We start from the raw sequence: 116,161 nt of genomic DNA, 5'->3' as shown, positions 1-116,161 counted from the left end.
GAAAAAACAAACACTAATGTCATCCTAAGTGGGGAAAAACGTATAGCTTTTCCTCTGTGGTCAGGAACAAGAAAAAGATGTCCACTCACACCACTGTTATTTAGCATAGTTCTGGAAGTCCTAGCCATGTCAATAAGACAGCAAAAAGAAATAAAAAGCATCCAAATAAGCATAGAAAAAGTAAAACTTTCACTCTTTGCTGATGTCATGATACTCTATGTAGAAAACCCAAAAGACTCTACCAAAAAATTGCTAGAACTGATACATGAATTTAGTAAAGTTTCAGGATACAAAGTCAACATACAGAAATCTGTTACATTTCTATACACCAATAATAAAGCAGCAGAAAGAGAAATTAAGTAATAAATCCCATTTACAATTGCACCCAAACCCATAAGATACCTAGGAATAAACCTAACCAAAGAGGTGAAAGGCCAGTCTTCTCAAAACTATAAAACACTGAAGAAAGAAATTGAAGAAGAAAGACATTGAAATAGAAAGGCATTCTATGCTCATGGAGCAGAAGAAATAATATTATTAAGATGTCCTTACTACCCAAATCAGTCTACACATTTAATGCAATCCCTATCAAAATACCACCCACGTTTTTCACAGAGCTAGAGCAAACAATCCCAAAATTTGTGTGGAAGCACAAAAGACCCTGAATAGTCAAAGTAACCTTGAAAAAGAAAACAAAACAAAACTGGTGGCATCACACTTCCAGACTTCAAGTTATATTACAAATATATACAGGCACAAAAATAGACACAGAGATCTACAGGACAAAATAGAAAGCCCAGAAATGAACCCACAACTATATAGTCAATTAATCTTCAAGAAAGCAGAAAAGAATATCCAATGGGAAAAAGACAGTGTCTTCAACAAATGGTGTTGGGAAAACTGGAAAGCAACATGCAGAAGAATGAAACTGGACCATTGTCTTACACCGTATACGGTATGTCTTTTGATTGGAGTATTTAATCTATTTACACTCAAAGTAATTATGGATAGATATGTATTTAGCGCCATTTTATTACTTGTTTTGTCATTGTTTCTGGAGATTTTCTCTGATTCTTTCTTGTCTTTGTCATTTTTGGTGTCTCCTTTCCACTCAGAGTCCCCTTTAGCATTTCTTGCAAGACTGGTTTAGTGGTCATCAACTCCTTTAGTTTTTGTTTGTCTGGGAAATTCTTTATCTCTCCTATGCTGAATGATAGCCTTGCTGGATAGAGTATTCTTGGCTGCAGATTTTTCCCATTCAGCACTTTGAATATATCATGCCACTCCCTTCTGGCTTGCCAACTTCTGTTGAGAAATCTCCTGCTAGCCTATGGGTTTTCCCTTGTAAGTTAAGGACTTTGTTTGTCTTGCTGATTTTAAGATTTTTTTTCTTTATCATTCTATTATGTGAATTTAATTATAATATGTCTTGGCGTTGGCCTGCTTTTGTTGATTTTGACTCTTGGATCTGGACGTCTGTTTCCTTCCCCAGATTAGGGAAATTTTCAGCTATTATTTCCTCAAATAAGTTTTCTGCCTCCTTCCTCCCTCTTCTTCTTCTGGGACTCCTATAATACAAATGTCATTATGATTGATGGAGTCATTGGGCTCCCTAAGTCCATTCTCATGTTGCACAATTCTTTCTCTCTTTTATCAACATCATTATTTTCCATTGTTTTGTCTTCTAGGTCACTATTTCATTCCTCTGCTTCTTCAAGCCTGCTATTTGTTCATTATATCAAGCCCATTCCTAATCTTGTTTATGGCATTCTTCACCTCTGATTGATTCTTTTAAACTCTTTTATCTGTGGTCAGGCTCTCACTGACGTCCGTCGTCTATTCTTTTCTCAAGCCCAATGAGTGTCCTTATGACTGTTGCCTTAAATTCTCCATCAAGGATTTACTTATATCTATTTTGCTTAGGTGTTTTGTTCTTTTATCTGGGATAAATTCTTCCAACTTGGCATTTTGTCTAGGTCTCTGCCTTCTTCTCTGTATTAGAAAAGCCACAGAAATGTCTCCTGCTCCTGAAGGTAATGGCCTTATGAATACGAGTTCACGTGGTGCCAGGTCCTGGCACTTCAGGGAGTTTCTCCTGGGTTCTGTGTGCACTCTGCTGTTGTGTTTTGGCTGCTCTATTCTTCAAGCGAGTCGTCTGCAGAGGTTCTCTTTGCCTGCTGTGAGCAGTGTTTGGTCCCTGGCCTGAATGTGAAGAGTTTTAAGTAGGTGTGCTCTGGTCTGTTGAAATGAGACCTAACAGCACCTCCACCAGAGCTGAGGCCCTGCAGAACTCTCTGGTTGGGAGATGTGATGGGGCAGGGTTTCTGCTGGTCTTCTGGTGGCAGGAGGCTATGCTGTGACTGAGGTGAGCATGACCTAGAAGTGCGATCCCACCAGAGTGCAGGGGGTTGGTGCTTGTGTGTGCCCAGGTTCTCTCCAGATCATGGTTTCCCAGCTATCTGCCCTTAGGTTGTTTCCCTGCCTTCCTCCAGGAGCAGTGCACTGCCCTCAGGGCTCCATCCCAGCCAAGCCCACTGACCTTTGAAACTGGGGTTTAGCCCAGCTGGTTGCAAGAATTTATTTTAGCACTCCCATTTTCCAAGCCAATACCTTTGGGGAAACATTCTCCTTGTGCATTTCCTTGTGTGCTCCTCTCTCTCTGGCCTCTCCCCATGACCACAGATCCTTCTCCTTCACAGCACCCACAATGTGTTTCTCTCCCCTGTCATGTCTCTTACCTTTTTTTTTTTTTAATTTTTTAATGTTTATTTATTTTGGAGAAAGAGACAAAGTGTGAGTGGGTGAGGGGCACAGAGAGAGGGAGACACAGAATCGGAAGCAGGCTCCAGGCTCTGAATTGTCAGCACAGAGCCCAACACGGGGCTCGGACCCACAAATTGTAAGATCATGACCTGAGCCGAAGTCCGATGCTAAACCAACTGAGCCACCCAGGCACCCCAACCTTCTACCTTCTTTAATGTGGCCTTTTCTTTGCCTTTAGTTGTGGAGTTTGCTCTTTCAGACTTCAGGTCAATTTCTGGGGTATTTTGGATGATTTGATAGTTATCTAGTTGTGTTCATGGGATGAGGTGAGCCTAGCGTCCTCCTACTCTGCCACCATCTTCCTCTCCAAACCCTAGAATGTCTGTCTTTTCAATGCAACCCATGAAACTAATGGTGGAGCTAGGACTTAACCAGAGTCCATCCCTGAGTGCCTTGCTCTTCCAGATTCTTGACCCAAAGAAGAGCTCTGATCAGAGAGTAGCCAGCTCCCAGGCTTGCATTGGCCTGGGGATAAGAGGAGGCACAAGGGAAGGGGCAAAAGGGAGAAGACTTTGCAAACTCAGTTTCCTAATGAGTCCTCAGGAATGCAATGCCTTCCCCCTCAGGGACACTGGGATTACATTATTGGGTCCCATAATGATTCTGGAAGTTGTAATAGAACTGAGTAGTGTTAGGAGGGATCATGGGGATCCCTAGGGTCTCCTACACTGGTTTTAAGCCAGGTTCTTAGAAGCCAAGGGTCCAGATGATGAGATTAACAAACAAAATGTAGAGAGGTTGTCTAGTCCTCCCTCAGTGTCCTACCACCTGTTCAAGCAGTGACTGCCCACCATAATGAAGACTTTGCATTTCTTTAGAGATAGGGCCCCCAGCTCCTACTGCTTTGCCAGGGAAGCCTGGCTTTATATGAAAAGCATGGGCATGCTACAGTCAGACTAACTTTCCAATTATTCATGGCGTGACTTAGGGCCAGCTGCTGAGCTCCTCTGGGTTTCAGTTTCCTCATCTGTGAAATGAGAACAACCTCTCTGACCACATAGGGTTGGTCTAAGAATTAAATAAAATTACATGCTTAAAGTACTTGGTAGGGGACCAACAAGTATTAACAATAATATGGTAACAAGCACCAATATCTGTTGCATTTTAGTGCATTATCTTACTTAACCCTCCCGATAATTCTTGGATGCAGTTTCATTATTTGCCCCACTACATGCAGGAGGAAACAGGCCCAGAGAAGTTCAGTAACTCACGTGATGTTGTGCATCTACAATTTAGAAGAGCTGAAACTCTATGAAACTTTCCATCCCTCTTCTTCCAAATCACTTCAAAAAGCAACTGCTGCCACATACACTCCTGTGACTCTCTGCCACCAAGATGTACTTTGATGTGAGTGCCAACCTTTTTCAGCTCTTTCCTGGTCTGTTGTAGATGACTCCGCCTATAGTATATTAGCCAGTTGGGAAAGAGTGAGCACATTTCCACCCTCAGATGCTTGCCGTCCATCTTACAATATGGCTGGTATCTGTTGTGCAGTGGACAAGCCTGGGGCTCCACATCTGAGTCATGATCATTCTGGTAAACCTTGTTCTCAACCCTGGACTCTATTCTAGCTAAAAGCTGCTACTTCCACAATATGGCTCTCTTACTGAGTTTCTTGCACGAAACTGCACCTGACTGCCCTACAAGGCATCATATCATACTTTAAAGGTATAGAAATTAAGACCATGTCATATTTGAGCAAAATTAGAGAAATGAACCAAAAAGACGCATTAGAGAGCCTGGAAATAATATGTAGAAATGTGATATGTGACATGGGCAGCCTTACAGGGAAGTAAGAAAAAGACCTTTCAGTAAAGTGTGTCCATAGAGGAAAAAAAATATGACACAATATCTTTTTCACTCCATACACAAAAATCAGCTTCAGGTACATGAGGTACTTACACTGAAGAGTAAAAATGTAAAAAACCTTGGGGCACCTGGGTGGCTCGGTTGGTTAAGTGTCCGATTTCTGCTCAGGTCATGATTTTGTGGTTCATGAGTTCGAGCCCCATTTCAGGCTCTGTGCTGAGAGCTCAGAGCCTGGAACCTGCCTTGGGTTCTCTGCCTCCCTCTCTATCTACCCCTATGTCACTCACACTCTGCCTTTCTCTCTCTCTCAAAAATAAATTTAAAAAATAAATTTAAAAAATTTTAATGTAAAACCTTAAAAATAGTCTATGGGATATCTTCATGATCCTCTAGGAGGATCTTAAAGAAGTCCAAAAGGCATTAATCGTTTTAAAAAGACTGAGAGATTTGCCTACATTAAAATTTAAAACCTCTACTCATCACAGGACAACAATTTTTAAGTAAAAAGACATCTACAAATTAGAAGAGATATGCAGCACATAGAGCTACTTTGGAGACTCCAAGACATATCAAAAACTTCTGCAACAAATACAAAAAATAAAAGGGATAAAATAGATCATGGGCAAAAAAGTGGGATTTCACAGGAGACACAAATGGCCAGTGAAATCAGGAGAAGAAGCTCAGCTTTATTTGTAATCTAGCAAATGCAAATGAGAATCATGCTGGAAACACCTTTTTCTTTTTCTTTTTGTTTTTGTTTTTGTTTTTGTTTTTCTTTTTCTTTTTCTTTTTCTCTTTTCCAGAGAGACAGAGAAAGAGAGAGAGAGAGAGAGAGTGTGTGTGTGTGTGTGTGTGCATGCGCATGTGCATGTACGAGCAGGGGAGGGGCGGAGGGAGAGAGAGAATCCTAAGCAGGATCCATGCTCAGCATATAGCCCAATGTGGGGCTTGATCCCACCACCGTGAGATCATGACCCAAGCGGAAATTAAGAGTCAGTCGCCTAACCAACTGAACCACCTAGGCATCTCTGGAGACACCATTTCATCCTCACTACATTGTTCTAAGTGAAGAAATGAGAAAGCAGCCAGTTTTGATGAGAATATAGTGCAACAAAAATTCTTATGCACCGCTGGTAAGACCTTAACGTGGTACAAGCATTTTGGAAAACAAAACCTTTTAAATCCTTTAAATCTGAAGATGCACAAATTCCATTCTCAATTAGCCACCAAAGAGAAATTCTTGCATGTGTGCACCAGAAGACGTGTACAAGAGTGTTCACAGAAACAAAACACCTGCACACAGAAAACAAATGAATTGTGGTATAGTCATGCCACACAATGCTATACCACTATAAAAAACAAATAAGAAACACTCACTCTATTGGAGAACCACACAAACATTATATTGAGTAAAATGAACAACTCAAAAGAAGAATAACTACTGAATGATCTCATTTATACAAAGACCAAATACATGCAAAACTTAATATTTTGCTTGAAGAATCATATATATGTAATAAAAAAAGATTTTAAAGGGATTTTTTTTTTGGAATAGTATTACCTGAGTGAGGAGAAAGAGCATTAGGATTAAGGAGAGATACACGGGAGTTTTCAAAGGCAATGGAATGTTTTCTTTCACAAATTGCATAGTAGGTAAGATATTTGCTTTACTGCGTTATTATTCTTTTTTTTAAGTCATGTTTGTTGGGGTATAATTTACAAACAGTAAAGTTCACCCTTTATAGATGTCTATGAGTTTTGACCAGTGTATACAGTTGTATATACCACCACCATGAAGATGTAGAATATTTCTATCACTCCAAAAATCCCCTCATGTCCCTTTGTAGTCAGTCCTATTTGCCCTTTCCATCCCCCTAGAAACCACTGATGTGTCTTCATTGCCATAGTTATCTGTGTTAGAATGTCATATAAAGGTTGTAATCGTACAACCTTTTGTGTCTTTTTTGCATAAAAAAGAACTAAAAACAAATATTGAGCTCACGTTAATGATATGCATGCTGAATTACTTAGGGAGAGGTGTACTGATGCCTACAATCTTATTTGAAATGCATCAAAGAGCAAGATGGAGTGATAGATGGGTAGAAGGAAGGACAGATGGATAAATATGTGATAAAGCAACTACAATAAATTATACTGGTAAAATTGAGATAATGGGTACATGGGTGCTCACTGTATAACTATCTGAACTTTATGTTTGAAAACTGTTAGGGGAAAACAGTCTATCATTGAAGAGAGGACTTGGAAAAATGCCTTATTATCAAATATACCAGTCTTCCTAACCTTTGAACCACTTCTGGGAATCTGTTCTAAATGTAGGAGAGCCATGTGCACAATGGGGACTTGTAAATACAGTAACTTAAATACCTACCAATAGAGGAATAATCAGGAAAACTTTATTTTTATTACCTCTATTGGAACTCTCTCTTCCTTGGATCCAGTGTGAGTCTGGAGGTGGGACAAGGCAGGAATGGCATCAGAAGATGAGCTTACTTGTAATATCCAACCCCTTGGCCTTGGCCTTGGGCATAGCAACTCTCTGTGCCCTCTTCCAGGAGGCTCTACTATCCCCTATGCAAGCTGAACTCAGCAGGCCTCTCAGCACCTTAATTCTTTATTATTTTAAATTAAAAACATTTTTTAATGTTTATTTATTTTTGAGAGAGAGAGAGAGAGAGCATAGTGTGAGCGGAGAAGGGGCACAGAGAGGGAGACACAGAATCGGAAGCAGGCTCCAGGCTCTGAGCAGTCAGCACAGAGTCCAACACGGGGCTTGAACTCACGAACCATGAGATCGTGACCTCAGCCGAAGTCAGATGCTAAACCGGACTGAGCTACCCAGACGACCCATCGTCACCTTAATGCTGAGGTGAAATAACTTTCATTCTCAAGCTGAGAGCACCACTGCATATGCAATATAGTTATGTTGTTGTTTTATTTATGAAACACATTAAAAAGAAAACTAATGGGCAGAGTATTATTAATCAAATTAAAAAAATTGGAGAGAGATTTTGTAGACTTTTTCAGCCCCATTGCAAATGAAGTCTGGATAGTGTAGCAAGGTTATCCTGTTGAGTAAAATTCTGCTTCCCTATCATCTTTAGTAAAAATGACGGCAGCCATCATCACCAGCAGCTGCAGCATCCTCGTAAGACCCAATATTAATTAAATGGTCTAAAAACTCAAGCAAATTTCCTTCCTTCCCACTAGGTGATCATTATTACATGAAGGCTTTGAATTGCCACATGTTTACATAATTAATCTTTTTTCCTCTTCCTTCGTAGTTAACGGAATTGAAAAACCTATGCTAACAAATAAGTCAACAAGCCCTGAAGCCAGTGAAAACTCTCAAAACAAAGATATGAACAATAAATATGAACAATATAGGTGGGGTGTGTGAAGAATGCATGTTTCCCTGTCTCTTATAGAAAAGAAAGTCGTGAAGTAATTTATGCTTTTGTCATAAGGTAAGAAGGAATCTAGTCTTGAGAATGTAGAATATCAATGGAAAAGACAAGTTCTTTGCCCAAATTAGGGGTAGAAACTATTCAGAACAGAGGACAAATATCAGAGATGAAGAGACTTGGTTCCATTATTATTTATAATAGTGAAAAATTGGAACGAAATATCCAGTGATAAAGTAAATTTTGGCAAATGCAAATAATAGAATATTAGAAAGTCATTGAAAAAATTTGAAGAGGGGAGCACCTAGGTGGCTCAGTGGATTGAGCCTCCGACTTTTGATTTAGACTCAGGTCATGATCTCATGGTTCATGAGTTTGAGCCCCACCTCGGGCTCTGTGCTGGTAGCACGGAGCCTGCTTGGGATTCTCTCTCTCTTCCTCTCTCTCTGCCCCTCCCTGGCTCTTGTATTTTCTCTCTCTCTTTCTCAAAATAAATAAATAAACTTTTAAAAAATTTGAAGAGTAATACAATGAATGAAGCTCAACATATAAAGATAATTTTTTAAAAGCTGAAAAAATTCATTCAGTGTCATGCCTCTTTTGGTAAAACAAAAAATGATAACGTGGGCATGTGGCAGAGCATGTGGGTGTGTGAATGTATATGCGTAGTGAATAAGAGATAACTATTGGTGAAGGCTTGCCTTTTTCACGTGAGCAGGGACCATATATCTTGGTCACCTCTTGTCTATCATATCGTCTGGCAATATCTCCCCCCTTTCGGTAGCTTAGCAAGAAGTCAGCTCAGCGGTTCGGTGGAAAAACAGGGTGATAACCAAGGCTCAGCTCCACTGGAGGCATCCCCATTTAACAAACTTACTTCCCCATCCAGGAGGCACCGGCTGTTGGGCAGCTGCCTGGATGCTTCCCTCTTTCTTCCAATTCCCATAAATATATCGAGTGTCTGTAGGGGGTGGAGTCCCTCTCTACCGAAAAGCTTGCCCTAGTCCGTCCAGTCTCGTGATGGTCACCCTTTACCACCCTCCATGGGCAATAGGGAGAGTTCAGGAGATCATTGTGCCCTGCTATTTCTTTGCCTGTGACCTTGCCACAAAAAGCCATGTGTTTTTAGGGCTCTAGGTGTGTGTGAGTGTGTGTGTGTGTGTGTGTGTGTGTGTGTGTGTGTGTCTTTTCATGTGTTCCTTTTGTATAATAGGGGCAAACATGGTGCATTTGGTGTTGTATGTGTGGAGTTGGAGGTTCCTGTGGAATGTTCATGTAGACATATCCAGTGCACAGTTAGGTATTAGGATCAACAGCATAGCATCTGGGATGGACGTAAGAATTGACGATCATCAGCTTGTCATACCTTTAGACTGCCATGGGGGTATAGAGGAAGGGCACCCAACCCTAAGGGCTGGTGGAAGGTTTCCTGGAGAGAGAAGACCTGTGCCAAGTCTTCGAGGATGGAATGTCTTGGGTTAACAAGGTGAGAGAAAAGACTTTCCAGGGAGAGAAAATAACCTTTGTCATGTCAGGAGCAGAATGTGCAATAGTGGTTTCTGTAACCTGTGGTTCCCTTCTATGGACAGCTGTTGACAGAAATCCCTACTTATCCTAATTCCCTTCCAGCTCCTCCAGAGCCACCATGAAGCTCCTCAATTGATCCTGCAAAGAGTTTCTCCCAAACATGCTAATGAAAGCCAATGGGAAAGCTTTATGACTTAACAAAGAATTGTTACAAGTTGAGTCTGATGCCTGAAGCCACTTTCAGGAGTTAGCAAAAGTAGGGCAGTCTTGGTCTAAAACATACTCCAAACCTTTCTCTTCCTTTATGATGTTGGGGGCCTTGAAGTTTGGAAAATATTTAGGATCAGGATGCTACAGGGTCTTGATTGTAAGTGGAAGCAGAAAAATGGCAAGGCATTCGTTTGAGGCTAGAAAAGATGCCAAGTTTGAGGATGGCTAATGTGAGCTGTATTGGGAGATGTGACATGACCTTGTGAGATGAGGGAAGTCCAGGCATGCTGCTTCAGGACTGAGATAGGAGCAGATCCTGCCCAGGCTCCACCCTCCTCTCAGCCCCAGGCTGCAGGCAAAGCTGTGTAGTTACAAGACACTGCTCTTCCCCACCGAAGACAATGGGCTGAACTAAACCAGAAACCCAAAGTCCCAAGGCCACCTCTGAAACTGTGTGACCTTTACTGTACTTTAAGACTTTCTGAAATTCATTTTAACTCCATGCAATGCTGATAGCAGTGCAGGTACACAGTGTGAAAATTAATAAAGGGAAACATCATTAAAATGGAGTGTGGAAGCCAGAAGGGGGGAGCTCTCACTCTATGCCACTCCATCTCAGTTCTAGGAAGAACTGTCAATGCAGACCCCAACAGAAGAATGCTCAGGGGAAAAGAATCCTCAATTTCAGGCCCCAATACAAAAAGATGTACATTTCACCTCTGACAAGTAATAGACTACCCCAGCAACGCAGCCAATGAGAAACCATCATCACTCTCAACTCTTGCTTTTCTCGAAGGGACAAGAACTCCTCTCAACTTCCTATTTCTTCATAAAATAACATTCCTTTCTTTTGTTTGTGGGACTCACCTATGGTTTTTGCCATAGCTTGCCTGTTCCAAACTGCAGTCCTCTGATATTCCTGAACAAACCCATATTTTCTGGTAAAATAACTGATTTTTATTTGTAAGATCAATAATAGTAGGTGGTGAAAAACATTTTTGTTAAATAAATGAATGAATTTTTCCATATCCATGAAGGTCATACTTGGAAACATGTTGAGGAAGTCCAAAACATTTGAAAGGTTCTAGAGATCATTATGTCTATGGCAAACACAAGTGTTTACCTGGTTCTGTCTCCCCCTGGAAGGTGCTAATTTCTGAAGCCTCAAGGGGTAACAGTGGAGTGGAGAAAAATCCCAATGTGAAATGATGTCATATTAGCTGTCTGTCTCTATCTCTCTGTCCTTTATAAGCTATTGCCTCCGTGAGGGTGTCTGGGCAAGCGTGACTGTCCCTCCTCTTTGCTTAAGAAGTGCCCATCTCCTTGTCTGGGTGAATGCCATCCCAAGACCCGTCACTGGACTCTCAACTTGGTTTGCATACCAAGGAAATGGGCTCTGGAATGGCTCCTCTCTTCCCCCAAAATATCAAGTGGGACTTGGGTGCTTGAATATGAGGGGTTAGAGAGAAGGCAGTGATGACTAAGTTTGCCAGCCCTGCTACTGGGAGGATGGCAAGGCTGTTACCAAAATATTTAAGTCAAGAGCAGATTGAGAAAGAAGACCATTTCAGATCTGGAGAGATTGACTTAGAGGTGACAGTCTGAACAACGTGTCCATGTAGAAGAGGCTGGACCATCAGTCGGTGTTTGACCCATTGTGGTCTTGACATCATTTTCAAAATTAATCATCAGGAAATGTATTCCTCTGCTCATGCCTTTTGCCACTTGGGGAGCTCCAACTGCAGCCTTTTCCTGTTCAAGGCGACTTAAACATCCATCCTTCAACCAGAAGTTGAGACAGATCACGGTGCATTTTATTAGTGTGACCACTTTGGGGAAAGGCAAGTATTATCCAACTGATCATATGGGGCCAGTCATGGCACCATCACAGACTTTGTCCTTATCTGGTCATTGGGTCCATGATAGTATGTGTGTTGGATGATGTGTAACTAGAGCCGGGAGACCGAGGAGCAAGAAGCTAAGTGATGGTGTAATTGGAAGCAGAAGGGAGTTCAGGGGCTGGGTATATAATTGTTTAGCTCCGTGAGAGAGTTCAACTGGGTATCCACTGATCCCACCTGGGAACTTAAGCTTGCCAATTCTCACCCTACTCAAAAACTTTTTTTACAGTTTTCTTAATCAACAAAAGGTCAGTACTCTGGAGCCCAAATTTCCCAAGTTCTACATGGAGAAATGCAATAGAATCTTGCTGTTTAGAAAATCTACAAGGCTTGTATTCACCAGCAGTGGAGCAGGAGATGTCCTCAATGGTATCTTCTCATTTCATGTAGCTGTTTTCATTTCATTTCATTTCATTTCATTTCATTTCATTTCATTTCATCTCATCTCATCTCATCTCATCTCATCTCATCTCACCTCATTTCATTTCATTTCATTAAATTTCATTTCATTTCACTTTTTCTGAAAAGTCCAGACCAGCGCTCAGCTTCCCAAGTTAATGTCTTAACAGTCTGGGTAACAGCAAGCATCTCACTACTGCCATCCTACGCGATGACATGTGTAGTGGAGATTGTGGACACAGGTTGCGGGAGCATGCCTTCCCATTCCCTTTCCCTGAAGCCTCCATTTCATCCCCTGGGATCTTGTGTACCTAAATTATGGCCATGCCACCATCTGCAGGCTTGGCGTTTTCTTCTTGGAACTTTGGTCTCAGGAAAAACATCTTTCCCTTTAACTTTCAAATATTACATTTGTTCCCCATTTTATGTCTATTCATTTAGTTCTGTTTGAGTCTCTCCAGTGCTACTGTTCTTACCCATTAAGTGTCAGGTTTATCAAGTCTTTTCCTATTATGTCACAATCTTTAACTCTGTTAAATTTTATGTGTCCTTGCATCCTGGCCCTCTCTGGGACATTGCTACACTTGGTGGTTTCTATCAGGATCTCATTCTCCTTTCACCACCATTGGCACCTCCTAGTTTTTGCTCCGTTCTGCTGCTGGTGGAAGAAAGCCATGGATCTGGGAGCCTCAGGAAATGATTCTGTTGTCACTGAGTTTGTCCTGCTGGGTCTGTCAGAGACCCCAGCTCTGCAGCCCATCCTCTTCACCGTCTTCCTTCTCGCTTACGTAGCTACTCTTGGGGGCAACCTCAGCATCCTGGCTGCCATCCTCACCGAACCCAAGCTCCACACCCCCATGTACTTCTTCCTGGGGAACTTGTCCCTGCTGGATGTCGGGTGCATCAGTGTCACTGTCCCTGCCATGCTGAGACGCTTCATGTCCAATAACAGAAGCATTCCCTATGGGGCCTGCCTCTCACAGCTCTTCTGTTTCCACCTCCTGGCAGGGGCGGACTGCTTCCTGCTGACAGTCATGGCCTATGACCGCTATCTGGCCATCTGCCAGCCCCTCACCTACAGCACCCGCATGAGCTGGGGAATTCAGCAAGCGCTAGTGGGCGTGTCGTGGGCCTTTTCCTTCACCAACGCACTGACCCAAACTGTTGCCTTATCTACTCTTGACTTCTGTGGCCCCCATGTGATCAATCACTTCTACTGTGACCTCCCACAGCTCTTCCAGCTCTCCTGCTCCAGCACCCAGCTCAATGAGCTGCTGCTTTTTGTAGCAGCAGCCTTCATGGGTGTGGCCCCACTGGTCCTCATCACTGTTTCCTATGCACACGTGGCAGCCGCAGTCCTGCGAATCCGCTCTGCTGAGGGCAGGAAGAAAGCCTTCTCCACGTGTGGCTCCCACCTCACGGTTGTCAGCGTATTCTACGGGACAGGCGTCTTCAGCTACATGAGGCTGGGCTCAGTGGAGGCTTCGGACAAAGACAAAGGGATTGGCATCCTCAACACTGTCATCAGCCCCATGCTGAACCCACTCATCTACAGTCTCCGGAACCCTGATGTGCAGGGCGCCCTGCAGCGGGTGTTCACAGGGAGACGGCCTCCAGAGTGAGATCCCTTCCTCTGGCCTTAATGAATGTCACGCTTACTGCTTCCAAAAGGTATTGTGATTAGTGCAGATGAGAAGTGAGTATGATGAAGTGGGGTTGGAGACTGGCTTAGGAAGGAAAATACAATAAAATGATAATGGCTATCACTTATTTTATGGTACATGACAGGCCGTCTTCTCAGTGACTGACATCTACTAACTCATTTAATCCTCATAATAACCTTATGAGGTAGATGTAGATTTATAGTTGCCGATTAGGAAATTGAACCTTAGAGAGGTTGAGTAACTTGCCCAAAGTCACACAGCTAATCAACACCAGAGCTGGGATTTGAACCCAGGCAGGCTACATCTGTAAGTACTGCATCTCATTTCAACGAGGAAGGGTATCTATAAGGTGTGGGGAGGGGGCGGGAACTGGGCAACAAAAAGAATGAAAAAGAAAAGGAAAATCAATATTAGAGGGAAAACATTATTTAAACAAAACAGAAATACGAATTAAGAGATTTTTGTGCCTTTGACAAATTTACACTTTGTTCCAGAGCAGCTGGTAGAGGTTAAAGGGATTGCTGGAGTCCAATTGCAACAAATAAATCAACAAAAAGGAAACAAGTGTTAAAACCAAGCCTGGGGGCGCCTTGGTGGCTCAGTCGGTTAAGCGTCTGACTTCGGCTCAGGTCACGATCTCACGGTCCGTGAGTTTGAGCCCCGTGTCGGGCTCTGGGCTGATGGCTTAGAGCCTGGAGCCTGCTTCCGATTCTGTGTCTCCCTCTCTCTCTGCCCCTCCCCCGTTCATGCTCTGTCTCTCTCTGTCTCAAAAATAAATAAAAACGTTAAAAAAAAAAAACCAAAAAACAAGCCTGAGGTGTCTTTAGGCCTAAAATGAGTCTTTTGCAGGCAGCATACAGAAGGGTCTTGTTTGTTTTTTATCCATTCTGAAGCCCTGTATCTTTCAACTGGAGCATTTAGTCCCTTTACATTCAAAGTAATTATTGATATGTATTTACTGCCATTTTATTACTTGTCTTGTGGTTGTTTCTGAAGATTTTCTCTGATCCTTTCTTGTCTTTATTGCATGTTTTGCCTATTTTCTTTAGCGATATATTTGGTTTTCTTTCTCTTTATTATTTGCATGTTTGTTAGTGGTTTTTAATATGTGGTTAGCTTTGGGTTTGTATATAACCTCATCTGCATATAGCAGTCTATATTAAGGTGGTGGCCATTTAAGCTTGAACCCATTCTTTTCTCCTCTCCTCCCCATGTTTAAACATGTGTGACTACATTTTATATCCCTTTTTATTACTTCCTTGACTGATTTTTTAACAGAAACGTTCATTTTCACTGCTTTTGTGTTTCCTACTTTTATACTTCCACTCAAAGAGTTCCCTTTGATATTTCTTTCAAGGCTGGTTTAGTCATCATAAGCTCCTTTAATTTTTGTTTTTCTGGGAAACTCTATCTCTCCTTCTATTCTGAATGATAGTCTTATTGGATAGAATATTCTTGGCTTCAGATTTTTCCCATTAATCACTGTGGCGCGCGCCCGTGTGTGTGTGTGTGTGTGCACGCATGCGCGCACAGGCACATGTGTGTACACATTTAGTTTTATTGTAACAAAACAACTTGTACACTTTTAAAGTTTAAAACCAAGCACCATCTTTCCTTTCTGGTGAAACAAAAAGAAAATTTAAAAATAAACAGGAACAAAATTACAATGGACAACGTCAATTCCCAATAAGAACCCATAGGTCCTTCTGATTCTCCTATCGAGCGGCAGTGTTCAAGTCATCATTAGGAGGGTATTTTATTTTAAAGGTGTCATCTTAAACTGCTAGGATGTCCATTAAACATCCTGATTAAACATGCCAAAGCCATGTTGTCAAAATGCCCTCTTAACCCACCCAAACATTTCAAACCCACTCCTTGCTGATCTTCGGTAGCCCCATTTTTTTAAAGTCCCTCCCCCCTTTTTTAAACAAGAGAAAGTAGACAGATATATCTTGGTCAATGCTAATTGTCCATATTCACGTACAGACACAGTGTTATCTCTGAGCCCAATAGTGAGAGAAAGGAGGGAAAAAGCTAAATTCCATGCATTACTACACAGCAGGGTAACACCCTCCAGTTTCCGGCATAGCTAAGGGAGCAGCTTTTTCTTTTTTCCCACAGAACATGGTGGTGTTAATTCCATAAAGGTTTTGTTGAGACAGGAAGGGATGAAAATAATTTGGAACAGAAAGGGGTAGAGTTTCTTTCCCTACTCTATTCTGTTCATGGTATTTTCCCCCAAAGTAAGTTGAGAACCGTGGTATAAAGGCAGAGAATAGGGACTTTTAAAACAGGGCGCATGAGCCACAAGGAAAGGGGAAAAAAAGATTACAACTTGCTCCAAGGGACCGGAGAAAATTAAAAATGGAAGTTTGGGATCCATCAGTTAGTCCTCTTTTCCTTCATCTTCCTCCTCCTCCTCCTCCTCCTCCTCCTCCTCCTCCTCTCCCTCCTCTAACATCCATATCAGGAACCAAGTAGTGCTACAATGGATTTGGCCAAATATCATCTTCGATGACCTCTCCTAACTCATCTGAGTCAGAATGGTTAGCAAACAGGTGAAGAAGCTTTCTGCTTCCTCATGCCGTCTCTTCCCGAAGGCTTTGTTCTGCATTTGACTTGAATGTTTCATCAAATCCTTTCCAGATTTCCATTTGATTTTAATGGACTTTGAAGATGGATCACAATTTTCACTCAGATGAAATTCTTTGGAGAGAACTTTATTTTCAAAGTAAGGGTTTTCATCAAAATAAAAATCTATTCTGTAACCTGATTTAATATCTTCAAATTTTGTCACTTCAACTCTTGTCAAATAATGCAGCAGCTCTTCATCCTCCTCCTCAAGCAGTGCAGACACCTGTGGATGATTGACAAATGTTACCTCAAAATTTGGGCTTTATGGTGATCAATTCTGACCTCTTCTGAAAAAATGGTTGGTGGAGTTTGTTACATTTCTGTTCTACTTTCAAAATCTCCTCACTGACTTCTTCGTTAAGTCTATGTCATTTTGTACTTCATCAATATGTTCAGTTGCTTTTTGCTGCTCTTTATCTCCCATTGGAGAGGTCAATGTCTCCTTTGACTTGGGGGCAGGAGGCAGTTTCTTCATTTGAGGTGGGAGTGAAGCTGGCATTTAGGGCCATGCTGTGAGGAAAGTCCACAAAATAAGGGCAGACGTATGTCTGGAAGAAACTCCAACTACTCTCCCGTTCAGCACTTTGAATATATTATGCCACTCCTTTCTGTCTTGCAGAGTTTCTCTTGAAAAATATCCCAGTAGACTTATGAATTTTCCCTTCTAAGTTAATGATTTCTTTTGTCTTGCTGCTTATACGATTTTTTTCTTTATGACTCTATTTTGCAAATTGAATTACAATATGTCTTGGTGGAGGTCTGCTTTTGCTGATTTTGATGGGAGTTCCCTGTGCCACCTAGATCCGGATATCTATTTCCTTCCACATATTAGGGAAGTTTTCAGCTATTTTTTCTTCAAATAAATTTTCTGTCCCCCTTTCTCTCTCTTCTTCTGGGACTCCTATAATACGAATATTATTATATGTTTGATGGGATCACTGAGTTCTCTACATCCATTCTAGTTTTATGTAATTCCTTTGTCTCTCTCTTTTTTAGCTTGGTTACTTTCCATTCCTCTTTTAGCTCATTAATTCACCCCTCTGTTTCATACTGCTATTCATTCCATCAAGTGTGTTTCTCATTTCATTTATCGAGCCCTTTATCTCTGCTATGTTATTCCTTTTTCTGTGTTAAGGGCCTAACTCATGTTTTCCATTCTTTTCGCAAGTCCAGAGAGTATCCTTATAATCATTGTTTTAAATTCTCTATCAAGCATATTACTTGTATCTGCTTCACTTAGATCTCTGGCCATGGCCTTGTCCTGTTCTTTCTATTGGGATAAATTTCTCTGTATCCTCATTTTGTCCTCTTCTCTGTGTCTGTTTCTGTGTAAGAAAGTCAGATATATCTTCTGCTCTTGAAAGTTAGTGACTTTATGAAGAAGAGGTCCTGGAGTACCCTGCAGTGCAATGTCTTCTGTTCACCGGAACCTAACCTGACACTTGTCAACACAAAATGAACAAACCTTGTACAATTTCTAAAAAAAAAAAAAAAAAAAAAAAAAAAAAGGAATAGAGTTTTATTCAAGCCCAAGTGAAGACAGCTGCCTGGGATATACAATCTTCACGGAGAAGAAAGTGCTTTGGAAAAGGAATGTTTAATCCAGGGTTATATATGGTTTTGTTATAGCAAGAGTTACAATAATTATTATGAAGGACATTTCAGAAAAATACTAACTTTATTTTATGCTTTTAGTATGTGCAAGGTTGCAGGCTTCAGCAATATGGGAATGGAATTTAGGGAGATTTTTACTCTTATCTTTAGTTTGTAATATTTATTTTAGGTTATTTGCTAATGAAGTAGATGGACAATGTGTGCTCAGGGCAGAAAGATTGCCATGCTTTGAAGTTTGGTGAAGGCATTGTGACCTTGGTAAAAGTATAGCTTCCCTGGGAGCCCAGGAGCAGCACCCAAAAACGTTAAAAGTTGAAAATGTCTTTTATCATTCCCCCCTTTTAATCAATAATCTGTCCTCAGAAAGCAGTGATGATCGACCTTATGTTATGTCCCTTGATGCCAGGGTGACTGGCTTGTCTGCCGTTGGTCCATCAAGTCCCTCATTTGCTAGGCGTGAACACACACACACACACACACACACACGGTTCCTTGTTGGGGGGAATTTATTGTAACATAAATGGTGGGAAGCTTAAAAGTGGTATATGTTCTTTATTAAGTCCAACTGATGAACAAAGTACATGTGCTTGGCTGAGACTGTCTAGTTTTACATTTGATATAACATTTATAACAATGATATATGGACAGTAAAATAATTCCAATAAGTACATTTTGAAGAAACCAATGTGATATTTGAACAGACTGAGACAGAAGAAAAAGTCCAAAGAATCCTTTACGTACATCTTGGAAAATAAAAGGGTAGGGAAATTTATGATTATTTATGAGGAAAGATGGAGCATGCACATTGAACAAACCTAACATATATTCCCATGTTTCCTTGGGGTGGAGACTTAACATCAGAAGGAGACAAAATTCAGTCCCTGGCATCAGGAAGTTTTCTTAGGGTAAGGAGAAGGGGTCATGGGCATGCTCTAAGAACTGGTATAAGCTGGATGGGGTCTTAGGCTTGTTGTCTCTGGTAAGGCACACACCTGTGCCAAGCCTTGCTTGTTCATAGGCTGTAATCACATCAATTGACCTTGAGTCCAGGCTTCTGCAGAGACAGCTAGTGAGTCTTTTCCTGAGATCTGAAAAACACAACAGCTGACTGGGGGAAATGGTTATCTGAAAAACAAGTTTTAAACTTTTTGTTAGTTTTAACATCCTTAACCCTATGGGGCACGGTTTCAATTCCCCTGAGTTATGATCATCCCTTCATCTTGAAGAATTGGAATGATGACCAATTTGGCTACTTCTTTGTTTCTTCAGGTGAGGTAGGTTTTGCATAAAGAGCAGTTTCTGAAAATCTTTGCTGTACTATACCTATGTGCTGGGCTAAGCAGAAGTTTTAAAGGCCATAGCAGCAAGGGAAATAGAAGCAACATACAGTCAAATATGCTAAATTTTTTTTCTGTTATAATTTCCTGTAGTCAATCCTTCATTCCATTTCTTTGGAACATGGGTGGCAGTCCCCCTTCTGTAACTGCTTCAAGCTGAATTAAGGCATAGTAGGGGCCTTGGAATGGAAGGATTTGACGTGGTACTGGATGCAACTCTTGGCCCCTTGTGCCAATGGAGGGGAACTATCAGAGAGAGTTCCTCATCTGAGAACTTGGATATTTTCCTACATAGTTTGGTACTACATGACATCATTCATTTTATCCCCAAACACATTTTAAGGAAAAATAACAATATAGTTAAGTCCGTCATCCCCTCTAAAGGCTGTATCAATGGGTATCCAATAGAATAGATCAGTAAACCAGTCCCAGCCACCTTGGAAAGGGGGTGGTGGTGGTGGTCAAGAGCTTCTAATAGCCAAGTGGCTTGCTGCTTGATTTTATCTCTATGGGTTTTTATTTCCCATAAGGAGTCAATATAGGTGGTGTTAGCAAGTGGTGTTAGCCACCATATAGACTCTGTCTTAGTTAGCAAGCAATCAGGTCATTAATAACAGGGTTTTTTTTTTTTTGGAAATAAAAGAAAAATATAAGTTAATGGTTGGAGCAAATTATAAACGCGGCGTCAGAGTCCCTAGTGATGCCAGTGTGAGAAGATTTTTAGATGTCAGACTTGAAGCATCCCCAGATGTAGGGGGAGCAGGCAGTGGCAATCTGATGGATTTTATAGTGCAAATGTCTCTGGTGATCCTTTTGAGTGGCCCATAGAGTAACAGGCACAGTGATTGTATATGATCTATTGCGGCAATCTTTCTGAAGTTTACCTCAAGTTGTCTGGCTTTGGTCTGCAGGGCTGGTAAGGCAGCTGGGAACTCCATAAGCAAGGTATCAGGCTGACATTTCTAAGGGACTCTACTGGCTATAAAGTCAACCTTAATTCCTTAAAGCCATCTGGTCTTATCTGAGTCTGTACACGTCTCTTTCAAATATGATGTTCCAGTCAAAGCCTTGGTAATATAACCAATGTTTCCAATGGTGTTCTGTTAAAGGAGAACAGATTTTTATTGAATTTATGTAAATAATTATAATCACCATGAAGGAAAGAATACTCATTGAGAGTTTTGAATTCTGGAGGGTTCAGGCAGGGAGAAAAGATAAATGCTTCAATTTGTTCATAAAGGAATCTCTATCAAATTTTTGTAAGTCATAGATAACCTAAGAGAAAAAGTTTCCTTGAATCTGAAGAGCAAGCATTAGAGAATCAGCAATATTTTCAAACAAGAGTCATAAAACAAAACTGTAATCATTTTCCTTAATTCACTTAGTCCCATGTTATCAACTTTTGTTTTGCTTGAATGTAGTTTTCCCATTAGTTTTGGAAATCCTTACTCAGTTTAGTTTTATGATCTTAAAGATATCAGAAACCTGTATTTGTCAAAATTCCTTTTCATATTCATGAACTCTTTGAAGTTGAAACATATTTTGTAAGAGCATCAGAACAATAACTGTAAATGACAAAAGACTCAAAAATGGGCATGGTTTGATGAGACTGATGAGAGCTCATTACAATGCAGTTGACAAGGAAATTTGGTTATTTTTGTGACACATAATGTTTTAATAATTAGAATTTTAAGTGATGACATTATACTAGGAAATAGTCAAACCTTAGGAATTTTATATGGTTTTGGAACAGTTATAACATTTACCCACAAAGATAACCTAAGAGAAGTTACAATCAGTTATTTGACAATGCTTCCCATGTGACTTAACATACCAAATAAACAAGCCTATTTAGTCAAAAAGACTTCATTTAGTATTTGAATTTCTGGGAAGTTTGTTTAAAAAAAACTTAGAAAGTTTTAAAAGCATGTGCCTATATAAGATGTTAGATTATTATAAAACCTAATATTTAATTACTGTTTAACCAAAAGGGCCATAAGAGATTTTACGGAACATTGGAATACTTGTGACCAAATTTTGCCACTTTAATATTGAAGGATTTCGTTTTTTTGAGTAATCAAAGACCTTACAAAAACAAATCAAGAAACCTTATTTTTCTGAGCAAATGAGCGGGGGATGGGGGAGCCTTGTTTATAATTTCTTATCAAGAGTAGACCAGTAATCCAAGAAATCTTAGTGTTTTTTTCTTAACAGAGAGAAAAGCCAAATCTTAATTTTATATCATACTATTTTAAAAATTCATTTATTCTAGTGTTAGTCCTGACCACATATAAAGTTCTTTTTCAAAGATTCCCCTTCACAAACGTTTTACAACTTGTTTTTTTTTTTTTTTTTAACTTAGATTCTGTCCTAAATTTTCTCTCTCTAAATAACCAGTCTCATTTCAGGACAAAATTATTTTCTTTCCATCAACAAAATGTATTTTCATTCTTTACACCTTTCTTACATATCTCCTACTTTCCTATATACATAATTGCTTTTTTAAAAAATCATTTTCCAGCAATCTTAATCATATTTATCAGAGTTTTAATTCTTAGAAATCTTAGTATCCTGTGAAAATTAACTAGTAACAAATTGTGAATTATTACACCAGAACGTTTTAGAATGGAAAATTTATGAATATATTTAATAGTTTCTACATCCTTTTTTTATAGTACAGTCTTTCAATAATGCACAAAGTATGCTTACCAACTGACTCAAGTATTTTTTTTTAAGTTTATTTATATTGAGAGAGACAGATCGCAAGCAGGAAGGTGCAGAGAGAGGGGAAGAGAGAGAATCTCAAGCAATCTCTGCTCTGACAGCGGGGCTTGATCTCATGAACCGAACCATGAGATCATGACCTGAGCTAAAATCAAGAGTCAGACGCTTAACCAACTGAGCCACCCAGGTGCCCCTGGACTCAAGTATTTTCAGTTTCTCTACAATAAGAAGCCAACACAGACAAACCTACATGCAGTAATTAATGTTTTAAGATTTTATTTTATTTGGGAAAGACTTAGATACCCAATGAATTTAACCTAGTTTATCATTTAACTTAGCAAAACTTCAAAGTTTTATATTATTAATGATTTGGGGAAGCTATTTAAAAATTTATCCATAAACCTTTTTATTTATTTAACTTACTTGTTCTTAGCAATTACCCATGAAAACTTTATGAGACAGACAAAATTAACCATTATTTTAAGTCCCCTCTGCTTACACATTGCAACAGAGATAACATGAACTTAACCAATAAATTCAAATAGAATAAAAAGTTGGTTGCCTACATTATATTTGATGTCGATAACTCTAAAGCCATGTTTATTTTAATGAAATCAATGACCTCAAATTAGCTTTAATATCGAATATATTGCATCCAAATCCACTAAAAAGTCAATTGGTTTGTTCCCCACTGGTCAATTTTATTTGGGGCTCCTGTGGGGAAATCTGAAGTGAGTGATTTAAGTCCAGGGGAGTCCTTGACTCTTTCACGTTGATTTGGGAGGTGCTTTGCTTTGAACCTCACAAGGAGGTGGCCCAACAGCTTGGGGTGCTTTTTGCTCCTTGACAGTGAGGGTAGGACGAGCAAGAGCTGATGGCACTGGAGGCACCAAGGATAGTTTAGGAGCTGGTTGTGCGAGTGGACCGGAAGCGGGTACAGGAACAGGAAGCAGAGGCAAAGGTAGAAGGGGAGTCGCTGGCAAGGCCAGAGGCAGATTTAAAGTTTTGGCCCAAATTTTTTTTTTAAACCTCCATCTCCTATCCGGTCTCCTGTCAGCCTCTGGAAGAGGAGAGGGCCGGCCACCAGTTCTGGTGCTTGTGCTTGGAGGGTGGATTTAGGATTTCTAGTGTCTGCCTGTCTTCCTTCTCCTGTTCCTCATTATTCCGACTACTGGGTAAGGGGTCAGTGTCTTAAATTTTCGTCATCTTTATCTCTTTGGACCATCAGTTAGGTCCTTTCCTGTGATGCATTTTTATTATGAAGTAACATAAAAGTATGGATGTTGGGAATTTTATCCTGGCTCATGTGAACTTGAAAAAACATTTGGATTAGTTTTTAGCCTTTTGTGTTTTAAAATGCTCAATTTTTACAAGTGCTTGCCTTTAAACCAATTAAATAGAGCTCTTTTACAGATTAACTTTAGCAATGCCCATCCACAGGTGGAGAAAATATCTCACATTTATAATACATATGGACACAAATGCACAAACAGGATGCAAACAAAATGTAGTCTGCATTTCATCAATGTTTGTGGAGAGGACATTAAAGACCCAATTTCCATATATCCCCCTTTTATTAACACAAATCTAATTGTAAGACAGCATTATAATTTATGGATCTATTAATTAGTTATTTTCCGTTTCCAATTACATCACAACCGGTTTCTTGCAGAGATACCAAAAGCTGCAGCAAGGGACAAACCGAATGAAGCCAGAGTACCTCTGTGACTGTTGGTTCCTCCCCCAAAGCCAGGAGCTTCGTTGACTGAACCAAATGGCTTCCTGGTTTCTGGTTACTTGGTCTCATAGCCGGCTTTCCCTACTTATGCACACAAGAAACTAATTCAGACATGTCAAAAGAACCCCATTTGGGCCACCTGAGACTCAAGTTATCCTTCCAATTTTCCCATGTAAGTAAGCACTTGCAAGTATAGGCTCCATATGTCCTATACATGTAGCCGGCTGGAGTTTCTTGTGGGTGGTTCTTGGTTTTCTGGGGGCTAATTCCATCCTTTGAAGCATGGCTCCCCAATTCTTTTAGTTTCAGTTTTACTTTTAGAATAAGGCTTGAATAAGATTGTGGTGGATCGAGAGGGTGCTGTTTGTGAGTGTCGCCAGTCGCCATGATAAACTCTCTTACGTGTCTTGGTTTCTTCCAGAGAGGTCCAAGACCACCGAGGGGGCTCGGGGCACTGGATGATCAATCCTTACATGTGCGTTCCCTGACGAGCCAATCATTAATTATCTTATGAGATGGAAATTCCTATGGGACCCCTTGTCGCGACCGGGACAACAAACACCGAGATCAGGGTCCTGAGGGTAGGGGAATGTAAGAAAAAAAGAGAGAAGAGAAGACAGTTTGGGAACAGGAGGGTCCCCTGGGCTGATGGCCCAAGTGACGGCTTTATTGTTGCTGTACACAGTCTTTTATATCCAGACTCTTATGGGTCAGGTCATTCTAAGAATAAACAGGTTTCACATAATCGCTGCCCACCAAAACATTTAGTTCTGTGTTTCTTGTGCATTTTCTAGACGGGTCACAAGACCTTGTTGATAAGATTGCTAGCAAAACACAATTCCCATGTTTGTTTCTATCTGACTCGGGGTAGAAAAAGGGAGGTAGCATTACTGCCAACACCTGCAGACCACAGGCTTCAGGAATTAACTTTCTCAGCCTTGACAAGGCTTTCGTATGCCCTTGAGAGTGGGGGAATGGGAGGGGGAACCACTGGGTTGGCTTGAGTCAACAGGGAACGTTGCTCGACCCGGTCTCAGCCTGGCGCCGGGGCCCGGCCTCCCACATGAATGGGAGGGGGAACCACCGGGTTGGCTTGAGTCAACAGGGAACATTGCTCGACCCGGTCTCAGCCTGGCACCGTGGCCCGGCCCCCCACATGTCCCCCTATTGTTTGTAATTGCAACATGTGCATCCTGGCTTGGTATGTGGTAAAGGCAGTAAGACCCCATCTCCAGAAACAACACAGCAAGACAAGTATAACAGATATTACGGAAACAATTCCAATAAAGATCCAAAAGGAATGCTGAAGAATATTAAATGGATTAAACCCATTAAGTTGGTGCAGTATGGTTCCAGCGAGATCTCCAGGGTCAGGGAAACTGAGTGAGCTACGTGCAACAGCATTTATCTCTTCTTGTAGCTGTAAGAGGTCTAAGCTAGTGTTAGCATCATGCCAAACCCCTTGTAAATGACGACGCACTTGTCCCCATGTCATATTGGTATACTCTAAAGGGGTAACACAGATATGCTTATACGCATCATGACAAATTAAAGAAAGTCTGGTACGCAAAACAGCAAACTGATCACCAAAATACATCAACGCTTCTTGTAGTGCCTCTAATTGGGCTTCCAATTTACGGTCTATTCGTTCTTGAGTGGCAAACACCTTGGATACATTATGAGCCAATTCATTTACATGGGATGCCGTTTGGGCACTTTCACGTAAGGATATTACAGATACAGTTGCAGAGGCAATTACAGTCACTGCTGCTATGAGTCCAGCAATTAAGGGTCCAAGAAACCGTTTGGTCCTGCGCAGCCGTTCACAAGCAGGACAAGTCAGCCGGTATAACTGATGACCATCTTCTTTCACTGGAGTAATGGCTCCGTCTCCAACAATCAGATAGTATAGGGTGGAGGAACACAGGCACGCAATTGCAGAACTGGAGAAACATAATATTCTGGAAAACTAAAGCTGTCATTAGTATATATTTTATCAAAGGTAGCATATAACTTCCAAAGATCAGAATGAATTCTTCCTTCAGGGGATTGCAAAGTGGTTTGTGGGATAATCTTGTGGTGTACCTGTACCTTGTTAGGAGGTGGACCCATATCTCTTAAAGGAGCCACTAAAGGTCTCCTTGTTTCCCTTTGCACTTCCAAAATAGCCATAGGTGTTTCTTGAAGGAATGAATGCCAGGCCTTTCGGGAATAATCTGTAATGGTATAGTTTATGCCTTTAGGAGTCATCCTCAATGAAGAGGACTGGGCACATTTACCCCAAGGTGAGTCCCCAGTAAGGCCTTGACCAACTGAGGGACATATAGGAAGATTCTGAGGGGGATCACGCGGTCCAAAAAACATCCATTCTCCTAATAATTCTCTCTTTTGCCAATAAGCGGCAACAGAGCGGGGTACCCATTCAGAAGGACGCTTGCCATTTTGCCACATAGTATAAGTAATAGACCGCCCTACTGGTTTCGTACCCAAACACCCATATAAGCAAGTTTGTACGGCGTAGACTCCCTTTGCAGGTAGATGGGTACTCCTGCAGAGAATGCCGTCCAATTGATAGAGGCCGACACAGTGGGCAAAAACCCTGCATCTTCCCCTCCCATAAAGGAGAGATTGGTGTATGCTTCGGGTGTGGGGTCTCTCCATGTTACAGGTTGTACTGTAGGAGGACCTACCACGTATGCCCAATAGAGGGCAGACTCCCCGGTTGTAGTGAGAATGCACAGGCATGCCAAGAAGACATGTGTGGCCGTTACCTCTCTACCTGAGGCCGTCACTACATCAGTGGCCTGGGTCAGCAGGTTCTTTATCTGTCCCCAGGTGGGTGTACCCGCCTTATGACTCCACCGTTGTCGCTTCTGGGGGGGCTCCGTCACTGTCAATTTGGCCATTTTTCGGTGCAACCGTAATATCTTTGAGGAGCCGAAGCGGGACCCAGCGCGGCGCTTCCTCATCCTGTGGAAAAACACAAGCATACCCTCGCCCTTTTCGAAGCACTGGGTCTGGGCCTCGCCAAATGCCTTCCGGCATATCTTTCCATCTTGCCATCAAGAGAGGTTCTTGATTCCTTCCCCAGCGACGCTCTGCGGCAGTCATCCCTGCTTCATTGACATTTAAAAAATTTAAAACACAACACAAGAGTGAGATGTACATGTGGGGAATACTTTATCTTTCCCTTTAATATCTCCCCCTCTTTAAGTTTTTGCAGATACTGTTTTAGAGTCAGATGAGCTCGCTCAACAATAGCCTGTCCTGTGGAATTATAAGCAATGCCAGTTGTATGCTCAATTCGGAGTCGGCGGCAAAATTCTGTAAAAGATTTAGAAGTATAAGCACTACCATTGTCAGTTTTTATTTTATGAGGTTTGCCCATTGCTGCAAAGGCAGAAAATAGGTGATTTTGAACATCAACAAATGCTTCTCCTGAGTGGGCTGAAGCATGTATATAGCCTGAGCAAGTATCTACAGACACATGTATATATTGCAATTTCCCAAAAGGTAAATATTGGGTGACGTCCATTTGCCACAAGTCATTGGGGCGAAAACCTCGGGGATTAATGGCATACACCGGCTGTGGGAAGAATTGCGGACAGATGCCGCATTGTTTAACAATTTGGCCGCTTCACGAGATATTTTGAATTCTCGTCGAAGGGCTGCCGCATTCTGATGAAAATTATCATGACTCCTTTTGGCTGTTTCCAAAGGAGTGGTAATGGGCAGAACTTGCAATAAATGGGTTGCTGCATCGGCTATCCGATTCCCAGCAACTAGGGGACCAGGCAGATCGGTGTGAGCTCGAATGTGGGAAATATAAATTGGAATGTGCCGTAAATTAAGAAGTTTTTGTATAGCATGAAATAGATGATAAAGTTCCTCATCTGCTGTCAGTATAAAGGCAGTGGGAAGCTGCAACACGGCTTTGACAACGTATTGACTGTCAGAATAGACATTTATAGATTCCGGGTAAGTTTTTAGGGCTACCTATACAGCATAAAGCTCGGCCCTTTGGACAGATTTAGTCGTATAATTTAAAGTGATCAAATTTTTATGTTGAGAAGTGACATAATACACTGCAATTTTACCCTCTTTACCAGCATCCACAAAAATGGAAGCAGCATCTTCAATCGGCTGACAAACAATAGGATTATAGGGCAAAATATCTATAAGACTGAAACCTTGTACTAAAGAATCAGAAGGTAAATGAAATTTAATTTGACCTGTAAAATCAGCCAAGGCAAGTTGCCATTCGATGGACTGGGCAAAAGCAGCGTCCACCAGCTTCTGTGCCAGAAAGGCACATGCAATAAATTCTGGATCGTGTCCAAAGAGCTGAACAGCTCGGGATCTTCCTCTAATGATGAGAAGACAAACCATAGATAGCAAAGGATTAATGACATGCAGAGAGTGTAAGGCTAAATGTAGCCATTCAAGTGGGCCATGAGATTGCCACAGAATTGCAAAGGGGATGACTTGAGGTTTTAATATTATTAGATACAAAGGCTGAGAAGGGTCAATTCTAGTGACTTGGGCCTGCTGAATGGCCTGTTCTATATGTCTTACAGCTTCTTTAGCTTCTTGAGTGAGACTTCGCAGGGATGCTGGAGAACTATCTCCTTTTAGAATATTAAACAAAGACAGTAATTGTTCTGTGGTGACCCCTAGTGTATTTCTAATCCAATTTATATCTCCTAATAATGTCTGAAAATCATTTAAAGTAGTCAAATGTCCGGTTCTAATTGATACTTTCTGAGGTCAGACAGTTGGTTTGGAGATGAGATACCCTAGGTATTCAAAAGGTGCTTCCCTTTGAACTTTCTCAGGGGCAACAATCAAATTATATGCTTTAAGGCATCTTTGAAGAGAAATAAAAGCCTCCTGTAATAATTCCTTAGTTTCAGCAGCCAAAAGTAAGTCATCCATATAATGGATACAATATACATGGGGAAAACTCTGTCTAAAAGGGGCAATTGCTCTGGCCACAAACTCTTGACATAAAGTCGGACTGTTAGCCATGCCTTGCGGTAAGACCTTCCCCTGATACCACTTAGCAGGTTCCTGTAAGTTAGTGGAAGGCAGGGAGAATGCAAAATGTTCTCCGTCGCCAGGGGCCAACGGAATGGTAAAAAAACAATCTTTTAAGTCCAAAACTAGTAATTGATATTGTAAAGGAATGGCCGATGGGGAAGGGAGGCTGGGTTGCAAAGCCCCCATGGGTTTCATGACAGCATTAATTGCTCTCAAATCTTGCAGCGACCTCCATTTATTTGACTTTTTTCTCATCACAAAGATTGGGGTGTTCCAGGGACTGGTGGAGGGAACTAAATGACCTAATTGCAGTTGTTCCTCTATGAGGTGAGCAGCAGCCTCCCTCTTAACAGTAGGTAAGGGCCATTGGTCAACCCACACTGGAGTGGAAGACATCCACTGGAGAGGCATAGTGTGGGGAGTTTCCAATGGCCCTAGGAAAAACCCAATCCGAAATGGTCTCTTTTAGGCTCGGGGACATACGGCTCAGGATTCCCCTGCAACTCCTTCCCAAAGCATTTCCCCTCAATATAGCCCATTTCCTTCATAAGGTGCACAGCAAGATTAGTCTGTTTTTGAATCGGGACTGCCTTAGTCTCCAGAGTCAAATTCATTGCAGTTAATATGTCCCTGCCCCAGAGATTAAGATCTATGTTCAACACAAAAGGCTGAAAAGTTCCAGTCATACCATCAGGCAGTCTCCAATGTAAATAATCAGAGCTTTGCAATGGAGCAGAGGCATAACCAACACCTTTAATTGGAATATTAGTCACTTGAGTAGGCCATGTGACAGGCCAATTTTTTTGAGCAATAACTGAGACATCTGCACCTGTATCCACTAGTCCCTCAAAAGGGACTCCTTGGATATGCAATGTAAGCATGGGCTTTTCTACAGAGATCACTTGAGCCCAATAAAGATCTGTGGAGCTGAACCCCTGATTTCCCCGGTAAGGTTTAACAGCCTTATTATTGGAGGATATCTGGGGTATCAAGATCAATTGTGCTATGGGAGTCTTGGGCTCAAGCACCAAAGTTCCCATAGTTAAGCTGGCCAAAATTTTTATTTCTCCAGTGTAATCTTCATCAATAACTCCAGGATAGATCATCAATCCCTTAAGAGTCCAGCTGGATCTTCCCAATAATAACCCCCAAGTATTCCTGGGTAGAGGCCCCCATATCCCTGTGGGGATGGCTTTGGGGGGCTGTCCTCCTTCTAGGTAAACGGACTGAGCTGGGGTAAGATCTAGTCCTGCACTGGCGGGGGTACTGCGGTGTAGTTGGCTAATACCTGGGAGGTCTCCAGGGTTGGACACAATGGGTGAGAAGGTGCCTGTGGGAACATTGCCGCAATTGTTTGAGGGGCCTGCGGCTGGCCCCGCTTCCAGTTTCCCTGAAGAGGTCTGCCATTACAATCAGTTTTAGAGCGGCATTCATTGACCCAGTGATACCCCCGTCTACATCTGGGACAAATAATTGCCGGCTTGTTATTAATGTTAGGGCCACTTGGCAAACCGGGGGTAGTTGGAATTATTTCTTTACTACGATATTGGGCCTTCATATGGCCCTTTTGGCCACATTTGAAACACACTATTCCACCCAACTTCCTTGGATTAGTTCTTACGTTTCCACCCTGAAGCTGGGCATGCACCTGTAAGGGGTCCATTCCCTTTAAGGCGGCTGCCAAAGTAATGCCCTGAATATAAGATGGTCCAATCTCAGCACATAGCCTAATATAATCCTCCAAGGTACCCTGATTTTTCCAAGGACGAATGGTTGCCTGACATGCAGAATTAGCATTTTCATAAGCCAGTTGTTTTACAATAATGGTACCTGCCTCCCCATCAGTAACGATACGACTGACTACAGTCAAAAGGCACCCAACGAAATCCTGGTACTTCTCATCTGGCCCTTGCCTAATTTTAGACAATTCCTCAGTTCTGCCCCCTGTGGAGGGGAGTTTTTTCCAAGCTGTAATGGCACAGGTATTAATTTGATTATACGCAATTTCAGGATAATTCAGCTGGAGGCCCACATCATAATATTGCCCTGTACCTGTGAGCATGTTGAAATCCACTGGTATGTTAGTTCTTTTATTATACATAGCCTGTTTTTCAGCATTCTCTGCAAATTCTGCTTTCCACAAGAGGTTATCTCTCACACTCAAACAAGCCTGAGCAATGACCTTCCAATCTCCTGGGCACAATGCCTCCCCGCTCAAATTATCAAGCATAGACAGGGTAAAGGGAGCTGTCGGACCATACTGGGCTGTAGAGGATTTCAAATCTTTCAGCAATTGAAAACTTAGGGCGGAGTACACTCTCTGTCCCCCCTGCTGAATAACAGGGTCAGTGTGAAAAGCAGAGGTGTCTTCCCCATACTGTGTTGCTTGATACAGAGTCCGCTGCAAAGGAGTAGTTCCCATAACGGGGTAAGGTTCGGTGGACTGTTGATTCTGAGTAATAGGGAAAGCCAGCCGAGGTAAGCCTCTATCTGGTGCCTGAAAAGAAGGTCGTTTTAAAGGCACCTTCTGGACCAGAGGGGCCAAGAAGGCAGGCGTCCTCTGGTCTTCCAAATATGGCCCATCATCCCCCTGATCCCCAAAAGGAGAGTCATCATTATTTTCTGGATCTTGCACAGATAACTGTTCTAGGAGGGGGAGAGGAGGTAAAGGTGAAGGCACCCATGACTGTCCCGAAAGGGCATTGAAAGTAGTTTCTGGAGGGAGAGGAGCATCTGAAGTCACTAAGGGTTGGGCTACTTCCGAGCTAAGAGAAAACTATTTCAATAGAATCCTGCGGATCAAGGACCTCCTTAATATAGGTCCAAGTAGACCACAAAGTCCCTGGAACTGCAGCCCCACGAATCTTCATTTGATTTTTAAGTTTCTGACCAACTCGCTGCCAATCCTTTAAATCAACTGTACCCCCGTCTGGAAACCATGGACAATAATCATGCACTATGTCAAAAAATTCCCTAAGGGCTGACTGAGAAACCTTAATTCCCTCTCCTTCATAAGAGCCTGCAAGGCAGTTACAAAATATCCCTGTTCCGTAGACTGTTTCTGTCCCATAGTTTTACTCCCGTCGTCTGTGCTGCTGGCACAGTTCCCCTACCTGAATTAGACGTCGCGCGTCCGCTTTCGCTTTCCTCCTTGTTGTCTCAGGTCCCTGTTCGGGTGCCACTTGTCGCAACCGGCGCAACAAACACCGAGATCAGGGTCCTGAGGGTAGGGGAATGTAAGAAAAAAAGAGAGAAGAGAAGACAGTTTGGGAACAGGAGGGTCCCCTGGGCTGATGGCCCAAGTGATGGCTTTATTGTTGCTGTACACAGTCTTTTATATCCAGACTCTTATGGGTCAGGTCATTCTAAGAATAAACAGGTTTCACATAATCGCTGCCAACCAAAACATTTAGTTCTGTGTTCCTTGTGAATTTTCTAAACGGGTCACAACAAGACCTTGTTGATAAGATTGCTAGCAAAACACAATTCCCATGTTTGTTTCTATCTGACTCGGGGTAGAAAAAGGGAGGTAGCCTTACTGCCAACACCTGCAGACCACAGGCTTCAGGAATTAACTTTCTCAGCCTTGACAAGGCTTTCGTATGCCCTTGAGAGTGGGGGAATGGGAGGGGGAACCACCGGGTTAGCTGAGTCAACAGCGAGACGTTGCTCGACCTGGTCTCAGCCTGGCACCAGGGCCCGGCCTCCCACACCCCTAGACGTCTTGAATAGTATCCTCAGACACTTCCGCTAGGGTTTCTGCCACCTGAAAGCACCATTCGACCAGAAGGAGCAAGTGTCCCTTCTCTTCAGAGCTCAGTGATTCAGCCTCTCATATTTCTAACCAGAAAATGGATTCAAGCCTTATATTAATAAGATCAATTAGTATCATGCCAAATTAAAACAACCAGCCCATCCACTTTCTCCCTCTAGGTTATTCCCACCTAGAGAACATTACCGCTCAAATCAAAGTCATGACCATCAACACAAATTAGGGACGTCCGGATATCGCCAGATACTCCTGTGAAATGTGAGCAGTCAGAGGGGCACAAGGGGCTGTGCTGGTTCCGAGGGCCACGTTCCAGATGATCTGCGCCCCCCCGCCACCCCCTGCCCACCAAGGTGTTCTCAGCCAAGCTGCTCTGGTATTCTGACAACAGTGCCAAGAACTGTTAATGCAAAATGAACAAATCTTTCACAATTTCTAAAAAAAAAAAAAAAGGACGAGAGTTTTGAGCCCAAGTGAGGACAGCTGCCTGGAATATACAATCTTCACAAAGAAGACAGTACTTTGGGGAAGGAATTTTAATACAGGATTCTATATGGGTTTTTTTTGTTTGTTTGTTTTTTTGTTACATCAACAGTTGCAAATCATCATGATGAAGGACATTTCAGAAAATTACCATTATTTTATGCTTTTAGTATGTGCAAGGTGGAAGGCTTTAGGGGTATGAGAATGGAACTTAGGGAGATTTTTCCTCTTTAGTTTGGATGTTTCCTTTAGGTTATTTGCTAATGAAACACATACAGTGTGTGCTCAGGGCAGGAAGATTGCCCATGCTTTGAAGTTTGGTGAAGTCATGGTGACCTTGGTAAAAGCGTAGCTTCCCCGAGAGCCCAGGAACAGGGCCCACAAACGTTAAAGTTGAAAATGTCCTTTATCACACTTTAGGAGAGTACCCTTTGTGTGTTGCTTGTGTCCTGTTGTGTCTGGGTCACTTTTCCTGTCAGTGCAGCCTTCTGCACTGACTCCCTGCCTGTTGTGGGCTGTGATCTCTGCGGTGTGGGTGGGACCCAGGCAGGCCAGCTCTGAGGGGACTGCCCACCCACCCCTGAACTTGAGAGGGGGCATTGGCATTAGCAACATTTGTGTGGGGCCTCTGGTCCCACGCCCCATCCCTGAAGCGCTTCGGCTGCTTTAACAGCATTTGCCCTGAGCCCTGGGCTGAGGCTAGCGTGCCTCGTGTGGCGTGTCCTCTCGAGAAACTGCGGGTCTGGCGCGTGCTGGCAGGTTGGGTAGCTGGCGCCCATGCAGCCCCACCTCCCGCAGAAGGGCCGGTGTTTATGCTGGAAGGTGGGGGAGGAAATTGGCACCTGCCAGCTCCCTTGTTTTTTGAAGTGCCCCCAACACACTCCGAAATCAGTATGAACAGATCTGTCTCCCGTTTGCCCCCATGTTGTGTAAACTGCCCTTTTTGCCTTGCCTCTCTGCACCGACTGCAATCCCTTTCAGGGCCAGGTACCCAGCTATCTCTCACCCTCCTGGCAGCCCAGTGCTGAGTCAGCTGACTTTTAGAGCTGACTTTTACAGGCTCCACCTGGGTGGCTCAGTCAGTTAAGCATCCTTCAGCTCAGGTCATGATCTCCCAGTCAGTGAGTTCAAGCCCGGTGTCAGGCTCTGGGCTGACACCTCGGAGTCTGGAGCCTGCTTCAGATTCTGTGTCTCCCTCTCTCTTTGCTCCTCCCCAGCTAACGCTCTGTCTCTCTCTAAAAAATAAAATAAAAACATGAAAAAAAAAATTAAAGCTTTGGGCTCCAAGTCCCATTGCTTATTCGAATTCAGCCCCTTGGTTTTTAAAAGCCAAATGTTTGGGGGATTAGTTTTCCCCACGTGAGCTCCCCCGTGTGAGTGATGTGAAACTGTTGGGGTTCAGAGCCCTCCGCCAAGAAAGAATTCTTGAGACATCTTCAGTGCAAAAGGTGGCTTTATTAAATCACAGGGACAGGACCTGTGGGCAGAAAGAGCTGCACTGGGGTTGTGATGGGTGACTGATCATATACCTTCAAGTTTGGAGGGAGGGCGTGGTTAGGGATAGAATAAGTCTCTAAGGAATTCTGGAAGCAAGGTTTCCAGGACCTTGACGGGGCTAGCTGTTGTTAGGAAAAGATCATTCAGTACTAACAAAATCTTAGTCATGAGACTCTTCAGATCAGTGGGCCATATGCATGGCTAACATATAACATATATGCTAACATATATTTGGGGGCTAGAGATAAAGGAATTTTCCAAAGGAGTTTCTATATGTTAAAGGAGATTTACAGGATCCTGGGGGGTCGGGGTAATTTTAAGCTAAGTTTGCCTTTTGGCTTTAGCAGTGTTAACATCGAGGCCGCCGAGTTCCTAGGGGAAGGTCACTCTGCCTGTCTCAAGGACTTGTCAAAGGGCTGTAAGCTGTAAGGAAATTTAATTTTTTTCTTTTGCCTTTGTTTTCCACATCGTAAGGGCCAGTTTCTCTGCCGGCTCCCTGCGTGTAGCTCCCTCTCTCCCGGCAGCAGCCTCCCTCCCCACTTCTGGCCTTTCAGATACAGCTTCTTCTCTTTGGATGGCTCTCTGGTTTATTGACTTGGATGTGGATGGTATCTACAGTAAAACCTGGAATTGCCAGTAACTGGTCCTGCTTGTATTGATGTTCTAATTTAGGGGCATTTGGCAATATTGGGAAAGGCTTTATCTGTAACATATGTTTGCTTCCTAGAATTTTCTGGTTCTGTCTGAACCCTAAACTTACAATACAGGTTACTTGTACCAGCACACGAGATGTGCTCAAGGAATATCAACGGGACGCATCTGTCTTGTTTTAAGGAAGACGGTCGCAATAGTTAGGCGCAATAGTTATCTAGGGAGAGAAAAGAGGTACAAGACCTGCCAAGACATTGGACCTGACACGAAACTGAACCCCACATATTTTCATAAAAGCGTAAGTCTATTAAATTATTAATTGATTCCTAAAGCACTCATTGAGCACCTAAAATGTAACAGGACTCATAGTAAGTGTTGAGATGCAGAGAAGAGTAAAACAAAAGCTCTGGTCTCAAGATGATTCCTTGATAGAAAAGGGACCCAAGGAGGCCAAAGTGGCAGAAACACGAAGGGTTGTAGGTGCTGTGTGTTAGGTGGCTTACGTGCACAGTGACGATAAAGAGAAAACTCTGCTGTGGCAGGACAGTGACAGTATTGCGAAAGGGCATCCTGGTAGAGATGCACGTGTGTTTATTTTTTTTTATTTTTTTTATTAAAAAAAAATTTTTTTTAACGTTTATTTATTTTTGAGACAGAGAGAGACAGAGCATGAACGGGGGAGGGGCAGAGAGAGAGGGAGACACAGAATCTGAAGCAGGCTCCAGGCTCTGAGCCATCAGCCCAGAGCCCGATGCGGGGCTGGAACTCATGGACCGCGAGATCCTGACCTGAGCTGAAGTCGGACGCTTAACGGACTGCGCCACCCAGGCACCCCGAGCCGTGTATTTAAAGATGAGCTGGCATTCCCCAGGCTGACCAGGGAGGGTCTCATTCCAGGCAGAGCGTGGCCTCTTCAGGGACCCTTTGAGAGGAGTCAGAGTAGGAGATGGTTGCGGTGGGGAGTTGGGAAAGGGGGATCACAGATTTGCAGCTGTGACTGGAGAAAGGGAAGTACTGAGGGGGGCAAGGGGGAAACAGAAGACTAAAGGAGATTTGGGTTTTGTTTTAGTTTTGTTTGAAAGTGAGAAGAGCTGCATGGTTTACATGCTGGTATGCAAACACCAACCCAAAAGAAAGATTGAGAGGCCCCAAAAAAGGAGATAGTTGCAGTGAGATACAAAGGAATGAGAAAATGTAACAGTTATGGCAGAAATGATTGCATTTCTATATGATGACACATTTATTGATTAAGAGAAAGTGCTTATTTAAGCACTCATTGAAAGAAATAGAATATAATAATTAAGTACTGATAATAATAATTTCACCTCCCAGTCATTTCTTTTGCTAATAAATTATTTCATGAATAATTGATTAAATTGTTAACAGTGTCTACTCGCTGTACTGCTTTAACACCTGCCCTCAAGGAACTTATAATACACGGAAAATTATAAGAAAATGCATTAATTACAATGATAGAGTTACACACAGCTTATTATAAAGCCCAGAGATTTAACCATCACTTACCCACAGAACCTTCAAGCATTGAAAACCAGGCCTGGTTATCATGCAGTACTCATATAAGGATTAAATTAATAAAGGTATATAAAAGTCTTTTTCATTTATTCATTCACCCAGCAAATGTTTACTGAAGTCCTGCTAAACATCCTACTAAGTGTCTATGCTGCACAGTAGGGCACAGAGAGAACCCATTCTATTGTGGCAGAGTGCTGTAACCATGTTAGTTATTAACATACAATCAGTATTTTCATTGGAGATTCCAGGCATAAATTTCTCTCTTGAAAGCTAACATGAGAACTGTCAGCATGCTGTGGGTTTAAGCATATAAAAATACCACTAAATATAGTAATAATTCCTTACGTGCAAATAGTACTTCCCAATTCACACATACACTCCCATGCCCAGCATCTTATTCGATTTTCTTTTTTTCTTTTAATTTTTTTTTAACGTTTATTTATTTTTGAGACAGAGAGAGACAGAGCATGAGTGGGGGAGGGGCAGAGAGAGAGGGAGACACAGAATCAGAAGTAGGCTCCAGGCTCTGAGCCATCAGCCCAGAGCCCGACGCGGGGCTCGAACTCACAGACCACGAGATCGTGACCTGAATCGAAGTCGGATGCTTAACCAACTGAGCCACCCAGGCGCCCCTCTTATTTGATTTTCAAGACGTCTTGTGTGGCCTGTAGTACAGGCAACATTATTATTCTTCATTATACAGGTGAAAAACCTGAAGTACAACAAGACACCATTTTTCATTCAAGATCACAGTGTCAGAAAAAAATCCTAGAACTTGACACACTTGGAATCTGGAAGATGTTTCCAAGGATGAGCGGAATATTTTAAATAATTTTGAATGAAGTCGCATAGAGACATTACAGCTGTTTATAGCACATTCTTTTTTTTTTTTTTTTTTCAGGCTCTGTTGTGAAGTTTATAGCACATTCTAATAAAAATAATATCATGTTCTTCTTTAATAAAATAAGAAGCATGTATTTCAAACCTAGAACCAAACGATATTCTTAATGGCAAAACTCTAGAAGCTATGTCCTCTGAACTCAAGGCCAAAGTGCATGTGCCCATTATAGTCATAGAAATTTACATATAACTGAATTGTGATTTCTGTACTTTGGAAAATGTTGCTACTTTAGTAAGGCACCCTGAATTACCTTATTCATTCGAATTATTTTATCTGCTCTGATGACCCCTTGTCTCCAGGCTTCAGAGGCATATATTCATCAGTCTGAGGGATGTTTCCACATGCATTGCAAACCCAACATGTAAGCGGTTAAGCTCATCTTCTTGCCAGCCTTGCTATTCTTTAATATCAGCTCATTTGTATGCCATCATCTGCTCTCCTAAGGATTAAAACCAGAGGTCATTAACTCCTTCCTTGACCCTGTTAGCATCCTTGACCTCTCCATTCAGCATGCATCTGAGAGCCAATAAAAATGACCTGGAACACATTCACATATAGTTGGAGTTCTGACACCTCTACTCTTTTTCATTCCTTCTGTTCTCTCTGAGATCACATTTCTACATAACTCTAAATTTCTTCCTTTGAAATTGGCCTTTCTCCTGCCTCTGGTGCCTGAACCTAGCACTTAGCCTTGGTCTCTAATGTTAGAATCTCAGTTTTCCTCTGCAACTTTCTATACCCTGACCCCTCTTTGCTCTAGGCCAGGCCTTGAGATACCCAACCTTGGCCTCTTGCTTCATTTTGCTATCCAGGCCATTTTCCAGGAGGACTGCACAGAATTTTCAGTTGTTCTGTAGGCAACGTTTTATAGTCCTTACACTGGGCTGCGGGAACTACAGGGAGACACTGGTTCCGTATGAGTCAGGGATTTCAAGTCACTGACCACAAACTGACCAGAATTGCCTACTGCATTGGAACCAGTCATGAAAAGGCCTCAGGGAGAAGGAGGTGTGGACCAGGCCTAGGTTTAGTATGTCCTGTTATGAATCTGGTGCAAGACAGTACTGTGTGCATAAGAAATACATGTAGCCACCACCCCCCCCCCCCACCCCCGCCCCGATCAGTACATAGGAAACTTCATTAGATGACCGTCGTACTACCCGGTAGTCCCCGATATCCTCCCACTGGGAACTTATTAGCATATCACTTCGGTGTGGACAAACCCTATATATCACGTATTAGTATAGCCACCATTTCTATTAATAAATCCCTGCAGCTTTTATTTTATCTGCCTCCTTTGCATATGTTCATCATGCTTAAAACCCATATCCAGGTTAATTGCCTACAGGAAATGTCCAAATAGGAGGCAGAGAGTTTCTTACACTGTAAGAGTATCACTTAAGGCCTGTGATCCTAATATAACTTCAACTATCACCCCGAACAGGATGAGTGTAAAGGAAAACACACCCACGCACACTGTGATCAAACTGCTGAACACCAAGGATAGTCTTGAAAGCAGTCAGAGAAGACAGAAACATCACATGGAGAAGAACAAAGGTAGGAATGAGAACAGACTTGTTATTAGGGGATGGGCAGCCTAGGAGAAAATAGAGCAAGAGCTTTAAAACATTGAAAGAAAAAGAGCTGCCAACTCAGAGACTTTATCCAGCAAAAATATCTTTCAAAAATGAAGGTGAAAAAGGATTTTCCCAGAGAAACAAAAATAAAGCTAAAAAAAATTGATCACCAGTAGATTTACACCAAAAGAAATGTTAATGTTCTTGGGGGTGCCTGGGTGGCTCAGTCGGTTAAGCGTCCAACTCTTGGTATCAGCTCAGGTCATAATCTCGCAGTTTGTGGATCAAGCCCTGCATCCACCAAGCGTGGAGCCTGCTTAGGATTCTTTCTCACTTCCTCTCTCTCTCAAAATAAATAAATAAAATTTTAAAAACTTAAAAAAAAGAAATGTTACAGTTCTTTTTTATATTTATTTATTTTTGAGAGACAGAGAGAGACAGAGCATGAGCAGGGGAGGGGCAGAGAGAGAGGGAGACACAGAATCAGAAGCAGGCTCCGAGCTGTCAGCGCAGAGCCCGACGCGGGGCTCGAACCCACACATGGTGAGATCACGACCTGAGCCACCCAGGCGCCCCAAGAAATGTTACAGTTCTTGAGGCTGAAGTATGATATCAGATCAGGTATTCAGGAATGTAAATTGGTCCATCATCTAAAATGAATCAATTTTATTTACAATATCAGCTGACTAAACATGAAAAACCATATTATGGTCTCAATCCATTCAGAAAAATCATGTGACAAAACTTCAACATTTATTCATGGTGAAAACTCACAGGAAGCTAGAGGTGGAAAGTAACTTCATCAGCTTGATAAAGGATATCTGCAAAGAACTTAGAACTATATCATAAATAATAGAGAAAGGCTGAATGTGTTGCCCCTGAGATCAGGGATGAGGGAAGGAAGCTGGCATTCACAACTACTATTTAACATTATTTTGGAACTTCTAGATAGTACAAGGCAAGACAAAAATAGAAATCCTACACATTGGAAAGTGGAAGAAATAAAACTGTCCACATTCAAGATGACATGATCTTCTTTGTTGACAATCCCAATCTACCAAAAGCTACCAGAACTAATAAGTGAGTTTGGGGAGCTCAAGTAAACAAGATCAACACAGAATATACAATATGGACTATGCAAAAATCAGTTATATTTCAATATATTAGCAAAAAAATTGAAAGTTGATACCAAAACAATACCACTTACAATACCATAAAAAAAAACACCATGAAATGGGGATAAAATAAACAAAATATATGCAAGACCTATACACTGAAAACTGCAAAACATTGCTGAGAAACATAGAAAGACCTCTATGAATGGAGAGATATGTCATGTTCATGGACCAGAAAACTCAGTATTGTTAATATGTCAGTTCTTCCCAAATTAATCTATAGATCTTGGCATGTGTTTTATAGAAATTGGCAAGCTGATTCTACATTTTATATGAAAGAACAAAGGACCTAGAATGGTCAAAGTAACCTAGAAAAAGAATAACAAGTTTGGGGTACGTAAACTACCGATTTCAAGACTTAACTGTTAAACTACAGTAATCAAGACAGTGTATATTGATGTAAGGATAAACACATTGATCAATGGAATAAAATCGAGAATCCAGAGGTACACTCATACGTATATGGACAATTTATTTTTGTCAAAATTGCCAAAAAAACAGTCTTTCAACACATGGTACTGAAACAACTATACATCCATATTAAAAAAAAATCCTCAACTCAACCCTTTCCTTGCGCCATATCACACACACAGAAAAACCTTCAAAATGGGTCCTAATCTGAGTGTAAGCACTAAAACCATAAAACTTCTAGAAAACAATAGAAGAAATATCTTTGTGATTTGGATTAGACAAAGATCTCTTAGATAAGATGCAAAAAGCATGAATCAGAAAAAATTGATAAATTGTACATCATTAAAACTTTAAATGTCAGCGATTCAAAGGAAACAATTAAGAAATTAAAAATGCAAGACTGGGGGGGCGCCTGGGTGGCTCAGTCGGTTAAGCGTCCGACTTCAGCTCAGGTCACGATCTCGCGGTCTGTGAGTTCGAGCCCCGCGTCGGGCTCTGGGCTGATGGCTCAGAGCCTGGAGCCTGCTTCTGATTCTGTGTCTCCTTCTCTCTCTGCCCCTCCCCCATTCATGCTCTGTCTCTCTCTGTCTCAAAAATAAATAAAGGTTAAAAAAAAATTAAAAAAAAGAAAAATGCAAGACTGGAAAAATATTTGCAAGACACTTACCTGATAAAAGGCCAGTATCCGGAATGTATAAAGAATTTTTACAATAGAACAAGAAGAAGTAGAAAAACCACCCATTTGGGATGGAGGGCAAAATATTTAAACAGACACTTTATCCAAGACATATGATGGTGAGTAAGCACATGAAAAGATGCTCAATATCACCGAGGAAATACAAAGTTAAACCACAATGAGATACTGCCACACACCTAATAGTTAATGTTAAAAATTCTGATGACGTTACGTTTGATGCACAACTGGGAATCTCACACTTTGCTGGTAGGAATGCAAATGGTATAGCCAGTTTGGAAAACAGTTTGACTGTTTCTTATAAAAATAAATATTCACCCACCTGGAGTCCAGCCTCTACGCTCTTGGTATTTTCCAAGGAGAAATGAAGACAAATATCCACACAAAGAACTGAATGCACATATTTATTGTAGCTTTGTCTGTAATGACTAAAATCTGGAAACAACCCAAACGTGCATTAACTAGTGATTAGCTAAACAAATTGCTATATATCCATACAGTGGCTGGACTACTAGTACAGCCAACGTGCATGAATCTCAAAAAGATTATGCTGCTTGAATGAATCCAGTTATAAAAAGTCTACTTACTGTCTGATTTATGACAGTCTGAAAAAGGCAAAAACATAGGGACAGAAATCAGATCAGAGGTTGCCATGGGCTATGATGTAGAAAGGGGATTGTCCGCAAGGGGGCAGAAGGGAACATTCTGGAGCGGTTGAAAATGTTTTACATATTGATGGAGATGGTAGATCCATGACTATACTTTTATCACAACTCATCAAAATTTACAATTGAAATTATACTTTAGTTAACCCGACCTTGTAAAGTTATGCCTTAAAAACCCAACGTGAAAAACAAATGAGAGGAAAAGTGCCAGAATCAGCTTAGCAGGGGCCCTGAGTTCCACCACAGCCCCCCGCTCTCTGGCCTTGGCAAATCATCTCAGCCCTCTGGATCTTATTTCCATCTGTAACATGGTGACTGTTTATCACCTTTCCTCCTTTCTTGGAAACTTGAGGAGCTTGGAGTGATGTCATAAATCTAATGGTTCTTTAACAGAGTCCAAAATACTCGGCAGATGAGAGAGACCCTTAAGGACCGAGGTTGTTTGTCTGCCTCTGGCTTCTTGTGCAATCCCTGAGAGAGTTCATTTTTAGGGCCTCTAAGTGCTCGTTAGCTGCCAGTTAGAGCACCAGGACAGACCTCTGGGTCGCTGCCTCACACCTTTTAAAAGTGTTTGGAGACAGGCCACCTTGGGTCAGCTTACCACTCACCCCCATCTCTGTAAGACCCAGGCAAGAGTACTAGCCAGAGTGCTCACAGAAAGGTAAGCCCCACGACGACTTCTCACTGCTCCAGAACCCCTAGTTTCCTCCCGTCTTGAGTAAGGGTGAATGGACATCACTCAAGGTCTTCACGTGGCTTTTTCCTTGTTGATAAAACAAAGAATTGAGTGATGCTTGGATTCAGGGAAGGTAGGGAAATATGGTGAGGTTTCCACTCTGAGCGACTGGAAGATTGAAGGACAGAGCTGGCAAACAGAAGGACATCAGAGGGAACTGACTGGGCTGAAGAGAAGGGGGAAATGAAGAGTCTGGGAGAGCCAAGGAGGCTATTTAGGTTGGTTGGGGCAGAGCAGCCTGTATTTACCTTTAAGTAAACCTAGAGAGAATGCAGTACAGCCTTTCACATTACAGAAGAAAAAGGGATGAATGGATGGATAGATAGATAGATAGATGATAGATAGCCTTGGAAAACAGCAGGGGCTGGCAGAAAATGAACAAGTTCTCCATTCAGAACAAACTCTTGCTTATGTGAAATTCAACAAGTTAATTTTTTTGAGCCTCTTTTTTCTCATTTGTAAGATGATTACCTATCTTTAAGAATGTTTGCTAAGTTTAAATGTAACATGTAATGCAGTAACATATAATACCTGAAAGAAGGTTTGTATTTATGTAAACATTAGCTTTCTGTTTTATTTCTTTTCATTCCTTCTTTCCTCCCTCCATCTCTCCCTTCTTTTTTTCCTTTTTCCAAGGTCCCAGTGCTAGTAGAAACTTGTTTATAACACAAAAAACATAAGAAAAAACATAAGTCCCTGGACTCCAACTCCACAGCTCTTTCCATTTTGCTGAGTTGTCATTCTTATAAACCAGAAGAATGAGAGAGGGACAGAGAGAGAGAGAGAGAGAAGAAAAAAGTAGAGGGGGGGGGGATTATGCATGACTTTGTGGAGAGAAAGAATTATGCAGGGCAAATTGGAACAGAGAACTTGAGATGAACTGAACGTTGTGTGAACCGGCAGGGTGGGAGATGATTGGGGTGGGGAGTGGACAGATGCGTCCAGGGTGGAGAGATGTTGCTGCTGCTCAGAGCAAGAATGAACTCTTGCCACTGTGCTATGTGACACTGGATTGTGTCACTGCTATGATTTCCAACCCAGATTGGGCTTGCCTTAATGTTAAGCTAGGAAAATCCATCTGTGAGGACATTTCCTCTGGTGACAAGGGATCCCGACAAATACCAACTCCCTTCTCACCAAATAACCTGCCTGTCCCAGAAGTGGCAGGTGTTGGGGCACTCTTGAGGAGTCCCCTGCCGCCTTTGGTCAGACCCCCAGCTCTGCTCCTCACTGTCTGCCTAAATGTGGACAAACTACCTTACCTCTTTGTGCCTCAGTTTCCTGTCTGTACACTGGGGATTATAGTAGTATCTACTTCCGAGGCTTATTTAAGATAAAATGAGGTAATACATGTAAAATATTCAGAACATTGCTTAACACATAGTAAGGTCTAATTAAGTCTCAGTTATTATTACCTCCCTTACAGGCTTTTTCTGTGGGCTGAATGAGGGAAAACATAAAAGCAACTTGGGTACAAAATACTTGATAAATGTTATCTGTCACTGGCTGTCACTCCAATCCCAGCACCCCCAGGAAACCCTCTCTTGTTAGTCGTAAGCTGACTTCGAAGGCTACACTTTGCTGGGCCTCCTCAGCACTGGGGGAGGGATTATATGCATGGGACCAACTCACAATGGAAGAAATTTATCCTCTCCAATCATGGAACAGGAAGAGGCGAACAATGAGGAAGGGATTATTGCCCATTCGCTTTTTATAGAATGAAGGCAAGAAGGGTTGGGAGAAACCCTTAGGCTCCTTCATTCAGCAGCAATCGCTGCCTTCAAATCTGTGCACGGGAGACCTCCTTGGCGGCTAAAAAAACCACTCCCAGCCTCAAGAAAACCCATAGCCGACCTCAGAGAGAAAGAGAGGGGTGCTATCTGTGAGAAAGAACCCTGCTATACTCAGAGGTCTTTTTCCTATGCTTTTTCAACACAAAGTAGTCATTTTTTCTTCTGTTGTATTTCAGTAAATGGAGCAAGTCCCTCTTCCTTTATTAAGGAAATTTAACTTGCCCTTCTTAACTGCTGATACTGGTGAAATCTGAGTCATGTTATCTACATGTCCTGTCTCCTTCGTCAGATAGTGGCTGTCAGGTCCTCTGTTTCCTAAAGCCCAGGGAGCTCAAGTCTTCCAAGTGTCCCTGTCTCCTCCCACCAGTTCAGCTGAAGGCTTTCTTATTTACAGTCCTTCTGATCCAGGTAGGCGACCTATGAACCTCTCTTAGAACTCCACAATCACTACAGTGTGATTTCCTTGAAGGCAAGAGCACCTTTTCTCCTTACATGTTGCTTTTACAACAGCCTGACCAGGAAAGCTGTATCTGACGGACAAGCCATGATCCCTGCCCTACCTCCAGCATTCTGGAGAGGTGCATCTAGGGGACACGTATCTGTTGAGGGCAAAGGAGGCACTGCCACTCTACTCTGTGTCTGAGTGTAGCCCTCGGCGGAGCTAAAGTTTGCCCGGCATCGTGATAGAAAACAGAACCCAAATGTACAGTGTCAGTGGCTGGCTTCCCACTGAGGCGACCGGCGGTGGTCCCAGGTGGGAGGCAGATTCTGGAAAGGAAGGTATAACCTGTGAGAGACTAGCAGTCTTCTTTCTCCCACTGAGGGTCGGCGCTGGCCCAACAGAGTTTGAGCCCAACAGATTGCCAACGGTTTTCACAGAAAAGGACAGAATGGAGGTGCCAGGAGTAGTGTAGAGTCTCCTGTGGTAGCCTGTTAGCATAATCTACATTCTGTGTCTTGTGCTATTGATTTTGAGTGGTCCATGTCGGGGCTCTGTAACCTACTCCTCACAATGGTTCAGTTCCCTACCCTTTCTCCATATGCAAGTGCTAGAACGATCCAGGTTATCAATGATCTCATCAGAGGAGGGAAAGATCAGTTAAAAACTGGGGTGCATAAGGGGGTGCCTCGGTGGCTCGGTCAGATGAGCGTCTCACTTCGGCTCAGGTTATGATCTCGCGGTTTGTGAGTTCGAGCCCCACGTTGGGCTCTGTGCTGACAGCTCAGAGCCTGGGGCCTGCTTTGGATTCTGTGTCTCCCTCTCTCTCTGCCCCTCCCCTGCTCACCGCTCTCTCTCTCACTCTCTCTCTTTCTCTCTCAAAAATAAATAAACATTAAAAAAATGTTTTTAAAAACTGGGGTGCATAAGGAAGATTTCTTTGAGATGATGGGACAATGACCCAGGACTGAGCCTTGAAGGATGGAGTCTTGATGTGTGAAAGAGAAAGAAAGTTCTAGTTAGAAGGGAGCACTAGCACAGTCCTGGACAAAGGGTGGCCTAGCAGAGGCAAGAGTCAAGCAGAAGGAGGCCCCAAAGCTACCTTTCCAGAGCCACTGATGCAGTCACATGAAAGAACTTTTGACTTCATGGCTTCACTCCTCAGTTGTCCAAGGATTTGTTAGGTAAACGGAACTTCCACTATGTGCAATAGAGTAGAAGCTGGCTAAATGTTCCCTGGGACTTCAGCTGCCCTATTTTCCCTTGGCAAATCTCCTGATCTCCCATCCCACCCCCTACAAAATCATCATTCTTCCCCATATCTCTTAATAGCAACTCCAGTAGTTCAGGCCAAGAATTTTGGAATCATCCCTGTACTTCTCTTTCTCTCACACTTCATGCCTGGTCTGTTAGTTCCACTGTCAAAATATATGCAGAATCTACTACCTTCAACAAATAGACAACTATTGAATAAAAGGAAGGATGGATGGATGGATGGGATCTTGACTTCTTTCAATAGCTGTAGTGATACCAAGACCTGAAGACTTAGGAAAACCTTTCTTCTCTGTAGCACACAATGTCATTTATAAAGCCTCAGTAACAATACACCCAAGTTCTGTGAGAGGCAGTACAGGTGTCGACTTAGGGAGTCAGACAGTCCTGAGTTTGAGACCCTACTTTACAGCCCCGGACTACTTATTTAACCTTTAAAAACCCCAGGGTCCGGATTACACCGATATAATAGCAGTTACCCCACAGAGCTCTGTGAAAATTAAATAAGAAAATAACTATGAAGTTCTTAGCACAATTCTCAGAGTTTATGCTTTCAAAATGTTGTCAGCGCTTTCTTAAGTCACCTTCGTGTCCTTCCGTATTTAGCGTCCGAGTGCTTCTGTACTTTGGTCTGCTCCTTGCTCCTCTCTTTGTTCACTCTCCCTTTGCATCTCTTCTTGATTTTGTGAGATCTTGTCCTCCTACCCTTCTTTACATTGTTCCTACTCTCCTATATTGTGCTTTCTAGAACCTCATATATTCATCTATTCACTGAGCTAGTCAGAACTGCTATTCAGCACTACACACGGACACAACCTTAATAGCTGTTAAAATGCTGGTAAATAGTCAGTGTCCCGGGCCCCAGAGTAGTTTCCTCTGCCCCAGCCCCTTCCCTAGGATCCCCTGGATCTCAGCCTGAAACAGCAATTAAAGGTCCATGTCTGGCATCGTGGGGCCCTCCAGGAGACTGCTTAAGCTCTAGGCTGGTAGGTGCCCACGCCATATTACCCCAGCATCCAGTAGCCACAGATTAGGTGCCTACTGTGTGTCTCTTTCCTTCTCTGGCAGGTTCAGGTCTTCTCCCACTACAGAGCTCAGCAGCAGCAGCCTATGGAGCCAGGCGCCTGGGGGAACAGGACAACTGTCACTGAGTTCATCCTTCTTGGCCTGACCGAAAACGTAAGACTGAAACCCATCCTTTTTGTCGTCTTCCTCTTTGCCTATGTACTCACCGTAGGGGGCAACTTCAGCATCCTGGCTGCCATCTTTGTGGAGCCCAAACTCCACACTCCCATGTACTACTTCTTGGGGAACCTATCTCTGCTGGACATTGGATGCATCACTGTCACTGTCCCTCCAATGCTAGCATGTCTCCTGCCCCCCCAGTGCAGAGTCCCCTACGCTGCCTGCGTTTCACAGCTCTTCTTCTTCCACCTCCTGGCCGGTGTGGACTGTCACCTCCTGACAGCCATGGCCTATGACCGCTACCTGGCCATCTGCCAGCCCCTCACCTACAGCACCCGCATGCGCCGTGAAGTCCGGGGTGCCCTGGTGGCCATTTGCTGCACTGTCTCCTTTATCAATGCTCTGACTCACACGGTGGCTCTGTCCGTGCTTGACTTCTGCGGCCCTAATGTGGTCAACCACTTCTACTGCGACCTCCCACCCCTTTTCCGGCTCTCCTGCTCCAGTATCCACCTCAATGGGCAGCTGCTTTTTGTGGGGGCCACTTTCATGGGGGTGTTCCCCATGATCCTCATCTCAGTGTCTTACGCCCACGTCACAGCTGCGGTGCTACGAATCCGTTCAGCAGAGGGGAGGAAGAAGGCCTTCTCCACGTGTGGCTCCCACCTCACCGTGGTCTGTATCTTTTATGGAACTGGCTTCTTCAGTTACATGCGTCTGGGCTCAGTGTCAGCCTCAGACAAAGACAAAGGGATTGGGATCCTCAATACTATCCTCAGCCCCATGTTGAACCCACTCATCTATAGCCTCCGGAACCCTGATGTGCAGGGCGCCCTGAAAAGGGTGCTGATGGGGAAGCGGCCTCCTGAATGAGAAGGCAGGGCGTCAAAATACCCCTCCCTCCTAGAGCACCCCCTGACTTTCCCATGCTGAAGGCATGATGTCGGTCACAGGTGTCTTCAGGGGTGGGTTGAGGGATGGGAGGAAAGTAGATAGTATGGACCAGAGTAGAGGATGGTTTATCTTGGATTGGGGAGAAAAGTAAAGCTGGTAGGAGATGGATTAAAGTCAGGTGGGAAAAAATTATAATGTGGGTCAGGAAATGGGACACAAATCAACTTTTTTTTTTTTAATTTTTTTTAACGTTTATTTATTTTTGAGACAGAGAGAGACAGAGCATGAACAGGAGAGGGGCAGAGAGAGAGGGAAACACAGAATCCGAAGCAGGCTCCAGGCTCCGAGCTGTCAGCACAGAGCCCGACGCGGGGCTCGAACTCACGGACCGTGAGATCGTAACCTGAGCCGAAGTCGGCCGCTCAACCGACTGAGCCACCCAGGCGCCCCTCAACTATTTTTTTAAGTTCAGTGAGTGTTCAGTTGAAATATATTTAAAATGCTAATAAAAGCAAAATGTTTGTACCCTCCACTCACCTTTTAAGACAAAATATATTCGTACCAGAGCAGGGGGTGTGGTTTTTAGAAGATTCTTCTTCAGGAAATAAACCCAGGACTGTGTCATTAAATTGAGGTTTGACATAGCCTAGGAGGGGGCATTGGGACCTGTCCGAACACCCCGCCAGCATCTTCTTCAGAGCAACGTTGCCACATGCGGGCTCCGCAAACCAGTGTCCCCATCCTGAGTAATCGTTAGTGGGAACACCACATTTTCATGTCCGTGTGCGAACTGACTCTCACAGCTCCTGCACCAAAAATGTGAGGACAGAGCATGTTTCAGGAGAAGGAGCACTCAGAATAGTAAGGCGCCCCTCTCAGAGTCCAACAAACTCATCCTGATACGAAATTGTAGGACACAGCTGGGGCAACTTTTGGTGAAATGAAGGTACTATGCACATTTTTAGGCCAAAAAAGAAGGATGAGGGGGGCAATATTAGGAAGATACTGGATATAAAAGAAAAAAAAACCACTGTTTTTGATGAAATAAAGGCAATCACTGAGTTTGCCATAAAAGAGCAACACTTTCCTAACCGTGTGAACTGAGAGAATCCTGCCCGCAGCTACAGCCAAAGAAGTGTCTCCTTCCTGCAGAGAATTAGCAAGAGAACATTTAGTTAGCAAAGCTGAGCACAGAGCACCAGGGTGTGAAATCCCGTAACACCCAGAAACCAGGATCCACTTAACTTAGAGCACGCGACAGGGGAGGGGTAATAATAAACAAGTCATCATGTGCTATGACAAAGTGGTTGTCTTTAATTCATGTTCTGAAGTGCATGGTGTTTTTAGGCCTGCCTTTAGATATTGTGAATTTTGTTATTTAGCCTAACTAGGTGTGATCATGTTTCACAAAGCCATTTCTTCCCCAGGGAAATCTGAACTGTATAGTTTTTAACTCTGCTATGCAAATATGAGCAATTCATGTTTCATGTAAATCATTTTAATAAAAAGCCTCTTTTTGTTTAAAAAGAAATGTGAATGTATTGACATGACAAGGTGTATAGTATCTATTGCTAAATTTGGAAAGTGACGATAATGTGATATGTGTGTGGGGGCAGAGGGGGTGAGTAGGCAAAAAATCCCGGACAACAACCCCCGAGCTTAGACAGTGCTTCCCTCTGTGGAGGAGGGTAGGGCTGTGGGGAGTGGAGAAGCACTTCAGCTTTTATTTTGCGTATTTTTATTTGAATTTTTCACTGGGTTCTGTAATTTAAACAACGACGACAAAAAATAAATTGTAAGAAATGCTAATGGTGACAATGCGGAGTTGGGAGGGTAGGGTGAATGGACTGTAGTGTTTTATCTCCGGCCTTCAAAGTGTCCTCTGTCATCCTCATCTTTGAGAAAAATAGTAAGTTGGCTTGTCCATCCAACAGAAGGCCATTGGGTTCACCTGGTCAAGATTTGGATGCCTGGGAGAGACATAAGCCAAACGATCCCTATCCTAGGAGAATACTCTTGGTGGGCCCTTCCTCCCTCCTCCATGCCCTTCCTGGCCCTGACCATTTGAACTGTACCCTCCATTCCACACCAATGTAATTCTACTCAGAAGTAGTGACTAATCTTGGTGGGGACCCATTTTGACCTTTCCTAGTTCCCTGTGCTGCAGACAAAGGTTCCCCTGGCACCGAAAGACAACTTCTAACCATATCACCACCCTGACTTCAGAGAGCCCGTATCCAAAGAAATATGTTACAGATGTCATCGGTTACTTTGTAAACTTTTGAGGACGTCCGGGACCCATCTGTCAAGCTCAGCAGATGTCATTTTATACATATTGGGCATCTACATATGAGTAGTGGAAGATGCTCTCATATGCATCCCAATCATGCCTCCTTCTCCATCAAGAGGCTTAACCATTTGTCCATCACAGAGAGAGGCACTCTTAGGACTCAAGAAAATTATAAAAGTAGTAGGTTTTCTCTTTTATTCTATTAGCACACAACAGTATTTACGGAACACTTTGAAATCTATTCTCATTTGAATATTGTAACTGCATAGTTGAGTGTCACCCACAACCAGGGCCAGGATTGCAGAGTAAGAAGGCCAGCGTCTATTATCCTCACTTTGCAGATTAAAAAAAAACAAAGGTACAGATGTGCTAAGTGATTTTCCAGAGGCCGTAGACAGACTTAGTAGGTAGGGCAGCCTCCAACTGCCAACTCCTGATGCAGTATTTTTGCCTCCCTCCCAACCTGCTTCTAATAAATCACCAAAGAATTCAAAACTAAACGGTGATAATGACTCTAGGTGCAGCGAGTCTCAGAAATGGGAAAGGCAGCGTAGTTGAGTGGAGAGAGCTTTAGACAGGACATGTGGAGACCTGGGTTCGAATCCAGCCTCTTTTACTTTAGGCTACATGAATTTTAGGAGCATCAATTCCTTTCATCTGTAATTAGTCCCTTCCAAATATCTTGGCTTTTTTCACTCACCTACCATATGATAAATACTCAGACCCACATAGGTTGCCAAAGGCTGAGGGAAAATAAGGGACCATGGGCAATTAAATGGACAAGGATAAGGTTGAAAACAGGGTACAAGCCCAGGAACAATTAATTGATGGGCAGTGGACCTGTGGTGTGTAAAATCGGTTCTTGGTCTTCAGCAACTGGAGAGGTAGTAGCAGTGGGCCAGGCAGAGGCACGAAGGCCTGAGAGCTAATAATGATTGAAACAGGAAGAAGAGAGCCTGGAAAGGAATCTTGGAACATGAGCTAGATAATATGTCACCTGTTTTCAGAGTTTTTTATGTTTGAGCGACCTGGTTAGATGATGCTCTCAGGGCCTAAAAGAATTCCGACCTTATATTTGGTATGGACAGGTAGCTGTCCAGGGTAACATTCGGGGAAGAGAAAATAAAGCAAGCATCTTCTATGTGCCAGGCAGCAAGGTGAGAAGCCCATGCTCCTAGTTAAATTAAATACGCTGTGGTCAAGTTAGGAGACCCGGCTTCCGGGCCAACACTGCTACGAGCTAGCTGTGTGACAATGGGCAGGCCACTTCCTCTCTGCGGGCCCCACTTTTCTCATCTATGCATAGGGCATCATAACATGTGCTTCAAATGATTATTCGGAGCATTCAATGAATTGAAATACAGAATTATTGAGTTGACAAGTGCAGCGTGAAGGTGATGTGAACATTCCATCGGGTTCAAGTAGAAGGCATTGCCAGATTTCTAGTGTTTGTGTCCTCTCTCTACTATGGACCAAAGCAGGGATTTTCCCCGCAAAAATGCTGGCTTTCCCAGCCAGTGCTAGGCCCTTTGTACTGCACTGGCCTTCAGCTCCCTTGAATGAGCTGGTGAAGGACTCAGTCCTGTAGAAGCTGCTGCCCTGCACCCCTCCCCCCCACACCACGGGAGGGAGCATGATGAATCTCTTGGGCCCCCAGACACCTCAGTATCTTTTGGTCTATTCACAAGAGGCAGCTAATTGATAAACTTTGCTAACTTCCCCAGCCTCCGCAGGACCTCAGGAGTCCCACCCACCCAGGAACTGCTCTAATGAAGGTTTCCCGCCGAGACAGCCAGGGTCAGGATTGGGGAATGTAGTCCTTCCAAGATCCACAAACAGAATCTTCTAATTAGCTCCCAAATGAAAGTTCAGGATAACGCAGCCTAGGGGGTAAGGGAAGGTGGGATTTGCTGATTGTCTTCTGCATCTCTGCTAATAAGGCCAGAGGGAAGGGATGCCCAGAGAAGACTTCCTTTCTTTTTGGTCCTTAAGTCAGAAAGAAACTAGACCTCAGGGAGGACAGCGGAGGAGGCCAATTAGTGACGGGTGGTTGCAATAGTGTCGTTAGTAAGACTCATTAGCAAAGCTGTGAGTAGAGGGAGGATGCGTTCAAACGGAGAATGCCTGGTCAGGGGTCTCAGCCTCCCTGCAAACACCGGCCTCCCATTTCTCCACTTTCTGTCTGATTTTCAGCATTTTGTTCTCCCACCTTCTCACATCCAGAACTCTGTGTTCTCCCTCCCCTCCCAGGACAGCCTGGTTGTTTTCAATCCCATATTAAGAAGCACACCTGCTTCATTGTAAGGGTGCATCATTTTATAACTGCACCAGGATTTCCTTGATCAAACTCCTGCCTCGACCGTTCAGGTTGCTTCCAGTTTTTCACTCTTAAAGGCAGGGCTTTGATATGTCTTTGCACAGCCGTTTCCTTGAACGGACCATATGCGTGTATGTATGTATATTCAACACTTTTATGAATATTGACAAATTATCAATAGGCAGATTGTACCATTTGGCTTTTCTACCAATTCAGTGCAACAGGGCTAATTCCCTGGTCCTCACCAACCCTAGGTATTACCATTTACAAAAATGTTTTTACAACATGATAAGTGAATCACTATTTCCCATTACTGTTTTACTTTGCATTTCTTTGTGAAGGACGCTGAGCCTTTCTTCTTACATTAACACAAGTGTTAGCTGTTTTTCATATATGCTGCCAATATTTCCCTTATTTACATTTGTCTCTTATTAATGCTATTGGTGTTTTTGACTTTTAACATTTTCTGTAGCCAAGCATATATTTTACTTTATGATTTCTGTCTTTGCTGTCACACTTGAAATTATTTTCCCCATCTCAAGTTTATGTAAATATTCATCTATATTTTCTAATGCTTATTTTAGGATTTTATTTTTTACATTTTATGTTTTACATTTGGACATCTCAAATTCATTTTCGTACATGATGTGACATAGTGATACAACTTTATTTTTTTAATTCTATAGCTTAGGTCCCAAGACTGTTCCCAATAATTTGAAGTACCTCCTTTTGTCAAACATCAAATGCTTTGGTACACTGTTGCCTGCTTCTGGAATTTCTACTGTGTTACTCCATTCTGTCTGTACCACAATGTTTCAACCACTATAGCTTTAGTTTTCAATTAGCAATAATCGCGCCTCGGATAAACCTCATTGGCTACGATACTGCCACTGCGCAAAGCTTAACCACTATAGCTTTAGAATACACGTTCATTCATAGCTCATTTTAGAAATCACATATTCGCGTCACATTCTCGTTGATCTCTTTCCTCCCAAGTGGACTTGATTAGTCTTGCATGTTTAGCATAGAATCATTTTTCTGATTGGAACATTCTACCATGGAAATTTGCATTGGAATGTGTAAAATTTATAGATGGTTTGGGGAGAATTGACAGCTTTACCATATATCTTTCCAGATAGGGACATGGTATATGGTCTATCAATTTATTCAAGTATTGCCTCTAAAGAAGAGCTCTGAAGTCTTTTAAAAATGAGCACTTCCACCTTTCTAATATTTCTTTTTTAAAAGCTTATTTCTTTAGGGGCGACTGGGTGGCTCAGTCGGTTAAGCGTCGGACTTCGGCTCAGGTCATGATCTCACGGTTCGTGGGTTCGAGCCCTCCATTAGGGTCTTTGTTGACAGCTCAGAGCCTGGAGCCTGCTTTGAATTCTGTGTCTCCTTCTCTCTCTGCCCCTCCCCCACTCACTCTATCTGTGTCTCAAAAATAAATAAACATTAAAAACATTTTTTAAGCTTATTTCTTTATTTTAAGAGAGAGAGCGTACAAGCAGGGGAGAGGCAGAGAGAGAGGGAGAGAGAGAAAATCCCAAGCAGGCTCCGTGAAGTGCAGAGCCCCATGCAGGGCCGAACCCATGAATTGCAAGATCATGAACTGAGCGGAAACCACGAGTCGGCCACTTAACGGACTGAGCCACCAGGCGCCCCTCTGTTAAGTTTATTTCTAAATAAATAAGAGTTTTGTTACTATTATGAAGTAAATGCTTTAATATAAGATATGAATAGTTTAGGACTCTTACTACATCTTGTTAAACTATTTACCAACAGGAAAGTGACAGGGTATCCATTTGGACATGATCCATGTCTATTTCATCATACCATCACAAATATTACTTTTTTTATCATTTCTAATCTTAGACGCAAAAATATATGATAATTTTACTTTGCTTTTTCTGCTTCCTAGTAAAACAGTAATTTCTTCTGTTAACCATGTTTGCATTTTTCTCTTTTATAAATTGCCTTTCAGTTCTTGGCTTATTTATCTAAGGAGATGTCAGTGTTTTCACTTCATTTTTTCTTTTTCTTTTTTTTTAGTTTGTTTGGTATGAATTTCTAATAGATCTTTAAAGAGTAAATATATTAGCCTTTTCGTATTTTCTGCAAATATTTCTCCAAGTATTATTTGCCTAATTTTAATTTGAGTGACTTTTTACATAAAATTTTTTAAATGTTCAAGTAGTCACATCTTTTGACCTTTTCCTTTGAGCCTTGTTGCATCCTGTGTGTTCCTAGAATGTCTGCCATTGTTGACAGTTATGATAAATATTTGCTTCTTTGTTCCCCTGTATTTTTTCAATTTTGAGTTTTGTGTTTAACTCCTAAGCCTCTCCTACATTGGTTTGGCCACATTGTGTACTGTATGCATCCAAGAGGTCTTTTTTTTCAAATGAACAATCAATGCCTCAACATAGTGTTAAATATTTTATTGAGTCCTCTATTGCCTCAATAATTTATGCTTAATTTATGCCTGATAATTACTGCTTAATTTATGTACACATCAAATTATTAAAACTCCAAAAATGTGTTTATGGTCTGTGTCTTCCATTCTGTCCATTGTCTATTTCTATATAAGTATCAGTGTGTTTTTTTCAGTCTCAAGACAATTTTTATGACCAAGACACCAGATCCTAAAAGGAAATTTTTACAGTAGAAATGTCACTTCTTTAATGTATACACATTTCCACATCAATTATATTTTTAAAATAATTTGGAGGCTTAAAAATGATTCTATTAAAATGTTCTTTGATATCTTTTCAGTATGTTTTTATTATTGTTAATAACAGTCCCTATTTATTTTCATGTATTTAACAACTAGCCAGAGACTAACTAGGCTTATACATACATTTTGTTACTTAATCCTTGCAATAAATTTGTCCCATGAGACAAATGTTAGAATTTTCATTTTACAGATGAAGACAGCCGCAGGGGGAAAATTCTGACAGAAAAATATTCTGTAACATTTTCTTTTTTTTTTTTTTCAGTTCGTTTAAGGGTATATCACCTGGCTTCTCTCAACCCCCCAACTGATCTTACTAGTGCCCTCAAGACAGTAACATGCTGCCTTTCCTGCCACACCTCCTAAATTAGATCAGGGACCAGATCAGCCAGCTGGCCAGAGTTCCCCATGCAACTTCTTTCACAACTGGTGAAAAGCAAACACACTGCCCATCCTGCTGAAATATGCAAAGCCCTCCGGTGTATTTCCAGTGGAAATTAAAAAAAAATTAATGTTTATTTATCTTTGAGAGAGAGAGAGAGAGAAAGAGAGCATGAGCCAGGTAAGGGCAGATAGGGAGGGAGACACAGAATCTGAGGCAGGCTCCAGGTTCCAAGCTGTCAGCACAGAGCTTATGTGGGGCTTGAACACACGAACCGTGAGATTATGGCCTGAGCCAAAGCTGGATGCTTAACCAACTGTGCCACCCACCCACCCCATCCAGTAGAAAAATTTTAAACTCTCCTTGCCAGTGCTGATCAAACTTTGATCAATATTTTGTGACATGCATATGGAAATAAAGACATGTAACCAGTCTTGACATCAATCAGGTATTAGTCAACTGAATATAGCAGGTGAAGTGGGCTAAAATTCTAAAACCGAACAATTCACAGCATAGTGGTTTTCAGTGAGAATAAGTGTATTTTTTTTGTTGTTGAGTATCTAAATTTTAAACATTTCTGAAGGGATGTGCAAGCCAGGAAAAGAATAATATTTAAAGCTGCTTAAAATAACTAGTATTATTTCATACTGTTTCAGAGGGTCAAGTATTTAGGAGTATGTTAACTGGGTGGTTCTGGCCCAGGGTCTTTCATGAGGTTGTAGTCAAACCGGTTGGCATGGCAAGCCTCTGAAGACTTGACTGGGACTGGAAGTTTCCGTTCATCACCATGTGGTCCTCTCCATAAGGATGCTCTTGCCATGGCTTCTGCCAGAGAGAGTGATGAGAGAAGGAGAGTGAGAGAGACAGAGAGGGAACACCAAAAGATGGAAGCCACATCCCTTGGAAGGGATTCCCATTACTTGTGCAATATTCTTTGTTAGAAGTGAGTCATCAAGTCCAGCCCATCTCTAGGGGTTGGAAATTAAGTTCTACTTCTTGAGAGGAGGGGCATCAAAGAATTAATGGAAATATCAGAAAAGAATAACTTCCATACACATTTTGACAAAACTTAAAAACCATAGCCATATAGCTCCCTCTCTGCCCCTCCCCCACTTGTGCTCTGTCTCTCTCTCTCTCTCAAAAATAAATTAACATTAAAAAATTATTTTAAGGGAGTTCCGGAAGATGGCGGCGTAGGAGGACGCGGGGCTCACAGCGCGTCCTGCCGATCACTTAGATTCCACCTACACCTGCCTAAAGAACCCAGAAAACCGCCAGAGGATTAGCAGAAGGGAGTCTCCGGAGTCAAGCGCAGACGAGAGGCCCACGGAAGAGGGTAGGAAGGGCGGCGAGGCGGTGCGCGCTCCACGGACTGGCGGGAGGGAGCCGGGGCGGAGGGGCGGCTCGCCGGCCAAGCAGAGCCCCCGAGTCAGGCTGGCAAAAGCGGAGGGGCCGGACACACTGTGTTCCGACAGCAAGCGCGACTTAGCGTCTGGGAGGTCATCAGTGAACAGCTCTGCTCGGAAAGCGGGAAGGCTGGAGGACAAAGGGAGGGAGAGCTGCTGAGCCCCCGGACGGCAGAGCTCAGCTTGGCGGGGAACAAAGGCGCCAGCGCCATCTCCCCCGCCCATCCCCCAGCCAAAATCCCAAAGGGAACCAGTTCCTGCCAGGGAACTTGCTCGCTCCGCGCAAACACCCAACTCTGTGCTTCTGCGGAGCCAAACCTCCGGCAGCGGATCTGACTCCCTCCCGCTGCCACAGGGCTCCTCCTGAAGTCGATCACCTAAGGAGAAGCGAGCTAAGCCTGCCCCTCCACCCCCCGTGCACCTTGCCTACCCACCCCAGCTAATACGCCAGATCCCCAGCAACACAAGCCTGGCAGTGTGCAAGTAGCCCAGACGGGACATGCCACCCCACAGTGAATCCCGCCCCTAGGAGAGGGGAAGAGAAGGCACACACCAGTCTGACTGTGGCCCCAGCAGTGGGCTGGGGGCAGACATCGGGTCGGACTGCGGCCCCGCCCACTGACTCCAGTTATACACCACAGCACAGGGGAAGTGCACTGCAGGTCCTCACCCCGCCAGGGACTCTCCAAAATGACCAAACGGAAGAATTCCCCTCAGAAGAATCTCCAGGAAATAACAACAGCTAATGAACTGATCAAAAAGGATTTAAATAATATAACAGAAAGTGAATTTAGAATAATAGTCATAAAATTAATCGCTGGGCTTGAAAACAGTATACAGGACAGCAGAGAATCTCTTGCCATAAAGATCCAGGGACTAAGGAACAGTCACGAGGAGTTGAAAAACGCTTTAAACGAAATGCAAAACAAAATGGAAACCACAATGGCTCGGCTTGAAGAGGCAGAGGAGAGAATAGGTGAACTAGAAGATAAAGTTATGGAGAAAGAGGAAGCTGAAAGAAAGAGAGATAAAAAAATCCAGGAGTATGAGGGGAAAATTAGAGAACTAAGTGATACACTAAAAAAAAATAATATACGCATAATTGGTATCCCAGAGGAGGAAGAGAGAGGGAAAGGTGCTGAAGGGGTACTTGAACCAATTATAGCTGAGAACTTCCCTGAACTGGGGAAGGAAAAAGGCATTGAAATCCAAGAGGCACAGAGAACTCCCTTCAGACGTAACTTGAATCGATCTTCTGCACGACATATCATAGTGAAACTGGCAAAATACAAGGATAAAGAGAAAATTCTGAAAGCAGCAAGGGATAAACGTGCCCTCACATATAAAGGGAGACCTATAAGACTCGTGACTGATCTCTCCTTTGAAACTTGGCAGGCCAGAAAGGCTTGGCACGATATCTACAGTGTGCTAAACAGAAAAAATATGCAGCCGAGAATCCTTTATCCAGCAAGTCTGTCATTTAGAATAGAAGGAGAGATAAAGGTCTTCCCAAACAAACAAAAACTGAAGGAATTTGTCACCACGAAACCAGCCCTACAAGAGATCCTAAGGGGGATCCTGTGAGACAAAGTACCAGAGACATCACTACAAGCATAAAACATACAGACATCACAATGACTCTAAACCCATATCTTTCTATAATAACACTGAATGTAAATGGATTAAATGCACCAACTAAAAGACATAGGGTATCAGAATGGATAAAAAAACAAGACCCATCTATTTGCTGTCTACAAGAGACTCATCTTAGATCTGAGGACACCTTTAGATTGAGAGTGAGGGGATGGAGAACTATTTATCATGCTCCTGGAAGCCAAAAGAAAGCTGGAGTAGCCATACTTATATCAGACAAACTAGACTTTAAATTAAAGGCTGTAACAAGAGATGAAGAAGGACATTATATAATAATCACAGGGTCTATCCACCAGGAAGAGCTAACTATTATAAATGTCTATGCGCCAAATACCTGAGCCCCCAGATATATAAAACAATTACTCATAAACATAAGCAACCTTATTGATAAGAATGTGGTCATTGCAGGGGACTTTAACACCCCACTTACAGAAATGGATAGATCATCTAGACACACAGTCAATAAAGAAACAAGGGCCCTGAATGATACATTGGATCAGATGGACTTGACAGATATATTTAGAACTCTGCATCCCAAAGCAACAGAATATACTTTCTTCTCGAGTGCACATGGAACATTCTCCAAGATAGATCATATACTGGGTCACAAAACAGCCCTTCATAAGTTTACAAGAATTGAAATTATACCATGCATACTTTCAGACCACAATGCTATGAAGCTTGAAATCAACCACAGGAAAAAGTCTGGAAAACCTCCAAAAGCATGGAGGTTAAAGAACACCCTACTAACGAATGAGTGGGTCAACCAGGCAATTAGAGAAGAAATTAAAATATATATGGAAACAAACGAAAATGAAAATACAACAATCCAAACGCTTTGGGATGCAGCGAAGGCAGTCCTGAGAGGAAAATACATTGCAATCCAGGCCTATCTCAAGAAACAAGAAAAATCCCAAATACAAAATCTAACAGCACACCTAAAGGAAATAGAAGCAGAACAGCAAAGGCAGCCTAAACCCAGCAGAAGAAGAGAAATAATAAAGATCAGAGCAGAAATAAACAATATAGAATCTAAAAAAACTGTAGAGCAGATCAACGAAACCAAGAGTTGGTTTTTTGAAAAAATAAACAAAATTGACAAACCTCTAGCCAGGCTTCTCAAAAAGAAAAGGGAGATGACCCAAATAGATAAAATCATGAATGAAAATGGAATGATTACAACCAATCCCTCAGAGATACAAACAATTATCAGGGAATACTATGAAAAATTATATGCCAGCAAATTGGACAACCTGGAAGAAATGGACAAATTTCTAAACACCCACACTCTTCCAAAACTCAATCAGGAGGAAATAGAAAGCTTGAACAGACCCATAACCAGCGAAGAAATTGAATCGGTTATCAAAAATCTCCCAACAAATAAGAGTCCAGGACCAGATGGCTTCCCAGGGGAGTTCTACCAGACATTTAAAGCAGAGATAATACCTATCCTTCTCAAGCTATTCCAAGAAATAGAAAGGGAAGGAAAACTTCCAGACTCATTCTATGAAGCCAGTATTACTTTGATTCCTAAACCAGACAGAGACCCAGTAAAAAAAGAGAACTACAGGCCAATATCCCTGATGAATATGGATGCAAAAATTCTTAATAAGATACTAGCAAATCGAATTCAACAGCATATAAAAAGAATTATTCACCATGATCAAGTGGGATTCATTCCTGGGATGCAGGGCTGGTTCAACATTCGCAAATCGATCAACGTGATACATCACATTAACAAAAAAAAAGAGAAGAACCATATGATCCTGTCAATCGATGCAGAAAAGGCCTTTGACAAAATCCAGCACCCTTTCTTAATAAAAACCCTTGAGAAAGTCGGGATAGAAGGAACATACTTAAAGATCATAAAGGCCATTTATGAAAAGCCCACAGCTAACATCATCCTCAACGGGGAAAAACTGAGAGCTTTTTCCCTGAGATCAGGAACACGACAGGGATGCCCACTGTCACCGCTGTTGTTTAATATAGTGCTGGAAGTTCTAGCATCAACAATCAGACAACAAAAGGAAATCAAAGGCATCAAAATTGGCAAAGATGAAGTCAAGCTTTCGCTTTTTGCAGATGACATGATATTATACATGGAAAATCCGATAGACTCCACCAAAAGTCTGCTAGAACTGATACATGAATTCAGCAAAGTTGCAGGATACAAAATCAATGTGCAGAAATCAGTTGCATTCTTATACACTAACAATGAAGCAACAGAAAGACAAATGAAGAAACGGATCCCATTCACAATTGCACCAAGAAGCATAAAATATCTAGGAATAAATCTAACCAAAGATGTAAAAGATCTGTATGCTGAAAACTATAGAAAGCTTATGCAGGTAATTGAAGAAGATATAAAGAAATGGAAAGACATTCCCTGCTCATGGATTGGAAGAATAAATATTGTCAAAATGTCAATACTACCCAAAGCTATCTACACATTCAATGCAATCCCAATCAAAATTGCACCAGCATTCTTCTCGAAACCAGAACAAGCAATCCTAAAATTCATATGGAACCACAAAAGGCCCCGAATAGCCAAAGTAATTTTGAAGAAGAAGACCAAAGCAGGAGGCATCACAATCCCAGACTTTAGCCTCTACTACAAAGCTGTCATCATCAAGACAGCATGGTATTGGCATAAAAACAGACACATAGACCAATGGAATAGAATAGAAACCCCAGAACTAGACCCACAAACGTATGGCCAACTCATCTTTGACAAAGCAGGAAAGAACATCCAATGGAAAAAAGACAGTCTCTTTAACAAATGGTGCTGGGAGAACTGGACAGCAACATGCAGAAGGTTGAAACTAGACCACTTTCTCACACCATTCACAAAAATAAACTCAAAATGGATAAAGGACCTGAATGTGAGACAGGAAACCATCAAAACCTTAGAGGAGAAAGCAGGAAAAGACCTCTCTGACCTCAGCCGTAGCAATCTCTTACTCGACACATCCCCAAAGGCAAGGGAATTAAAAGCAAAAGTGAATTACTGGGACCTTATGAAGATAAAAAGCTTCTGCACAGCAAAGGAAACAACCAACAAAACTAAAAGGCAACCAACGGAATGGGAAAAGATATTTGCAAATGACACATCGGACAAAGGGCTAGTATCCAAAATCTATAAAGAGCTCATCAAACTCCACACCCGAAAAACAAATAACCCAGTGAAGAAATGGGCAGAAAACATGAATAGACACTTCTCTAAAGAAGACATCCGGATGGCCAACAGGCACATGAAAAGATGTTCAACGTCGCTCCTTATCAGGGAAATACAAATCAAAACCACACTCAGATACCACCTCACGCCAGTCAGAGTGGCCAAAATGAAGAAATCAGGAGACTATAGATGCTGGAGAGGATGTGGAGAAACAGGAACCCTCTTGCACTGTTGGTGGGAATGCAAATTGGTGCAGCCGCTCTGGAAAGCAGTGTGGAGGTTCCTCAGAAAATTAAAAATAGACCTACCCTATGACCCAGCAATAGCACTGCTAGGAATTTATCCAAGGGATACAGGAGTATTGATGCATAGGGGCACCTGTACCCCAATGTTTATAGCGGCACTCTCAACAATAGCCAAATTATGGAAAGAGCCTAAATGTCCATCAACTGATGAATGGATAAAGAAATTGTGGTTTATATACACAATGGAATACTACGTGGCAATGAGAAAAAATGAAATATGGCCTTTTGTAGCAACATGGATGGAACTGGAGAGTGTGATGCTAAGTGAAATAAGCCATACAGAGAAAGACAGATACCATATGGTTTCACTCTTATGTGGATCCTGAGAAACATAACAGAAACCCATGGGGGAGGGGAAGGAAAAAAAAAAAAAAAAAAAAAAAGGTTAGAGTGGGAGAGAGCCAAAGCATAAGAGACTGTTAAAAACTGAGAACAAACTGAGGGTTGATGGGGGGTGGGAGGGAGGGCAGGGTGGGTGATGGGTATTGAGGAGGGCACCTTTTGGGATGAGCACTGGGTGTTGTATGGAAACCAATTTGACAGTAAATTTCATATATTAAAAAATTAAAAAAAATAAAAAATAAAATAAAAAAATTATTTTAAAACACACACACAGACAAAAAAAAAACAAACAAAAAACCATAGCCACATAAACTTCTTCTGTCTTTAAGGAATGTAATTAGTGGTGTTCAGCTACAGTGGAAGAAACATGAAATAAAAGAGAATTTTATTATCTGCTGGTAGCATCTTGAATGACCTTTTTTTTTCTTTATCCATTTCTATATTTTCTAATAATCTTATGATAAGCATTGGTCAGCATAATAAAAGACAAAAAAGCTAAAAAAAAGAGAGAGAATTTTATTTTACTGAGTCAAGGTATGTTCAATGCAGGTGCTAAATCCATTAATGGTACCCAAGGGAGAGAGACATGCAATTTTTATTCAATAAAAATCCACTCTATACTCCACAAGAAATAAAACTGGAATAAATACATAGAGAATATCAATTTGAAAATGTATCAAGTATTAGACTGTCTGGGAGCCCAGACTGTGCTCACACTGGAAATTCCTCTTAACTCTTCCCCCTTCTAGACTGGACAGAGTTTTCCACAAGATCAAGAATTTGTGTATTATTTCTTGAAACTCCCCCAGAACTTGGGGCGCCTGGGTGGCACCATTGGTTGAGCGTCCAGCTTCGGTTCGTGTCATGATCTTGCGGTCCGTGAGTTCCAGCCCCGCGTTGGGCTCTGTGCTGTCAGCTCAGAACCTGGAACCTGCTTCAGATTCTGTGTCTCCCTCTCTCTCTGCCCCTCCCCCACTTGCACTCTGTCTTTCTATCAAAAATAAACATTAAAAAATTTAAAACAGAAAAAGAAACTCCCCCAGAACTTGGTGCACATAGGAGCCATCAGTAAATATTCTCTGAATGAACCAATACTGCATCTCTTCTCACTCTTACCCTAACCCCCAACTCACCTCCTCCTAGAAGAGTGGTTACTGTCTTCTGTATCTTGCGAAGATAATTACTCGAACAAGTAGAGACTGACCCTGGGTTAGACTGCAAACATGGATTCTGATATCCTTGTCTAACTTCATTCCTCTTTCTTTTCTCCAAATCCCAATTGGACATTTAGGTTCCAGAAAGACAAGCACACACTTCCTCAGATGAAAATCTAATGGAAAAGCAGTTAAGAATTTGACTTATTGGCCCAAATAGGCTCAGTATACCTTACCCAATGATTCTCTTTGGAGACTGCTCAGATTTTAGTATGCTTCTTCTTGCTTTCATTTACTGTGGCCAGGGGCGACAGCGGGTGTGGCAAGAGCTGCTTAGTCAAGGACCAGTTCTCAGTTACACGCTTGGGTGTTTGAGAGCTACTTGGCCCACTTGGAGGTGGGGCTGGTTTTGTGGGACACGGCTGGGCAGGAAGACTATGACCTTCTGAGACCTCTCTCCTACCCAGATGTCAGTGTGGTGCTGACCTGCTTCTTTGTGGTTTGCCCTAATAGTTTTCAAAACACCAGTAAAACGGACCCCAGAGACCAGTCATTTCTACCCCGATGTGCCCATCATTCTGGTTGGGAATAAGAAGGACCTTTCTAATGAAGAATGAAGAAGCAGGTTCCAGTAAAACGAGAGATTTTAAAAGAGGGCCCAAAATTTCAATACCTGAAGTGTAAAAGTTCCCCAGAGAGAGAACAAAGGAAATGGGGTGGGAGTGGGGGAAGTAAAGTGTTTTTTTTTAATTTCCATATCTCGAGAAAATGCCCAGATACAAAGCACAATGGATGAAAACAGATCTATCCAAAAGCAATCATTGTGAAATTTCAAGTCACTGCAATTTAAGAGAATAGTCCACAAGCTTTCAGAGTGTGAGTGGCAGAGAAAGGAACTGTCAGCTCACATGTGAAGGATAAAGAGTTAGATGCATCTTCCACTTCTGGCAGGTGAGGTAACGAACTAAGCCTCCTTCTCGGGACAACTGAAAAAGCTGGACAAAATATTTAAAATATATTCTTCAAGGTATCAGAGCTAATAAAAACAGTGAAGAACTGCCAGGACAGAGCCCAGAGAAAGATGAAGTCCCACAGAAATGGGGCCATTCAGGCTTTTTCCCTGGAGCCCTTCACTGATTTCAGAGGGCACAGCCAAGTGACTAAGGGGCTACAAGTTCAGCATCACCCCAACTCAACCTTGGGGACTGAGATAATGTGGAGCTGTGCTGTAGTCTCTGCAGAGGTCTTTGTATTTTTAGTTTGCCCTTTGCTATTAAAATAGCCTTTCCAGGGGCGCCTGAGTGGCTCAGTCAGTTAACTGTCCGACTTCGGCTCAGGTCATGATCTCAAGGTTTGTGGGTTTGAGCCCCGCATCGGGCTCTGTGCTGACAGCTCAGAGCCTGGAGCCTGCTTTGAATTCTGTGTCTCCCTCTCTCTCTGCCCCTCCCCTTCTCATGCTCTCTCTCTCTCTCTCTCTCTCTCTCTCAAAAATAAACATTTTTAAAAATTTTTTTAAATGAATAAATAAAATATAGCCTTTCTGGATCCCAACCCAAATAAGGGGGTTTCATTACACCCTGAACTCTGATCCTTTTTCTCTAGGACCTTGAAGATTGTCAAAAGCACTTAACTGCATATTAGGAAAGAAGAAAAACTTCCATAAGCAATGAGCTAAACACCCACCTTAAGAAGTTTAAAACGAAAAAGAACAAGTTAAAGTCAAAGAAGGAGTGAGGGTAATAAATGAAGGTGTGAGTTAAAATAAATAAAATAGAAAAAAGTATTATCACAGGGAAGATTGACAAAGCCACCATGTGTTCTTTGAAAAGTGTAACTAGTAAAATTGATAAGAGAGAGAAGGCACAAAATGACGTACACCATAAAAAGGAGAACATAACCACAGATGCTGCCAACATTTAAAGGATTATAAGAATGTATGAAAAACTTTATTCCAAAAAATGTTAAAATTTTTAAAAGAAGAAATGTGAAATCTGAACAGTTTTATAATTATTAAAGAAATTAAATCTTTGCTGAAAGACTTTTAACACAGACAAAAAAGCATCAGGTGAATCTCCACCCGATATTTAAGGAATAAATAATGCCAATTTTACACAACCTCTTCTAGAGTATAGAAAAGCAGAATTCATCCTCCAACTGTTTTATAAAAATAGAATGGCTTTGATAATAAAACCTATCAAGGTCAGTAGAAGAAATTATTTCTTTTATCTTTTTTTCTTTTTCTATTCTTATTTGTTCTTTTATTTCTATTTCTATTTTATCGTTTGAGCGTCCAACTCTTGATTTTGGTTCAGGTCATGATCCCAGGGTTGTGGATCGAGCCCCACATCTGGCTCCACACCGAGCATGGAGACTGCTTAAGATTCTCTCTCCCTCTCTCTCTCTCTCTCTCTCTTTCTCACTCCCCCCGCCTCTGCCCCTCTCCCCTACTGTGCTTTCCTCTCTCTCTCTCTCTAAAATAAAGTAACAAAAGAAAAAGAAGGAAAACTTCAGGCAAATGTCATCATAAGCATTATGGAAAAATCTGAAATAAAATGAGGCAGCGATATGTAACATAGAAGCTTCACTACAACAAGCTGGGAAGCTGGGTTTGTTCCAATAGGCAGCGTTGACGTGTCATTCAAAGGCCAGGACCATTCACCAAATTAACAGACTAAAAAAGGGGGAAAAATCAATTGATCTTGTCATTAGATGCAGAAAAAAAACATTCGGTAATATTAAATATCCATTCATGATAATAACATGGATAAAACTATGAATAGAAGAAAACATCTTTAATGAAGATTATCTACCGAAACCTACAGCGAACATCATGCTTGCTGTTGACTGAATGTTTGTGTCCCTCCAAAATTCATACGTTGAAACCTAATCCCTAATGTGATGGTATTTGGAAGGGGGGCCTTTGGGCAGTGATTAGGTCATGAGGATGGACCATCGTGAATGGGATTAGTGCTTTTGTAAAAGAGATCCCAGGGAGCTCTCCTATATCTTCTGCCAGGTAAGAACACAGTGAGAAAATGGCCATCTATGAGCCAAGAGGCAGGTCCCCACCAGACACAAATTCTGCCAGTGCTTTGTTCTTATACTTCCCAGAGTCCACAACCGTGAGAAATAAATTTCTGTTGTTTATAAGTCACCCAATCTATGGTATTCTGTTATCGTGGCCCCAACTAAGACAGAATGTTGCAAGCTTTCCTTCTGATACCAAAAGCAAGTGCTATCACCGCTTCTATTCAGCATTTTCCTGGAGGTTCTTGCTAGTTTGATAAGGCAAAGTTATTATTTTATTATTTAAAATAATGAGACTTGGAAAGGAAGAACTATCATGATCACTTTTCGTAGATGATACCTTTGTGTGTTTAGAAAATCTAAAAATCATATGACAAACCATTAAGATTAATAATTGAGATTAGTAGGATTTCTGGATACCAACTCAGCTGCACTTCTCACATCAGCAACTTACAGTTAAAACATAAAAATGAAAAGATAGCACTTACAATAGCATCAAAAATACCAAATGTCCCGAAATACAGTTGATAAAAGATGTGCAAAACCTGAGATGGAAATTCTACGGCATAATGGGGAGAAATCTTTAAGGACAAAAATAAATGAAGGCTTATCCGTGTTCATCACTGAAAAATATAACATGTGAAGAAGTAGATTCTCCCCAGCTTGATCTATATGTTTAATTCAGTCCCAAACCAAACCTCAACAGGTGTGTGTTGTGGGGAGGAGGGAAGCAGAGGGACTGGAGAAGCTGATGCTAAGATTTTTGTGGAAAATGCAAAGGCCCCCAAATAGCTTGAAGAACAAGCTGGTGGACCTTCTGGACAGTGAGACTCATTTTCTATAGCGATTAAGATGTGTAGTATTGATACAAAGACAGGCAGATAAACCAGTCTAAAATAAAACAGAGTCCGGAAGTGTCTTCACACAAATAAACACTTGATTGACAACAAAAGGTGGCACTTCAAAGCATTGGGGAAAGGAGGGTCTTGTCAACACATTGTATGGCACAAATGAATATCTAAACAGGAAGATATGAAATTTGACCCATATCTCAGACTACACACAAATGCCAGTTCCGGTAGATCGTAGATCTAGATGTAGCTGGGAAACAATAAAGCTTCAAGTGGATAATAAAGCAGAATATCTTTAGGGCTCAGGATAGAGAACATTGTCTTAAATAAGACAAAAGCATCAATCATAAAGGGGAAACACTGAGCCACCTGATTGCATTAAAATGAAGGACTTCTGTTCATTAGAAGATACAGATAAGAGAATAAAAAGAAAGCCACAGACTGAGAGAAGATCACGGCAACATATATATAAACAACTAACTAACTAAGGAATTTCTACAAGTTAACTCAACAAAAAGGTGGACACGGGACTTGGATATCACACAAGAAGACATCCAAGTGGTCAATGAACCTATTATGAAAGCGCAGCTTCGGTAACCAGGGAAACGCTCACGCAGGCGGGCATTCATCAAAGCCTCACACGCAGGCAGGCCAACTCCACAAGCTAGAGTGAGGACGCCAAGGCCAGGTCACTGGCCATAACCGGGAGCCCCATCCCCTTCTCTCGGGAACCCGTCTGGGCAAAGCACCACCTACGCCCCGGCCGCCAGGTGGCAGCCTCAGCGCGGGGAACGCGGGAGACTCCTCCCAGGAGGCCCAGGCGCCGTCCGCAACCTGGTCAACAGGCCAGGTGTCCCTCGGCACGAGTGGGCGCCGGCCACCATCCACAGGAAGCTCGTGGCCATGAGACACGGCAGCGCCTTTAACAAAATTTGTCCTGATCCCTGGGCTGAGGCTAGAAGTGTCTGTGCGGCCCCACCTCCTGCAGGTGGTTCTGCGTTTGCGCTGGGGGGAGTGGGAGGTTAACCGGCTCCTGACAGCTCTCTCATTTCCAGAGAAGTTCCCCAACATGATCCGAAATCAGTATGAACAGATCTGTCTCCCGTTTGCCCCGGCATTCTGTAAACTGCTGTTTTCATGTTGCCTCTCCGGGCCGGCTGCTGTCTCTGTAAGGGTCGTGACACAGTTACCATTCCCCACCCCCCGCCCCAGCTCACCCAGGGCTGAGTCAGCTGACTTTTAAAGTTCCAGGCTCCAAGTTCCACTAGTTTTGCAAACGTATGGAATTCAGCCCCTCTGGTTTTTAAAGCCAAATGGCATGGGGATTAGTCTTCCCCGTGAGCTCCCGGGTGTGAGGGGCTGTTTCTCTGCCCTTTCCCTGCACAAATCTGCCTCCCTCCCGCCAGCAGCCTCCCTCTGACTTTCTGACCTTCCTCATCTTTCAGATGCAGCTTCTCCTCTATATTTAGTCGTGGACTTTGTTCTGCCGGTCTTTGGGTTGCTCTCTGGGCTTACTGACTTAGATGTGGATGATACCCAGTTGCAAACATGGGATGGTGTGAACTCAGGTCCTCCTACTCTGTCACCTTCCTACGTTCCTCTCTTTTCAGAATCAATTTTTAAAAGCTATGGCCCTAAGATAATTGGAACAGAGCAGATGATCTGAAGTGCTTTAAAAACATTTTTATCAGTATGCAGAACATGTCACTGTTAAGGTAGAATAAATAAATTAGTTTAACAATGAAAATAACTATTGTGTTGAAATTCCATTATTATACCTAGAGAATACACTTTTTTAAATTAGCAGCAAAAATGACAACTACGAAAGCGTCTAGCCAAGCCCAGACCAAACCCTAAGCTGGTAAGACTCTCTCCCATAATCCACGTCATGGAAACAAGTGCTACTTTGACCACAACAAACTCCAGATAGTATTAATACAGTTCATCGGATCACTGAAAAACAGTGCTATAACTCCTGGAGAAATCTGGGAAACTGCATTTATTCTATAAATATTTATTGTTCCATGCTCTACATGAAGTATGCTGTGATACCACAGAAAATAAGATGGATGTATCTTACTACACAGAGCTTATCACAAAAAGTAAACATAAAACTCAGAAGTATACCGAAAAAAACATAATATTGGATCTGATGATACAGACCTTTCTAGAGGAAGCAATAATTTTTGCTGGGGAAGTGGAAGAAATTGAGACAAAGACAAATGTTCTTTGGTGAATGTTTGTCAGAAGCCACAGCAATGAATTTGTCACATTTTGTTCCTATCAACTTGTGTTCATTTTAGTAAGGATACGGTTGGCTATGCTGAGGTAACCATTGGCTTCAAAATCTCAGGGATTAACACAACAAAGTTAATTTCTCAATCATTCCAGATGTACATATGTGGAGCTGTGATGAAGGACCTAAGTTGGCAGAGGCTTTATCATCTTGAACTGAGAACCCAACACCTCTGAGGTCACCACAGCAGGGAAGAGCGGAATAGAGGAGGTACATGGGCTTTTAACTTAGACCAGAAGGGACACCACGCTTCTGCTCACAACCCGAACCTGAGTGTGGCAGACACTGGGAAATGTGAGGGAACACATGATGAGCCCTACTGTCCCTGCCACAGATTCTTTCATTACAAGCAACATAAATCAACGAGCTTACTTATTCAGGGAAAAATATATATCTGTTGGAAAGATATGGGGGGAGAACACAGTACCAAAGAGAAGATGGAAGGGCCATCTTTGCACAGATGGGACTCAAGGAGCCTCAGGGGTTCTTGATAACAAGAAGCCTTTGAGTATCTCTTCTGGGAACCACTACTAGAATGGCCCTAGTCTTTTTTCAATTCTCTTCGATTCTCGTACAAGCGTCAAAATCCCAGGGACTAAGTGGGAAAAGAAACGGTCACTTGGAAGTAGCCTCCAGTTATCCCTTCAGTTTAATATAGTGCAAAGTCAGCACATCTGGGTTACTGCCCCAAACCAAGATCACATCCATGGGACGAAGGAATTTCCCCAACGGTAAATCATAGCCCTGTTATGAATGGTGAATAGACATAGGGTGAGCACTCTGTTGATATTCTCACTTTCATCTTTATCCTGGTGTTTCCACTTACTTCTCCCACCCTAGCTAAGTCCAGAACCTCAGGGACCCTGCTATGAGGACTGATCACCTTGTTTAAAGCGAGAAAGCTGAACTGGAGAAGGTCTTCTCTGAGAATTATTTTAGCTTAGGTGGAACTGGTGAGATTTAAATAGGTCAGGTGAAGAAGCCCACTTCATGTCCAGGACATTAGTGGGTCATGTATTTCTCTCACTAGCCAGATGGCCAGAGGAGGCCCCAGGAAATTTGAATGCTAATTCTCAGAAGAAAGTCTCTGGGAAACAATGGTGACAGGGCTACACCCTCAGAGTCAAAAGACCGGGTACAAATCCTGGATCTTCAATATACAAGCTGTGTGACATAGGGCAATTTATGTCTGAACCCCAGTTTTATCATCTATAAAGCAAATATAACAATGCCCAATTTATGGAACTATTGGGATTATTCAATGACAATATATATAAACAGTAAGTGTGAGGCCCGGTAGGTATTCTAAATGGGGTAGCTGTTATTATTATTATTAATTACTCATTTTATTAGTTTTATTTTCTCTCTTCTTTCCTGAGCTTGCATTCTTTGTTCACCTCAATTAACCCACGAAAAGGAAATTTTGGCTTTTGAGAGTTATCCCCAGAGAGTCCTTTGCGCCTTTGTTCCTGGGGATTTAATTTTTTTTTTTTGTTTGTTTATTTATGTTTGAGAGACAGAGAGACAGAGGACAGAATGTGAGCAGGGGAGAGGCAGAGAGAGAGGGAAACAAAGAATCCGAAGCAGACTCCAGGCTCTGAGCTGTTGACACAGAGCCTAACACAGGGCTTGAACTCATGAACTACGAGTTAACCAACTGAGCCACCCAGGAGCCCTGTTCCTGGGGCTTTAGATGAAAATGTTTAGCATGGATATTTTCACTGTGTACAAAACAGTGGCTACTGGATCTCCTCTAGTGATCTGTCCCATAGACCAGGGAGCTGACAGCAAGGTGGGAGCCACTGGTGTTTCTCTTAGGAAAAAAAAAAGATTCTGAAGATAGCTGAGACAATACAGGTAAAGAAAAAGATGTCAAGATATAAGAGGGCTGGTAGAATGGCTAAAATTAAAAGACTGACAATGTCAGGTGTTAATGAGGATGTGGAGCACCTGGAACTCTCAAACATTACCAATGGGAGCATAAACTGATAGAACCATTTTGGAAAACTATTAGGCAGGGTCTAAGAAAGTGAAACATACATCTACCTTTTGGCCCAGCAGTTCTCCTCCTAGGTATACATCAAGGAGAAATGAAAACATATCCACAAGTAGCCTTGTATAAAATGTGCATAGCAGTGAAAGAAAGAAAGAAAAAGGGAAAGAAAGAAAGAAAGAAAGAAAGAAAGAAAGAGGAAAAGAAAGGAAAAAATATTGTGCATAGCAGCTTTATTTACAGTTGCTGAAAACTGGACATGACCTAAATATTAATCAATAGAAGAATGAGTAAGAAAAATTTATCACTATAAATCCATACAACTGAACACGACTCAGCAATAAAAAAGCACAAGCTACTGACACATGCATCATTGTAGATGAATTTGAAAACATCATGCTGGGCAGAAGGAACCAAACCACAAAGAGTATATACTATGTACATACTGTATGATTCCATTTATATGAAACTCATGAACAGGTAAATCTAACCTATGGTGATAGAAATCAGATCAGTAGTTGCCTCAAGGTGGGGGATTACTAGAAAAGAGTATGAGGCCCTTTCTAGGATAATGAAAATATGCAGTATCTTGACTACAATGATCATAATATGATAATATGTAACATGTTAATACATTTTGTCAAAATTTACTAAACGTACTGACCTATGCAGTTTACTGTATATAAATTATATCTCAGTAAAGTAAACCAGTAAGTATCAGGGCTAAAACAATTACTCCACCAAGAGCAAGGGAACAGAGTCATCAAATGCATATCAGAGAAAAAATGCTTTCATCGTGGTCCCAGATCATAAAACAGTCAGGGACGATGTACAGCAGAAAGAAAAAGAGTATGAGGAAGGTGTAGGTCATGGCAAAAGGCTGGTCATGAGCAGGCAGTCCCCATGAAGGTGTAGCACTGGAGGGCAGCGGTGACCATCGTACAGTGGAGAGGGTGGCAGATGGCCACGTAGTGGTCATAGGCCATTGTGGCCAGGAGAAAGATGTCCATGTCCCCGAAAGTCAAGAAGAAGTAGAGCTGGACCAAGCATCCCGCATAGGAAATGGACCTGCTCTGGGTCTGGATATTCACCAGGGCCTTGGGCACGGTGGTGGAGGTGAAAAGGATGTCAGCACAGGACAGGCTGGCGAGGAAGAAGTACATGGGTGTGTGAAGACGTGCGTCAGTGCCAATGACCAGAATGAAGGTTCCCGGCCACGGTGACCACATACGTCTGCAGGAACAGCAGGAACAGGATGCACTGCTGTTCTGGCCGCTCTGAGAGTCCCCAGAGGAGGAACTCCAAGATGCTGGTCTGGTTCCCTCCTGCCATGAGCCCAGAAGCTAGAGAAAGAGATCTCCACTGAGACCCACGAAAACTCTAAGCATATTTCCGTATATATTAGCAATATCCCTGCAATTCAGGTTAAAGGAAAATAATTTTTTGAACTCCTTATTTAAATCCCAGTTACTTAATATACAGTGTAATATTAGTTTCAAGTGTACAATTTAGTGATTCAGCACTTACATACAACACTTGGTGCTCACCCTCAATACCCATCACCTATTTAACCCATCCCCCAGCCACGCCTATCATTTGATAATCATCAATTTGTTCTCTCTAGTTAAGATTCTGTTTCTTAGTTTGCCTCTCTCCTCCCCCTGCCCCCCGCAATCTGGTTGGTTATTTTGTTTCTCAAATTCTACATATGAGTAAAATCATATGATAATTGTCTTTCTCTGACTGACTTATTTTGCTTAGAATAATACTCCTAGCTCCACCCATGTCATTGCAAATGGCAAGGTTTCAATTTTCTTGATGGCTGGGTAATATTCCATTGTACACATATACCACTTCTTCTTTATCCATTCGACGGCGGATGGACATTCAATGGCTGATGGACAGGCTCTTTCCATAATTTAGCTACTGTAGACAATGCTGCTATAAACATCTGGGTGCATGTATCCCTTTAAGTTAGTATTTTTGTATTCTTTGGGTAAATATCTAGTAGTGGAGAGATCATAGGATAGTTCTATTTTTAACTTTCTGATGAACCTCCATACTGTTTTCCAGAGCGGCTGCACCAGTTTGCATTCCCACCAACACTGCAAGAGTGTTCCTGTTTCTCCACATCCTCGCCAACACCTATTGTTTCTTGTATTGATTTTAGCCATTCTCACAGGTGTGAGGTAATATCTCAGTGTAGTTTTGATTTGTATTTCCCTGATGGTAGGTGATGATGAACATCTGTTCTGTATGTTGGCTGTTGGCTATCTGTATGTTTTCTTTGGAGCGATGTCTGTTCATGTGTTCTTCCATTTTCTATTTATTTATTTATTTATTTATTTTATTTTTTATTTTTTTTGAGACAGAGAGAGAGAGAAAGAGATAGAGAGAACTTGAGCAGGGGAAGGGCAGAGGGAGAGAGACGGGGGGTTTGAGAGAGAGAGAGAGAGAGAGAGAGAGAGAGAGAGAGAGAATCTTAAGCAGGCTCCATGCCCGGCACAGAACCTGACATGAGGCTCAAACTCACGACCATGAGATCATGATCTGAGCCAAAATCAAAACTCAGACACTCAACTTACTGAGCTACCCAGGTCTTCTGCCATTTTTAAGTTTTGGGGGTTGAGTTATACAAGTTCTTGATATATTTTGGATACTAACCCTTTATCAGATATATCATTTGCAAATATCTTCTCCCATTCTGTAGGTTCATTTTAGTTTTGTTGATTGTTTCCTTTTCTGTGCAGAAGCGTTTTATTTTGATGAAGTCCAACAAATTGGACAACTTCAAGAAATGGATACATTCCTAGAAACAAATAAAATGTCAAAACTGTAACAGAAAGAAATAGAAAACTTGAACAGACTGATGACCAGCAAAGAAATTGAATCAGTAACAAAAATACCCCAACAAACAAAAGTCCAGGGCCAGATGGCTTCACAGGTGAATTCTACCAAACATGTAAGGAAGAATTAACAGCTACTCTCCTAAAACTATTCCAAAAAATAGAAGAGGAAGGAAATCTTCCAAATTCATTCTATGAGTCTCACTAAAGTCTCACTTAAAAAAGAGAACTACAAGCCAATATCCTTGATGAACATGGATGCAAAAGTTCTCAATGAAATACTAGCAAACCCAATCCAACAGTACATTAAAAGAACCATTCATCACGATCAAGTGGGATTTATTCCTAGGTTTCAAAGGTGGTTCAATATTCACAAATCAATCAACATGATACACCACATTAAGAGAGCAGTATTATCATTTCAGTAGGTACAAAAAAGGCATTTGACAAGGCACAACATCCATTCATTACAAAAACCTCCAATGAAGTAACTTTAATAAAGGTCATATACAAAAAACCCACAGCAAATATCATCCTAAATGGGGGAAAACAGAGCTTTTTCCCTAAGGTCAGGAATAATACAGGAAGATCCACTCTCACCATTGCTATTTAACGTAGTACTGGAGGGGCCTGGGTGGCTCAGTGAGTTAAGCCTCTGAATTTGGATCAGGTCATGATCTCACAGTTTGTGAGTTTCAGCCCCGCATTGGGCTCTGTGCTGACAGCTCAGAGCCTGGAGTCTACTGCCAGTTCTGTGTCTCCCTCTCCTTCCCCTTCCCTGCTCATGCTCTGCCTCTGCCTCTGCCTCTGCCTCTGTCTCCCTCTCTCTCTCTCTCTCTCTCAAAAATAAACATAAAAAAGTTAACATAGTACTGAAGTCCTACCCACAGCAACCAGACAACAAAAAGAAATAAAAGGCACCCAATTGGCAAGGAAGAAGTCAAACTTTCACTATTTCCAGATAACTTGATACTCCATGTAGAAAACCCAAAAGATTTTCCCAAAAAATTGCTAGAACTGATACAAAAATTCAGTAAAGTCACAGGATACAAAATCAATGTACAGAAATCTGTTGCATTTCTATACACAAATAATGAAGCAGCAGAAAAAGAAATTAAGAAATCAATCCCATTTACAATTGCACCAAAAACCATAAGATCCCTAGGAATAAACCTAACCAAAGAGGTGAAAGACCTGTACTCTGAAAACTATGAAACACTGATGCAAGAAGCTGAAGAAGACACAAAGAAATAGAAAGACATTCCATGCTCACAGAGTAGAAGAACAAATATTGTTAAAATGCCCATACTACCAAAAGAAATCTACACATTTAATGCAATCCCTAACAAAATACCAACAGCATTTTTCACAGAGCTAGAACAGTCCCAAACTTCGTATGGAACCACAAAAGTCCTCGAATAGCCAAAGCAACCTTGAAAAAGGAAAGCAAAGCTGGAGGCATCTCAATTCCTGACTTCAAGTCATATTACAAAGCTGTAGTAATCAAAACAATATGGTACGGGAACAAGAATAGACACACATTTCAAAGGGAGAAGGACAGAAAACCAAGAAATGAACCCATTTCGACTATACTTCAAAAACGCAGGAAAGAATATCCAATGGGAAAAAAGCAGTCTCCTCAACAAATGGTGTCAGGAAAACTTGACAGCCACATGCAGAAGAACAAAACTGGACCCCCTTCTTACACTGTACACAAAAATAAATTCAAAATGGATTAAAGACCTAAATGTGAGGCATGAAACAATTAAAATCCTAGAAGAGAACACAGGCGGTAACGTCTTTGACCTCAACCATAGCAACTTCTTACCGGTTATGCCTCCTCTGATAAGGTCAACAAATGAGTTTATTTACTGAGCATCATCTCTCTGCAAGGCTCTGTGTTGACACTGCCAGGAATGTAGACACAGTCCTGTACCAGAAACTTCTCCCTTCTTTCTAACCTGAAGGTATTCTGCTATAGTTTCTTCTCTTTCCCTGATTCACTGAGTAGGAAACACTTGGATGCTTTGGCCAAACTGTTGCAGAGAAGAATGGCAATAAAACAAAAATTGACATACCTGGGGAAAATCGACTGGCCAAGAGTACTTCAGAAGGCACATTTGGTTCAGTTCTCAACCCTGTAGCCTCAGAAACCTGTGTCAAGGGCAGATCCCACTAACCAAGCTTCAGGTAGGGACAGATAGAAACCAGAAGAACCCCATTCCCCACGCCTGATAAACAGAACTTAAAGGTAGAAGAGAGATTCTGCTGGCACTAGATCCTCTGCCTCTAGACAAGCTATATCAGAGTGTTGCTTGATGAACACAGTCAGATTGTACTGTTTCATTGGAGCCCTCTGTTTACTATAAGGAGAACTTGGTGAAGGAAAGGGTCGTGCCAAGCCTGACAAGTTATTATTCTCTCTTCCAGTCAATGCTTCCAAAGGCACTGCTAGCACTGCTCTTGGAAGACCCAGTTTTCCCCTGGATTTGCCTGGTCGACCTACTCCTTTCTGTTCTGTTTCTCCAAACAGGGTTTACCACAACCAATTAGCTTTCACTTACTAACTTAAAGCCACGTACAATCCTACCTCCCTAAGATTCCCCCCAGGTCACCTTAATTTGGTTGGAAGGTTTCCAAAATTCTTCAAAGACAGTTTTACAACTAATCTCTTGATATACTTAAGCATGTGGCTGATTACATAATTTGTGTGCGGATTTTACTTATTTAACTCTCAAAGGGCAAACTTACTTCAAAGTTCACGGAGAGATCCATCAGCTCAGCCTGTGTCTAATACATTGATGATATCCCTCTACTTTTTCTTCTTCAAAAAGAAATAAATTCTCATGGTGATAATAATGTAAGCTCTCTGGGAGAAGAGATTTTGGTCTTTTTCCTGCTGTATCTCCAACACCCATACCCTTGTTCCTAGCACAAGGTAGCTCAATAAATATTTGTTGGTTGAATGAATGAATGAATGAATGAATACATGATCTATCCCGTCAGATTGGCTTGATTTCCCAGACGATTGCCAGAGACAGAATTTAGCCCAACTTCTTTGTCTCGGGGTGTCTTTAATCACGTAGTGAACTTTCTCATTGTACTTACCTACTTAAGTCATCTACATTGAGATCTAGTTCTTCACGTCTGTCACATCTTGTCAGCTCCTTTGGGTTACAATTTCACTGTGTTACGTATGTTCTTTCTGAAGCAGCATGTTTTCTCCCCACTTTACGCCTGTGGTGTTGGTGATTTCAAACATGCACTTTTTCTTCCAATGCTAAATAAAATGGCATGCAGGGGAGCCCCTGTCCTGTGCCTGCTTATGAGGACCTGACATTGTTCGGAAACATGACATCCATTTTATGCCAGTTCACATATTTCCATCTCTTTACAATTTTAAGTTTCTAAGTGGTATGAGTTCTTAAAACATACCTTTATTTCCTTGTTTCCATGAGGAAGACCCTCATGATTTCTGACCACTTGATAGTATTTCTTTGATCTGTTCTCCAAGAAACTTTGATTTCTATATTCCGCGTTTTCTACCCCTAATAGTATGCTTTGTGCTATGACTTTCAGAGATACTAATACAGGTTCCTTACTCTATGATTACAGGGGACTCTTTGTTTAAGTAGCAGTTCAGGAAGCAGGTATACATAGTCTAAAATGTTGGACTTATTTGGAATCTTCTGGGCTAGAAGATATAAAGATTGCCTTAAGAAGAGAGTGTGGGGCGCCTGGGTGGCTCAGTTAAGTGTCCGACTTTGCCTCAGGTCACGATCTTGCGGTTTGTGAGTTTGGGCCCCATGTCAGGCTCTGTGCTGACAGCTCAGAGACTGCAGCCTGCTTCAGATTTTGTGTCCTCCTCTCTCTCTACCCCTCCCCTGCTTGTGCTCTATCTCTATCTCTCAACAGTAAATAAGTGTTAAAAATCTTTAAGAAGACAGTGCAATATTCACGCAAAATATTTGGCCCACGTTTACAAATTCTAGCATTCTCATGGCCAGAGCCATAATGCATACTACAGTATCTTAAGAAACTCTTTATGTTTATTCATAACAAACTAAATGTGTTCTTAATTTAACAATATTAAAATACCAAGCCAACACTCCTAATTTTATTTTTAACATAAAATAAGATAAAGTATATTCTAACATAAGAGCTTACTCAGTATAAATTCTCACCCTATAACATTTCCAGCTGTACATAAACTCTTCAGAACAGGAAGGTACTTAAAAGAATCCACAGTGGAAATTCAACAAGCAGAGTCCAAGACTCCTGGAGATGCTGACTTTCACATATTTCTAAAATGGCAATCAAGTGTCCAGTTGTGTGGAAAGTTGACCTGGCATCTGAGGTCCCTCCTCTAGACTCAGGATTTACACTCTTTCGAAATACAATTAAATTGATGGAGGGAGGTGGGTGGGAGACAGGCTAGACAGGTGAAGGGTATTAAGGAGGGCACGTATTGGGATGAGCACTGGGTGTTGTATGTAAGCGATGAATCATTGAATTCCACTTCTGAAACCAATGTTGTACTGTATGTTAGCTAACTAGCATTTAATTAAAAAAAACCACAATAAGTCAAAATAGGCCTTTAATCCTTCATAAAGATAATTTATAATTTTAGCATCTTTATATTCCCCTAAATAAGAATTAACACAAAGTAATGTGATAATTCTCTTTTAAAAATAATAACAATGCTAATAATTGCACAGTATAACTTCTCACTCTACTTTAGAAAAAATATGAGTATCACAATTACGCAAATTTTTAGACTTCACTTTGGTGAAGTATAAAACTTGAAGTATAAAAACTTGGTATTTTGCGTATATCTACATATCAATTTGCATATATTTAATTTACATGTTAATTTACATATATTTAAATATAAAATAAATATTATATTATTAAGTCACAATACATAATATAAGTATTACATGAATGTTTAAACACAAAATTACGTTATTAAATCATAATAACGTGAATATTATAATACATTTTCAAATGTAACATACGCCTTTTTGCGTTCACTTGGCACAGTGTATCTTTGGAAATTCCTCCACAAGTCAGTTCAAACCGATGTGAAACCTGATGATATTTATCCTATATTTATTCATTTGTCAGAGAATTATAACTATGCTAATATAAAAAGAAAACTTGTTTTCAGTGGTTTACACTGAAGAAAAAGTACAAACTTCAAATGCCTCATTTTACAGCTTAGTGCTTGTCAGGTGCAAGGGCCAAGTCAGAACAAAACCCTGACTTGGAGTTGCCTATATTGGGGTGGAACAAGGCAGGTAAACGTAGGTGAGCACAGCTATACCTCATGTGATTGTAGAGAAATGCACTCAACAGTCAAAGGAAGTGAACAGGTTCTATCTTCCCCAGAGACAAAAATGAAGAATAAAAAAGTTAACACTAAAAATCATAATAGTATTTCACTATTATGAAATAGAGAAAGCACATTCACCACTGCTGGTGGCTGTGTAGTTAGTAAAAAGGCTTGCTTGATGAATTCCTTCCCTACATTTATCAGGAGTTAGAGAAATGTTCACCTCTTTGACCTTGGATTTTCTCTGTGGGGTCTTAGGAAAGCAGCAAGGAGGAAAAAAGGCCTGAGTTGACATACCTTCCTTAATAATTTGTTCAAAGTTAGGACGATAATTAAATAACTTGTGGCATGTTCATTTTATGGGATGTGTAGTTATTAACATGAATATCATGTGGTTTATTTTTTTAACTTAAGGTCTGTGGTTGAAAAGGAAAAAATGCTCAGCCTTGTGTATGTGTTGGAGGGATAAATACAACGAAAATACTTGCTTCACTAGAAGATAAAATCCTTTGCCAATATCTCTACATATTTCCTTTATACTTATATTCTCTTTGTACTAAAAAAACACATTAAAAAAACTTTATTTGTATTTATGTGTGTGGATGGATAGATGGTGGATGATGGATGGATGGATGGATGGATGGATGGATATGGGTTTGTATGAGCTGAGACAACAGCATGGAACCTGACTGTCAAAACTGACTACCTCATAGCGGTGGGATATGGGAAGAGGTCGGGAGAGATTAGTTTTTTCTTTATACATCTCTATATTTTTTAATTTTTTATAACAGGTAAATGTTACCCTTAGAGTAGGGGAAAAATCAAATAAAGAAAATTTAAAGATGAGGAGGAGAATGAACAAGAACATTTTTTATTTTTAAGAAAAAATAAATTTGAAAAGAAAAGTGGCACTTAATAGCACTGAACCATACACGTGAACACAGTTAAGATGCGGTAAACATAGGAGTGCATATATCCTTTTGAACCAGTGTTTTGATTTTATTTGGGGCAAATACCCAGGAGTGGGATTACTAGATATATGATAGTTCTATTTTTAACCTTTTGAGGAACTTCCATACTATTTTCCACGGTAGCTGCACCACGTTGCATTCTCACCAACAGGGCTCAAGCGTTCCTTTTTCTCCACATCTTCACTGACACTTAATTGTTTCTTATGCTTTTTCTATTAGCCATTCTGACTGTGTAAAGTTGATATCTCACTGTGATTTTAACTTGCATTTCTCTGATGATTGGTGATCTTGAGCATCTTTGCATGTGTATGTTGCCTATCTGTATGTCCTCTTTGGAAAAATGTTCATTCGGGTTCCCTGCCCATTTTTTAAGTGGATTATTTGTTTTGGGTTATTGTGGGTTTTGGTTGTGTTTTGTTTGTTTTTATTTTTGGTGTTGAGCTCTATAAGTTCTTTATATATTTTGGATGAACCCCTTATTAGACATATTATTTGCAAATACCTTCTCCCATTCACTAGGTTGTCTCTTGTTTTGTTGATAATTTCCTTTGCTGTGAACCCCTCTGTTTATTGCAGCATTATTTACAACAGGAAACAACCCAAGTATCCATCAGTAGATGAATGGAAAAGTAAGATGTGTTATATATGTACAATAGAATATTACTAGCCATAAAAAAGAACAAAATCTTGCCATTTGCAACAACATGGATGGACCTAGAGGGTATAAAACTAAGTGAAATAAGTCAGAGAAAGACAAATACCATATGGTTTCCTTCAGATGTAGAATTTTTTGTTTCTGAGAGAGAGAGAGAAGCAGAGGAAGAGGGAGAGAGAGAATCCCAAGCAGGCTCCACACCCAGCACAGAGCCTGATGTGGGGCTCAATCTCATGACCGTGACCTGAGCTGAAATCAAGAGTTGGATACTCAACCAACGGAGCCACCCAGGCACCCCTCATATGTGAAACTTAAGAAACAAAATAAATGAACAAAGAAAAAAGAGATAAGCAAAAAAACAGACTATTAAATACAGAGGACAAACTGGTGGTTGCCAGAGGGGAGGTGAGTGGAGGGATGGGTGAAAAGGAGAAAATAAGATTGAGTACACTTATCTTGACGAGTACTGAGAAATGTAGAAAATTATTGAATCGTTACATTGTACACCTGAAACTAATACTGTGTTAATTATACTTGGATTCTTAAAAGTAATTAAAAATGATTAAGATGGGGAAGCCTGGGTGGCTCAGTTGGTTAAGTGTCCAACTCTTGTTTTTGGCTCAGGTCATAGTCTCACAGTTTTGTGAGTTTCGAGCCCTGAGTCAGGCTCTGTGCTGACAATGTGGAACCTGCTTAGAATTCTCTGTCTCCCTCTCTCTCTGCTCTTCCCCTGCTCAGGCTCTCTCTCTCTCTCTCTCTCTCTCTCTCTCTCTAAGTAAATAAATAAACCTTTAAAAAATGGTTAACATGGTAAATTTTATATGTATTTTACCACAATAAAAACTTTTTGGAAAAAAGAAAAGAAAATCATGCCATAGGAATTTAGAGCCAGCAAGTCTCTGAAGAATCCCTTTGATTTAGTTGTTGCCATTTTTCCTTGGCAGCCATGTTTCCATTGTGCAGTATGGAATGTTAAACAATTGTTAAACAATAGGAGCACAGTGAATAGAACAACATATTATCACATGCTGTAACAACATGCTATTCTTAGGACATTAGTCATTATCCCAGGATCTATTTGAAACAGCTACTAGGAACATGAAGACAGTACCTTTTTTAGTGAGCAACAGTCATTTCATGTGTATCAGCAAAATGGAAAAATTCAAGGTGCCTTCCTTAAAAGAAAATCCAGGTCAGGAGGGTGCAAGAACAAACCCTAAGACACTTAGCACATAGTAAGAATGGCCAAGGGGTAATAACTGTCACAGCCAACATGTAGCCTGTGGTTGCTGTGTGCTGGGCACTGTTCCAAGGGCTTTGTGTTCCTTGTAGCATCCCTATAAAATAGGTTCTATTATTATTATTATTACTATTATTATTATTTGAGAGAGAGAGGGAGGGTGGGAGGGAGGGAGCGCGAGTCGAGGAGGTGCAGAGGAAGAGGGAGAGAGAGAATCCCAAGCAGGCTCTACACCAGCACTGGGCCTGACATGGGGCTCGATCTCACAACCGTGAGATCATGACCTAAGCCAAAATCAAAAGTCAAAGGCTTAACCAACTGAGCCACCCAGGCACCCTCAAGTAGTTTCTATTATTTTCCCATTTTAAAGGTGAGATACTGAAGTACAGAAAATTTGACTAACTTCCTCAAGGTCTCACAGCAAGAAGGGCAGGATCATGCCGGAGACCCTGGGACATGGATGCATGGACCTTCTCCCCTATTGGAAACTTGTACAGGTAGCCTTTCCCTTCCATTGTATTTCCCGGGGCCCCTCTGCATGTACCATGCTCCCTAGATCCCTGGGTTTTCCCACACTGCCCTCCCACACACCCATATCCTCCCATTCTTCTGCTCCATTTAAATCCCACTTTCTCCCAGGCATACTCTCTGAACACCCAAGCCATTGGCACAACTTCTACTCTGAGCCCCACGGGCACACACTGCCCAGCATTGTACTGCCTGTGCCCAAGCCTCCCTCCCCAGACCTGAATGTTAACTATCCAGGGCCCATCCATATGTTCCATTCTCTAACATGAAGGGATCCTCAGACTCTGTCAGTTCACCCTTCTCCATTTACTGATGGGGAAACCGAGGCCCAGAGTGGGGAAGACACTTGCCCAGACTCCCACAGCTGGTCAGGACTTGAACGCCTCACTCATTCCAAGACTTCTCTGACACTCCTCAGAGCGCAACGGGGCCAGCACCCCATGGACGCTGAACAATGTTTTCAAACTGAGTGAATAGTCGAGTTGGAGAGGTTATCCCCTGGGATGTGGCTACCAGTTAGTTCCACACATTTAATGCGTCAGAAGAAATTAATCAGCCTGGGAATTAGGTCGCCCCGCAGATGCAGGAAGGCTGCTGTGTCGGGCCAATGAGGACAGGACAGTCAAAAGGCTTTGGAACAAGGAGCAGAAGTCCTCTTGCCCTGGCTCCAGCTGGGCAGGGCTGAGCTCCTGGCATCTCGGACCGGGGCTGTGGGGTGACAGAGGGCAGCACTCCTGAAGTCCATCAAGCACAGCTCCACAGACATCTCCCGAGCCTGCTGTCCTGGGGTGAATCTGCCGGCAGCTCCAGCCCCTCCTCCCTCCCTCCACTTCTAGGTCAGGTGGGAACTCTGGGGCGAGGTGGGCTCAGAGTAGGGCTCCGGGAGCCCAGGCTGGCAGACTGGGCATCTAAGTCCCCAGCTCCACCTTACTGCTTTCCTCACAGGGAGGTCAGAGAAAGGGCTCTTCCCTAACAGAGGAATCACAGTGAGGTCACAGCTTTGAGGGGTGACAGTTGTGGCACAGCGTGAGTACAGCCAGATAGAATAGACCAGGGTCCCTTGCTCTATGATTGTCAACAAGCCCCGTCCTTCTCAGGCCATTAGCACTTTCTTAGAAGGAGGCAGAGGAGTGATAGCATCCTCTGAGCACAGGTGGTCACCACAGAGGGGTGTCTCTCCCAATTCTGGATTCCCAGACTCCTTTGTTCCCCCTCTCCTACTCAGTCTCTCTAGAAGGGTAGGAGAGAAGTCATGCTGGCTGAGGGCTCCTCGTGGGGCCGGGGGGTGCAAAGCCCATCCTTTATGAAGTTTCCTGGTTAATTAATTAGTGAGTGACCCTCTGTGCTCCCAGCCAACATGCCACCCCTCTCACCTTTGGCTGTTGAGGTCAATCTTCTTCCCCAGGTGTGCCTGCCTTAACTCCCCCTGCTGGTAGCAGATCAGCCTCTGGGTGTGTGGTGTGGAGGGCAGAGCCCATCTGTACTCACAGGTAAGTGGTCAGGCAGGAGACTTGCTGGCACAGAGCAGAATAAACAATGGCAGAAAGGCAAGGGCTAAATCAGGGGGAGAAAGAGAGAAGGGGAGGGAGAGAGATAAACGAGAAGTACCTGCCAATGCGTGACAGAAGGATGAGGAAGTGCACAAAACCATACGTAGTTCAGACTCCTGGATTCAGTTCCCGGCTCTATCCCCAAATTGCTGAATGACTTCAGACCGTGTTCTCTGGGCCTTGTTTCCCATTTGTGTCATGGTTGTTGGGTTAGGTGATATGTTAAAATCGTTGCCAATTGCTGATGCCAAGATAAGAAGATGAACTCTTTGATCGTGTCTTGTTCATAAAGCTCTGAATGCCCTCCCTGCCTGGTGCTCAACTACCTGCCCGGCATACAGTAGATACAACAGGCAAGATTGCTATATAAATTATTAAAGAGAAATGAATGAGAAGTTGGCAGAGGAAAGGAGAGGATAGAAGGAAGCCCTTGGAATAGAAAGGCCTCATCTTTGGCTAAAACTGGTTGAAGAGAAGGCTATTCAGGAGAAGAATCTGAGCTGACCAGCAAGGGACCAAAGTCAAGGAGTTGGATAGACATTCCCAGGACTGGGAGTGCTGGGGGGCCAGCGACGGTTTCCCCTTTTTCCCACTGCCCGTGTCCCCATCTGATAATGCACATGGAGACTTTCAGCAAGAGTGAGGAAGGAGGAAGTTGTTGGCATTTGTGTGTTGACTCCTGTGTGGCTGGAAGAATCCATGGAGGTCTCTACGTCTCTCGCATTTTTGAGTGTAGGGGTCTGGGTCTGGGTCTTTGTGTGTATATGGCAGGTATGTCTTTGGATGGATCTGTGTATTCGTCTACACCTCTGTGTAAATGACTGTTAGTGGGTGTCCATGTGTGCCCATGTGTGTCTATTGCTGTCCTGGTGGGTGTGAGTGTGACTCTGGCATGTCCGTGTGACTCGATTTATCAGGATATGTCTGCATCTTTGTGCAGGCTCGTATCCCTGTGTACTTCTATGTCTTGGGGCATCTGAGTGTTTGCTGCAAAGGTGACCTTTTCCGTAAGCTGCCTGGGGGACGGGGTTTCTGGTTCTAGATCCTAAGATTCTCTGCCTCATTTTGTGACCTTAAATAAGTCACTCCTATCCATTTCAAAGAGACACCTGCCATGCCTGGGCCTTAGGAAGGGGTTCGGAGTCAAAACCTGCAGCTCAGCATCCGGGGAAACCAGTCCTGTGCCTGGATTTCCGGGGGAGCCAACATAAATTCAGTCAGTTTACCTCCCATCACCAAAAGTGTTTCGAGGCTGGGGGAGATGGGGAGGAAATTGACATTTTTAAAGTACCTACTATTTGCTAAGTGAATATATATGCCTCAAAGAGGTTAAGTAACATCTCTGAGGTTTCTCTTGTAATTTCCATTGTACATGCTATTCCCTCTTTCTAGAACTCCTTTCTACTCTTGTTTGTCCAGTGAATGTCTTGTCCTTCAAGCTGGCCCTGTTCAAATGCCGCCTCCTCTGTGGAGCCTTCCCTGACTGCCAGGAGAGTTAAGACAAAGCCCTGTGTGATGGGGCGCCTGGGTGGCTCAGTCAGTTAAGTGTCCGACTTTGTCTCAGGTCATGATCTCATGGCTTGTCAGTTTGAGCCCCACGTCGGGCTCTGTGCTGACAGCTCAGAGATTGGAGCCTGCTTCCGATTCTGTGTTCCTCCCTCTGTTCCTCCCCACCCTCACATTCTGTGTGTCTCTCTCTTTAAAAGATTAAAAAAAAAAAAAAAAAAAAAGACAAAGCTCTGTGCCAGGTCTGAGGCCAGATAGGAACAGATGAGTAAATATTTGCCCTCAGAAAGTCCATCATCTTGTGGAGAAGATGAGCATTACAGCAGAAGTCACAACACCAGCAAATAAGGGCTAAGTTCCAAAGGAGGGTTACAAGACAGAGAGGAGAGAGGCATTCAAGCGAGGGCTGGAGGAGTCAGGAAAGAAGGTGGGGCTTCCTGGAGGGGGTAGAGCCAGAGTTGAGTATTGGGAAAGGGTAGGAAGAGCATTTCAGGTAAGGAGCAGTGTACAGGAAAAGCCTGTGAGAAACGTGTGAACAAGAGATGGTGAGGAGGCCAGCCTGGCTAGGGTGGGGGGACAGGGAAGCATGTGGAAGCGGTTGGAGCTGAGACCACCGGAGAACCAAGTTGAGAAGTTCTGGCTGCCAGGCTGAGCCATTTGCACTGTACCCGATGGGCAATGGGAGACCAGCAGGGCAGTAAACTGAGTAGAGAGAGCATGGCTCAAGAATCTCCAGGCCCCTTTTAGTCCTGGCTTTCTCTCTCTTTAAGGCTGCTGTCCTAGCCCACAGGAAACACGCTGAAGTCTCTGGGTGAAGATGGATGAGAATGCATCTGTCCTCAAGATCGGGGACCTCTGGCCAGGAGGGAGACCAGCCCACAGACGGTGCAGACAGTGTTGAGGCCTGGCATGCTGCCCTTCAGGTGAGAGAACCCAACATTCCTCTGCTGTCTCCCTGCCTTGGGTCCTATCTTCCACCCCACCCCACTCCACTGTGCCTCACAGGGGTAGGGAGGACAAAGCCATGTGTCAGCTCTTCCCCCCACCCCCCCCCCAAATACCTCTTTCTCTGCCTTCACATTCTCTCTGCCTGCCTGAAACGCCCTTCCCACTTCCAGGTCTCTATCTGGTGAGCTCCTACTGATTCTTCCAACCCCAGTTCAAACTTCACCTCTTCTTTGGAATCTTCCCCGAATCAGACAAGCACAGGAAATTACTCCTACTACTTTGTTCATACAGTTAGTGTAGTGCTTATTGTTGTGCATGGCTGGAGGTCATGGACTGTAGCTGACCTGCCTTTATAATCCTAGAGACCAACATAAAGCCTGATCCAAAGCAGGCGCTCAACAGATAGGTGTGAAGTGGACAGCTGAGCTGTTACACTGCTCCCAGAGAACCCCACACAACCCAACCCCAGAAAGGCCACTGAGTCCAATTCCAGCTAAAAAACACATTGGCAAAACAGAGGTTGACCGTAATGGAAAAGGACCTGGAAATTAGGTCCTCTAGGAAAGAATCTAAGGCACCAGGTGTGTTTGGATTGGAGAGAAGAACACCTCATAGACTTTTGTTTAACACTGTGTGAAAAGCTGCAGAGAAGGGAGATTAGGTGTTTAGCCTTCAGTGGCCCAAACTGCGACCACTTGTAGAAGTTACAGGGAAGCAGGTTTCAGCTGAGATTAAGAAAAACATCTTTAAATAACTACAGGCTTCCAGCAGTGGACTGGATTGCCTCTAGTAGCCTCGGGGAACAGGGAGAAGGCATCAGAAGCTGAGGGAAAGGGAACCAACATCTACTAAGCAACAATTCCCTGCTACGTGCTTATATATACATTAGCCATTTAATCATGGCATCAACCACGCAGAGAGGAATCATCAGTATTTCCATTCTATAGATGAGAAGAGTAGAGATGGAACGAATATGGGTCTATGTTTACAAAGTCAATCAGGATTAAAACCCAGGTGGCTCTGACTGCAAAGCCAGTGGCTTTTCCTCTATATCATGCACTGCCCACCTGGAGGTGGTGGTGGGGGGGGGGGGGGGGAAGGTCAGGGGCTCTGCAGGGGAGAATCCTGTACCTCAAAAGAGGATGAATCGGAGAGGTATCAAGGTCCTGGCTGTTCAACACTTCAGCTCTGTTCTGGGGATAGGGATGGAGTTGGCATAAACAGATGACTCCCTGTGATAGCCAATGAGTGACAGTGATAGAAAAGCAGAAAAATGAAAAAATAGGCTACATCTGGGACTTCTCCTGAAACGCAACAAGAGCAGACACTGCAGTTTGCACATCATCTCCTCTCTTCCACCTTCCCTTGCCTCTTCTTTCTCTCATTGCTCTTTAAAAAGCTTCATTCAACAAATACCGATTGAGTGAGTTTTGTGTATAGATCACTTGGCATGACAGGGAATAAGCACAGCTCCTTCTTGCAAGGGGCATCTGAGCCAAGAACTGACTCGGTCCACTCTCTGGGATCTCACCAAAGCCTGGCCCTCTTTCCTGACAAAGCAGGGATAGGCTAGGCTAGGAATAGAACATTTACAGAAACTTTGCATCAGTGGGAAAAAATGTGTTTTAAGGAAGAGATTGAGTGGGTGACAAAATGAATGCTTTGTTTCAGAGATAATTGAAATCACTTGGTTTACTGAGAAACTTTGAAGCAAAGACAAGACTTGCCCCAGTATCACAGTGGATGTTACCTTCTTCATTCCATGCGCCCTCTGCCAACAATCCCACACAATCTCTTCCCCCTGTCTGGATGCCTCCCCCTCCGACACCATAGCACGTCTGCTGGATAAAACTGTATTCATTCTCTAAGACCCAGTTCAAATCCCATCTCTTCTTTATATTCTTGCCAAACTCCTCCAGTAGAATAATTTACTCCCACGTGGTTCATAAAATTAGTAAAGGAGGAAACACTGCAAGCTGCTCTAGGTCAAACTGTGGGCAAAAGCTAAGCTTCACCCTGTTCCCCACAGGCCCCAGCACAGGAGTCAGCCAACTATGTCTTACGGGCCAAATCTGCCCTTCTGCCTGTTTATAATAAAGTTTTATTGGAACAAAGCCAAGGCCGTTCATTTACATACTATCAATGGCTGTTTTCACACTTCAATGGCAGAGCTGAATACTTGTAAGAGACCCTATGGTCCACAGGCCTAAAATACTCTATGATCCTTGACAGAAAAGTTTAATGATTCCTGAGTTAGCATATAATACGTGGTGAATAAACAAATGGCAAATGCCATAAGGGGTTTTATGAAGAAACTTCAACTGGTGTTCGGATGGCCTGGGTCCCAATTCTGCCTCAACTGCTTGTTTGACTATGCAAATGATGGTAGATAAATAGACGGGTGGCAGGGAGGTGGGTAGATAGGCAAGAGTTTTGGGTGCTGGGTGCTGCGCTAAGTATTTTACACTTATTACCCACTTTATCTTCACAACAACTCCATGGGTAGCTATTAGTATTTTCTTCAATGAAAGAAGAAGAAATGGAGGTTTAGAGCGGTCATAGCACCTGAGTGGTAGAGCCAGATCTCAAACTCAGGTCTGTTCTACTCCAAGCTTGAAACTACCCGCTACCTTAGGACACCCTACTGAGATTCAGATACTGAGTTTCTTCATGAAATGAGGATTACTGGGTGGGCAGTGTGGTTTCCAAGCCTTTTTAGCAAGCGTAAATTTAAAAACAGGATACGGAACCCGCACATGCAGAAGCCTACCGAAAGGTGCCAGAACTTAGGCCTGCTCCTCATCTGCCCCCTCAGCGCCCCCGCCTCTCTGGCCGCTCCATGGCCCTGGCCAACCTCACGACGGCCCCAGAATTCCTCCTCCTCGGCCTGGTGGATGGAACAGACATCCACCCGCTGCTCTTCCTGCTCTTCCTCGGCGTCTACCTGCTCAATGCTCTGGGCAACCTGGCCATGGTGGTGGTGGTGAGGTCGGATGGGGCCCTCCGCTCCCCCATGTACTATTTCCTGGGTCACCTGAGCCTCGTGGACGTCTGCTTTACCACTGTCACGGTCCCCAGACTGCTGGCCGGCTTGCTCCACCCGCGCCAGGCCGTGTCCTTCCAGGGATGCTTTTCCCAGATGTACTTCTTCGTGGCTCTGGGCATCACCGAGAGCTACCTGCTGGCAGCCATGTCCTACGACCGCGCGGTGGCCATCTGCCGCCCCCTGCACTACTGCGCGGTCATGACGCCCCGGCGCTGCGCGGCGCTGGTGACCACGTCCTGGGCGGTGGCCCACCTGCACTCGCTGCTGCACACGCTGCTCATCTCGGCGCTTTCCTACCCGTGCCCCGCCCCTGTGCGCCACTTCTTCTGTGACATGACGGTGATGCTGAGCTTGGCGACCTCGAACACGGCGACCGCGGAGGCTGCCATCTTCTCTGAGGGCCTGGCCGTGGTGCTCACCCCGCTGCTCCTCGTGTCGCTGTCCTACGCGCGCATCCTCGTCGCGGTGCTGGGAGTACGGGCGGCCGGGGGCCGGCGCCGCGCCTTCGCCACCTGCGGGGCCCACCTGGTGGTGGTGTCGCTTTTCTTCGGCTCTGTCCTCTCCGTCTATTTCCGGCCGTCCTCCGCCTACTCAGCCCTCTATGACCGCCTGGCCAGTGTGGTCTATGCTGTGCTCACACCGACCTTGAACCCTTTCATCTACAGCCTTCGCAACAAGGAGGTCAAGGGCGCCCTGAAAAGGGGGCTCAGATGGAGGGCTGCACCCCAAGAGGTGTGAGGGAACGTCCTGGTTCACTGGCATTTCAATGATAAGAAAGATTACAAAAGAACACGCCCCTCTTTTTCTAGCTTCCCAAAGCACTAGCAATATTGGTACTGTAGCATCTTATTTCTGGTTAAATTAAAAATTAGACCCGAAACAAAGGTGACAATGTGTTTATTTTACAGAGATGGGTACATAGCAATAAGCTAAATTCATTTCTGCCTTGACTGAATGTTTGAAATAGAAGCTACTTGTAAATTTTGGAAAAATGAAAGGGAACAAGCAGGGGACCAAGGAAAGAGCCTTGTAGCTTCTGTAGAGAAAGGGGGAAGAGTGTGATATGGCAGCAGTCTAGTGGATGGAGAGGAAAGCCGAGAAGCAGTGCAGATGCAAGAGTTTTTAAGGAGGTTTTTTTTGGCAGGGGGTGGGGTGGGGGGAGAGGGCACTGCAGTGTAGACCACATTCTTTTCAGACTCCTTTTCTGGAAACTTCAGGAAAGACCTAGTTTTTATTTTAAGTATTCAAAAAATTATTTTTAAGTTCTATTCCCTAGACAATATGTCCATCATTTTCATGGCAGTTCAAAAATACAGATGAAGATACAATTCTCCTTGACTATCACTCAATCCAACCTCCACCCCCATCCCAGTTACCAGTTCAATACCTCCCTTGCCTTCCTCTCCCTGCTTTTGACACATAGATCTTCTCACTCTCTACATATCATTCTGTAATTTCCCTTGTCATGCAACAATAGTCTAGGAGATCTTTTCTTATCACAATAGATGGAACTTTTTCACTTTTAACTTCATGGTATAGAACCCTATACTGTGATATTCCAGAGTTTAACCATTCTCTTATTGATGGTTATACTTTCCCAATGTTTCACTATTACAATGATGTAATGATATCCTTGTCATAAAAATAATAAAAGATAACTTTTAGTGAGGACTTATGTGCCAGACGCTGTCCTAAGTACTCTACATGTATATCTGCCTTAAATCTCACAAGATTCCAGGAGGAAGATATTATTCTCATTGCACAAGAGAGGAAACAGGCCTAGAGAAACCAAGCGGGCTTCCCAAAGCTGTAAGACTAAGCAGTTTATCTACTTCAATAATTTGTAGTTGACTCTTTTCATAATATTGAGCATATTTTAGTAATATATAAGTTCCTAAAATATAACTGTGCCTGTATTTTCAATTTATTTTATTTCAGTAGTATTCTTGTGATTTTAAGATTGCCTCTTTAACTGTTAATTTTGCTTCTTTTTCACTCCCAGAGTTCCTTATTTGTATCTTTTCTATTTTGTTGCCTTATTTTACATGCCATTTTATCTGTTATTATTCATATTACCAAAGAACCAACATTTAGTTATTATCATTCTTTTGCTTCTTGGTTTTCAACTCCATCAAGCTTTTACTTTCATACTGATGAATTCCTTCCTCCTGGTTTCTCTGTGTTGATTTTGTTAAACCTTTTCCAGATTCTTGAGGCTTGTGTATCCTCTCGACTTCGGGAGGGGTGTCTCTGCTAAGGTCCACTGTTGCTGGACCTCGACTACACTCAGCATGGATAATACATGTCTTTTCTTTTGAGAAGGGAGTTGATGCCCTTCTTAGGGCTTACTGTTTCTGCTGACTGATTCTGTTAGACGCAGTGACGTCTTCCATCTGGTTCTGGGCTCTGACTTTAGCTGCCGCTACACGGTCCCCTTACTCATTATCCTGATAGCCTCTGGAGACACACTAGCTCTCAACTCCAGCAGGGCTCCAACAGGGTACGTAAGAACTTTTCAGATCTTCATGGCCCAACATGGTTGCAAAAATTCATGTTTATGTGCATGCGCATGTTGTGTGGGATTTCAGACACTCTTCCGTAGACCAGAGCTGTCATGATATGGCCGTGTAGTGGTGGGCTTTTCTGCAAAGTGGCTTCTCCCAGAGTACCACCAGACAAGGAGGGAAAGTTCACTGTGGCCTCCAATATCCAAAACTATTTGAAGATTTTACTATACCCCCATTTGGTTATTGAAGGACAAAGAGCAGGGCCTCACACTAATATCTGGGCTCTCCTTAGAATCACTATTATTTCACATTATTCTTTTTTTCCCCCTTCTTTTAAAATTTATTTATTTAAATTCAAGTTAGTTAACATACTGTGTAGTATTGGTTTCAGGAGTAGAACCCGGTGATTCATCACTTTCGTACAACACCCAGTGCTCATCCCAACTAGTGCCCTCCTTAATGCCCATCACCCATTTAGCCCATCCCCCCACCAACTTCCCCTCCAGCAACCCTCAGCTTGTTCTCTGTATTTAAGAGTCTCTTATGGTTTGCCTCCCTCTCTGTTTTTATTTTAGTTTTCCTTCCCTTCCCCTATGTTCATCTGTTGTGTTTCTTAAATTCCACATATGAGTAAAATCATATATTTGTCTTTCTCTGACTGACTTATTTCACTTAGCATAATACACTCTAGTTCCATACATGTTGTTGCAAATGGCAAGATTTCATTCTTTTTTGATTGCCAAGTAGTATTCCATGGTATATATACATACATACATGTATACACACACACACACACACACACATACACACACACACATCTTCTTTATACATTAGAAAAAAGAAATAACAGAACTAAGTATTTGAAAGAAATATGTATACTTACCAATCCTGATGTTAACTTTGTGTATCTTCAGTACCCAAGACAGGTAACTGAAATCCTTATTAGAAAACAATAAGAGAATTTAGTAAGGTGTAATATTTTTAAAATGATATACAAAACAATCAGTAACTCTTTTATGTACAAAAAACTTACTTGTCTAAAAACATAATAGTGACCCCATCCAACATTTTTTTTTCAATGTAAAATACCTAGGACTAAATGTAGAAAGTAATATGTAATAATATACTAGGTTAAGACACCTACAAAATTCAACTAAGAAATGAAAACCTGGAATAAATAGAAAGGTATTCATTATTTATAGTTTGTAAGACAACTGTACAAATAGCCAACTCTAATTCACAAATCAATGTAATAATTCAGTGCAACTCAAGTTAATTTCCCAACAGATTTTTTAAATTGTAATTTAATAAAATAGATCTAAAGTATATCTGAAAGGATAAATGTGTCAGGAAAGTATTGGAAGAGAAGAATATAGAAGAGGGCTTGTCACACAAGGTACTTAAAATGTACCGTTATACATACTATGGCCTCAATATAATAAGTCCAGAAATTAATAATAATAATAATAATAATAATAATAATAATATAAGCCCAGGAAGTATATGTGAGCACTTAAGACATTGTAAAGGTAGTTTTTTTTATACCTGTGAAGGTGGAGACAACTCACTTGCTGAGGAAGGGGAAAAAAGAAAAAGGACAGTTGGCCTTAAACAAAATTTTGGGTGGATCAAGCATAGAGATGTGGAAACTAACACTAGAAAAAAGAATGAGATAATAATAATAATTTGGGGATAGAAAAGCCATTTCCAAGCATGTGGAAGAAAAAAATCATGAAGTAAAAATCAACTTATTTGTCTACTTTGAAGTTTATGATCTTAGTAAGGGAAAAACACATCACTACCAAGTTCAAAAGATGAATAACAGACTGAGGGAAATGTTGCCTACAAGATAGATCATGTGATCATAAGAAAAAAGAAAATCGACTCAAGGCTAAGGACATGCACAAGGAAAAGTAACTAATCAATATAAAGAGATGTTTGAGCTCACTGATACATACAAAGATTCAATTTAAAAATAGTAAAATATCATATTTTGATGAATATTTTGAGAACAAAAAATCCAGAGTTGGGAACATGTAAAGAACCAGCCACTTTCATTCACTTTTGGAAGGAATTTACCTTAGCAGAATTCCTGGGAGGCAATTTGACAACTTCTACCCACTTATAACCTGTTCATATCCTTTGATCTAGTACACCCATTTCTAAGAATGTGTCCTTAGAAACACAGCATAAGTCCACAAGGAAACGTATGGATGAGGAAATAAAATTGAAGTATTTTTCAAAATCATAAAAAACTGAAAACAACCCAAGTGTTTACCAAGAAGATTATTTAAATAAATTATAGTAAATACATCCATTCAACAAGCACTGTATAGATTCTAAGATCATTATATGTCTTTATATGAAATGATGAATTCAAAATATATTTTATATAACAACCTGAGAAAATGGTGTGTATAATTTAATGCTATTATATGTAATGTTAGTCTACACAGAAATTATCTATGTACATAGAATATTCCCCAACTTCTAACTGCTTTTATGGGGGAGGGCAGAATTTGGGGGAACCTTCCATTACAGTTTATTATTTATTTCTTTGTTGTTTGGATAATTTTCCAGTGAGAATGTATTCTTTTTGTAGTCAATAAAAATTTTTGAAGAAGAAAGGAAGTCAAAGTTGGCATTATTAGGAAGACTTCTTTTAAAAGGTGAGATTTTTTTTTAAGGCACACTTTAATTTCAAGAAACATATGAAAATGTATTCAAATCAAATCAGTTATTATTGTCCATCTAGCAAGTACAAGGCACTGAAGTAGTCATTGAAGAGATAAGAGAGCACCTGTCTTCAAGACACTGAAAATATACTTGAAAAGAAGTAAACAAAGAAAGCATCACATAATTTCAGTGTAATATTTCAGAGGAAAAAAATCTACCTGGGGGTCATAAATAGATTCTAACCCTCTGTCACTATTTGTGCTACTTTAGGCTATGTATGGGCCACCATTTTACTGTCTATAAATTAAACAATTCATAAGAGAATCATATGGCTCATTCCATATAATATGATTTTAATTCAAAAGAGAAATTTTCATCCAAAATATAGATATTATCAAAAGAAGCAGTCTGTCATTAACTGACAAGTGATTGATAAATCAAAGGAAAAAACAATTTCGGGTATGATCATTAAAGTGGTGAATCAACCAACACCTGAAATGAAGATTAAAAACTAAATAAATAGGTAAGCAATGGAATAAATGATGATCCTTGGAGAGTAAAAAATTACAAAAGCAGTACATAATAAACTGGAAGACATTCTTCATGAAATAAACATGTTTGGCAGAAGCAAAGCACTGAAGGGGCTGAGAAATTTGGATTTATTTATTAGAGAATTAGGAACTACTGTACTTTCTCTGAGTGCAGTAAACACTAGTAAACACTAGTGATATTTATTCAAATTTGAATAATAATTGCCAAGTGTCCACTACGTGTCAGTCCTTGTGCTACATCACCCCCCAGATTCTGTGGTAAACCCAGGATGTGAGATGGACCCACCCCTAGTGACAATGAGAAAACCCCCTGGGCTGCATTAGCTTGGTGCTTACTAGACTTTACGGAATACTACTCATTGTCAATATTATGCCTACTGTTTGAAAACATACATTAGTCTTTAGAGTCCCTGTCCCAGAGAAAGCTGAATCGTCCATTTGGAAAATACTCTTCCTAAGGCTCCCTTTATGTCCCGATTCCTCAGGCTGTAGATGAAGGGATTCAGCATAGGGGTGACCACAGTGTACATCACGGCCATGACAGTCTCCTTAACAGTAGACTTGTTGTCTGAAGGGCACAAGTAGAGGCCAATGATTGTCCCGTAGAAGAGAGACACCACGGAGAGGTGGGAGCCACAGGTGGAGAAGGCCTTGCGGATGCCCCGGCAGAAGGGACCCTGAGGATGGAGGACACAATCCGTGCATAGGATAAAAAGATCAACAGGAATGGAACAATAATGACAAGCCCTCCCAAAATAAATATCACCATTTCATTTATTTGAATGTCAGAGCAGGCCAACTTTAGCAGAGCTGACATGTCACAGAAAAAGTGAGGAATCACATTATCAGCACAGAAGGACAGCCGAGCCATGAGTAGTGTGTGCAATAAAGAGATAAAAGTGGTTAGCACCCAGGACAGCACCACCAGGGAGAGACAGAGCTTGGGGCTCATGATGGTGGTGTAGTGCAGGGGAAAGCAAATGGCCACATAACGGTCATAGGCCATGGCCACCAGGAGGAAGCTCTCCAAGTCTGCAAAAAGCAAGAAGAAGTACATCTGGGCCAGGCAGCCGGCATAGGGGACGGACGGGACCTGGCTCTGCATGTTCTGCAGCAGTTTGGGCATTGTGACAGAGGAGAAGCAGAGGTCAGAGAAGGACAAGTTACTGAGAAACAAATACATGGGCGTGTGGAGGCGGGAGTCCAGGAGAATGAGGATGATGATGAGCAGGTTCCCCACGACGGTGGTAACATACATGAGCAGGAACAGGGCATAGAACTGGTCCCGCAGCCCTGGCTCAATAGGCAGACCCAGGAGGAGGAACTCTGAGATGACACTTTGGTTTCCCATTTTCATGTTGATTTTGTCCTACCTTTGTAAAATTAAAAATAATTTGCATGACAGCGTGAATGCGTATGTGTATATACACACATATATACACACTTCAGAATTTTCAAAAAGAAATCTTAATTTTTTTAATTAAATACCCACAAGTCATAAGGGTTAAGTTCAGTACTTCTTCCACTAGGATGAAAGTATAATATGTATTAACTCATTCATTCTTCACAGCAACCCTATGAGATAGGTACTATTTTCTTCAGTTTTTACATTTAAAAAGTTGATATTTATACTCAGTAGGTAACTTGTCCAAGGTCCCACACCTGTTGAGCAACAGATCTGGGACTGCAGCCAACAGTCTAACTTTGGAGCTTGACTTTTAGTGGGGAGTGCTTCCAGAACTGGTTACACTTTGCAGGTTAGCAGGTATTACTGAGACAAAGTCCTACAGACGGCAGCACAGACAGAATGAGTTCTGAGAGTAAAGCATTATGGGGGAGGAAATGTTTTTTATTCACACATCTGATAATTAAAGAGAGATGCCTACAGTCAGCTTCAGAATATCCATAAATACAACCATTTTCTCTTGGTCAGAGGACACAGCAAGAGGGTCAGGTCCTCTCTGTGGTAGAGGTGCACAAAAGCACCGGGAACCACAAAACTTGTGGTGCAAATCAACCAGTTCAAGGAGTGGGAAATTAAAGGGTCCTTGAACTCTCTCAATTTGTGAATACCTCAAAAAACATGGATAGAATAATTTTTGACATATTACTCTTAGAAGGTTTTGTTTCCTCGCATTTCACTTTCACTTCTTCCCATTCAATAGATAGTTAGCTCTATGCTCCTTGCCTCAGGATACAGACATGGCAGGAAAGCAGAAATGGTTCACAAGTTTTCCTGGCTTTTATTTCCAAAAGCCTGAGCTCCAGAGTGAAGCCAGAATTTACCGGTAAAGAAAAAAAATGTCTGGACTAGAATTGGGAGGTGAAGTGAAGCTTCCTCCCAGCAAACCAGAAAGAGATCTCCTTGAGCTGGGGGTGGGGGGTGCAGGCAGAGGAAGGGTGGGAGAATGATCAGTGGGTCACAAGAACAGAGATGGCAGACCTGGCAATGCCACCAGGAAGGCAGGAAGGTCAGATATAATCACTGATTCAGAGGAGAGAGAACTTTAAAAAAGTACCGTATGTAATTTTTTGCCAATAGATCTGATGATTTAAATGAAATGGTTAACTTCAGGGATACCTGGGTGGCCCAGCTCGTTGGACATCTGACTTTGGCTCAGGTCATGATCTCGCAGTTCACGAGTTCAAGCCCCGCGTTCAAGTTCGCGAGTTCAAGCTCTGTGCTGACAGCTTGGATTCTGCATCTCCCTCTCTCTCTGCCCCCACCCCCTACCTCACTCTGCTGTCTCTCTCTCTCTCAAAAATAAATAAACATTAAAAAGTTTTAAATAATAATTAACTTCGGAGAGGAAAAAACAAGTATATGACCAATATTTACCCAAGAAATGAGAGATGACCAATGCGGGCTTCCCCTCTTGTCTCTGTGGATCCCTCAAAGCCAATGGGCTGGCATTCATTTTTCCCCCCCTAGCCAGGCAATTAGAGCCCTGGTCTTCTAAATAAGGAGTTATGAGCTCAAATATCACCAGGGCTGCTTAACAGGATGTAGCCTCCAGAGCCGACCCACCGTGAGGGCCAGGACTGTGTCTACCTTGATCACTGTGAGATCAAGTTTTCTACTTGTAGATTTGATGGTAGTTGATGGTATCACCACATTTGTTGATTCTAGCAACTGCATGAAGGACAATAAAGTACCACAAATTCTTGTAGAACTTATGGTCCAAAAAGAGAAGTTGTAGAGACCACATTATTTGAAGGTAGTGCAGTAAAATGACAAATTAATAACAAACATGTGATATACTTGGATATTAAGCCTCTACTAAATGATTTTTACATCAAAGAACAAAGTAACACTGCTCTATTGAGAAGGAACATACTACACACAGAATCATCGTGGAAAAAGAAAAATCTATGCCTCATTTTTACTAATAAGCTAGGAAAAAATAAAGTATTAAACTGAAAAGGATAGAAAAAAGAATGGCAAAAATTCAAATAAAAAGGATTAAGAAATTTATAAACTTAAAAGCGTATATTAGCAAAATGGAAAACATAAAAGCAGTAAAATGATAAAATAATTTGAGAGCTTTGTTTTCAAAAGGTCAACACAATAGACAAAACTGGCCAATTAAAAAATAAGTATAGAAGATTAGGAATAAAAAAAAGGATACAGTTACAGAGACAAATTTTTAAGTTTTCCTAAAATGTCTGAAATAAATGTGAAAATCTGGATGAGACATTTGCTAAACAAAAACAAATTGAAAAATTGGCTCAATAATAAATATACATGATATCTGAAGAGACCATTAAAATAAACAGTCAAGAAGTCGAAAAAATCAAAGACCAACAAATATGAAACAAACTGAAAAAAATAAGTATCTATAATAAATTACTTTAAGCCAACAATAAGCATATAAAAAGATGCCCAACATTATTATTCAAATTAAGATCATAAGATAGTACTGTACACCCACTAGAATGGCTAAAATGAAAAAATTGACAATATCAAATTTTAGTGATTAATATTCTCATATATCCCAGATAAGGATATAAAATAGTAAAACCACTTAGCAAACTGTTTGCAGTTCTTAAAGGTTAACATTCACTCACCCTATAGTCCAGAAAATTCATTCCCGAAATATCCCAAATAAATGAAAACAAATGTCCTCAAAAGCATGTTTAATAGAATTTTCCAAAGAAGCTCAAGTCATAAGAGCTAAAACTGAGAAACCCAGTGTCCAGGAGAATAGATAAAAAAAACTGTGGCATATTCATTTTAATGGTGTACTATATAGCAATGAAAAAGAATGAACTATAATGATTCAAACAACAGAATGGATAAATATCAAAAACATTACGTTGAATTAAAAAATCCAGACTCAAAAAAATGTGGGTTGATTCCATTCATACGAAGTTCATGAGCTAGCAAATCTAATCTATGATGATAGAAATAAGAATAGTGGTTACCTCTGGACATGCATGGGTACTAACTAGGAGAGGGCATAGGAAAACTTCTGGGATAATAGAAATGTTCTGTATCTAGATCAGTGCAGTGGTTACATGGGTGTAAAATTCAGCGAGCTGTACACAGAGATTTGTGCACTACATGTAAATTATATTGCAATTAAAAAAAATCATTGGGCCAGGAAGCTTTTTGGATTTTTCAAACTCTCAAGGAACGATAATCCCCAGGCTCTACATAAAGCATTCCAGAGCCTAAAATTAAATAGAAAGCTACATAATTTACTGAAACAGAGGGGGGGGAAAGACATGAAAATAGAATTATAGAACAATTCCACCTATAGAAATGGATATGAAAAGCCTAAAACACTAATAATTCCAAATTTTCATATTTGAAAAAAAGTTAATGTTTAATTAAAAAAATTAGTATTAATGAACCACAGCCAAAAGGCAATTGAAAAATATCAATACCAATTCCTGATCAAAGCTCAGAATAAAATAAGAGATTACTTCCTTAATATAATGTGCTAGGATCTGCCAAAATTGGATTGTGTCCCCTCTCCAGATGTGAGCATACTTTCATTCTCTAGATCACAGTGAAATGGAAATCATAGGACTCCATCAAGAGATTTAATCCTATCAAAAGATTTTGTTCTCCTTTAATTCCCCATTAACTGTAATGCCAGGTCTCAACCACACTGCTCCCAGCAAGGCTTCTTCAACTGTTCAAATACTTTCAGGGCCTCGGAACTCAACAGTGGGTTGCTTGCCCTACGTTTACCATCAAGTTCTGCTGGCAACACTGGGTGACTGCTGGCATCGGCACAGACTGTTCTCATACCTTCAACAGCTTTACTCGGAGCAGACCATGAGGACATCAAACACACTCTCATCTTGCCCTGTTCCAGACACTGATGGGACAATATAGGAAGCAAGTACTGTATTATTTTTAAACCAAAGGGACTCTGAACAGATTTACAATCTCTGCATATTCTCCTACTTCATTGCAAATATGAAGCCTGTTTTTTTTTTTTGTAGGACACTTAAAGACACCAGTGCCCTTGCTTAAGAAAAAATAGTTGGTCAGTTTTGACTAATTTAAGAAGAAACACAACCATTAAGTAGGGTGTCTCAGGACACACATAGGGCATTTTTCTGAGAATTCCCAAAAATACATAATAAAAAGATCTAACTTATCGAGAGTCAACATCATACATAATGGTAGAAATTTTAAATCCTCAAGACTCTGGAGGCAATCAGAATGAAGCATGGTGGTTAATCTAAAGCAGCACTGTCCACTGGCAATAAAATATATGCCACAAATGTGAGCATTTTAAATTTTATATTTTCAATATAATTTTAACTTTTCAATAAACACATTTAACTTTTCAATAAACACATTTAAAGTGGCAATTTTAATTAAAAACAGAACTACCCTATGACCCAGCAATTGCACTAAGAGGTATCTATCCAAGAAATACAGGTATGCTATTTCGAAGGGGCACATGCACCCCAATTTATAGCAGTGCTATCAACAATAGCCGAAGTATGGAAAGAGCCCAAATGTCCATCGACGGATGAATGGATAAAGAAGATAATGGAGTATTACTCGGCAATCAAAAAGAATGAAATCAAGGGGAGCCTGGGTGGCTCAGTCAGTTGAGCCTCCGACTTCCGCTCAGGTCATGATCTCATGGTTTGTGGGTTCAAGCCCCATATGGGGCTCTGTGCTGACAGCTCGGAGCTTGGGGCCTGCTTCAGATTCTGTGTCTCCCTCTTTCTCTCTGCCCCTCCCCTGGTCATGCTCTGTTTCTCTCTCTCTCTCTCTCTCTCTCTCTCAAAAATAAGTAAACATTAAAAAAAAAGAATGAAATCTTGCCATTTGCAACTATGTGGACGGAACTAGAAGGTATTATGCTAAGCGAAATTAGAGAAAGACAAATATCATATGACTTCTATCATTTGAGGACTTTAAGACACAGAACAGATCAACATAAGGGAAGGGAAGCAAAAATAATATAAAAATGGGGAGGGGAACAAAACATAAGAGACTCTTAAATAAAGAGAACAAACAGAGGGTTGCTGGAGGGGTTGTGGGAGGTGGGATGGGCTAAATGGGTAAGGGGCATTAAGGAATCTACTCCTGAAATCATTGTTGCACTATATGCTAACTAACTTGGATGTAAATTAAAAATAAATTTAAAAAAATAAAAATAAAATGGCAATTTTAAATTTTCAATAAACACGTTTTATTTTTATTTATTTTTAATTTTTTTAACATTTATTTATTTTTGAGAGAGAGAGAGAGAATGGGAGCAGGGGAGGGGCAGAGAGGGAGACACAGAACCTGAAGCAGGCTCCAGGCTCTGAGCTGTCAGTGCAGAGCTTGATGTGGGGTTCGAACCCACAAACCGTGAGATCATGACCTGAGCCAAAGTTGGACACTCAACTGACTGAGCCACCCTGGCGCCCCTCAATAAACACAATTTAAAAGGCAAAAAGCAGGGTGCCTGGGTGGCTCAGTTGGTTAAGCGTCTGACTTCAGCTCAAGTCATGATCTCATGATTCATGGGTTCGGGCCCTGACTCGGACTCTGTGCTGACAATTCAGAGCCTGGAGCCTGCTTCAGATTCTGTGTCTCCCTCTCTCTCTGTCCCACCCCTGCTCATGCTCTGCCTCTCTCTGTCTCTCAAAGCTAAATAAAACATTTAAAAAATTATATGTAAAAAAATAAAAGAAAATAAAAAGGCAAAAAGAAACAGGTGAAGTTAATCTTTGTTACATATTTTATTAACGTCAAGATATCCAAGATACCATCATTTCAACACATAATCAATACCTGTACGCTAAAAACTCACACATCTATTTTCTTCGAAATCCAGTGTGGATTTTGTACATACAGCACATCTCAATTGGAACTAGCCACACTTAACTGCTCAATAGCAACATGTGGCTAGTGGTTACCAGATTGAACAATACAGATCTAAAGTATAGCTTCTCTATGGCATACTCTGTAGCCAATTACAACAAAATGTAAAAAACAAAACAAAACAAAACAAAAAAAAGTGAGTAGGAGTGCTGGAAAATGGTGCCTTGGCATGCCAGAAGTTTTGAGAACTGGATCATATGAATCAGTGGGAATCAGACTGAGGAAAAGTTCATCAGAGTAACTGACTCTCATGTAACACAAGCTATGGAGAGACCCGCCTAGAAAATAAGTGGTCCATTTCTCCCAGAAGCACTAGAAAACTCTCAAATTCGTAGAAGAAAAAATTAGATCACATGGACATTGGGAGGGTGGAAGGGAGTGTAAACAACAAATTCTGAGGAACACAGATGGGTCCCGGATATTAAGATATGAAGCACTTAGGGGTGCCTGGGTGGCTCAGTCAGTTAAGCATCTGACTTCAGCTCAGGTCATGATCTCACAGTTCTCGAGTTCGAGCCCCGTGTCGGGCTCTGTGCTGACAGCTCAGAGCCTGGAGCCTGCTTCGGATTCTGTGTCTCCCTCTCTTTCTGCCCCTCCCCCACTCATTCTCTCTCTCTCTCTCTCTCTCTCTCTCTCTCTCTTTCTCTCTCTCTCTCTCTCAAAATAAATAAACATTTAAAAAAATTTAAAAAAAGTCATGAAACACTTGATCACAACCCAAACCTAGACATCATCCCAGGCATGCTGGCCTATTAAGTAACTGGGAGACTTTGCTGAGGCAGTCTCCTAATGAAGCCAATGGGGCCAGACACAGGGGGAGATAAAACTCTAGCAAAGGTCTGGTCACCACAGCAAGCACAGCAGTGAAGTCCCCTAATCTGAGCCTCCCCACAATGCTTTCTCCTTCACCTTCATGGGGTCTGTGCCCCTTGTGAGTCCACCATTGAGGCTGAAGAAGATTGTAGCCAGGGAGCAGTTGGGACGTAAACAGATCAAAGGGCCACCAGAACCCTGAGCACTCAGCTGTTCTCCTGAGCTTCCCCTCCACGAGCTTTACTTGGAAGAAGGCGTGTACAAAACCAAGTGGCGGCTCTACCCCCACCTACCCGTCAGCAGCCGCATCCTTCTCGCTGGTCTGCACCCAGCACTCCTACTCCAAAGGAAAACCCATTTGTTTGTCCGCCTACCCGGCTTACACACCCTCTCAGCCACCCACCTCAGTGGGTGTAGGGAAAGAAATGATGAGCCCAGACTGATCTGAGCCTGTGTTGCATACCCGTCTCAGCCTGGGGGCTGTTTAGAACCGGGGGTCTGCCCAAACTGCAGAATGACACGAAGGTCTGAGTTGCTTCAGATTAGAAGTCAATAGATGTTCTCTCATCATCTGCAGGCGCTAGACCCCAACACTGTAGTTCCTAACACTGGAACTACTGGAAAAATGGCTACCCCAACCCACGTGAAAAGCTTGTCTCTTTTCCCTTTTAAGACTTGATTGACTCAGGAGACATTAGTCAGGGAAGCAAGAGTTAGAAGAGAGGAAGAACGAAATGGACATTCTGGGGACAGCAGCTGACGTGGCTGAGGCTGGGAGGACCCCAGTGTGTGTTTACAGTATTTAAGTGGTTGGCCCTGGAGCCAGGCAGCATGGGGTCACCTTACTACCCCCATACCTGCTTTGTGACCTTGGCCAAGAAGCTTAATTTCCCTTAGTCTGAATTCCCTAATCAGCTTAATAGAAACACAGCAGTACCTAATTTATCATGCCAAGGTAAGTTGAGACGAAGTGTGGTATTAGTAAGACCACTGTCATCATCAAGTTCTGTGATGAGGATGCAGTGTTTTCCCAAGTACCCCTGCCCTCATCTCCCTTTCACCCATGAGCCCAGCATGTTGGTACAGGTAGAGAAAAGGTAAAGGAGCACTGTGGGATAGAAGAAGCTACTGGCCCAGAAGGGACAAATATTTGGAACCCAATAGTGAGGATTTCCTCTCAAGTTATGAGTTGAATCTATCCCTAGCTAAAGATATTAATATTAGGATAACTCTGTGGAGAGTGAGGAAAGCCAGCTTCATGGAGAGGCGTTCCCCAAATGGTCTCTTATACCCTGTTTACCTCAGTCCCAAGCAAGATATTTAGGAACCAACAGAAGTCAGACTCCATCATTACAGGCTAGTAACCTTGGCAAACTGCTGAACTTTTGCAACCTTACACTCCATCATCAGTGAATCTTACACACCTTACATAACTGTGGGTTTGGAATGACTGGCACTTGCAAAGGATAAAGGACTCCACAAACATACGATTTATTTTTTCCCATTAACAACAGCTCTGGTGATTCCCAGTTACATTTGGAGACGGGAATCACTGTTGAGAGAGGAAAACAATGAAGCTGACGACTTCTAAATCATCCTGCAAGAACTGCACTACAGAATTATGGAATCTTAACATCTGTTGCACGGGATTTTAAAGTAACTACCTCTTCTGAACTCCCTCCCAGCTTACCCAGCTTCTCTGAGTGTGGCTCCAGAACCTGCTTCCTGTTTGTTACTTCTCCATCATACATGTTAGGCTGGAGTCTCTGCCATTGTCTCCTGACTTTCTTCTATAATGGCCTGACTCCTGGGATCCCTGGGTCCCAAAGAAACTTATTAGTATCAAACCCAGTGCTTGCCCCCACCCTTGCGTCTGCATTTTTCTAAACCCTGAGACAGAACTCTGGGTTCACTCTAAGTCTGATCTTCTCAGGAAAGTTTTCCCCAACCATTAAAGCCCACACTAATATCTCCCTTCTCTATCTTTTGCAGGATCTGGCCTTCTACAATAGTTATCAGAGTCAAATACTGTGGCATCTTCTCAGGTGGGCTTTAAACTCCATGATAGCAAGCATTGTGTTGACCCACCCAGGAAATACTTAATCTATTACATCATTAATGCATTCCTTCTAAAGATATTTACTGGGTAACTACCATGTGCAACGCTCTGAGCCACGTATTTCTCTTTGCCTCCCCTCAAAGTGCTTATAGTCTAGCCGGCAGACATGCAACTAAACAAGCTCCTACCAAGCATTACAAATGTCCTCACAGGGGCAATAAAAGATGTGATAAGAGCGCATATCAAGGACACCTTTATCTGTTAGGTCAGAGGAGACATGTTTTATTTTGTTTTGTTTTGTATTTTAAGGAAATTCAAGCGAATCTGAGGAGTTTTCCAGAAAAAGAAAATAAAAGTATCTAGAGAGGAAATAGTATATGGAAAAACTCAAGTGAGAGAGCCTGGAGCTTTTTAAAAATAAAGGAAGTTCAGTGTGGCTGAGGTATAGTGCATGCTCTGGGAGGAGGGTAGACGATGGGGGTCATTGGGAAGGAGGAAGGCGAGTGGTACAGTCTGGTGATTCCTCAAAAAAGTTAAGCGTACAACTGCCATATGATCCAGCAATTCCACCCCTCGTGTTTACCAAAAACAAACAAATAAACAGAAGTTATAAAAAAAAAATACTTGTATATGAATGTTCATAGCAGCACTATTCACAATAGACCCAATGTGGAAACTGCCATCATCTGATGACTGGATAAAGAGAATGTGATATATCCATACAATGGAATAGTATTCAGCAATAAAGTACTGATACATACACAATATGGATAAACCTTGAAAACATTATGCCAATTAAAAGAAGCCAATCACAAAAGCCACATATTATATGATTCTATTTATATGAAATATCAAGACTAGGCAAATCTATAGAGACATAAATGGATTGGTGATTTCTAGGGAAAAATGGGTAGTGATTGTTAACGGGATTTGGGGGGGCGGGTGATGAAAACATTCTAAAATTAATTATGATGATGGTTGCACAATTCTGTGAATACATAAAAAATAGTTAATTGTATATTTTAAATGGGTGAATGGTATAGTATGTGAATTGTATGTTAACAAATCTCTAATAAAAACCAAGTCTTTTTCATTGGGAAATTTGTATGTAGATTGTATTAAATATATGTATATTAATGTTAAATTTCTTAAGTGTGATAATGTAACTATGTATGAAAATGTTCTTGTTTCTAGGAGATCCTGAATGCAGAATATAGTGGCTATGTGCTTTGATGTCTGAAAATTATCTCAAATATATCAGTCATTTTATTTATTTTTTAAGTTTTTATTTTAATTCCAGTTAGTTAACATACAGTGTTATAGTAGCTTCAGGTGCACAACATAGTGATTCAACACAGATCAGTCATTTTAAAAAGAAGGAAGGAAAGGAAAAGGGAAGAGAGACAGGGCCTAAAGGTGCAGTGACGAGAGAATTACAAAGCAGGGGGCTAAGACTCCCCAGGAACCGAAGCACCGGTCCCCTGGCTCAAGCATATTTTTGCAATTTGTCTGATAACAGTGAGCACATACAACATGGTATTTGGCATCTGGACAGGTCATGCACCTGCAGTGTATTCCATACTGGGTCAGGAGTATGTCTGGCACCAGACAAAACATTCTTATCCCTGGCTTGGTGCCCATGTGATGTCCTCCTGGAGGGGATGAGCAGTCCCTGCGGCTTTCCACCTGGGAATGAAACTGCTTTCAGTTCCTTGCTGTTCTGTCCTTTTCCTTCAGGACATTCTTACGGTGCCCCCGGCTTCTTGTTTTCCAACAGAAAAGAAAAAGGAGAGGGAGAGGGGGGAGGGAGTGAGGAAGAGAGAGTTTGATATTGGATGTAAATATGAACAAATGAAATATGAACAAATTTGAGCAATGGATGGAGTATAAGAAAAACAAACTAATTTGAAATTAAGCCTGGAGCTTTTGTTTTGAATGTCACAGGTGTAATGACATAGGATTTCATCTTTAAAATCTCTATCCCTGCATCTTGTTATAAAAATAGAAATTTAAAAAAATAAAATAGAAATTCAGTCATTTATAAATTTATCAATTATGTTTATTCTTTTTATTATGAATCAGCAGTTATTTAGTAAAATTATAACACAACATGTGTTTTTACCATGCTTTAGGACACAAGATGAGGTTGAGACTTGGAACAAGTATATATGGTAGACTAACTATATATGTGTGTTTTTCAATGTTTATTCATTTATTTTTGAGAGAGAGAAAGCACACACAGCAGGGGAGGGGCAGAGAGAGAGAGGACGAAAGAGAATTCCAAGCAGTCTCCAGGCCATCAGCGCAGAGCCCAACCAAGGGCTCATGAACTGTGAGATCATGACCTGAGCTGAAACCAAGAGTCAGCCACTCAACCAACCGAGCCACCCAGGCTCCCCTGTATGTTTGTTTGTTTGCTTTTTAAAGAAAAATCAAGATCTGAAACAAACTTGACAAATATTTGAAAATGCATAATGTTGGCACAGAGTTGGTCACTGTATTATCCTTTATAATTTTCAATATAATTGAATATTTTCATACTCATACTGTTTGTTCTTTATGAATTTTCTGTTAATATTTTTTATTTATTAAGTTTTTCTTTTAATTCCAGTAGGTAGAGTTAACATACAGTGTCATATTAGTTTCAGGTATATAATATAATGATTCAACAATTTCATACATCACCCAGTGCACATCATGACAAGTACACTCCTTAATCCCCATCACCTATTTCCCCCATCCCTCTGTTCACCATCAGTTTATTCTCTATAGTTAAGAGACTGAATAATATTCCATTGTGTTTATACACCACATCTTCTTTAACCATTCATCTATCAATGGACACTTGGGTTGCCTCCATATCTTGGCTGTTGTAAATAATGCTGCTTTAAACAAAGGTACATGTGTATCCCTTTGAATTAGTGTTTTGTATTTTGGGGGGAAATACCCAGTACTGCAATTACTGGATCATAGAATACTTCTATTTTTATCTTTTTGAGGAACACTGATTTTGTTTTCCAGAGTGGCTGTACCAGTTTGCATTCCCACTTAACAGTGCACAAATGTGGGGGCACTGGGTGGCTCAGTCAGTTAAGTGTCCGACTTTCGGCTCAGGTCATGATCTCACAGTTTGTGGGTTTGAGCCCCATGTCAGGCTCTGTGTTGACAGCTCAGAGCCTGGGGCCTGCTTCAGATTCTGTGTCTCCCTCTCTCTCTTCCCTCCCCAGGTCATGCTCTCTCTGTCTGTCAAAAATAAATAAACATTAAAAAATTTAAAAAAAAAACACAAAACAGTGCACAAATGTGCCTCTTTCTCCACACCCTCACCAACTCTTGTTTCTTGTGTTTCTGATTTTAGCCATTCTTACAGGTGTGAGGTGATATCTCATTGTAGTTTCAATTTGCATTTCCCTCATGATGAGTGATGTTGAGCATCTTTGCATGTGTCTGTTAGCCACCTGTACGTCTTCTTTGGAGAAATGTCTGTTCACGTCTTCTGCCCATTTTTTAACTGGATTATTTGCATTTTTGTGTTTTGGGGATTTTTTGGATCATCTGTTTCTTGGGTGTTGAGTTGTATCAATTCTTTATATATTTTGGATACTAACCCTCTATCAGGTATGTCACTTGCAAATATCTTCCCCCATTTAGTTTTGTTGATTGTTTCCTTCGCTGTGCAGAAGCGTTTTATTTTAAAGTAGTCCCAATAGTTTATTTTTTATTTTATTATCCTAGCCTCAGGAGGCATACTGCAGAAAAACGTTGCTATGGCAGATGTCAGAGAAATTACTGCCCACGCTCTCTTCTAGGATTTTTATGGATTCAGGTCTCACATTTAGGTCTTTAATTGATGTTGAATTTATTTTTGGGCATGATGTATGAAAGTGGTCCAGTTTCATTCTTTTGCATGTTGCCATCCAGTTTTCCCAATACCATTTGTGGGAAAAGACTGTATGTATTTTTCCCACTGTATATTATTTCCTCTTTTATTGAAGATTAATTGACTATATAATTGTGGGTTTATTTATAGGTTTTCTGTTCTATTCCATTGACTTGACTATCTATTTTTGTGCTAATACTATACTGTTTTGATAACTACAGCTTTGTAATATAACTCGAAATCTAGAATTGTGATGCCTCCAGTTTTATTTTCCTTTTTCAAGATTGCTTTGGTTATTTGAGGTATTCGGTTTATTTTATTCTTATATTACTTGTAGGTGTTCTTTGTATATTCTGAATTTTAATATTGTGTCTGTTAGACATGTAACTGTCACGTCTCTTTCAAGTTTGTTTGTGTTATCTTTTCTCCTAGATAAGTTTCTTATTTTTATGTGGTTAAATATGTCAAACACACATCAATATAAACTTGTCAGTTTCCACTGAAGTAATTCCTTTGAGAATTTGATTTAGATTGTATTGAATGTATATGAGGAGAACTGATATTGTTAAAATATTGACATTTCAAAACTCATCAAAATGCACAATTTTAAATGGATTGATTTTAGTATAGAAAATTTACTCCTCAAAAGCTGTTTAAAATGAGGCATCCTGGGTCACTGTAAATGTCCACTTATTGTGGTATTCTTTTATATCTTTCAGTAAAGTTTTAAAGTTTTCTTCTTATGTTCTTGCACATAATTCCCATTGCTATTGAGAACAGGATCTATTTTTCATTGTCTTTTTTAATGGAATTTTTGTTACGGATGGAAGTGCATTAATTTAATCTTTTTCTTGCCACTATATATTTGTTGTATGATGGCAATGAGATTTCAGAATTTATCCAGTATAGCAACTAGTGTTACCTTAGCTAGCTACCTCATAAATATAATAAAATATTTCAAGAAATGAAATATTAAATGAAAATGTATAATGCAAGATTATATAAACTATAATTGACTTTTATGAACATATATACATATACATAGGTGGCTGTTAAGGTAACTGGGTAGAAGGTGACATCAGAAATCAAGATGTAGAATAAAGGACAAAGAGCAGACCTGAGGGAACATAAAGAGTTTAATAATGTGCATGTTGAGCTTGAAGTGTTCATAAACCCTCAAGTAGAGACATCCAATGGATAGATGAGAATAATGGTCTGGAACTCTTGAGAAGAGTCTTGGCTTCAGATAGAGATGTGGAAGTCACCAGAACATACCTGAGGATCAAAGTGGTGGGTTTGGATGCCATAACTTAAGGGGACAGCTGAGGATACATATGGACCAAGGTTGGAAAACTAGTCCATACCATAAATGAAGCTAAGAGAGGTTTGTTTTGTCTTGTTTTTAATGGCTGCTCCCCTTCTTTCTAAAGTGAAAGAATATGAGAAGAAATTATAGAATTACTTAGTCTGGGATCTTCCATAGATTCAACAGTTGACATACTGTGTGACTTGGCAAGTAATTGAATGCTATATTTTTCAGTCTGTGAAACAGTAATAATATCTACCCCAATCCTTGGAATTGTCATGAGGGTGATGGTAGTGTAAACATACAGATATAAAGTTCTTTTATAAGGTCCAAAATATCAAACAGAAAAGAGGTATCCTTAAACTCTAAATTTGTCTACTAGCTTCCAGCTTCTTTCGCCATTCCTGGGGAAATCAGTTTTAGGTCCCCTGGGTATTAGTTATTCCCAGGTAAAGACAAAATACACTCCTGTAGCAAAGGGCTAGAAAACTCCATTTCAGGTCAGGCCAGGTCAGAAAACAGAGTAGACATGAAAATAAGTAAGAGGGGGAAAAGGTTGAGAGATAAAGTGATGTGAATCTTGTGCAGAGAGAGGTAAGTAGGAGATGTTTAGAGGGAAGCTGGGAGGTGGATATGGTGGAGCTTATTTAGTCTTGACCTAAGAATATAGAGAATTATTTTTAAATTATACCATAATCAAAGCAGAGTTCAGGCTTAAAAAAAACATAGTCTCCTATGATAAATTAGTTAAAGACTATAAGGCATGAAGATCATTTAAAACAGGAGTTTTTAAAGTACACTTTTTCAGGATCACTGAGGAAACACAAAGAGAAGGCTTAGCCAGCAGGTCACCAAGACCTCTCTTCCCTCCTTCAACTATACACCTCCACTTCATCTCTTTTACATATTGAATTTAGTATGTGATTTTAGCAGAAAGTTTCCATGGTAAGGGAAAAAAATCTGGGATAATATTCCAATATTATTATATCTACTAGATAGAAATATGTAAAAATACCAAATGTTACCATCATACAGAGAAGGGAATTTTCTTTCCACAAAAGACTCTTCCCAGGGCTCCCTTCATGTCTCTGTTCCTCAGGCTGTAGATGAAGGGATTCAGCATAGGGGTGACCACAGTGTACATCACGGCCATCACAGTCTCCTTAACAGCAGAATTATTAGCTGAAGGGCACAAGTAGAGGCCGATAACTGTCCCATAGAAAAGAGACAGCACAGAGAGGTGGGAGCCACAGGTGGAGAAGGCCTTCCGGATGCCCCTGGCAGAAGGGACCCTGAGGATGGAGGAAACAATCTGTGCATAAGACATGACAATGAGTAGGAATGGGATGATGAGAATGAGCCCTCCCATGATAAATGTCACCAACTCATTGACTCGAGTGTCAGAGCATGCCAGCTTCAGCAGAGCAGACATGTCACAGAAAAAGTGGGGGATTATGTTGTCGGCACAGAAGGACAGCTTGGCCATGAGCAGGGTGTGCAACATGGCATGGGCAGCAGTCAGCACCCAGGACAGCACCACCAAGGAGAGACAGAGCTTGGGGCTCATGACGGTGGTGTAGTGCAGGGGGAAACAGATGGCCATATAGCGGTCATAGGCCATGGCCACCAGGAGGAAGCTCTCCAGGTCTCCAAAAAATAGGAAGAAGTACATCTGGGTCAGGCAGCCAGCATAGGGGATGGACGGGACCTGGCTCTGCATGTTCTGCAGCAGATTGGGCATTATGACAGAGGAGAAGCAGAGGTCAGAGAAGGACAAGTTGCTGAGAAACAAATACATGGGCGTGTGGAGGCGGGAGTCCAGGCGAATGAGGACGATGATGAGCAGGTTCCCCAGGATGGTGGTAACATACATGAGCAGGAACAGGGCATAGAACTGGTCTCGCAGCTCTGACTTGATGGGCAGGCCCAGGAGGAGGAATTCTAAGACAACAGTTTGATTCTTTCCTGTCATGCTCTGTCTTCAGCATTTTAGGAAGAAATTATAGTGTCCATTAAAACCTGAATTTAAAAATGAACATATTTCTATGATACATGGCCTGCTGGGTGCTCTGCAAAGATACTTTACATCACTCTCATCACAATAATTACCATTCCTATACTCCAAATCTCTACAGTCAGAATGTCTATGATTGGAAATGACTTTTCTTCACTTCTCTTTAACATGTAACAATATCTCAACTTTTATAAAACAATCTTATCCATTACCTTCTGAGACACATATATTTGTTTTCCTCATATCTACCTGACCAGGCATCCTCCGTAACTCTGATTGATTTCTGTTTTGTCAATCTCTTCATGTTGATGTTCCAGGGCTTTCTCCTAAACACTATTCTCTTACAATGCTACATATACCACCAAGAAAAACTCATCTACTCTAATGGATTTGATAACCATTTAATCCTCAGGTGTAGGTGACTTTGTAACCTAGTTACTTAATGATTATCTTCCCTGAGACTTATCACATGCATTTAAAGCTCAGCAGATCCCAAAAGAAACATGATGTTACCCTGGCCATCTCCCAGTCCCAATTCCCTCCCCCTGTAGGTCCCCATAGCTCACTAAAAAGGAATCCAGGTATACCAGTCGTACACCTGAGTTCTCTTTCATTCCCTCCTTTCTCTCATTATCAGTATCCAATCTGTCAACACATCCTTAAGATGCTGCCATGTAAATCTCTTTCTCATTCATCCACTCCTTATCTCCACCATCACTACCCTGGCTGGGCTAACATCATGTCTGCAATATTGGAACAGCCTCTTCACTCATCTCCCTGCATCCATGCTTGAATAATCTCCTTTAATATCCTTTGTTTGCACTGTGGCATTATAAGATGAAAATCTGATCATCATTCTCCCTAAAGTCTTCATAGATTCTCATTGCTCTTAAGATAAAGGCAAAATTCCTTTCAAAGGCACGAAAGGTGCTTCATGACCTGACCCTGGCCTACTTCCACCAGCTTCACCTGGCCCCACTGTGGCACTCACACTCACCTCTCCAAAAATGCTGCACTTGAAAGTCACAATTTCTTGCCTCCAGACTTTTGCACTTGCTGTCCCCCCTGCCTAGCATCTTCCTCCCCCTGCTCCCTCTTCACCTGGTTTTCCCTACTTATCCTTCAGGCATATTACATGTCACTTACTCGCTATACCTCTCCTGTGCCCTCCAGACCAAGTGAGAACCTGCTGCTATGTTTCCACAGCATCCTGTGCTTGTCCCCAAAGCACTAAATGCCCAGGGGATTGTGTATAGCTGTCCTCCCCAGTGGACTGTAAACTTCATGCAGGAAAGGTCATGTCTGCCTTCATGACTGCAGAAGTGCCAGCACCCGGCACGGTGCCTGGATGTAGTCAGTGTTTCATAAATATTCATTGGCTGTGCTTCAGGCTGAGACATGCATTCCTTCAACTTTAAAGACAGCAGACTCCTGGGGCACCTGGTGGTTCAGTTGGTTCAGTGTTTGACTCTTGATTTTAATTCAGGTCGTGATCCCAGGGTCGTGGGATAGAGCTCCACTTTGGGCTCCATGCTGAGTGTGGAGCCTGCTTCAGATTCTCTCTTTCTCATTCTCTCTCTCTCTCTCTCTCTCCCATTGCCCCTCTCTCCCACTCCCCCCGCTCTCTAAAATAACAGTAATAATGAAAACTAAAGACAGAAAACTCCTGTTAGAATATCTACTCCTACTAAATGCTCTCAAAACAAGAACTCACTAGCTTCACCATTTAGCACTGAATTTGTCACTTTGTTACAGATTTATGAATGTAATACTGTACCCATGGAAAATGTTGGAGCACCTCAGATAACACTACTCTTATCACTGATACATCTGATACAGGTAATAGAGATATACAACTGTGTTTATAGATATATAACAATAGATATAGATACAATCTCCTATTGGTTCTGTTTCTCTGGAGAACCCTGACTAATACACCT

At 41.8% G+C, this 116,161-nt stretch overlaps 6 protein-coding genes, 3 long non-coding RNA genes and 2 pseudogenes across 24 annotated transcripts in view; 4 read left to right on the top strand and 7 right to left on the bottom strand.

Moving 5' to 3' along the window:
* The first annotated feature begins 12,765 nt into the window (after positions 1 to 12,765).
* LOC102960597 (putative olfactory receptor 3A4) lies at positions 12,766 to 13,713 on the top strand. Its single transcript, XM_042966850.1, has one exon. The coding sequence runs from the start codon at positions 12,766 to 12,768 to the stop codon at positions 13,711 to 13,713; it is 948 nt and encodes a 315-aa protein (XP_042822784.1).
* A 2,428-nt stretch (positions 13,714 to 16,141) lies between these two features.
* LOC102960885 lies at positions 16,142 to 16,888 on the bottom strand (annotated as a pseudogene).
* Positions 16,889 to 25,053: 8,165 nt separating this feature from the next.
* On the bottom strand, positions 25,054 to 31,948 carry LOC122233690 (endogenous retrovirus group K member 6 Gag polyprotein-like). Of its 3 annotated transcripts, none has more exons than XM_042967230.1 (2): positions 28,035 to 31,948; positions 25,054 to 26,918 (listed from the first exon to the last, which is right to left on the bottom strand). In XM_042967230.1, the coding sequence occupies exon 1, from the start codon at positions 31,262 to 31,264 to the stop codon at positions 30,086 to 30,088; it is 1,179 nt and encodes a 392-aa protein (XP_042823164.1). In that variant the 5' UTR covers positions 31,265 to 31,948; the 3' UTR covers positions 25,054 to 26,918; positions 28,035 to 30,085. The 3 variants fall into 3 exon arrangements, with proteins under 3 accessions (XP_042823164.1, XP_042823163.1, XP_042823165.1); XM_042967229.1 differs by having other exon boundaries at positions 25,054 to 26,915; XM_042967231.1 differs by having other exon boundaries at positions 25,054 to 26,772.
* LOC122233691 lies at positions 25,054 to 32,127 on the bottom strand. Its single transcript, XR_006211357.1, has 2 exons — positions 31,956 to 32,127; positions 25,054 to 28,168 (listed from the first exon to the last, which is right to left on the bottom strand). It is a non-coding gene; the product is annotated as an uncharacterized LOC122233691 (long non-coding RNA).
* Positions 32,128 to 47,548: 15,421 nt separating this feature from the next.
* On the top strand, positions 47,549 to 48,496 carry LOC102961171 (olfactory receptor 139). The gene has a single exon (XM_007076231.3). The coding sequence runs from the start codon at positions 47,549 to 47,551 to the stop codon at positions 48,494 to 48,496; it is 948 nt and encodes a 315-aa protein (XP_007076293.1).
* A 5,318-nt stretch (positions 48,497 to 53,814) lies between these two features.
* LOC122233914 lies at positions 53,815 to 54,026 on the bottom strand (annotated as a pseudogene).
* Positions 54,027 to 64,257: 10,231 nt separating this feature from the next.
* LOC122233554 lies at positions 64,258 to 91,323 on the bottom strand. 4 transcript variants are annotated; one of them, XR_006211158.1, is made up of 4 exons: positions 91,056 to 91,323; positions 85,391 to 85,571; positions 83,361 to 83,424; positions 64,258 to 64,451 (listed from the first exon to the last, which is right to left on the bottom strand). It is a non-coding gene; the product is annotated as an uncharacterized LOC122233554 (long non-coding RNA). The 4 variants fall into 4 exon arrangements; XR_006211156.1 differs by lacking the exon at positions 64,258 to 64,451 and adding an exon at positions 73,217 to 73,785; XR_006211157.1 differs by lacking the exons at positions 64,258 to 64,451; positions 83,361 to 83,424 and adding an exon at positions 83,431 to 83,586.
* On the top strand, positions 68,812 to 91,938 carry LOC102957637 (olfactory receptor 1L4-like). 10 transcript variants are annotated; one of them, XM_042966505.1, is made up of 6 exons: positions 68,812 to 69,141; positions 70,545 to 70,659; positions 83,902 to 83,986; positions 85,423 to 85,507; positions 87,844 to 87,996; positions 90,762 to 91,938. In XM_042966505.1, exons 5-6 carry the CDS (start codon positions 87,895 to 87,897, stop codon positions 91,803 to 91,805), a joined length of 1,146 nt encoding a protein of 381 aa, XP_042822439.1. In that variant the 5' UTR covers positions 68,812 to 69,141; positions 70,545 to 70,659; positions 83,902 to 83,986; positions 85,423 to 85,507; positions 87,844 to 87,894; the 3' UTR covers positions 91,806 to 91,938. The 10 variants fall into 10 exon arrangements, 7 of the variants coding, with proteins under 7 accessions (XP_042822439.1, XP_042822437.1, XP_042822441.1 ...); XM_042966503.1 differs by having other exon boundaries at positions 83,860 to 83,986; XM_042966507.1 differs by lacking the exon at positions 85,423 to 85,507 and having other exon boundaries at positions 83,860 to 83,986.
* A 5,264-nt stretch (positions 91,939 to 97,202) lies between these two features.
* LOC102958422 (olfactory receptor-like protein DTMT) lies at positions 97,203 to 98,164 on the bottom strand. The gene is given in 2 exon segments (XM_015534884.2): positions 97,203 to 97,468; positions 97,471 to 98,164. Coding segments are annotated over 2 exon segments (954 nt in total). The 5' UTR covers positions 98,159 to 98,164.
* Positions 98,165 to 106,482: 8,318 nt separating this feature from the next.
* The window catches only part of LOC122233555, a 9,868-nt gene continuing 189 nt past the window's right edge, over positions 106,483 to 116,161 (top strand). Inside the window, exons 1-3 of the long non-coding RNA XR_006211159.1 lie at positions 106,483 to 106,618; positions 106,955 to 107,007; positions 115,977 to 116,060. This is a non-coding gene — a long non-coding RNA (uncharacterized LOC122233555). The remainder of the gene's footprint in view (positions 106,619 to 106,954; positions 107,008 to 115,976; positions 116,061 to 116,161) is intronic.
* LOC107179047 (olfactory receptor-like protein DTMT) lies at positions 112,029 to 114,201 on the bottom strand. 2 transcript variants are annotated; one of them, XR_006211154.1, is made up of 3 exons: positions 113,233 to 114,201; positions 112,266 to 112,325; positions 112,029 to 112,176 (listed from the first exon to the last, which is right to left on the bottom strand). XR_006211154.1 is itself a non-coding variant. In XM_042966510.1 (2 exons), the coding sequence occupies exon 1, from the start codon at positions 114,177 to 114,179 to the stop codon at positions 113,235 to 113,237; it is 945 nt and encodes a 314-aa protein (XP_042822444.1). In that variant the 5' UTR covers positions 114,180 to 114,201; the 3' UTR covers positions 112,029 to 112,325; positions 113,233 to 113,234. The 2 variants fall into 2 exon arrangements, 1 of the variants encoding a protein (XP_042822444.1); XM_042966510.1 differs by having other exon boundaries at positions 112,029 to 112,325.

This window comes from Panthera tigris, chromosome E1 (genome assembly GCF_018350195.1).
Source record: "Panthera tigris isolate Pti1 chromosome E1, P.tigris_Pti1_mat1.1, whole genome shotgun sequence".
Classification (NCBI taxonomy): Eukaryota; Metazoa; Chordata; class Mammalia; order Carnivora; family Felidae; genus Panthera; species Panthera tigris.
Note: the sequence above shows the minus strand (reverse complement) of the source record. Positions and strands in the feature narration are given on the sequence as shown.

Excerpts from the sequence above, each read along its gene's own strand:
- LOC102960597 (XM_042966850.1), top strand. The coding sequence starts at position 12,766 with ATGGATCTGGGAGCCTCAGGAAATGATTCTGTTGTCACTGAGTTTGTC.
- LOC122233690 (XM_042967230.1), bottom strand. The coding sequence starts at position 31,264 with ATGGGAACTACTCCTTTGCAGCGGACTCTGTATCAAGCAACACAGTAT.
- LOC102961171 (XM_007076231.3), top strand. The coding sequence starts at position 47,549 with ATGGAGCCAGGCGCCTGGGGGAACAGGACAACTGTCACTGAGTTCATC.
- LOC102957637 (XM_042966505.1), top strand. The coding sequence starts at position 87,895 with ATGAGAATGCATCTGTCCTCAAGATCGGGGACCTCTGGCCAGGAGGGA. Across the intron at positions 87,997-90,761 it reads CCTGGCATGCTGCCCTTCAG|GATACGGAACCCGCACATGC; the intron begins GTGAGAGAACCC and ends ATTTAAAAACAG.
- LOC107179047 (XM_042966510.1), bottom strand. The coding sequence starts at position 114,179 with ATGACAGGAAAGAATCAAACTGTTGTCTTAGAATTCCTCCTCCTGGGC.